The sequence below is a fragment of the Leptodactylus fuscus genome, chromosome 2 (genome assembly GCF_031893055.1).
Source record: "Leptodactylus fuscus isolate aLepFus1 chromosome 2, aLepFus1.hap2, whole genome shotgun sequence".
NCBI lineage: Eukaryota > Metazoa > Chordata > Amphibia > Anura > Leptodactylidae > Leptodactylus > Leptodactylus fuscus.
The window spans coordinates 1,822,868-1,967,046 of record NC_134266.1 but is presented as its reverse complement, the minus strand read 5'-3'; the positions used below and the strand labels follow the sequence as shown (position 1 = coordinate 1,967,046).

At 44.3% G+C, this 144,179-nt stretch overlaps 3 protein-coding genes across 5 annotated transcripts in view; 2 read left to right on the top strand and 1 right to left on the bottom strand.

Annotated features, from left to right (window-relative positions):
* Positions 1 to 30,183: 30,183 nt before the first annotated feature.
* On the bottom strand, positions 30,184 to 92,493 carry RCSD1 (RCSD domain containing 1). 2 transcript variants are annotated; one of them, XR_012715018.1, is made up of 8 exons: positions 92,291 to 92,493; positions 45,567 to 45,668; positions 43,088 to 43,171; positions 40,971 to 41,042; positions 39,533 to 39,736; positions 34,137 to 34,565; positions 33,041 to 33,726; positions 30,184 to 32,940 (listed from the first exon to the last, which is right to left on the bottom strand). XR_012715018.1 is itself a non-coding variant. In XM_075263285.1 (7 exons), the coding sequence occupies exons 1-7, from the start codon at positions 92,294 to 92,296 to the stop codon at positions 33,709 to 33,711; spliced, it is 915 nt and encodes a 304-aa protein (XP_075119386.1). In that variant the 5' UTR covers positions 92,297 to 92,493; the 3' UTR covers positions 30,184 to 33,708. The 2 variants fall into 2 exon arrangements, 1 of the variants encoding a protein (XP_075119386.1); XM_075263285.1 differs by having other exon boundaries at positions 30,184 to 33,726.
* Positions 92,494 to 118,006: 25,513 nt separating this feature from the next.
* Positions 118,007 to 125,268, top strand: CREG1 (cellular repressor of E1A stimulated genes 1). Of its 2 annotated transcripts, XM_075263282.1 has the most exons (4): positions 118,007 to 118,336; positions 121,642 to 121,761; positions 121,850 to 122,034; positions 122,744 to 125,268. In XM_075263282.1, coding segments are annotated over exons 1-4 (606 nt in total). In that variant the 5' UTR covers positions 118,007 to 118,036; the 3' UTR covers positions 122,745 to 125,268. The 2 variants fall into 2 exon arrangements, with proteins under 2 accessions (XP_075119383.1, XP_075119384.1); XM_075263283.1 differs by lacking the exon at positions 122,744 to 125,268 and having other exon boundaries at positions 121,850 to 122,035.
* Positions 125,269 to 137,727: 12,459 nt separating this feature from the next.
* CD247 (CD247 molecule) overlaps positions 137,728 to 144,179 on the top strand; it is a 101,813-nt gene continuing 95,361 nt past the window's right edge. The window contains exon 1 of the mRNA XM_075262509.1: positions 137,728 to 137,842. Within this exon, the coding sequence (XP_075118610.1) occupies positions 137,788 to 137,842 (55 nt within the window). The 5' untranslated portion in view covers positions 137,728 to 137,787. The remainder of the gene's footprint in view (positions 137,843 to 144,179) is intronic.

The following is a 144,179-nucleotide window of genomic DNA, read 5'->3' as shown; positions in this document are numbered from 1 at the left end:
ACCCCCTGTCATACTGCAGGTAGTCACAGACTATAAGCCCCGGGTCCCTGTCATACTGCAGGTAGTCACAGACTATAAGCCCCGGACCCCCTGTCATACTGCAGGTAGTCACAGACTATAAGCCCCGGGCCCTCTTTCATACTGCAGGTAGTCACAGACTGTAAGCCCCGGGCCCCCTGTCATACTGCAGGTAGTCACAGACTATAAGCCCTGGGCCCCCTGTCATACTGCAGGTAGTCACAGACTATAATCCCCGGGCCCCCTGTCATACTGCAGGTAGTCACAGACTATAAGCCCCGGGCCCCCTGTCATACTGCAGGTAGTCACAGACTATAAGCCCCGGGGCCCCTGTCATACTGCAGGTAGTCACAGACTATAAGCCCCGGGCCCCCTGTCATACTTCAGGTAGTCACAGACTATATGCCCCGGGCCCTCTGTCATACTGCAGGTAGTCACAGACTATAAGCCCCGGGCCCTGTCATACTGCAGGTAGTCACAGACTATAAGCCCCGGGCCCCCTGTCATACTGCAGGTAGTCACAGACTATAAGCCCCGGGGTCCCTGTCATACTGCAGGTAGTCACAGACTATAAGCCCCGGGGCCCCCTGTCATACTGCAGGTAGTCACAGATTATAAGCCCCGGCCCCCTGTCATACTGCAGGTAGTCACAGACTATAAGCCCCGGGCCCCCTGTCATACTGCAGGTAGTCACAGACTATAAGCCCCGGGCCCTCTGTCATACTGCAGGTAGTCACAGACTATAAGCCCCAGGCCCCCTGTCATACTGCAGGTAGTCACAGACTATAAGCCCCGGACCCCCTGTCATACTGCAGGTAGTCACAGACTATAAGCCACGGGCCCTCTGTCATACTGCAGGTAGTCACAGACTATAAGCCCCGGGCCCCCTGTCATACTGCAGGTAGTCACAGACTATAAGCCCCGGGGCCCCTGTCATACTGCAGGTAGTCACAGACTATAAGCCCCGGGCCCCCTGTCATACTGCAGGTAGTCACAGACTATAAGCCCGGGCCCTGTCATACTGCAGGTAGTCACAGACTATAAGCCCCTGTCATACTGCAGGTAGTCACAGACTTTAAGCCCCGGGCACCCTGCAGGTAGTCACAGAATATAAGCCCGGGCCCCCTGTCATACTGCAGGTAGTCACAGACTATAAGCCCCAGGCCCCTGTCATACTGCAGGTAGTCACAGACTATAAGCCCTGGGCCCCCTGTCATACTGCAGGTAGTCACAGACTATAAGCCCCGGGGCCCCTGTCATACTGCAGGTAGTCACAGACTATAAGCCCCGGGCCCCCTGTCATACTGCAGGTAGTCACAGACTATAAGCCCCGGGGCCCCTGTCATACTTCAGGTAGTCACAGACTATATGCCCGGGCCCTCTGTCATACTGCAGGTAGTCACAGACTATAAGCCCCGGGCCCTGTCATACTGCAGGTAGTCACAGACTATAAGCCCCGGGCCCTGTCATACTGCAGGTAGTCACAAGACTATAAGCCCCGGGGCCCTGCAGGTAGTCACAGGCCATAAGCCCGGGCCCCCTGTCATACTGCAGGTAGTCACAGACTATAAGCCCCGGGCCCCTGTCATACTGCAGGTAGTCACAGACTGTAAGCCCGGGGCCCCCTGTCATACTGCAGGTAGTCACAGACTATAAGCCCCGGGCGCCTGTCATACTGCAGGTAGTCACAGACCATAAGCCCCGGGCCCCTGTCATACTGCAGGTAGTCACAGACTATAAGCCCCGGGCCCTGTCATACTGCAGGTAGTCACAGACTATAAGCCCCGGGGCCCCTGTCATACTGCAGGTAGTCACAGACTATAAGCCCGGGCCCCCTGTCATACTACAGGTAGTCACAGACTATAAGCCCCAGGCCCCCTGTCATACTGCAGGTAGTCACAGACTATAAGCCCCGGGCCCCCTGTCATACTGCAGGTAGTCACAGACTATAAGCCCCGGGGCCCCTGCAGGTAGTCACAGACTATAAGCCCCGGGCCCCTGTCATACTGCAGGTAGTCACAGACTATAAGCCCCGGGGCCCCTGTCATACTGCAGGTAGTCACAGACTATAAGCCCGGGCCCCCTGTCACACTGCAGGTAGTCACAGACTATAAGCCCCAGGCCCCCTGTCATACTGCAGGTAGTCACAGACTATAAGCCCCGGGCCCCCTGTCATACTGCAGGTAGTCACAGACTGTAAGCCCCGGGGCCCCTGTCATACTGCAGGTAGTCACAGACTATAAGCCCGGGCCCCTGTCATACTGCAGGTAGTCACAGACCATAAGCCCCGGGCCCCTGTCATACTGCAGGTAGTCACAGACTATAAGCCCCAGGCCCCCTGTCATACTGCAGGTAGTCACAGACTATAAGCCCCAGGCCCCCTGTCATACTGCAGGTAGTCACAGACTATAAGCCCCAGGCCCCCTGTCATACTGCAGGTAGTCACAGACTATAAGCCCCGGGCCCCTGTCATACTGCAGGTAGTCAAAGACTATAAGCCCCAGGCCCCCTGTCATACTGCAGGTAGTCACAGACTATAAGCCCCAGGCCCCTGTCATACTGCAGGTAGTCACAGACTATAAGCCCCAGGCCCCCTGTCATACTGCAGGTAGTCACAGACTATAAGCCCCGGGCTTCGGGCACCATACAGGTAGTCACAGACTATAAGCCCGGGCCCCTGTCATACTGCAGGTAGTCACAGGACTATAAGCCCCGGCCCCCTGTCATACTGCAGGTAGTCACAGACTATAAGCCCCAGGCCCCCTGTCATACTGCAGGTAGTCACAGACTATAAGCCCCGGGCCCCTGTCATACTGGCAGGTAGTCACAGACTATAAGCCCGGGGCCCTGTCATACTGCAAGTAGTCACAGACTATACGCCCCGGGCCCCCTGCAGGGTAGTCACAGACTATAAACCCCGGGCCCCTTTCATACTGGCAGGTAGTCACAGACTATAAGCCCCGGACCCCCTGTCATACTGCAGGTAGTCACAGACTATAAGCCCCGGGGCCCTCTGTCATACTGCAGGTAGTCACAGACTATAAGCACGGGCCCTCTGTCATACTGCAGGTAGTCACAGACTATAAGCCCCAGGACCCCTGTCATACTGCAGGTAGTCACAGACTATAAGCCCCGGGCCCCCTGTCATACTGCAGGTAGTCACAGACTATAAGCCCCGGGCCCCTGTCATACTGCAGGTAGTCACAGACTATAAGCCCCGGGCCCCTGTCATACTGTAGGTAGTCACAGACTGTAAGCCCCGGGCCCCCTGTCATACTGCAGGTAGTCACAGACTATAAGCCCTGGGCCCCCTGTCATACTGCAGGTAGTCACAGACTATAAGCCCCGGGCCCCTGTCATACTGCAGGTAGTCACAGACTATAAGCCCCGGGCCCCTGTCATACTGCAGGTAGTCACACACTGTCAGCCCGGGCCCCCTGTCATACTGCAGGTAGTCACAGACTATAAGCCCCGGGGCCCCTGTCATACTGCAGGTAGTCACAGACTATAAGCCCCGGGCCCCCTGTCATACTGCAGGTAGTCACAGACTATAAAGCCCCAGGCCCCCTGTCATACTTCAGGTAGTCACAGACTATATGCCCCGGGCCCTCTGTCATACTGCAGGTAGTCACAGACTATAAGCCCCGGGCCCTGTCATACTGCAGGTAGTCACAGACTATAAGCCCGTGCCCCAGTCATACTGCAGGTAGTCACAGACTATAAGCCCCGGGCCCCCTGTCATACTGCAGGTAGTCACAGACTATAAGCCCCGGGCCTCTGTCATACTGCAGGTAGTCACAGACTATAAGCCCGGGCCCCCTGTCATACTGCAGGTAGTCACAGACTATAAGCCCAGGCCCCCTGTCAAACTGCAGGTAGTCACAGACTATAAGCCCCTGGGTCCCTGTCATACTGCAGGTAGTCACAGACTATAAGCCCCGGGCCCCTGTCATACTGCAGGTAGTCACAGACTATAAGCCCCGGGCCCCCTGTCATACTGCAGGTAGTCACAGGACTATAAGCCCCGGGGTCCCTGTCATACTGCAGGTAGTCACAGACTATAAGCCCGGGGCCCCTGTCATACTGCAGGTAGTCACAGACTATAAGCCCCGGGCCCCCTGTCATACTGCAGGTAGTCACAGACTATAAGCCCCGGGGCCCCTGTCATACTGCAGGTAGTCACAGACTATAAGCCCCGGGCCCCCTGTCATACTGCAGGTAGTCACAGACTATAAGCACCGGGCCCTGTCATACTGCAGGTAGTCACAGACTATAAGCCCCTGTCATACTGCAGGTAGTCACAGACTATAAGCCCGGGCCCCCTGTCATACTGCAGGTAGTCACAGACTATAAGCCCCGGGCCCCTGTCATACTGCAGGTAGTCACAGACTATAAGCCCCGGCCCCCTGTCATACTGCAGGGTAGTCACAGACTATAAGCCCCGGGGCCCCTGTCATACTGCAGGTAGTCACAGACTATAAGCCCCGGGCCCCTGTCATACTGCAGGTAGTCACAGACTATAAGCCCCGGGCCCCTGTCATACTGCAGGTAGTCACAGACTATAAGCCCCTGTCATACTGCAGGTAGTCACAGACTATAAGCCCGGGCCGCTGTCATACTGCAGGTAGTCACAGACTATAAGCCCCGGCCCCCTGTCATACTGCAGGTAGTCACAGACTATAAGCCCCGGGCCCCTGTCATACTGCAGGTAGTCACAGACTATAAGCCCCGGGCCCCTGCAGGTAGTCACAGACTATAAGCCCCGGCCCCTGTCATACTGCAGGTAGTCACAGACTATAAGCCCCGGGCCCCTGTCATACTGCAGGTAGTCACAGACTATAAGCCCCGGGCCCTGTCATACTGCAGGTAGTCACAGACTATAAGCCCCGGGCCCCTGTCATACTGCAGGTAGTCACAGACTATAAGCCCCAGGGCCCCTGTCATACTGCAGGTAGTCACAGACTATAAGCCCCGGGCCCCTGTCATACTGCAGGTAGTCACAGACTATAAGCCCCGGGCCCCCTGTCATACTGCAGGTAGTCACAGACTATAAGCCCCGGGCCCCCTGTCATACTGCAGGTAGTCACAGACTATAAGCCCCGGCCCCTGTCATACTGCAACGTAGTCACAGACTATAAGCCCCGGGCCCCTGTCATACTGCAGGTAGTCACAGACTATAAGCCCCTGTCATACTGCAGGTAGTCACAGACTATAAGCCCGGGCCCCCTGTCATACTGCAGGTAGTCACAGACTATAAGCCCCGGGCCCCTGTCATACTGCAGGTAGTCACAGACTATAAGCCCCGGCCCCCTGTCATACTGCAGGTAGTCACAGACTATAAGCCCCTGTCATACTGCAGGTAGTCAAAGACTATAAGCCCCGGGCCCCTGTCATACTGCAGGTAGTCACAGACTATAAGCCCCGGGCCCCTGCAGGTAGTCACAGACTATAAGCCCGGGCCCCCTGTCATACTGCAGGTAGTCACAGACTATAAAGCCCCGGGGCCCTGTCATACTGCAGGTAGTCACAGACTATAAGCCCTGGGCCCCTGCAGGTAGTCACAGACTATAAAGCCCCAGGCCCCTGTCATACTGCAGGTAGTCACAGACTATAAGCCCACGGGCCCTCTGTCATACTGCAGGTAGTCACAGACTATAAGCCCCGGGCCCCCTGTCATACTGCAGGTAGTCACAGACTATAAGCCCCGGGGCCCCTGTCATACTGCAGGTAGTCACAGACTATAAGCCCCGGGCCCCCTGTCATACTGCAGGTAGTCACAGACTATAAGCCCCGGGCCCTGTCATACTGCAGGTAGTCACAGACTATAAGCCCCTGTCATACTGCAAGGTAGTCACAGACTTTAAGCCCGGGCACCCTGCAGGTAGTCACAGAATATAAGCCCCGGGCCCCTGTCATACTGCAGGTAGTCACAGACTATAAGCCCAGGCCCCCTGTCATACTGCAGGTAGTCACAGACTATAAGCCCCGGGCCCCTGTCATACTGCAGGTAGTCACAGACTATAAGCCCCGGGGCCCCTGTCATACTGCAGGTAGTCACAGACTATAAGCCCCGGGCCCCCTGTCAGACTGCAGGTAGTCACAGACTATAAGCCCCGGGGCCCCTGTCATACTTCAGGTAGTCACAGACTATATGCCCCGGGCCCTCTGTCATACTGCAGGTAGTCACAGACTATAAGCCCCGGGCCCTGTCATACTGCAGGTAGTCACAGACTATAAGCCCCGGGCCCCTGTCATACTGCAGGTAGTCACAAGACTATAAGCCCCGGGGCCCCTGCAGGTAGTCACAGACTATAAGCCCCGGCCCCCTGTCATACTGCAGGTAGTCACAGACTATAAGCCCCGGGCCCCTGTCATACTGCAGGTAGTCACAGACTGTAAGCCCGGGGCCCCCTGTCATACTGCAGGTAGTCACAGACTATAAGCCCAGGGCGCCTGTCATACTGCAGGTAGTCACAGACCATAAGCCCCGGGCCCCTGTCATACTGCAGGTAGTCACAGACTATAAGCCCCGGGCCCCTGTCATACTGCAGGTAGTCACAGACTATAAGCCCCGGGGCCCCTGTCATACTGCAGGTAGTCACAGACTATAAGCCCGGGCCCCCTGTCATACTACAGGTAGTCACAGACTATAAGCCCCAGGGCCCCCTGTCATACTGCAGGTAGTCACAGACTATAAGCCCCGGGCCCCCTGTCATACTGCAGGTAGTCACAGACTATAAGCCCCGGGGCCCCTGCAGGTAGTCACAGACTATTAAGCCCCGGGCCCCTGTCATACTGCAGGTAGTCACAGACTATAAGCCCCGGGGCCCCTGTCATACTGCAGGTAGTCACAGACTATAAGCCCGGGCCCCCTGTCATACTGCAGGTAGTCACAGACTATAAGCCCAGGCCCCCTGTCATACTGCAGGTAGTCACAGACTATAAGCCCGGGCCCCCTGTCATACTGCAGGTAGTCACAGACTGTAAGCCCCGGGGCCCCTGTCATACTGCAGGTAGTCACAGACTATAAGCCCCGGGGCCCCTGTCATACTGCAGGTAGTCACAGACCATAAGCCCCGGGCCCCTGTCATACTGCAGGTAGTCACAGACTATAAGCCCCAGGCCCCTGTCATACTGCAGGTAGTCACAGACTATAAGCCCCGGGCCCCTGTCATACTGCAGGTAGTCACAGACTATAAGCCCCGGGCCCTCTGTCATACTGCAGGTAGTCACAGACTATAAGCCCCAGGGCCTCCTGTCATACTGCAGGTAGTCACAGACTATAAGCCCCAGGCCCCTGTCATACTGCAGGTAGTCACAGACTATAAGCCCCGGGCCCCTGTCAAGGTAGTCAAAGACTATAAGCCCCAGGCCCCCTGTCATACTGCAGGTAGTCACAGACTATAAGCCCCAGGCCCCTGTCATACTGCAGGTAGTCACAGACTATAAGCCCCAGGCCCCCTGTCATACTGCAGGTAGTCACAGACTATAAGCCCCGGGCTTCGGGCACCATACAGGTAGTCACAGACTATAAGCCCCGGGCCCCTGTCATACTGCAGGTAGTCACAGACTATAAGCCCCGGCCCCCTGTCATACTGCAGGTAGTCACAGACTATAAGCCCCAGGCCCCCTGTCATACTGCAGGTAGTCACAGACTATAAGCCCCGGGCCCCTGTCATACTGCAGGTAGTCACAGACTATAAGCCCCGGGCCCCCTGTCATACTGTAGGTAGTCACAGACTGTAAGCCCCGGGCCCCCTGTCATACTGCAGGTAGTCACAGACTATAAGCCCTGGGCCCCTTTCATACTGCAGGTAGTCACAGACTATAAACCCCGGGCCCCTTTCATACTGCAGGTAGTCACAGACTATAAGCCCCGGACCCCCTGTCATACTGCAGGTAGTCACAGACTATAAGCCCCGGGCCCTCTGTCATACTGCAGGTAGTCACAGACTATAAGCCACGGGCCCTCTGTCATACTGCAGGTAGTCACAGACTATAAGCCCCAGGCCCCCTGTCATACTGCAGGTAGTCACAGACTATAAGCCCCGGGCCCCCTGTCATACTGCAGGTAGTCACAGACTATAAGCCCCGGGCCCCTGTCATACTGCAGGTAGTCACAGACTATAAGCCCCGGGCCCCCTGTCATACTGCAGGTAGTCACAGACTATAAGCCCTGGGCCCCCTGTCATACTGCAGGTAGTCACAGACTATAAGCCCCGGGCCCCCTGTCATACTGCAGGTAGTCACACACTGTCAGCCCGGGCCCCCTGTCATACTGCAGGTAGTCACAGACTATAAGCCCCGGGGCCCCTGTCATACTGCAGGTAGTCACAGACTATAAGCCCCGGGCCCCCTGTCATACTGCAGGTAGTCACAGACTATAAGCCCCAGGCCCCCTGTCATACTTCAGGTAGTCACAGACTATAAGCCCCGGGCCCCCTGTCATACTGCAGGTAGTCACACACTGTCAGCCCAGGCCCCCTGTCATACTGCAGGTAGTCACAGACTATAAGCCCCGGGCCCTGTCATACTGCAGGTAGTCACAGACTATAAGCCCCGTGCCCCCAGTCATACTGCAGGTAGTCACAGACTATAAGCCCCGGGCCCCCTGTCATACTGCAGGTAGTCACAGACTATAAGCCCCGGGCCCTCTGTCATACTGCAGGTAGTCACAGACTATAAGCCCCGGGCCCCCTATCATACTGCAGGTAGTCACAGACTATAAGCCCCAGGCCCCCTGTCAAACTGCAGGTAGTCACAGACTATAAGCCCCTGGGTCCCTGTCATACTGCAGGTAGTCACAGACTATAAGCCCCGGGCCCCTGTCATACTGCAGGTAGTCACAGACTATAAGCCCCGGGCCCCCTGTCATACTGCAGGTAGTCACAGACTATAAGCCCCGGGGTCCCTGTCATACTGCAGGTAGTCACAGACTATAAGCCCCGGGGCCCCCTGTCATACTGCAGGTAGTCACAGACTATAACCCCCGGGCCCCCTGTCATACTGCAGGTAGTCACAGACTATAAGCCCCGGGGCCCCTGTCATACTGCAGGTAGTCACAGACTATAAGCCCCGGGCCCCCTGTCATACTGCAGGTAGTCACAGACTATAAGCCCCGGGCCCTGTCATACTGCAGGTAGTCACAGACTATAAGCCCCTGTCATACTGCAGGTAGTCACAGACTATAAGCCCGGGCCCCCTGTCATACTGCAGGTAGTCACAGACTATAAGCCCCGGGCCCCTGTCATACTGCAGGTAGTCACAGACTATAAGCCCCGGGCCCCCTGTCATACTGCAGGTAGTCACAGACTATAAGCCCCGGGGCCCCTGTCATACTGCAGGTAGTCACAGACTATAAGCCCCGGGCCCCTGTCATACTGCAGGTAGTCACAGACTATAAGCCCCGGGCCCCTGTCATACTGCAGGTAGTCACAGACTATAAGCCCCTGTCATACTGCAGGTAGTCACAGACTATAAGCCCCGGGCCGCTGTCATACTGCAGGTAGTCACAGACTATAAGCCCCGGCCCCCTGTCATACTGCAGGTAGTCACAGACTATAAGCCCCGGGCCCCTGTCATACTGCAGGTAGTCACAGACTATAAGCCCCGGGCCCCTGCAGGTAGTCACAGACTATAAGCCCCGGGCCCCTGTCATACTGCAGGTAGTCACAGACTATAAGCCCCGGGCCCCCTGTCATACTGCAGGTAGTCACAGACTATAAGCCCCGGGCCCTGTCATACTGCAGGTAGTCACAGACTATAAGCCCCGGGCCCCTGTCATACTGCAGGTAGTCACAGACTATAAGCCCCAGGCCCCTGTCATACTGCAGGTAGTCACAGACTATAAGCCCCGGGCCCCTGTCATACTGCAGGTAGTCACAGACTATAAGCCCCGGGCCCCCTGTCATACTGCAGGTAGTCACAGACTATAAGCCCCGGGCCCCCTGTCATACTGCAGGTAGTCACAGACTATAAGCCCCGGGCCCCTGTCATACTGCACGTAGTCACAGACTATAAGCCCCGGGCCCCTGTCATACTGCAGGTAGTCACAGACTATAAGCCCCGGGCCCCTGTCATACTGCAGGTAGTCACAGACTATAAGCCCCGGGCCCCTGTCATACTGCAGGTAGTCACAGACTATAAGCCCCTGTCATACTGCAGGTAGTCACAGACTATAAGCCCCGGGCCGCTGTCATACTGCAGGTAGTCACAGACTATAAGCCCCGGCCCCCTGTCATACTGCAGGTAGTCACAGACTATAAGCCCCGGGCCCCTGTCATACTGCAGGTAGTCACAGACTATAAGCCCCGGGCCCCTGCAGGTAGTCACAGACTATAAGCCCCGGGCCCCTGTCATACTGCAGGTAGTCACAGACTATAAGCCCCGGGCCCCCTGTCATACTGCAGGTAGTCACAGACTATAAGCCCCGGGCCCTGTCATACTGCAGGTAGTCACAGACTATAAGCCCCGGGCCCCTGTCATACTGCAGGTAGTCACAGACTATAAGCCCCAGGCCCCTGTCATACTGCAGGTAGTCACAGACTATAAGCCCCGGGCCCCTGTCATACTGCAGGTAGTCACAGACTATAAGCCCCGGGCCCCCTGTCATACTGCAGGTAGTCACAGACTATAAGCCCCGGGCCCCCTGTCATACTGCAGGTAGTCACAGACTATAAGCCCCGGGCCCCTGTCATACTGCACGTAGTCACAGACTATAAGCCCCGGGCCCCTGTCATACTGCAGGTAGTCACAGACTATAAGCCCCGGGCCCCCTGTCATACTGCAGGTAGTCACAGACTATAAGCCCCGGGGCCCCTGTCATACTGCAGGTAGTCACAGACTATAAGCCCCGGGCCCCTGTCATACTGCAGGTAGTCACAGACTATAAGCCCCGGGCCCCTGTCATACTGCAGGTAGTCACAGACTATAAGCCCCTGTCATACTGCAGGTAGTCACAGACTATAAGCCCCGGGCCGCTGTCATACTGCAGGTAGTCACAGACTATAAGCCCCGGCCCCCTGTCATACTGCAGGTAGTCACAGACTATAAGCCCCGGGCCCCTGCAGGTAGTCACAGACTATAAGCCCCGGGCCCCTGTCATACTGCAGGTAGTCACAGACTATAAGCCCCGGGCCCCCTGTCATACTGCAGGTAGTCACAGACTATAAGCCCCGGGCCCCTGTCATACTGCAGGTAGTCACAGACTATAAGCCCCAGGCCCCTGTCATACTGCAGGTAGTCACAGACTATAAGCCCCGGGCCCCTGTCATACTGCAGGTAGTCACAGACTATAAGCCCCGGGCCCCCTGTCATACTGCAGGTAGTCACAGACTATAAGCCCCGGGCCCCCTGTCATACTGCAGGTAGTCACAGACTATAAGCCCCGGGCCCCTGTCATACTGCACGTAGTCACAGACTATAAGCCCCGGGCCCCTGTCATACTGCAGGTAGTCACAGACTATAAGCCCCTGTCATACTGCAGGTAGTCACAGACTATAAGCCCGGGCCCCCTGTCATACTGCAGGTAGTCACAGACTATAAGCCCCGGGCCCCCTGTCATACTGCAGGTAGTCACAGACTATAAGCCCCTGTCATACTGCAGGTAGTCAAAGACTATAAGCCCCGGGCCCCTGTCATACTGCAGGTAGTCACAGACTATAAGCCCCGGGCCCCTTCAGGTAGTCACAGACTATAAGCCCGGGCCCCCTGTCATACTGCAGGTAGTCACAGACTATAAGCCCCGGGGCCCCTGTCATACTGCAGGTAGTCACAGACTATAAGCCCTGGGCCCCTGCAGGTAGTCACAGACTATAAGCCCCAGGCCCCTGTCATACTGCAGGTAGTCACAGACTATAAGCCCCGGGCCCCCTGTCATACTGCAGGTAGTCACAGACTATAAGCCCCGGGGCCCCTGCAGGTAGTCACAGGCTATAAGCCTCGGGCCCCCTGTCATACTGCAGGTAGTCACAGACTATAAGCCCCGGGCCCCTGTCATACTGCAGGTAGTCACAGACTATAAGCCCCGGGCCCCCTGTCATACTGCAGGTAGTGACAGACCATAAGCCCCGGGCCCCTGTCATACTGCAGGTAGTCACAGACTGTAAGCCCGGGGCCCCCTGTCATACTGCAGGTAGTCACAGACTATAAGCCCCGGGCCCCCTGTCATACTGCAGGTAGTCACAGACTATAAGCCCCGGGCCCCTGTCATACTGCAGGTAGTCACAGACCATAAGCCCCGGGCCCCTGTCATACTGCAGGTAGTCACAGACCATAAGCCCCGGGCCCCTGTCATACTGCAGCTAGTCACAGACTATAAGCCCCGGGCCCCTGTCATACTGCAGGTAGTCACAGACCATAAGCCCCGGGCCCCTGTCATACTGCAGGTAGTCACAGACTATAAGCCCCGGGCCCCTGTCATACTGCAGGTAGTCACAGACCATAAGCCCCGGGCCCCTGTCATACTGCAGCTAGTCACAGACTATAAGCCCCGGGCCCCTGTCATACTGCAGGTAGTCACAGACTATAAGCCCCGGGGCCCCTGTCATACTGCAGGTAGTCACAGACCATAAGCCCCGGGCCCCTGTCATACTGCAGGTAGTCACAGACTGTAAGCCCCGGGCCCCTGTCATACTGCAGGTAGTCACAGACCATAAGCCCCGGGCCCCTGTCATACTGCAGGTATTCACAGACTATAAGCCCTGGGCCCCTGTCATACTGCAGGTAGTCACAGACTATAAGCCCCGGGCCCCCTGTCATACTGCAGGTATTCACAGACTATAAGCCCTGGGCCCCTGTCATACTGCAGGTAGTCACAGACTATAAGCCCCAGGCCCCTGTCATACTGCAGATAGTCACAGACCATAAGCCCCGGGCCCCCTGTCATACTGCAGGTAGTCACAGACTATAAGCCCCGGGCCCCCTGTCATACTGCAGGTTGTCACAGACTGTAAGACGCGGGGCCCCTGTCATACTGCAGGTAGTCACAGACTGTAAGCCCCGGGCCCCTGTCATACTGCAGGTAGTCACAGACCATAAGCCCCGGGCCCCCTGTCATACTGCAGGTATTCACAGACTATAAGCCCCAGGCCCCTGTCATACTGCAGATAGTCACAGACCATAAGCCCCGGGCCCCCTGTCATACTGCAGGTAGTCACAGACTATAAGCCCCGGGCCCCCTGTCATACTGCAGGTAGTCACAGACTGTAAGACGCGGGGCCCCTGTCATACTGCAGGTAGTCACAGACTATAAGCCCCGGGCCCCTGTCATACTGCAGGTAGTCACAGACTATAAGCCCCGGGCCCCTGTCATACTGCAGGTAGTCACAGACTATAAGCCCCGGGCCCCTGTCATACTGCAGGTAGTCACAGACTATAAGCCCCGGGGCCCCTGTCATACTGCAGGTAGTCACAGACTATAAGCCCGGGCCCCCTGTCATACTGCAGGTAGTCACAGACTATAAGCCCCGGGCCCCCTGTCATACTGCTGGTAGTCACAGACTATAAGCCCCGGGCCCCTGTCATACTGCAGGTAGTCACAGACCATAAGCCCCGGGCCCCTGTCATACTGCAGGTAGTCACAGACTATAAGCCCCGGGCCCTGTCATACTGCAGGTACTCACAGACTATAAGCCCCGGGCCCCCTGTCATACTGCAGGTAGTCACAGACTATAAGCCCCAGGCCCCTGTCACACTGCAGGTAGTCACAGACTATAAGCCCCAGGCCCCCTGTCATACTGCAGGTAGTCACAGACTATAAGCCCCGGGCTTCGGGCACCCTGCAGGTAGTCACAGACTATAAGCCCCGGGCACCCTGCAGGTAGTCACAGACTATAAGCCCCGGGCCCCTGTCATACTGCAGGTAGTCACAGACTATAAGCCCCGGCCCCCTGTCATACTGCAGGTAGTCACAGACTATAAGCCCCGGGCCCCCTGTCATACTGCAGGTAGTCACAGACTATAAGCCCCGGGCCCCCTGTCATACTGCAGGTAGTCACACACTGTCAGCCCAGGCCCCCTGTCATACTGCAGGTAGTCACAGACTATAAGCCCCGGGCCCCTGTCATACTGCAAGTAGTCACAGACTATAAGCCCCGGGGCCCCTGTCATACTGCAAGTAGTCACAGACTATAAGCCCCGGGCCCCCTGCAGGTAGTCACAGACTATAAGCCCCGGGCCCCTGTCATACTGCAGGTAGTCACAGACTATAAGCCCCGGACCCCCTGTCATAATGCAGGTAGTCACAGACTATAAGCCCCGGGCCCTCTGTCATACTGCAGGTAGTCACAGACTATAAGCCCCGGGCCCCCTGTCATACTGCAGGTAGTCACAGACTATAAGCCACGGGCCCTCTGTCATACTGCAGGTAGTCACAGACTATAAGCCCCAGGCCCCCTGTCATACTGCAGGTAGTCACAGACTATAAGCCCCGGGCCCCCTGTCATACTGCAGGTAGTCACAGACTATAAGCCCCGGGCCCTCTGTCATACTGCAGGTAGTCACAGACTATAAGCCCCGGGGCCCCTGTCATACTGCAGGTAGTCACAGACTATAAGCCCCGGGCCCCTGTCATACTGCAGGTAGTCACAGACTATAAGCCCCGGGCCCCCTGTCATACTGCAGGTAGTCACAGACTATAAGCCCCGGGCCCCTGTCATACTGCAGGTAGTCACAGACTATAAGCCCCGGGGCCCCTGTCATACTGCAGGTAGTCACAGACTATAAGCCCCGGGCCCCTGTCATACTGCAGGTAGTCACAGACTATAAGCCCTGGGCCCCCTGTCATACTGCAGGTAGTCACAGACTATAAGCCCCGGGCCCCCTGTCATACTGCAGGTAGTCACAGACTATAAGCCCCGGGCCCCCTGTCATACTTCAGGTAGTCACAGACTATATGCCCCGGGCCCTCTGTCATACTGCAGGTAGTCACAGACTATAAGCCCCGGGCCCTGTCATACTGCAGGTAGTCACAGACTATAAGCCCCGGGCCCCCTGTCATACTGCAGGTAGTCACAGACTATAAGCCCCGGGCCCCCTGTCATACTGCAGGTAGTCACAGACTATAAGCCCCGGGCCCCCTGTCATACTGCAGGTAGTCACAGAACATAAGCCCCGGGCCCCCTGTCATACTGCAGGTAGTCACAGACTATAAGCCCCGGGGTCCCTGTCATACTGCAGGTAGTCACAGAACATAAGCCCAGGGCCCCCTGTCATACTGCAGGTAGTCACAGACTATAAGCCCCGGGGTCCCTGTCATACTGCAGGTAGTCACAGACCATAAGCCCCGGGCCCTCTGTCATACTGCAGGTAGTCACAGACTATAAGCCCCAGGCCCCCTGTCATACTGCAGGTAGTCACAGACTATAAGCCCCGGGGTCCCTGTCATACTGCAGGTAGTCACAGACTATAAGCCCCGGGCCCCTGTCATACTGCAGGTAGTCACAGACTATAAGCCCCGGGCCCCCTGTCATACTGCAGGTAGTCACAGACTATAAGCCCCGGGCCCCTGTCATACTGCAGGTAGTCACAGACTATAAGCCCCGGACCCCCTGTCATACTGCAGGTAGTCACAGACTATAAGCCCCGGGCCCCTGTCATACTGCAGGTAGTCACAGACTATAAGCCCCGGACCCCCTGTCATACTGCAGGTAGTCACAGACTATAAGCCCCGGGCCCTCTTTCATACTGCAGGTAGTCACAGACTGTAAGCCCCGGGCCCCCTGTCATACTGCAGGTAGTCACAGACTATAAGCCCTGGGCCCCCTGTCATACTGCAGGTAGTCACAGACTATAATCCCCGGGCCCCCTGTCATACTGCAGGTAGTCACAGACTATAAGCCCCGGGCCCCCTGTCATACTGCAGGTAGTCACAGACTATAAGCCCCGGGGCCCCTGTCATACTGCAGGTAGTCACAGACTATAAGCCCCGGGCCCCCTGTCATACTGCAGGTAGTCACAGACTATAAGCCCCGGGCCCCCTGTCATACTGCAGGTAGTCACAGACTATAAGCCCCGGGCCCCTGTCATACTGCAGGTAGTCACAGACTATAAGCCCCGGGGCCCCTGTCATACTGCAGGTAGTCACAGACTATAAGCCCCGGGCCCCTGTCATACTGCAGGTAGTCACAGACTATAAGCCCCGGGCCCCCTGTCATACTGCAGGTAGTCACAGACTATAAGCCCCGGGGTCCCTGTCATACTGCAGGTAGTCACAGACTATAAGCCCCGGGGCCCCCTGTCATACTGCAGGTAGTCACAGATTATAAGCCCCGGGCCCCCTGTCATACTGCAGGTAGTCACAGACTATAAGCCCCGGGCCCCCTGTCATACTGCAGGTAGTCACAGACTATAAGCCCCGGGCCCTCTGTCATACTGCAGGTAGTCACAGACTATAAGCCCCAGGCCCCCTGTCATACTGCAGGTAGTCACAGACTATAAGCCCCGGGGTCCCCTGTCATACTGCAGGTATTCACAGACTATAAGCCCCGGGGCCCCTGTCATACTGCAGGTAGTCACAGACTATAAGCCCCGGGCCCTCTGTCATATTGCAGGTAGTCACAGACTATAAGCCCCAGGCCCCCTGTCATACTGCAGGTAGTCACAGACTATAAGCCCCGGGCCCCTGTCATACTGCAGGTAGTCACAGACTATAAGCCCCGGACCCCCTGTCATACTGCAGGTAGTCACAGACTATAAGCCCCGGGCCCCTGTCATACTGCAGGTAGTCACAGACTATAAGCCCCGGACCCCCTGTCATACTGCAGGTAGTCACAGACTATAAGCCCCGGGCCCCCTGTCATACTGCAGGTAGTCACAGACTATAAGCCCCGGGCCCCCTGTCATACTGCAGGTAGTCACAGACTATAAGCCCCGGGCCCCCTGTCATACTGCAGGTAGTCACAGACTATAAGCCCCGGGCCCCCTGTCATACTGCAGGTAGTCACAGACTATAAGCCCCGGGGCCCCTGTCATACTGCAGGTAGTCACAGACTATAAGCCCCGGGCCCCCTGTCATACTGCAGGTAGTCACAGACTATAAGCCCCGGGCCCTGTCATACTGCAGGTAGTCACAGACTATAAGCCCCTGTCATACTGCAGGTAGTCACAGACTTTAAGCCCCGGGCACCCTGCAGGTAGTCACAGAATATAAGCCCCGGGCCCCCTGTCATACTGCAGGTAGTCACAGACTATAAGCCCCAGGCCCCCTGTCATACTGCAGGTAGTCACAGACTATAAGCCCCGGGGCCCCTGTCATACTGCAGGTAGTCACAGACTATAAGCCCCGGGCCCCCTGTCATACTGCAGGTAGTCACAGACTATAAGCCCCGGGGCCCCTGTCATACTTCAGGTAGTCACAGACTATATGCCCCGGGCCCTCTGTCATACTGCAGGTAGTCACAGACTATAAGCCCCGGGCCCTGTCATACTGCAGGTAGTCACAGACTATAAGCCCCGGGCCCCCTGTCATACTGCAGGTAGTCACAGACTATAAGCCCCGGGGTCCCTGTCATACTGCAGGTAGTCACAGACTATAAGCCCCGGGGCCCCCTGTCATACTGCAGGTAGTCACAGATTATAAGCCCCGGGCCCCCTGTCATACTGCAGGTAGTCACAGACTATAAGCCCCGGGCCCCCTGTCATACTGCAGGTAGTCACAGACTATAAGCCCCGGGCCCTGTCATACTGCAGGTAGTCACAGACTATAAGCCCCGGGCCCCTGTCATACTGCAGGTAGTCACAGACTATAAGCCCCAGGCCCCTGTCATACTGCAGGTAGTCACAGACTATAAGCCCCGGGCCCCCTGTCATACTGCAGGTAGTCACAGACTATAAGCCCCGGGCCCCTGTCATACTGCACGTAGTCACAGACTATAAGCCCCGGGCCCTTGTCATACTGCAGGTAGTCACAGACTATAAGCCCCGGGCCCCTGTCATACTGCAGGTAGTCACAGACTATAAGCCCCGGGCCCCTGCAGGTAGTCACAGACTATAAGCCCCGGGCCCTCTGTCATACTGCAGGTAGTCACAGACCATAAGCCCCGGGGCCCCCTGTCATACTGCAGGTAGTCACAGACTATAAGCCCCGGGCCCCTGCAGGTAGTCACAGACTATAAGCCCCGGGCCCCTGTCATACTGCAGGTAGTCACAGACTATAAGCCCCGGGCCCCCTGTCATACTGCAGGTAGTCACAGACTATAAGCCCCGGGCCCTGTCATACTGCAGGTAGTCACAGACTATATGCCCCGGGCCCCTGTCATACTGCAGGTAGTCACAGACTATAAGCCCCGGGCCCCTGTCATACTGCACGTAGTCACAGACTATAAGCCCCGGGCCCCTGTCATACTGCAGGTAGTCACAGACTATAAGCCCCTGTCATACTGCAGGTAGTCACAGACTATAAGCCCGGGCCCCCTGTCATACTGCAGGTAGTCACAGACTATAAGCCCCGGGCCCCTGTCATACTGCAGGTAGTCACAGACTATAAGCCCCGGGCCCCCTGTCATACTGCATTTAGTCACAGACTATAAGCCCCTGTCATACTGCAGGTAGTCAAAGACTATAAGCCCCGGGGCCCCTGTCATACTGCAGGTAGTCACAGACTATAAGCCCCGGGCCCCTGCAGGTAGTCACAGACTATAAGCCCCAGGCCCCTGTCATACTGCAGGTAGTCACAGACTATAAGCCCCGGGCCCCCTGTCATACTGCAGGTAGTCACAGACTATAAGCCCCGGGGCCCCTGCAGGTAGTCACAGGCTATAAGCCCCGGGGCCCCTGTCATACTGCAGGTAGTCACAAGACTATAAGCCCCGGGACCCCTGCAGGTAGTCACAGGCTATAAGCCCCGGGCCCCCTGTCATACTGCAGGTAGTCACAGACTATAAGCCCCGGGCCCCTGTCATACTGCAGGTAGTCACAGACTATAAGCCCCGGGCCCACTGTCATACTGCAGGTAGTCACAGACTATAAGCCCCGGGCCCCTGTCATACTGCAGGTAGTCACAGACCATAAGCCCCGGGCCCCTGTCATACTGCAGCTAGTCACAGACTATAAGCCCCGGGCCCCTGTCATACTGCAGGTAGTCACAGACCATAAGCCCTGGGCCCCTGTCATACTGCAGCTAGTCACAGACTATAAGCCCCGGGCCCCTGCAGGTAGTCACAGACTATAAGCCCCGGGCCCCTGTCATACTGCAGGTAGTCACAGACCATAAGCCCCGGGCCCCTGTCATACTGCAGCTAGTCACAGACTATAAGCCCCGGGCCCCTGTCATACTGCAGGTAGTCACAGACCATAAGCCCCGGGCCCCTGTCATACTGCAGGTAGTCACAGACTGTAAGCCCCGGGCCCCTGTCATACTGCAGGTAGTCACAGACCATAAGCCCCGGGCCCTCTGTCATACTGCAGGTATTCACAGACTATAAGCCCCAGGCCCCTGTCATACTGCAGATAGTCACAGACCATAAGCCCCGGGCCCCCTGTCATACTGCAGGTAGTCACAGACTGTAAGCCCCGGGGCCCCTGTCATACTGCAGGTAGTCACAGACTATAAGCCCCGGGCCCCTGTCATACTGCAGGTAGTCACAGACTATAAGCCCCGGGGCCCCCTGTCATACTGCAGGTAGTCACAGACTATAAGCCCCGGGCCCCTGTCATACTGCAGGTATTCACAGACTATAAGCCCGGGCCCCCTGTCATACTGCAGGTAGTCACAGACTATAAGCCCCGGGCCCCCTGTCATACTGCAGGTAGTCACAGACTATAAGCCCCGGGGCCCCCTGTCATACTGCAGGTAGTCACAGACTATAAGCCCCGGGCCCCCTGTCATACTGCAGGTAGTCACAGACTATAAGCCCCAGGCCCCCTGTCATACTGCAGGTAGTCACAGACTATAAGCCCCGGGCTTCGGACACCCTGCAGGTAGTCACAGACTATAAGCCCCGGGCACCCTGCAGGTAGTCACAGACTATAAGCCCCGGGCCCCTGTCATACTGCAGGTAGTCACAGACTATAAGCCCCGGCCCCCTGTCATACTGCAGGTAGTCACAGACTATAAGCCCCGGGCCCCCTGTCATACTGCAGGTAGTCACAGACTGTCAGCCCTGGAGCCCCCTGTCATACTGCAGGTAGTCACAGACTATAAGCCCCGGGCCCCCTGTCATACTGCAGGTAGTCACAGACTATAAGCCCCGGGCCCCTGTCATACTGCAGGTAGTCACAGACTATAAGCCCCGGGCCCCCTGCAGGTAGTCACAGACTATAAGCCCCGGGCCCCCTGTCATACTGCAGGTAGTCACAGACTATAAGCCCCGGGCCCCCTGTCATACTGCAGGTAGTCACAGACTATAAGCCCCGGGCCCTCTGTCATACTGCAGGTAGTCACAGACCATAAGCCCCGGGCCCCCTGTCATACTGCAGGTAGTCACAGACTATAAGCCCCGGGCCCCTGCAGGTAGTCACAGACTATAAGCCCCGGGCCCCTGTCATACTGCAGGTAGTCACAGACTATAAGCCCCGGGCCCCCTGTCATACTGCAGGTAGTCACAGACTATAAGCCCCGGGCCCTGTCATACTGCAGGTAGTCACAGACTATAAGCCCCGGGCCCCTGTCATACTGCAGGTAGTCACAGACTATAAGCCCCAGGCCCCTGTCATACTGCAGGTAGTCACAGACTATAAGCCCCGGGCCCCCTGTCATACTGCAGGTAGTCACAGACTATAAGCCCCGGGCCCCCTGTCATACTGCAGGTAGTCACAGACTATAAGCCCCGGGCCCCTGTCATACTGCACGTAGTCACAGACTATAAGCCCCGGGCCCCTGTCATACTGCAGGTAGTCACAGACTATAAGCCCCGGGCCCCTGTCATACTGCAGGTAGTCACAGACTATAAGCCCCGGGCTCCTGCAGGTAGTCACAGACTATAAGCCCCGGGCCCTCTGTCATACTGCAGGTAGTCACAGACCATAAGCCCCGGGCCCCCTGTCATACTGCAGGTAGTCACAGACTATAAGCCCCGGGCCCCTGCAGGTAGTCACAGACTATAAGCCCCGGGCCCCTGTCATACTGCAGGTAGTCACAGACTATAAGCCCCGGGCCCCCTTGTCATACTGCAGGTAGTCACAGACTATAAGCCCCAGGCCCTGTCATACTGCAGGTAGTCACAGACTATATGCCCCGGGCCCCTGTCATACTGCAGGTAGTCACAGACTATAAGCCCCTGTCATACTGCAGGTAGTCACAGACTATAAGCCCGGGCCCCCTGTCATACTGCAGGTAGTCACAGACTATAAGCCCCGGGCCCCTGCAGGTAGTCACAGACTATAAGCCCGGGCCCCCTGTCATACTGCAGGTAGTCACAGACTATAAGCCCCGGGGCCCCTGTCATACTGCAGGTAGTCACAGACTATAAGCCCCGGGCCCCTGCAGGTAGTCACAGACTATAAGCCCCAGGCCCCTGTCATACTGCAGGTAGTCACAGACTATAAGCCCCGGGCCCCCTGTCATACTGCAGGTAGTCACAGACTATAAGCCCCGGGGCCCCTGCAGGTAGTCACAGGCTATAAGCCCCGGGGCCCCTGTCATACTGCAGGTAGTCACAAGACTATAAGCCCCGGGACCCCTGCAGGTAGTCACAGGCTATAAGCCCCGGGCCCCCTGTCATACTGCAGGTAGTCACAGACTATAAGCCCCGGGCCCCTGTCATACTGCAGGTAGTCACAGAGTATAAGCCCCGGGCCCACTGTCATACTGCAGGTAGTCACAGACTATAAGCCCCGGGCCCCTGTCATACTGCAGGTAGTCACAGACCATAAGCCCCGGGCCCCTGTCATACTGCAGGTAGTCACAGACTATAAGCCCCGGGCCCCTGTCATACTGCAGGTAGTCACAGACCATAAGCCCCGGGCCCCTGTCATACTGCAGCTAGTCACAGACTATAAGCCCCGGGCCCCTGTCATACTGCAGGTAGTCACAGACCATAAGCCCTGGGCCCCTGTCATACTGCAGCTAGTCACAGACTATAAGCCCCGGGCCCCTGCAGGTAGTCACAGACTATAAGCCCCGGGCCCCTGTCATACTGCAGGTAGTCACAGACCATAAGCCCCGGGCCCCTGTCATACTGCAGCTAGTCACAGACTATAAGCCCCGGGCCCCTGTCATACTGCAGGTAGTCACAGACCATAAGCCCCGGGCCCCTGTCATACTGCAGGTAGTCACAGACTGTAAGCCCCGGGCCCCTGTCATACTGCAGGTAGTCACAGACCATAAGCCCCGGGCCCTCTGTCATACTGCAGGTATTCACAGACTATAAGCCCCAGGCCCCTGTCATACTGCAGATAGTCACAGACCATAAGCCCTGGGCCCCCTGTCATACTGCAGGTAGTCACAGACTGTAAGCCCCGGGGCCCCTGTCATACTGCAGGTAGTCACAGACTATAAGCCCCGGGCCCCCTGTCATACTGCAGGTATTCACAGACTATAAGCCCGGGCCCCCTGTCATACTGCAGGTAGTCACAGACTATAAGCCCCGGGCCCCCTGTCATACTGCAGGTAGTCACAGACTATAAGCCCCGGGGCCCCCTGTCATACTGCAGGTATTCACAGACTATAAGCCCGGGCCCCCTGTCATACTGCAGGTAGTCACAGACTATAAGCCCCGGGCCCCCTGTCATACTGCAGGTAGTCACAGACTATAAGCCCCGGGGCCCCCTGTCATACTGCAGGTAGTCACAGACTATAAGCCCCGGGCCCCCTGTCATACTGCAGGTAGTCACAGACTATAAGCCCCAGGCCCCCTGTCATACTGCAGGTAGTCACAGACTATAAGCCCCGGGCTTCGGGCACCCTGCAGGTAGTCACAGACTATAAGCCCCGGGCACCCTGCAGGTAGTCACAGACTATAAGCCCCGGGCCCCTGTCATACTGCAGGTAGTCACAGACTATAAGCCCCGGCCCCCTGTCATACTGCAGGTAGTCACAGACTATAAGCCCCGGGCCCCCTGTCATACTGCAGGTAGTCACAGACTGTAAGCCCCGGGCCCCCTGTCATACTGCAGGTAGTCACAGACTATAAGCCCCGGGCCCCTGTCATACTGCAGGTAGTCACAGACTGTAAGCCCTGGAGCCCCCTGTCATACTGCAGGTAGTCACAGACTATAAGCCCCGGGCCCCCTGTCATACTGCAGGTAGTCACAGACTATAAGCCCCGGGCCCCTGTCATACTGCAGGTAGTCACAGACTATAAGCCCCGGGCCCCCTGCAGGTAGTCACAGACTATAAGCCCCGGGCCCCCTGTCATACTGCAGGTAGTCACAGACTATAAGCCCCGGGCCCCCTGTCATACTGCAGGTAGTCACAGACTATAAGCCCCAGGCCCCCTGTCATACTGCAGGTAGTCACAGACTATAAGCCCCGGGCTTCGGGCACCCTGCAGGTAGTCACAGACTATAAGCCCCGGGCACCCTGCAGGTAGTCACAGACTATAAGCCCCGGGCCCCTGTCATACTGCAGGTAGTCACAGACTATAAGCCCCGGCCCCCTGTCATACTGCAGGTAGTCACAGACTATAAGCCCCGGGCCCCCTGTCATACTGCAGGTAGTCACAGACTGTAAGCCCCGGGCCCCCTGTCATACTGCAGGTAGTCACAGACTATAAGCCCCGGGCCCCTGTCATACTGCAGGTAGTCACAGACTGTAAGCCCTGGAGCCCCCTGTCATACTGCAGGTAGTCACAGACTATAAGCCCCGGGCCCCCTGTCATACTGCAGGTAGTCACAGACTATAAGCCCCGGGCCCCTGTCATACTGCAGGTAGTCACAGACTATAAGCCCCGGGCCCCCTGCAGGTAGTCACAGACTATAAGCCCCGGGCCCCCTGTCATACTGCAGGTAGTCACAGACTATAAGCCCCGGGCCCCTGTCATACTGCAGGTAGTCACAGACTATAAGCCCCGGGCCCCTGTCATACTGCAGGTAGTCACAGACTATAAGCCCCGGGCCCCCTGTCATACTGCAGGTAGTCACAGACTATAAGCCACGGGCCCTCTGTCATACTGCAGGTAGTCACAGACTATAAGCCCCGGGGCCCCTGTCATACTGCAGGTAGTCACAGACTGTAAGCCCCGGGCCCCCTGTCATACTGCAGGTAGTCACAGACTATAAGCCCCGGGCCCCTGTCATACTGCAGGTAGTCACAGACTATAAGCCCCGGCCCCCTGTCATACTGCAGGTAGTCACAGACTATAAGCCCCGGGCCCCTGTCATACTGCAGGTAGTCACAGACTATAAGCCCCGGCCCCCTGTCATACTGCAGGTAGTCACAGACTATAAGCCCCGGGGCCCCTGTCATACTGCAGGTAGTCACAGACTATAAGCCCCGGGGCCCCTGTCATACTGCAGGTAGTCACAGACTATAATCCCCGGGCCCCTGTCATACTGCAGGTAGTCACAGACTATAAGCCCTGGGCCCCTGTCATACTGCAGGTAGTCACAGACTATAAGCCCCGGGCCCCCTGTCAGACTGCAGGTAGTCACAGACTATAAGCCCCGGGCCCCCTGTCATACTGCAGGTAGTCACAGACTATAAGCCCCGGCCCCCTGTCATACTGCAGGTAGTCACAGACTATAAGCCCCGGGCCCCTGTCATACTGCAGGTAGTCACAGACTATAAGCCCCGGGCCCCCTGTCATACTGCAGGTAGTCACAGACTATAAGCCCCGGGGCCCCTGTCATACTGCAGGTAGTCACAGACTATAAGCCTCGGGGCCCCTGTCATACTGCAGGTAGTCACAGACTATAATCCCCGGGCCCCTGTCATACTGCAGGTAGTCACAGACTATAAGCCCTGGGCCCCTGTCATACTGCAGGTAGTCACAGACTATAAGCCCCGGGCCCCCTGTCATACTGCAGGTAGTCACAGACTATAAGCCCCGGGTCCCCTGTCATACTGCAGGTAGTCACAGACTATAAGCCCGGGCCGCCTGTCATACTGCAGGTAGTCACAGACTATAAGCCCCGGGCCCCCTGTCATACTGCAGGTAGTCACAGACTATAAGCCCCGGGCCCCTGTCATACTGCAGGTAGTCACAGACTATAAGCCCCGGGCCCCCTGTCATACTGCAGGTAGTCACAGACTATAAGCCCCGGGCCCCCTGTCATACTGCAGGTAGTCACAGACTATAAGCCACGGGCCCTCTGTCATACTGCAGGTAGTCACAGACTATAAGCCCCGGGGCCCCTGTCATACTGCAGGTAGTCACAGACTGTAAGCCCCGGGCCCCCTGTCATACTGCAGGTAGTCACAGACTATAAGCCCCGGGCCCCTGTCATACTGCAGGTAGTCACAGACTATAAGCCCCGGCCCCCTGTCATACTGCAGGTAGTCACAGACTATAAGCCCCGGGCCCCTGTCATACTGCAGGTAGTCACAGACTATAAGCCCCGGGCCCCCTGTCATACTGCAGATAGTCACAGACTATAAGCCCCAGGCCCCCTGTCATACTGCAGGTAGTCACAGACTATAAGCCCCGGGCCCATTGTCATACTGCAGGTAGTCACAGACTATAAGCCCCGGCCCCCTGTCATACTGCAGGTAGTCACAGACTATAAGCCCCGGGGCCCCTGTCATACTGCAGGTAGTCACAGACTATAAGCCCCGGGGCCCCTGTCATACTGCAGGTAGTCACAGACTATAATCCCCGGGCCCCTGTCATACTGCAGGTAGTCACAGACTATAAGCCCTGGGCCCCTGTCATACTGCAGGTAGTCACAGACTATAAGCCCCGGGCCCCCTGTCAGACTGCAGGTAGTCACAGACTATAAGCCCCGGCCCCCTGTCATACTGCAGGTAGTCACAGACTATAAGCCCCGGGCCCCTGTCATACTGCAGGTAGTCACAGACTATAAGCCCCGGGCCCCCTGTCATACTGCAGGTAGTCACAGACTATAAGCCCCGGGGCCCCTGTCATACTGCAGGTAGTCACAGACTATAAGCCTCGGGGCCCCTGTCATACTGCAGGTAGTCACAGACTATAATCCCCGGGCCCCTGTCATACTGCAGGTAGTCACAGACTATAAGCCCTGGGCCCCTGTCATACTGCAGGTAGTCACAGACTATAAGCCCCGGGCCCCCTGTCAGACTGCAGGTAGTCACAGACTATAAGCCCCGGGCCCCCTGTCATACTGCAGGTAGTCACAGACTATAAGCCCCGGGCCCCTGTCATACTGCAGGTAGTCACAGACTATAAGCCCCAGGCCCCCTGTCATACTGCAGGTAGTCACAGACTATAAGCCCCAGGCCCCCTGTCATACTGCAGGTAGTCACAGACTATAAGCCCCGGGCCCCTGTCATACTGCAGGTAGTCAAAGACTATAAGCCCCAGGCCCCCTGTCATACTGCAGGTAGTCACAGACTATAAGCCCCGGGCCCCTGTCATACTGCAGGTAGTCACAGACTATAAGCCCCGGGCCCCCTGTCATACTGCAGGTAGTCACAGACTATAAGCCCCGGGCCCCCTGTCATACTGCAGGTAGTCACAGACTATAAGCCCCGGGCCCCCTGATGCCTCTAATGTCAGTCATACATAATGATAGTGCCCAGTAATACTGCCCCAGCTATCCCCATTGCTTCTAGCCACAATGCCCCTCATGTCAGTCATGTTGCCCCCCAGTCAGCCACAATGCTCAGCCCAGAGCCATCCACAAAGCCCAAGCCACGATGTCCCAAGTGCCTGCCACAGATTCCTCAGTGCTCGCAGAGATATCCCAAAAAATATTCAGCCACAATGACCCCAATGGCAGCCATATTTACCCTAATAAGTGTCCCGAGTAACCCAACCAGGACACCCCGAGTCGGCCACATGGCCTCCTTGAACACTGGGGCTTGTTATGGGGTATCTGAGCCGGCCGGCCACATGAGCAGGACTAGGTCCAGTCTCCACCGCTCTCGTATCTAGGATGTATAATGCTCATTCACGCTGCTTATAGTGACATCATTAGTTTCTGGTATTGTGATGTCACTGGACACAACGTCACCACTTCCCTCAGTGATCTCCTGGATTCATTGTAACAAACCTCCAGCTGTGAGATGTATTAAGTCAGAAGCAGAAGGGGGGTGTTCTGTGCTGAAATCACGGGTCTGGGGTCTGTTTTTATTTGGGGGTCTGGGATCTGTATTGAGGGGGATTATATTTAAGCGTCGGGTGTGTCTAATAGGTGTCAGTACACACAGGGCAGTGCAGCTTCCTGTGTATGGGGCTGGTAGTCACTGACTAGTCAAAGGGCCCATGCTGCCCCCTATCTGCCTCCAAAAGCAATGGGCAATGGAAGACGGTGACCTGCTCTGATGTATCATGTGTTACACCATGTGGATGGGTGTGTGTGTGTCACTTACCTGTGGAAGAGATGGCACCGGGGGGCGCTATGGGAGGAAGGTTTCGGCAGAGTCAATGGGATGCCCTGGCAATGTTCTGCTGGAAACTGTGGGATGTTAGGGTACGTTCACACGGGGAGCGGAAGCACGGATTTTGGCACCGAGAGTGACGTGGGGAGCCGCGTCACTCTTGGGTCAAAACATGACTGTCGCGACTTCCCCGACTCCGGAGGTTGCTGCCGCCAGGTGGACGCCGCAGCTCGTTGAATCCGCCTGAAGAAAGGGCAGCTTGCTTCTTTTTCATGTTTTCGCTCACGGAAAAATGTATCCTGGCGGTCTCCATAGACCTCCATTGTGAGGGGGCGGATTAGGACGTGGATGACCCGCCATAATCTGCCCCCTCTACGCCCGTGTGACCAGGCCCTTACTGTGACTTGTACCACTTACCTAAAAATTGTACAAACCAAGTACTGACAGCAGTGCCCCCTAATGGTAGTGGCAGTGGAGGCTCACAAAAAAAAAGGGGGTGACTGCCTGGACCCCCAAACAACCATCCAGATCTTCTGGGCCACTTTATGTGCCTGCCCAGTACACCTAGTGGCCAAAGTGTGAGACGTAATATACAAAAGGGGTATCACAATGTCCCAAAAGGGGGTATGCCCATGCCCATAGGAGGAATGATGTTGTCCCCCAAATTTTTGTAGTGTGTTGCCCTTGCCATTTACTTGGCGAGTATAATGATCCTGTCACAAAAATGAACTCCAGATTCCTGGATCGTCTGTTGGTGCTGGAAACGCAAGTCCAAACCATGGAGGCCGCATGTCGCAACTCGTGAGGTCTTGCGCCAGATACCACAGGGCACCTTCTGAGGTCTTCTCGATGGGTCAGAGCTGTACTGGCGGCACAATATTAGGCAGATGGTTTCAATGTTATGGCTGATGTATGTTATAACCGTCCACTGAGGCCTAGTCTTCTCAGAAGCCTATTGGTAGTAACTAGAGATGAGCGAACACTAAAATGTTCGAGGTTCGAAATTCGATTCGAACAGCCGCTCACTGTTCGAGTGTTCGAATGGGTTTCGAACCCCATTATAGTCTATGGGGAACATAAACTCGTTAAGGGGGAAACCCAAATCCGTGTCTGGAGGGTCACCAAGTCCACTATGACACCCCAGGAAATGATACCAACACCCTGGAATGACACTGGGACAGCAGGGGAAGCATGTCTGGGGGCATAAAAGTCACTTTATTTCATGGAAATCCCTGTCAGTTTGCGATTTTCGCAAGCTAACTTTTCCCCATAGAAATGCATTGGCCAGTGCTGATTGGCCAGAGTACGGAACTCGACCAATCAGCGCTGGCTCTGCTGGAGGAGGCGGAGTCTAAGATCGCTCCACACCAGTCTCCATTCAGGTCCGACCTTAGACTCCGCCTCCTCCGGCAGAGCCAGCGCTGATTGGCCGAAGGCTGGCCAATGCATTCCTATGCGAATGCAGAGACTTAGCAGTGCTGAGTCAGTTTTGCTCAACTACACATCTGATGCACACTCGGCACTGCTACATCAGATGTAGCAATCTGATGTAGCAGAGCCGAGGGTGCACTAGAACCCCTGTGCAAACTCAGTTCACGCTAATAGAATGCATTGGCCAGCGCTGATTGGCCAATGCATTCTATTAGCCCGATGAAGTAGAGCTGAATGTGTGTGCTAAGCACACTCATTCAGCACTGCTTCATCACGCCAATACAATGCATTAGCCAGTGCTGATTGGCCAGAGTACGGAATTCGGCCAATCAGCGCTGGCTCTGCTGGAGGAGGCGGAGTCTAAGGTCGGACCTGAATGGAAACTGGTGTGGAGCGATCTTAGACTCCGCCTCCTCCAGCAGAGCCAGCGCTGATTGGCCGAATTCCGTACTCTGGCCAATCAGCGCTGGCCAATGCATTCTATTAGCTTGATGAAGCAGAGTGTGCACAAGGGTTCAAGCGCACCCTCGGCTCTGATGTAGCAGAGCCGAGGCTGCACAAGGGTTCAAGCGCACCCTCGGCTCTGATGTAGCAGAGCCGAGGGTGCACAAGGGTTCAAGCGCACCCTCGGCTCTGATGTAGCAGAGCCGAGGCTGCACAAGGGTTCAAGCGCACCCTCGGCTCTGATGTAGCAGAGCCGAGGGTGCACAAGGGTTCAAGTGCACCCTCGGCTCTCCTACATCAGAGCCGAGGGTGCGCTTGAACCCTTGTGCACACTCTGCTTCATCACGCTAATAGAATGCATTGGCCAGCGCTGATTGGCCAGAGTACGGAATTCGGCCAATCAGCGCTGGCCAATGCATCCCTATGGGAAAAAGTTTATCTCACAAAAATCACAATTACACACCCGATAGAGCCCCAAAAAGTTATTTTTAATAACATTCCCCCCTAAATAAAGGTTATCCCTAGCTATCCCTGCCTGTACAGCTATCCCTGTCTCATAGTCACAAAGTTCACATTCTCATATGACCCGGATTTGAAATCCACTATTCGTCTAAAATGGAGGTCACCTGATTTCGGCAGCCAATGACTTTTTCCAATTTTTTTCAATGCCCCCGGTGTCGTAGTTCCTGTCCCACCTCCCCTGCGCTGTTATTGGTGCAAAAAAGGCGCCAGGGAAGGTGGGAGGGGAATCGAATTTTGGCGCACTTTACCACGCGGTGTTCGATTTGATTCGAACATGGCGAACACCCTGATATCCGATCGAACATGTGTTCGATAGAACACTGTTCGCTCATCTCTAGTAGTAACCACTGACAGGAGGCCAGGTCTTATAAAGAATATGCATTTATTTATAATTTACAGTCGGGGACACGTTATACAGCACACATGATGGAAGTCGCTTCCCCGCACCTCGCGTTTCATTCCATCATATCAACAGCAAATATAGAAATCTAAGAGGCAACGACAGAGAAAATAAAACATAAAACAGGCAAAATAGAGCGTCTGCTACACGGGCGAGAGAAGAGGATCCTATGGCTTGTCTTAGGTCCAACTATGAGGTAATAAGATGGAGGAGAATCGGGTTGGACCTAAAGGAAGGGTTAATGAGCGTAAGAACCAGCTATGTGCAGAGATGGCGGCCATTTTGTGATGAAGGCCATTAGAAATCTGACTAAGAAGGCGTCACAAGGTGTCACAAAATGGCGGCCTTCTCTGTGAGAATTCTAGTCACCGACCACTATACTGTATACCGCGGTACCCACGTGGCATGGTGGCGTCGCGGTTTACCCCACATGCGTACTGCAGGTAATTTTGGCTTGTTGTGAGGGTGTAGCAATAATCCGAATATATTCATTCCAGCACCATGTGTACCTGCAGCGACATACAGAGGCCTTCCTCACGCCCCTAGTCACATGACTGGTGCCGCCATGTCCAGCTGGGTGGGTTATCTGGTCACATGACACAGCGGGAGGCGGCAATGGTGGTCATAAACGTCTACCACTGGTCAAAGGACAGGAATTGGGAGATCACCACCACCTACAGAACTATGGGGCCCCCCTTACACACGGGCCCCTCTAATAACACCATTATGTACAGTCACCCCAGCAATAGATTTACTTTATAAAATAAATGACGTTTATCGGTTTACCTGAGACGTAATTGAACAACACAGAGGAACGAGAACATGGCGGCCGCCCTCCAGACAGGTCATCACATAATACAGAGGTTACAGAGAGGCGCCATAGTCGGCAAATCGAAAACCGAACATCTCTATAAGATATCTTCATGAGCTTAAAACTATACATATATATTACTAACTGGAAACCATCAGCAAGAAGGAGGCTGCTACTGGAGAGCTGGATCCTCAAACTGAGCTCTGCCCTTAGAAAGATTTTTTGGTGATGGGTTATTCTTCTGCCCCGTGGCCAATGTGGACACCGACGTAGAGAGAATCCTATCCTAGGCCCCGTCACACGGCAGAATTTGGAGAAGGTTCTGGTCTTTTGCCTCAAAGTTAGAGCTGAGCGAACCGTTTAAGACTGACTGGGATTTGACTTGAATTTTACCAAAGTTTTGGGAAACTTTTGGGGGTTCGTCACTCATGAAACCGTTGTTATATATTCGGCGGACTCTTCAGAACCTGGAGTGTAATGGAGGAAACAGCATGGAGAGCTATACCCGCCTCCCGCCATCTCTCCTGGGAATCCTCACAGCGGGGTCCTGTTCTGGGTAACATCGTGTGCCCTCAGGGGACCAACGAGGGCTGTGATGGGGTGTCATGGCGGGCGTCAACATCATGGCGCTAAACTGAAGAGACCCCAGAGTATAATAGGAGCATTTTTGGTTTGTGACGAACAAGTTTGGCCTGTTAAGAATCCCCCAACCCAGAAAACAGTCCTTTGGGACCGAGCTTTGACTTTCCGCCATGAGTTTGCACACTCGTAGGCCTCAGTGGGACTGATCGTGTAGGAGACTCTGGTTCCACCATGGACGCTCATCTTACAGAAGGTTTATCCATCGCTGCCTCCTATGAAACTAATGGGACGTGAGATCTGGCTGGTTTTTGGAAAGGAACTTGAGGTGGAAGACTGTCTAACCTTCCACAGTGTCATCATACCCTTCCATAGACACAGCCTTGGTTAGGACGGAGGCGGCCCTGGGACTTAGGGGCTGTGGGCTGGAACTCCTTCACTTACAAAATGGAGTCGCATTGCGACCTTGAGGCTGCCGCAACTTCTAGGCCGCAGCCTTGTTTCTGGTTTGTGGAGCTACACGGGGGCATAAAACCACCATAAGGTCACAGATATATTATAGAGATGCCGGTTTATACTGGATTTGCTGACTATAGAGTTAAAGGTGGCGCGTCCCTTTAAGAACACAGACTTTTCTACAATATATTGATTGATACACAAATATATAATATATTGTAATAAGGTTTTATAGTCCGAATATAACAGCGCTGATGTCTGACCCTATATATATATATATATATATATATATATATCTCCTATACGTACGGGCTATTTATTACATGGCCCATAACAACCAATCAGAGAGCAGCTTTCATCCTCTATTGCAGTGTGTAGGAAATGAAAGCCGAGCTCTGATTGGTTGCTCTGCAGTCTTGATAGATGAGGCCGAGAGCTAAAGCCGAGTTCAGACATGGCAGATTGTGGCACTAGCGGAAATCTGAGGCAAAACATCGGCCATGTCTTAGAATATTTCTAGCTATAGTTGTAGAGGAATCCTCAGATGTCGGACACCTCTTATAGGAAGAAAAACACATTCGCAATTTCACATGAAAAACTGGTTTGTGGCCAGAGAGAGTTTCTAGATACTGTCACCCAGCTTTCCTAGGCTCCTGAATAGCTAGTAATCCAGTCAAACATCACATAAGATTCAGCTCAGAAGACGACTGGCTGACAACCACTCAGGTCTAATGGTAGTTATGTTGTCACCCAGCTTTCCCAGAGTCCTGAATGACATCCTATAAAAGAATCACATAGGAGCCAGGGAAAGCTGGGTGATATCTGGTGTTATAGAGGCCATGTTAGTTGTCACCCTGCTTTTCCAGACTCCTGAATGACATCTGCCTATCAAAAAAACCAAACATAACATTCAGGGGTCAGGGAAAGCTGAGTGACACCTGCAGAGGCTTGACCCAGCTTTTCCAGACTCCTAAATGACAACCACTTAGCTATCAAAGAATCATATAAGATTCAGGAGTCAGAGAAAGCTGAGTGACCTGCTGCAGAGCTGTGACGGAGGCCATGTTAGATTTCACCCAGCTTTCCCTGAGTCCAGAGCAGCACATTAGTCAAGCTATAGGAGGATACACATGATCTATAGGATCAATAGGCATAAGAGTCTAGGAAAGCTGGGTAACAAGTCCTTGTGGGATTAGAGGTGGTAGCCATACTGGTGGTCACCCAGCTTTCCCAGACACCGAATGACTCGAGGGCTTTATGACCAGGAAGTTCTGCCAGTCCAATGAGGCACATGATATCATTTATACGTAAAATATCTCTAAACATGAAAGACGCCAGAACTATATATGACTGCGTAGAAGAGAAGACTACAACCCCCAGCCGGGCGCTGTCAGGGCATGCTGGGACTAGTAGTTCCACAGCAGCCCCTGCACCTATACAATAATGTCACCTATATACATAGCGTGTTCTCTATTACCCTGCACACTGACAAGATTGTGACGCTTCTTATAGATCTGTAGGAATTCTGCAGGTCGCGCTGCTGCCAGGAGGGGGCGCCATTCATGGTCAGATCTCTGGATCTCCTACGAGCAAACATGGCCGCCGTCCCAGTCCGCCGGTCAAGGCCTGTCATTTTCCAGCGGTCGTTTTCCTTCACTTCTCAGGTTTATCCTACAAGATGGAAAATGTGAAGCGTTACATGGAGCTCATGGGCATATCATATTCTGCAATATCTACTCTGGCCACTATGCCGAAATATTGACTGACAGTTGTCAAATCTGTAAGGATTTTCTTTGCAGCAGTCGCCTCATTTACATCACAGACAGGATTATAACAGAAGATAACACGTCTATAGAGAACACCACTGAGCCCTCATTACATCACTACTGACAATAGATGATGTCACAGATTATCTCCTCCCCCTCCCTGCTCAGAACATGTCTATAAATCTCTCCATAGACTTCAATGAGTCGGCTCCAGTCTATTACTACCTATGGCCATGACTGTGCTGTAAAGCAGATCACTAACTGCTGTTTATCTCCAGCAGGGGGCGGAGCACACAGCATCGGATATCCACTCACATCCCCATCGGACTTGTTCTGCTCATTGGCGTCCTCCTTGTCTTGGCCGTCTCCTGGGTCCTCGCTCTTCTCCTCCATGTTTGTCGCCTCCTCTCCTGTCTCCGGCGTCTCTGTCTCGCTTGGGCCCGGTTTTCCGCCTTCTTTATCGGATTTCTCCCCCTGCTCGCACGCTGTCTGCTCAGCACCGGCCTCTTCCTCCTTGGCAGGGTCTTCTTGGTTACTTTGATGGTTCTCAGATGGTGAAGTCTCCTCCACTGGTGACGATTGTCCATCTTCTTTGCCCCTCAGAGCGGCGTCGCTCTCGTCTGATTTGTCGCCATTCTCTTTCGCGGCTGTGTTGCTCGCTTCAAATTCAAAGTCCATATCGGTCTGGGATTTTCTAAACCTCCGGCTGGGAGGTCTCCGCTTTATAGACCCTCGTGTGCGCACCTGGAGAGAAGAGAAGGGGATGACAGAATTACTATTGCAGGGCTTGTGCGTAGACACAGCAGCCAGTCACAATAAGCAGAGCTGAGGTCAATCGTAGGGAAGTGACACAGCAGGAACATTCAGATTTATTCCGAGATCACAAGGTGTAGCGAGTCCGAGACCAGGGCTCAGAAAACCTTCTTAAGGCCAAGGCCCTACGTTGCAGATCGCAGCACGTCTACTTCACCTGTGGTAATGCCGACCATTTCCCTAGAGGTATAAATGAAGCAGAAAGTCTGCCGAGGTAAAACCATCCGGCGTTTCGGCCACTGTTTGGCTGCGTCTCGCTACGTGGGGCCTTAGCCTAAGGGACGGTATCAGTTTGGGCGGCTCCTCCTGGCTGCAGGATATCAGCCACAGCTCACCATATGACTAGCTACACCAAGCAATGGCTGCAACACATGACAAAACCTGATGGAAATTTCTATCTATCTATTATATCTGCAATGAAGTGTTAGCCCCTTTAGGTCAGACATTTCTCGGAGTCTCTCCCATAGTAAATGGAGACGTCATACAACAGCCCGGAGGTCTAATGTGCTAAACATGGCTAATAACTATATTCCTAGTAGTCCGGTGTTGTAAAGGGGTGAATAGATATCTCCCTGGTGGTCTAGGGTGCTAAAGTTGATAATAGTTACTTCCTGCTCATTTAGATTGGTTAAGTGGTTAATACACACAATCCTGGTGGACTCGGTTAATAAAGTGGTTAATAGATAAAGCCCTGGTGGTCTAGAATGGTACAGTGGTTCATAGATACATCCCTGGTGGTCTAAGGTAGTACAGTGATTAATAGATGCATCCCTGGTGGTCTAAGATAGTACAGTGGTTCATAGATACATCCCTGGTGGTCTAAGGTAGTACAGTGGTTCATAGATACATCCCTGGTGGTCTATGGTGGTACAGTGGTTCATAGATACATCCCTGGTGGTCTATGGTGGTACAGTAGTTCATAGATACATCCCTGGTGGTCTAAGGTAGTACAGTGATTCATAGATACATCCCTGGTGGTCTAAGGTAGTACAGTGATTCATAGATACATCCCTGGTGGTCTAAGGCAGTACAGTGGTTCATAGATACATCCCTGGTGGTCTACGGTGATATAGTGGTTCATAGATACATCCCTGGTGGTCTAAGGTAGTACAGTGGTTCATAGATACATCCCTGGTGGTCTATGGTGGTACAGTGGTTCATAGATACATCCCTGGTGGTCTATGGTGGTACAGTAGTTCATAGATACATCCCTGGTGGTCTAAGATAGTACAGTGGTTCATAGATACATCCCTGGTGGTCTAAGGTAGTACAGTGGTTCATAGATACATCCCTGGTGGTCTATGGTGGTACAGTGGTTCATAGATACATCCCTGGTGGTCTATGGTGGTACAGTAGTTCATAGATACATCCCTGGTGGTCTAAGGTAGTACAGTGATTCATAGATACATCCCTGGTGGTCTAAGGTAGTACAGTGATTCATAGATACATCCCTGGTGGTCTAAGGCAGTACAGTGGTTCATAGATACATCCCTGGTGGTCTACGGTGATATAGTGGTTCATAGATACATCCCTGGTGGTCTAAGGTAGTACAGTGGTTCATAGATACATCCCTGGTGGTCTATGGTGGTACAGTGGTTCATAGATACATCCCTGGTGGTCTATGGTGGTACAGTAGTTCATAGATACATCCCTGGTGGTCTAAGGTAGTACAGTGATTCATAGATACATCCCTGGTGGTCTAAGGTAGTACAGTGATTCATAGATACATCCCTGGTGGTCTAAGGCAGTACAGTGGTTCATAGATACATCCCTGGTGGTCTACGGTGATATAGTGGTTCATACATACATCCCTGGTGGTCTAAGGTAGTACAGTGGTTCATAGATACATCCCTGGTGGTCTAAGGCAGTACAGTGGTTCATAGATACATCCCTGGTGGTCTACGGTGATATAGTGGTTCATAGATACATCCCTGGTGGTCTAAGGTAGTACAGTGGTTCATAGATACATCCCTGGTGGTCTAAGGTAGTACAGTGGTTCATAGATACATCCCTGGTGGTCTATGGTGGTACAGTGGTTCATAGATACATCCCTGGTGGTCTATGGTGGTACAGTAGTTCATAGATACATCCCTGGTGGTCTAAGGTAGTACAGCGGTTCATAGATACATCCCTGGTGGTCTATGGTGGTACAGTGGTTCATAGATACATCCCTGGTGGTCTATGGTGGTACAGTGGTTCATAGATACATCCCTGGTGGTCTATGGTGGTACAGTGGTTCATAGATACATCCCTGGTGGTCTATGGTAGTACAGTGGTTCATAGATACATCCCTGGTGGTCTATGGTAGTACAGTGGTTCATAGATACATCCCTGGTGGTCTAAGGTAGTACACTGGTTTATAGATACATCCCTGGTGGTCTATGGTAGTACAGTGATTCATAGATACATCCCTGGTGGTCTATGGTGGTACAGTGGTTCATAGATACATCCCTGGTGGTCTATGGTGGTACAGTGGTTCATAGATACATCCCTGGTGGTCTATGGTAGTACAGCGGTTCATAGATACATCCCTGGTGGTCTATGGTAGTACAGCGGTTCATAGATACATCCCTGGTGGTCTATGGCGGTACAGCGGTTCATAGATACATCCCTGGTGGTCTAGAATGGTACAGCGGTTCATAGATACATCCCTGGTGGTGTAGAATGGTACAGCGGTTCATTGATACATCCCTGGTGGTCTAGAATGGTACAGCGGTTCATAGATACATCCCTGGTGGTCTAGAATGGTACAGCGGTTCATAGATACATCCCTGGTGGTCTAGAATGGTACAGCGGTTCATAGATACATCCCTGGTGGTCTAGAATAGTACAGTGATTCATAGATACAGTACATCCCTGGTGGTCTAAGGTAGTACAGTGGTTCATAGAAACATCCCTGGTGGTCTATGGTGATATAGTGGTTCATAGATATATCCTTGGTGGTCTAAGGTAGTACAGTGGTTCATAGATACATCCCTGGTGGTCTAAGGTAGTACAGTGGTTCATAGATACATCCCTAGTGGTCTAAGGTAGTACAGTGGTTCATAGATACATCCCTGGTGGTCTATGGTGGTACAGTAGTTCATAGATACATCCCTGGTGGTCTAAGGTAGTACAGTGGTTCATAGATACAATCCTGGTGAACTGAGGTGATAACGTAGTTAATAGATACAGCCCTGGTGGTCAAGAATGGTACAGTGGTTCATAAATACATCCCTAGTGGTCTAAGGTAGTACATTGCTTTATAAATAAATCCCTGGTGGTCTAGGTCAGTACACTGGATTATAGATACATCCCTGGTGGTCTAGGGCAGTACACTGGTTTATAGATACATCCCTAGTGGTCTAGGGCAGTACACTGGATTATAGATACATCCCTGGTGGTCTAGGGCAGTACACTGGTTTATAGATACATCCCTGGTGGTCTAGGGCAGTACACTGGTTTATAGATACATCCCTAGTGGTCTAGGGCAGTACACTGGATTATAGATACATCCCTAGTGGTCTAGGGCAGTACACTGGATTATAGATACATCCCTGGTGGTCTAGGGCAGTACACTGGATTATAGATACATCCCTGGTGGTCTAGGGCAGTACACTGGATTACAGATACATCCCTGGTGGTCTAGGGCAGTACACTGGATTACAGATACATCCCTGGTGGTCTAGGGCAGTACACTGGATTATAGCTACATCCCTGGTGGTCTAGGGCAGTACACTGGATTATAGATACATCCCTGGTGGTCTAGGGCAGTACACTGGTTTATAGATACATCCCTGGTGGTCTAGGGCAGTACACTGGATTATAGATACATCCCTGGTGGTCTAGGGCAGTACACTGGATTATAGATACATCCCTGGTGGTCTAGGGCAGTACACTGGTTTATAGATACATCCCTGGTGGTCTAGGGCAGTACACTGGTTTATAGATACATCCCTGGTGGTCTAGGGCAGTGCACTGGTTTATAGATACATCCCTGGTGGTCTAGGGCAGTGCACTGGTTTATAGATACATCCCTGGTGGTCTAGGGCAGTACACTGGTTTATAAATACATCCCTGGTGGTCTAGGGCAGTACACTGGATTATAGATACATCCCTGGTGGTCTAGGGCAGTACACTGGTTTATAGATACATCCCTGGTGGTCTAGGGCAGTACACTGGTTTATAAATACATCCCTGGTGGTCTAGGGCAGTACACTGGATTATAGATACATCCCTGGTGGTCTAGGGCAGTACACTGGATTATAGATACATCCCTGGTGGTCTAGGGCAGTACACTGGTTTATAAATACATCCCTGGTGGTCTAGGGGGTAAAGTAGTTGTTAATGTAATAAAATGTATTTATTTAAACAAGTCCAAATTTGTGTAGACCGACCACTAGGGGGCGCTCACTGCACACGGATTGTAAAACTTCCATTAGATACAGTGACATTGATTTCAGCATAGACTGAGAAGTGAAGATGATGAGGATATAAATCCCTGTCACATTCCTGCCCCCCCTCCCCGTATACACCTCTGCCATAACCTGAGGAAAGTAATGGACAAGCAATTAAGGGGATCCCGGCCCTCGGACCACCGTCCATCAGATATTTATGGCATCTCCTATCAATATATCTGGTGGGAGACCCATTACCATAAAGGTTCACAGCTTGGTCTCGTTACAGTGTATCAGATCAGGACACAGGTTAGTATAAAGCCCAAACACTTAAACCCCATGACCGTGAGCGAGGGTGTGTAAATATTACCGCCATCACGTTCCAAGATACATACTCAACATTGTGCAAAACCAACACCTGCATTGCTTAAATACTTAGTCACATTCCATGGGGAGTCCATCACAATGAGACCAAGGACAACATAGTAACAAGAGCTCCACCAATATGGCCGCCATATATACCTTAGTGTAGCTTTGGAGATGAGCGCCCTCTGGGGGTTGTTCAAAACTCACTGGAGATTCCTCTGTGTTGCTGGAATGTTGCTGGACACCGGGGCTGCTGGGTGTCGATGGAGGCGTACCCCAGGGGGAGGCCATGGTTTTTATTCCAGGGCTCTTAGGAGATGGTCCAGGGAGAAGTGAGGCAGGAGCGAAGGCCAAGTTAGCCTGGAAAGAGAACCAGAGAGAGATTACAGGGACATCATATACTAGTGAGGCCTATATAGCACTATATACAAGAAGATGTATAACTATAACATATATACAGGAGATACCCAGGTTATACCGGCTGTACATATAGAATTAGATACAGTATATACCCAGGTTATACCGGCTGTACATATAGAATTATATACAGTATATACCCTGGTTATACTGGCTGTACATATAGAATTATATACAGTATATACCCAGGTTATACCGGCTGTACATATATAATTATATACCTAGGTTATACCAGCTGTACATATATAACTATATATAGTATATACCCAGGTTATACCGGCTGTACATATATTATTATATACAGGAGATACCCAGGTTATACCGGCTGTACATATATAATTATATACAGTATATACCCAGGTTATACCGACTGTACATATATAATTATATACAGTATATACCCAGGTTATACCGGCTGTACATATATAATTATATACAGTATATACCCAGGTTATACCGGCTGTACATATATAATTATATACAGTATATACCCAGGTTATACCGGCTGTACATGTATAATTATATACAGTATATACCCAGGTTAGACCGGCTGTACATATATAATTATATACAGTATATACCCAGGTTATACCAGATGTACATATATAATTATATACAGTATATACCCAGGTTATACCAGATGTACATATATATTTATATACAGTATATACCCAGGTTAGACCGGCTGTACATATATAATTATATACAGTATATACCCAGGTTATACCAGATGTACATATATAATTATATACAGTATATACCCAGGTTATACCGGCTGTACATATATAATTATATACAGTGTATACCCAGGTTATACCAGCTGTACACATATAATTATATACAGTATATACCCAGGTTATACCGGCTGTACATATATAATTATATACAGTATATACCCAGGTTATACCGGCTGTACATATATAATTATATACAGTATATACCCAGGTTATACCGGCTGTACATATATAATTATATACAGTATATACCCAGGTTATACCTGCTGTACATATATAATTATATACAGTATATACCCAGGTTATACCAGCTGTACACATATAATTATATACAGTATATACCCAGGTTATACCGGCTGTACATATATAATTATATACAGTATATACCCAGGTTATAGCAGCAGGGTCTAGTATATAGAATATTCCTGCTCTCTGTCAGTCACCTGCAGTTTCTCTATTAGAGGGGAGCTCTTCACCTTGATCTTCGGTAGCTGTGACTGTGGGGGTGACAATTTCTGCAAAAACCAGGAGCAGAGAGAAGTGTAAAGAGAAATAAATACTCTGAGCAAGAAGATAAAAGTGATAGTTAGATATTTTACAAGACTTCATGGGTTCTGTCAGGTGCATAAACCAGAACAAGTGTGAACAGAGTCAACGGCACGTGGGGTACAGCACAGTGATACATGGGGTACAGTATACTGACACTTGGTTGTGCAGACACTATGCTCTCAGTTGCACCACACCTCACCTTCCTTCCTAAGCACTTGCATGCTGCACAGTCCACTCTCCTCTTTTCTACTAGTTTCTATTTGCAGAGCGCCCAATGTTTTATTTACCCTAAATCACCTTCCCCTATAGAGCAGTATATAGAGCAGTATACAGAGCAGTATATAGAGCAGTATACAGAGCAGTATATAGCGCAGTATACAGAGCAGTATACAGAGCAGTATACAGAGCAGTATATAGAGCAGTATACAGAGCAGTATATAGAGCAGTATACAGAGCAGTATATAGAGCAGTATACAGAGCAGTATATAGAGCAGTATACAGAGCAGTATATAGAGCAGTATATAGAGCAGTATACAGAGCAGTATACAGAGCAGTATACAGAGCAGTATATAGAGCAGTATACAGAGCAGTATATAGAGCAGTATACAGAGCAGTATATAGAGCAGTATACAGAGCAGTATATAGAGCAGTATACAGAGCAGTATATAGAGCAGTATATAGAGCAGTATACAGAGCAGTATACAGAGCAGTATACAGAGCAGTATATAGAGCAGTATACAGAGCAGTATATAGAGCAGTATACAGAGCAGTATATAGAGCAGTATACAGAGCAGTATATAGAGCAGTATACAGAGCAGTATATAGAGCAGTATAGTGCTGAGCCTGCAGTCTGTGTCTGGAGGAGTGAGGTGTGATGTGACAATTATAGGGGCACTCCGAGTTGGCTACAAATCAGTCCTGGTGATGTGATGGACACACTGGTGTAGTGACAGTGCAGGTATCAGAGCGGTGTGACCAGCCGTATACCTGTGTGTCCATCTCATGACCAGGACTGGTTTATATTCTCATATGGAGTGACAAGGTCTGGCCCATATAAAGTGCAATATATAATAGAGACATTCACTAACACATGGATAAAGGCGGAACATTCTATAGGGGAGTCCTGTACGTGTAAGTATTCTATTATGGCGGGAAATACGGAACAAATGATTATTTATATATGTACAACTAGAAGTATCTAATATGTACTGAGAAGGTCCTGACACCTCGTTGTGACATGAAATAATTTTTGCACCTTGACATTCCAGACTAATATCTATCTATCTATCTATCTATCTATCTATCTATCTATCTATCTATCTATCCATCTATCTATCCATCTATCTCCTATCTATCCATCTATCTCCTATCTATCTATCTATCTATCTATCTATCTATCTATCTATCTATCTATCTCCTATCTATCTATCTATCTATCTATCTCCTATCTACCTCCTATCTATCTATCTATCTATCTATCTATCTATCTATCTATCTATCCATCTATCCATCTATCCATCTATCTCCTATCTATCTATCTATCTATCTCCTATCTATCTATCTATCTCCTATCTATCTATCTCCTATCTATCTATCTATCTATCTATCTATCTATCTATCTATCTATCTATCTATCTCCTAATCTATCTCTCGATCTATCTCCTATCTATCTATCTATCTATCTATCTATCTATCTATCTATCTCCTATCTATCTATCTATCTATCTATCTATCTATCTATCTCCTAATCTATCTCTCGATCTATCTCCTATCTATCTATCTATCTATCTATCTATCTATCTATCTATCTATCTCCTATCTATCTATCTATCTATCTATCTATCTCCTATCTATCTCCTATCTATCTATCTATCTATCTATCTATCTATCTATCTCCTATCTATCTCCTATCTATCTATCTATCTATCTATCTATCTATCTATCTATCTATCTATCTTGTGTTTCCCCTCCTTCCCGGCTGAAGATATGACGGCTACCAGACCAGACTCACCTCTTCCCCATTATTAGTAAGCTCAGGTTTCGGCAGTGGTAGAGAACATGGCGGTTTCCTTCTCGTTGGCTTATGTGGTGGAACCTTAGATAGAACAGACACAGCATTAACTACTAATTTCCAACATACTAGATATATTAGACACGTGACACTCGGGTCTGATCGGTGTCGGTCCAGTTCTGGGACCCCCAACAATCCCAGGAGCAACTAATGTTGGGGCCAAACCTTATGGTAGTGGGAAGTTACTGGGGTACTTACGGTAATTATATACAGTATATACCCAGGTTATACCGGCTGTACATATAGAATTATATACAGTATATACCCAGGTTATACCGGCTGTACATATATAATTATATACAGTATATACCCAGGTAATAGCAGCTGTACATATATATTTATATACAGTATATACCCAGGTTATACCGGCTGTGTATATATAATTATATACCATATATACCCAGGTTATACCGGCTGTACATATATAATTATATACAGTATATACCCAGGTTATACCAGCTGTACATATATAATTATATGCAGTATATACCCAGGTTATACCAGCTGTACATATATAATTATATACAGTATATACCCAGGTTATACCGGCTGTACATATATAATTATATGCAGTATATACCCAGGTTATACCAGCTGTACATATATAATTATATACAGTATATACCCAAGTTATACCGGCTGTACATATATAATTATATACAGTATATACCCAGGTTATACCGGCTGTGTATATATAATTATATACAGTATATACCCAGGTTATACCAGCTGTACATATATAATTATATACAGTATATACCCAGGTTATACCGGCTGTACATATATAATTATATACAGTATATACCCAGTTTATACCGGCTGTACATATATAATTATATACAGTATATACCCAGGTTATACCGGCAGTACATATATAATTATATACAGTATATACCCAGGTTATACCGGCTGTACATATATAATTATATACAGTATATACCCAGGTTATACCAGCTGTACATATATAATTATATAAAGTATATACCCAGGTTATACCGGCTGTACATATATAATTATATACAGTATATACCCAGGTTATACCAGCTGTACATATATAATTATATACAGTATATACCCAGGTTATACCGGCTGTACATATATAATTATATACAGTATATACCCAGGTTATACCAGTTGTACATATATAATTATATACAGTATATACCCAGGTTATAGCGGCTGTACATATATAATTATATACAGTATATACCCAGGTTATACCGGCTGTACATATATAATTATATACAGTATATACCCAGGTTATACCGGCTGTACATATATAATTATATACAGTATATACCCAGGTTATAGCGGCTGTACATATATAATTATATACAGTATATAACCAGGTTATACCGGCTGTACATATATAATTATATACAGTATATACCCAGGTTATACCGGCTGTACATATATAATTATATACAGTATATACCCAGGTTATACCAGCTGTACATATATAATTATATACAGTATATACCCAGGTTATACCAGCTGTACATATATAATTATATACAGTATATACCCAGGTTATACCGGCTGTACATATATAATTATATACAGTATATACCCAGGTTATACCAGCTGTACATATATAATTATATACAGTATATACCCAGGTTATACCAGCTGTACATATATAATTATATACAGTATATACCCAGGTTATACCAGTTGTACATATATAATTATATACAGTATATACCCAGGTTATAGCGGCTGTACATATATAATTATATACAGTATATACCCAGGTTATAGCGGCTGTACATATATAATTATATACAGTATATACCCAGGTTATACCAGCTGTACATATATAATTATATACAGTATATACCCAGGTTATACTGGCTGTACATATATAATTATATACAGTATATACCCAGGTTATACCGGCTGTACATATATAATTATATACAGTATATACCCAGGTTATACCGGCTGTACATATATAATTATATACAGTATATACCCAGGTTATACCAGCTGTACATATATAATTATATACAGTATATACCCAGGTTATACCAGTTGTACATATATAATTATATACAGTATATACCCAGGTTATAGTGGCTGTACATATATAATTATATACAGTATATACCCAGGTTATAGCGGCTGTACATATATAATTATATACAGTATATACCCAGGTTATACTGGCTGTACATATATACTGGGGTACTTCACCAAAATACATTTGGTAGCAACACAAGTCCAGGAACATCAAACTTACTGACCAAGACGTAGCACCTACATGGTCAACACGGACATTGCACCCATGTGTCACATGACCTAGAAACATGGCGGTCTATCTGCCAGTAGAAGACATGTTAGACTCTTACTGGGACCAGTCTACAGAACGGTATCTATGGCCGTCTTTACATCACAGGCAGCCCAGCCCATGAATCACCTCTTTCCTCGGACTGTTCAAGGTGTCCCCAAATAATCCGGCGAGTTTGGCGACAGAGGGCGGCGCTGACTCCTCCCCGCTGCCGCTTTCTACTGATTTCCCCTGAAACAAAGAGAAGAAAACCAAAGTTAATTTTCTAATAAACTTTTTTGACTCAATTTCCTATAGCTAACTAGATCTCTGCTTGCTGTCAGTGAATAGGAATATTAACATTTACATCTAGGGGCCGAAACCCTGTCCTAGCACATGACTTCTCACAGCTCAGGGTTCGGTACAGTTGTATCCAGCCTAGATAATTCTATCAGTGGATACATTATTATATATGCCATACCTTGTAATACTGTATATAACTTTCCTCTAATATTGTTTTTTTTTTTTTTTTTTTTGATGAAACAGCGCCACTCCTGTCCATGGCTATGTCTGGTATTGCAGCTTAGTCCTACTCATTTGAAAATGGAAGAGCTGCCATATTAGACACAGACATGTGACAGGAGTGGCGCTATTTCTTGAAAAAAACACATCCTCTATTCTAATGGCAGACCTTGTATATCATGTTTACCAGTTAGTCTATATGTGATAAGTCTTAACCCTTCACTGTCCTTATCAGCCCCCGATATCCAGAAGGAGTGGTAACAGGCGTTAAAGGGTCTGTTATTTCCGCCTACAGGAGATTCCGTTTAGACTTTATCCCAAGAAGGAAACAGACGCTGTGAAACTTATCTCCTACTTCTTATTTAATGGGAGTAAGAATAACTTCTCGTGGGAAAATCTCCAAGTGGTTGTTATTTGTGACAATGAAGACTTATAGTCTAGTATAGTGAGTCCTACAAGATAAGAATATGGCAGACATAAAAGAGTCTCCAGAACAAACACAAATCTGATCTATAAAGAGCAACGAGAGGATAAAACAAACACTCAAGGTATAGTAAAGTAATATAGAAAAGAATATTAACAGAATAGACTGCAGGGGTATGTGTATAATGCCAAAGGTACCAGAGAAAGAGAGATCAATGTATAGATACTATAATAATACTGCCCCCTATGTACAAGAATATAACTACTATAATACTGCCCCTATGTACAAGAATATAACTACTATAATACTACTCCTATGTACAAGAATATAACTACTATAATACTACTCCTATGTACAAGAATATAACTACTATAATACTACTCCTATGTGCAAGAATATAACTACTATAATACTACTCCTATGTACAAGAATATAACTACTATAATACTACCTCCTATGTACAAGAATATAACTACTATAATACTGCTCCTATGTACAAGAATATAACTACTATAATACTATTCCTATGTACAAGAATATAACTACTATAATACTGCTCCTATGTACAAGAATATAACTACTATAATACTACTCCTATGTACAAGAATATAACTACTATAATACTACTCCTATGTGCAAGAATATAACTACTATAATACTACTCCTATGTACAAGAATATAACTACTATAATACTACTCCTATGTACAAGAATATAACTACTATAATACTACTCCTATGTGCAAGAATATAACTACTATAATACTACTCCTATGTACAAGAATATAACTACTATAATACTACCTCCTATGTACAAGAATATAACTACTATAATACTGCTCCTATGTACAAGAATATAACTACTATAATACTATTCCTATGTACAAGAATATAACTACTATAATACTGCTCCTATGTACAAGAATATAACTACTATAATACTGCTCCTATGTACAAGAATATAACTACTATAATACTACCTCCTATGTACAAAAATATAACTACTATAATACTACTCCTATGTACAAGAATATAACTACTATAATACTACCTCCTATGTACAAGAATATAACTACTATAATACTACTCCTATGTACAAGAATATAACTACTATAATACTGCTCCTATGTACAAGAATATAACTACTATAATACTACCTCCTATGTACAAGAATATAACTACTATAATACTACTCCTATGTACAAGAATATAACTACTATAATACTGCTCCTATGTACAAGAATATAACTACTATAATACTGCTCCTATGTACAAGAATATAACTACTATAATACTACTCCCTATGTACAAGAATATAACTACTATAATACTACCTCCTATATACAAGAATATAACTACTATAATACTACTCCTATGTACAAGAATATAACTACTATAATACTACCTCCTATGTACAAGAATATAACTACTATAATACTACTCCTATGTACAAGAATATAACTACTATAATACTGCTCCTATGTACAAGAATATAACTACTATAATACTATTCCTATGTACAAGAATATAACTACTATAATACTACCTCCTATATACAAGAATATAACTACTATAATACTACTCCTATGTACAAGAATATAACTACTATAATACTACCTCCTATATACAAGAATATAACTACTATAATACTGCTCCTATGTACAAGAATATAACTACTATAATACTATTCCTATGTACAAGAATATAACTACTATAATACTACCTCCTATATACAAGAATATAACTACTATAATACTGCTCCTATGTACAAGAATATAACTACTATAATACTACCTCCTATGTACAAGAATATAACTACTATAATACTACTCCTATGTACAAGAATATAACTACTATAATACTATTCCTATGTACAAGAATATAACTACTATAATACTACCTCCTATATACAAGAATATAACTACTATAATACTACTCCTATGTACAAGAATATAACTACTATAATACTGCTCCTATGTACAAGAATATAACTACTATAATACTACTCCCTATGTACAAGAATATAACTACTATAATACTACCTCCTATGTACAAGAATATAACTACTATAATACTACTCCTATGTACAAGAATATAACTACTATAATACTACTCCTATGTACAAGAATATAACTACTATAATACTACTCCTATGTACAAGAATATAACTACTATAATACTACTCCTATGTACAAGAATATAACTACTATAATACTGCTCCTATGTACAAGAATATAACTACTATAATACTGCTCCTATGTACAAGAATATAACTACTATAATACTATTCCTATGTACAAGAATATAACTACTATAATACTATCTCCTATATACAAGAATATAACTACTATAATACTGCTCCTATGTACAAGAATATAACTACTATAATACTACCTCCTATGTACAAGAATATAACTACTATAATACTACTCCTATGTACAAGAATATAACTACTATAATACTATTCCTATGTACAAGAATATAACTACATTAATACTACCTGCTATGTACAAGAATATAACTACTATAATACTGCTCCTATGTACAAGAATATAACTACTATAATACTACTCCTATGTACAAGAATATAACTACTATAATACTACCTCCTATGTACAAGAATATAACTACTATAATACTACTCCTATGTACAAGAATATAACTACTATAATACTACTCCTATGTACAAGAATATAACTACTATAATACTACTCCTATGTACAAGAATATAACTACTATAATACTGCTCCTATGTACAAGAATATAACTACTATAATACTGCTCCTATGTACAAGAATATAACTACTATAATACTACCTCCTATGTACAAGAATATAAGTACTATAATACTGCTCCTATGTACAAGAATATAAGTACTATAATACTACTCCTATGTACAAGAATATAAATACTATAATACTGCTCCTATGTACAAGAATATAACTACTATAATACTACCTCCTATGTACAAGAATATAAGTACTATAATACTACTCCTATGTACAAGAATATAAATACTATAATACTGCTCCTATGTACAAGAATATAACTACTATAATACTACCTCCTATGTACAAGAATATAACTACTATAATACTGCTCCTATGTACAAGAATATAACTACTATAATACTGCTCCTATGTACAAGAATATAACTACTATAATACTACTCCTATGTACAAGAATACAACTACTATAATACTACCTCCTATGTACAAGAATATAACTACTATAATACTACTCCTATGTACAAGAATGTAAATACTATAATACTGCTCCTATGTACAAGAATATAACTACTATAATACTGCTCCTATGTACAAGAATATAACTACTATAATACTACTCCTATGTACAAGAATATAACTACTATAATACTGCTCCTATGTACAAGAATATAACTACTATAATACTGCTCCTATGTACAAGAATATAACTACTATAATACTACTCCTATGTACAAGAATATAACTACTATAATACTACTCCTATGTACAAGAATATAACTACTATAATACTACCTCCTATGTACAAGAATATAACTACTATAATACTGCTCCTATGTACAAGAATATAACTACTATAATACTACTCCTATGTACAAGAATATAACTACTATTATACTACTCCTATATACAAGAATATAACTACTATAATACTACTCCTATGTACAAGAATATAACTACTATAATACTGCTCCTATGTACAAGAATATAACTACTATAATACTGCTCCTATGTACAAGAATATAACTACTATAATACTGCTCCTATGTACAAGAATATAACTACTATAATACTGCTCCTATGTACAAGAATATAACTACTATAATACTACCTCCTATGTACAAGAATATAACTACTATAATACTACTCCTATATACAAGAATATAACTACTATAATACTACTCCTATATACAAGAATATAACTACTATAATACTACTCCTATGTACAAGAATATAACTACTATAATACTGCTCCTATGTACAAGAATATAACTACTATAATACTACTCCTATGTACAAGAATATAACTACTATAATACTACCTCCTATGTACAAGAATATAACTACTATAATACTACTCCTATGTACAAGAATATAACTACTATAATACTGCTCCTATGTACAAGAATATAACTACTATAATACTACTCCTATATACAAGAATATAACTACTATAATACTACTCCTATGTACAAGAATATAACTACTATAATACTACTCCTATATACAAGAATATAACTACTATAATACTACTCCTATGTACAAGAATATAACTACTATAATACTACTCCTATGTACAAGAATATAACTACTATAATACTACCTCCTATGTACAAGAATATAACTACTATAATACTACTCCTATGTACAAGAATATAACTACTATAATACTACCTCCTATATACAAGAATATAACTACTATAATACTGCTCCTATGTACAAGAATATAACTACTATAATACTACCTCCTATGTACAAGAATATATCTACTATAATACTAGTCCTATGTACAAGAATATAACTACTATAATACTACTCCTATATACAAGAATATAACTACTATAATACTACTCCTATGTACAAGAATATAAATACTATAATACTGCTCCTATGTACAAGAATATAACTACTATAATACTACTCCTATGTACAAGAATATAACTACTATAATACTGCTCCTATGTACAAGAATATAACTACTATAATACTGCTCCTATGTACAAGAATATAACTACTATAATACTACTCCTATGTACAAGAATATAACTACTATTATACTACTCCTATATACAAGAATATAACTACTATAATACTACTCCTATGTACAAGAATATAACTACTATAATACTGCTCCTATGTACAAGAATATAACTACTATAATACTGCTCCTATGTACAAGAATATAACTACTATAATACTGCTCCTATGTACAAGAATATAACTACTATAATACTACTCCTATGTACAAGAATATAACTACTATAATACTACCTCCTATGTACAAGAATATAACTACTATAATACTACTCCTATATACAAGAATATAACTACTATAATACTACTCCTATGTACAAGAATATAACTACTATAATACTACTCCTATGTACAAGAATATAACTACTATAATACTACTCCTATGTACAAGAATATAACTACTATAATACTACTCCTATGTACAAGAATACAAGGCTAGTTTCACTATGAATAAGGAACGCTTTGGACGTTCCGAAACGCGTCAGTTTCATAGTGATTTTTAAACTCACAATGTCCAGTGTCTATTTTGTCTTCACTATGTGTTGTCTATGAATGTGTGCCTCAGCCTAAGGTGGCGAACTGATTTTTTAAGAAGATGAAATAAAGAAGTTGTTTAAAAAAAAAGTTCTGAGTTGCGGACCCTTACATCAAAGCTGCGGTTTTGAAGAAACTATTTTGTACAAATCCACTCCAGTGAGTCAAGGAGAATAGGGTCGTGCACCAATCTTGATACCATAAAGGACGACAAGGGTGAGCTACTTTATATCTTTTTCTTTGTATTAAGAATATAACTACTATAATACTGCTCCTATGTACAAGAATATAACTACTATAATACTGCTCCTATGTACAAGAATATAACTACTATAATACTACTCCTATGTACAAGAATATAACTACTATAATACTGCTCCTATGTACAAGAATATAACTACTATAATACTACCTCCTATGTACAAGAATATAACTATTATAATACTGCTCCTATGTACAAGAATATAACTACTATAATACTGCTCCTATGTACAAGAATATAACTACTATAATACTGCCCCCTATGTACAAGAATATGACTACTATAATACTACCTCCTATGTACAAGAATATAACTACTATAATACTGCTCCTATGTACAAGAATATAACTACTATAATACTACCTCCTATGTACAAGAATATAACTACTATAATACTACTCCTATGTACAAGAATATAACTACTATAATACTACTCCTATGTACAAGAATATAACTACTATAATACTACTCCTATGTACAAGAATATAACTACTATAATACTACCTCCTATGTACAAGAATATAACTACTATAATACTGCTCCTATGTACAAGAATATAACTACTATAATACTGCTCCTATGTACAAGAATATAACTACTATAATACTACTCCTATGTACAAGAATATAACTACTATAATACTACCTCCTATGTACAAGAATATAACTACTATAATACTGCTCCTATGTACAAGAATATAACTACTATAATACTACTCCTATGTACAAGAATATAACTACTATAATACTACTCCTATATACAAGAATATAACTACTATAATACTACTCCTATGTACAAGAATATAACTACTATAATACTGCTCCTATGTACAAGAATATAACTACTATAATACTGCTCCTATGTACAAGAATATAACTACTATAATACTGCTCCTATGTACAAGAATATAACTACTATAATACTACTCCTATGTACAAGAATATAACTACTATAATACTGCTCCTATGTACAAGAATATAACTACTATAATACTACTCCTATGTACAATAATATAACTACTATAATACTACTCCTATGTACAAGAATATAACTACTATAATACTGCTCCTATGTACAAGAATATAACTAATATAATACTACTCCTATGTACAAGAATATAACTACTATAATACTACCTCCTATGTACAAGAATATAACTACTATAATACTACTCCTATGTACAAGAATATAACTAATATAATACTACTCCTATGTACAAGAATACAAGGCTAGTTTCACTATGAATAAGGAACGCTTTGGACGTTCCGAAACGCGTCAGTTTCATAGCGATTTTTAAACTCACAATGTCCAGTGTCTATTTTGTCTTCACTATGTGTTGTCTTTGAATGTGTGCCTTAGCCTAAGGTGGCGAACTGATTTTTTAAGAAGATGAAATAAAGAAGTTGTTTAAAAAAAAAGTTCTGAGTTGCGGACCCTTACATCAAAGCTGCGGTTTTGAAGAAACTATTTTGTACAAATCCACTCCAGTGAGTCAAGGAGAATAGGGTCGTGCACCAATCTTGATACCATAAAGGACGACAAGGGTGAGCTACTTTATATCTTTTTCTTTGTATTAAGAATATAACTACTATAATACTGCTCCTATGTACAAGAATATAACTACTATAATACTGCTCCTATGTACAAGAATATAACTACTATAATACTACTCCTATGTACAAGAATATAACTACTATAATACTACCTCCTATGTACAAGAATATAACTATTATAATACTGCTCCTATGTACAAGAATATAACTACTATAATACTGCTCCTATGTACAAGAATATAACTACTATAATACTGCCCCCTATGTACAAGAATATGACTACTATAATACTACCTCCTATGTACAAGAATATAACTACTATAATACTACTCCTATGTACAAGAATATAACTACTATAATACTACTCCTATGTACAATAATATAACTACTATAATACTACTCCTATGTACAAGAATATAACTACTATAATACTACCTCCTATGTACAAGAATATAACTATTATAATACTGCTCCTATGTACAAGAATATAACTACTATAATACTGCTCCTATGTACAAGAATATAACTACTATAATACTGCCCCCTATGTACAAGAATATGACTACTATAATACTACCTCCTATGTACAAGAATATAACTACTATAATACTACTCCTATGTACAAGAATATAACTACTATAATACTACTCCTATGTACAAGAATATAACTACTATAATACTACTCCTATGTACAAGAATATAACTACTATAATACTACTCCTATGTACAAGAATATAACTACTATAATACTGCTCCTATGTACAAGAATATAACTACTATAATACTGCTCCTATGTACAAGAATATAACTACTATAATACTACTCCTATGTACAAGAATATATCTACTATAATACTACCTCCTATGTACAAGAATATAACTACTATAATACTACTCCTATGTACAAGAATATAACTACTATAATACTACTCCTATGTACAAGAATATAACTACTATAATACTGCCCCCTATGTACAAAAATATAACTACTATAATACTACTCCTATGTACAAGAATATAACTACTATAATACTACCCCTATGTACAAGAATATAACTACTATAATACTACCTCCTATGTACAAGAATATAACTACTATAATACTGCCCCCTATGTACAAGAATATAACTACTATAATACTACTCCTATGTATGAGTATATAACTACTATAATACTGCCCCCTATGTATGAGTATATATCTACTGTGTACTATGTATTATGTCTGGTATAACACTTCTTGTTCGGTGCAGTATTAGGACACTGTTTGGTTTGGGCAGTATTGACAAGGCCTCATCTTTCCTCCCATCTCTCCCCGGGGCCGCGCTGGTGCCAGACTCTCTTTCCTCCCTGTGCCGCTTATCTCTTTGGGTCAGATACGGGATTATTTTCTGGGTTCTGGATTTCTCGGCCGTTTCATGATTATTACGTAAGGTACATTACACAATCCTGCTCCCTGTACACACTGTGCTCAGCGCTCGCAGCCTCTGTCTCTGGGCAGATATTATAATCTTGGAGCTTCTGTGAAATGTCCTAAGTAACATTTGGGACCCGTCTGCACCCGCTCGTCTGCTCTCAGGCCTCAGCCTTTCACCCCATGACATGTTTGTTACTGTTCGTACAGGGATATGATGGATCTCAAAGATGGAACCTGATTCTAAAAATTAACAGAACAATTAAAGTTGATTAGTTTACGGTTTATGGTTGGAGTTCCCCTATAAAGGGCTTGTACTATTATATATATTTTTTTTTTTATTAGGTCAGCCACCCTGATATTGTGATTACATTGGGTCTGACCTCTGAACCCTCCACCTGACATCGCCCGGGGAAAGCACTGTATTAAACGGAATGTGTCACTAGAAAATATCCTGTCTCAAAACCAAGTTTTTATATTAAACATATTTTTCAAGATTTTTTGATATTTTTTTTATATAATTTCCATGTTCAAAAAAAAGTATTAAATCTTGCAGTTTTCACTCTACCACTAAGCCTAATAATAGGCTAACACCTACCAATTCTGTAGGGGTTTTCTTTTCAGCAGTCACATCAATGACATGACAGACCGGATTTGAATAGACGCTAACACTTCTATAAATATCATCACAGACCCATCATTACATCACTAATAATAATCGATGATGTCACAGCTTATCTCCTCCCCCTCCCTACACTGAGCATGTGTAGAAAACCTTCCCGTAGACCTCAAGGGGTCGGCTCCAGACTATTGCTGTCTATAGCCATGACTGGTTTTGGTGAGACATTCCCTTTAAGACTCTCTGTCTGTCCGTGTGCTATCATGTATAAGTCTATAATGCCAGTGAGCGGAGATTGAAGGGTTTACCCTCTAAGCCCTCCAGGGGCCGATCACTCGCTAATCGTCTGAGGCTGTGCCAGGGCCTGAAGACAGCAGTGTGTGAATAAGCTGGTTAGGACCCGACTCCATTACATGGCCCCGTTTCTTCCTGATAAAACCAGGCTGATACCTCAAGGAGGGAGAGCGGCCTATTAAAGGGACAGTACACCTAGCAGGGATGATAAAGGAGACGGAAGAGTCGCCAACAGTCCCGGGTACGCTGCCGGATTTTCTATAGGTTTGCAGAGAAAATGGGTGTATATTGTCTACAGTACATCCCGTTCATTTGCTGCTGGTTCAGGGGGCGTGGCCTGCAGGGCTGTGTAGTCAGAGTCGTGGAGTTGGAATAAAGTTACCGATTAATAATTTCTAATGATATTATATCGTTACTAATCCTATCCAACTAATATTATAAATGTGACAGTATATATATATATCCTACTAATATTATACATGTGACAGTTTGCATGTTTGTTCCTCAATCACGCAAAAACTACAGAACAGATTTGGATGAGATTTGCCCCATAGATACTCTGTAAACTAGAGTAACACATCAGCTACTTTGTATCCCAGTACATGACATGGCTTCACTACTGTTATAAATTCATAGTCACATACTATATTACACTGCTCCTGCAGCAGCTTATCTTGGGTTCTGATAACGCCAGGTCTGTTATCTCTCTATGTAAACACACAGATAACAGGAGACTCTGCATAAGAAAGTCTTCTGTGTCCTGTTGAGCCAGAGGGAGGAGGGGAGACACAAAAACAGAAAGTCAGAAGCAGACTCTGGAGGCAGCGTGTTCAGACACTGATTTGAGAAAACACCTTGGTAGTTTCCCAATTTTAAACATGCCGAGGAAATGAAAATCAAATTTGTCCAAATTTCCAAAAAAAAGCAGAGCTATGAAGGAGCCAGAAGTCAACAGACTTCTACTCAAGCGGAGCTGAGAAGGATTCAGCAAATTAGGTATCAAGTGACTTTTAGGGGGCATTCACACGGAGTAACGCTGGGCGTGTATTACAGCCGTACACACCGGCGTTACGGCAGACTGCCGAACACTTCCCATTCACTTCAATGACAGTGACGTTTACGAGCGCTCCCATTGAAGTGAATGGGAAGTGTTCGGCAGTCTGCCGTAATGCCAGTGTGTACGGCTGTGATACACGCCCGGCGTTACTCAGTGTGAATGCCCCCTTAGGGTGAGTTCACATGGAGTAAAGTGCCGCGTGATGTGGCACGTAGATGCCGCGTGAGCTTTTGCGGGCCGTATACGCTCCCATTGATTTCAATGGGAGCCGGGATCGTATACGCGGCGCTATTTTGCGGCCGTGACATTGACATTGCATCCAATCACATGGCCTAATCACAGCTCAGTCTCATTCCAGTGAATTGGGCTGAGCTGTAGTACCGCGTAGTACTGTGCAGCGCTGTGCTTGGTTTTCTGTGAACAGGCCGCAGTGCACACCCGAATACTATGCTCCCTTCAAATAGCTGCTTGACAGGGGGTCCAGATGTCTGATCCCTGCCAAACTGACATCCGAAGGATAAGTCCACCAATTGATACGCCGGGAAAATCCCTTTAACAAGCCAGGACATTATAGCAGCCGGCTGTGTAACTTGTTGTGACCACATCTGTTTATACAGCGACATGTATTCAATGGTAGTCACCCAAACAGGAAGCCAAGTGAGATTAAAGGGATCCTGTCATACAACCCTTTTTTTTTATGAGCAACACGTCGGAATAGCCTTAAGAAAGGCTACTCTTTCCCCACCTTTATTTGTCTCTGCGCCGCCGTTCCGCAAGAATCCCGATTCTTCTCGGTATGCAAATGAGTAGAGATGAGCGAGTACTATTCAAAACGGCAGTTTCGAATAGCACGCACCCATAGGAATGAATGGGAGCGGCCGGCTGCGTCCATTCATTTCTATGGGTGTGTGCTTTTCGCAACTGCCGTTTCGAATAGTACTTGCTCATCTTTACAAATGAGTTCTCTCGCAGCACTGGGGGCGTCCTAATGCTGCGAGAGAACGCTCTCCAACGCCGCCTCCATCTTCGTCAACAGCGTCCTCTTCATCCTCTTCTTCCAGCGGTGGCTTGCAATACTGTGTAAGCGGCCATTTTCTCGTGGCCTGTGGGCATGCGCAGTCTGCTCTGCCTAAGACCCGAGGCCTAGAAGTTACAAGCCACCGCCGGAACAAGAGGACGCTGCTGACGAAGATGGAGGCGGCGCTGGAGAGAGTTCTCTCGCAGCATTGGGGAAGACCCCAGTGCTGTTTGAGCGCTGAGGCCCGACCCCAGTGCTGCGAGAGAACTCATTTGCATACCGACAAATACCGGGATTCCTACGGAATGGCGGCATGGAGAAGACAACGAAAGGTAGTAGGGTTTGTATGATAGGATCCCTTTAAATGTGTAGACCAAGATTTGAAGTAAAGATGGCGCCTTCATCGGGATGTGATACTAAGTCCAATCTGTGCACGCAGATCCCATCATGGGGGGACTTTAAAGGGGCTCTATCACAGGATTTTCGCTATTTTAGATAATCATTTGTCTGAATAGCCTTTAAAAAGGCCAAGTCCTGCTAATCGGTAGTTAAAAGCCCCCCCCCCATCCGTTTTAATGAATTACCCTTTAAATGTATATGTAAATGCACTGTGGGCGTTCCAGTGCACCCCTCTGTTCACTCCCTCCTCTGTGGCTCTTCTATGTAAGTCCCGCCTCCTGCTTTTGATTTGCTGCCCCTAACTGTCTCCTCCCTGCTAGTGGCACAGGGCCTGTGATGATGTCACTACTGCTCTGTGATTGGCTTGTCCCTGTGATGACGTCACTACAAGGTCTTTCTAAGTAGTGATTATGCAGAGCAGGGGTTGCAGCTCGCTGTGTCTATCATTGATCTCCATGTGCACAGTAGATCTATAATATGAGAGACACAGGGAGATGCAGCCCCTGCTCTGTGTAGACCACTACTTAGAAGATGACGAAGGACCTTGTAGTGACGTCATCACAGGTCCTGTGCCACTAGCAGGGAAGAGACAGAGGCAGTGAATCGAAAGCAGGAGGATGGACTTACATAGAAGAACCACAAAGGAGGGTGTGAACAGAGTATGACGTGAGGGGTGCACGGGAATGCCGACGGTGCACGGAGGGCTCATTTACATATACGTTTAAAAGGTAATTCATTAAAAAGGAGGGGGGTCTTTTAACAAACGATTAGCAGGACTTGAATAGCCTATTTAAAGGTTATTCAGCCATATGTGTATCTAAAATAGCGAAAATCCAGTGATAGAGCCCCTTTAATATGGAAACCTCAAATTCACTTGTCAGTTCCTCTTTATACTTCGTAGTTAAAGAATCTTCTGACTGTCCTCAAGTGATCCGGAGGGCAAGATTCAATCCTAAAGGGTAAAACCAACTAAAAGAGGACCGTCCAGCACCTCCACCAATGCTTGGCATCCTCCCATAGGCCCTGGTCCACCGATTCTGGCAAACGTGGAATTTTTTCTCTAGCCCCCCCGCCCTTCCCAAGTAATCATTGCTGTTAGTTTCAGCACAATTATACCCACTACTGTTAAGTGGGCGGATCTCAGACTATCTGCTCCCACCTAGGACCGCCCACCTGACAGCAGGGAGAGTAATTGTACTGAAACTAACAAAGGATTGCTCAGGAATGGTGGGGGCTAGAGAAAAAAAATTACCAACTGCACCACAATCAGTGAATCGGCGACTATTGAAGGATCTAATAGGATGGTTTGGCTATAAAATGGTTAATTTCCTCACATGAAGTAATTTAAAAAAAGACTGGTTACAGAGATGGGTGCCGGGTCTTGTGGTTTAGGGTGTTACACAATGCATGGTCATTGCTTCAGATGAGAACATCGCGCAGGCTGCCAAATGTTTCCTGCAAGGCTTGTAATACAAAATAATCAGGAAGTTGTAAGGATCAGACGTCTATGTGCCAGAGGTCTCCGCAACGCCAGAACCGTCCCACAATGCAGCAGAGATACAGATCTGTCAGGGAGCGGAGGCGAGAAGGTGCACGTGTAATACCAAGTCATTCGGGAGGAAATGCACAAACTTCCGCTAGTTCTGCTGAAACTCAGATTTTGTCTTTTAATCTAACAATAAACAAAACATTAAAAAAATTTTTTAAAAAATTCTAATTTAAGAAACTTCATGTCCCGTCTGAGAAGGAAAAAACAATGCAAAGGGGTTTCAGTGCAAACCCCCGGATTCTGTGCATGCCTAGAATGGGCCATTCTAGTGGATGCCTAGAGCTGCAATATAATGGCCGCCCCGGACCCCATCAGTGTCTTCAGTGGTTTTGTCCCCTTCAGGTCTCCTATTATCCACCAGAAGTTAGTATTTTTTGTACATTTATTTTAAGTAATAAAGACTCTCCAAAAATCTTCTATATATGTTGCTCATGGGCGGTGCCAGAGATTGGACCACCCATGAGTTACTTTAATCTTTACATAAAAGGGTTTCCTTAAGAAAAAGCCTCCTATCAATACAGAGATCTCCTATCCTGGTGTCAGTAAACAACTAGATGCCTACCAGTGACTTATCCCAACAGGGGAACTTTAAGCACAGGCCCTATATATATATATATATATATATATATATATATATATATATATATATATATATATATATATACACATATACACAACACTGTACAAAAGTTTTAGGCGGGTGTGGAAAAAAATGCCACACAGTAAGAATGCTTTCAGAAATAGAAGGGTTAATGGTTTATTTTTATCAATTACCAAATTGTAGTGAATGATAAAAGAGAAATGTAAATCCCATCAATATTTGGTGTGACCTTTGCCCTTTGTGGGCAGAGTCCTGGAAGTGATGATCCGGCCCCCGCAGATAAAGCCCTGATCTCATCATCGTCCAGTCTGTCTCTTCATGTCATCCCAGACAGACTTGGGTGATGATGAGATCAGGGCTTTATCTGCGGGGACCGGATTGGACATGTAACATCCACAGAAGATCTGGGCTTGGTTCTCCAAGATGGCAGCGGGAACAACCTCCCTGCCAAAAACTATTTGAAAGTTCACCGAGAAGGAAGGCAAAGGGCACAGGTCACGCCAATCGATTGATATTGATGATTTCTCCTCATTTACAGCATTTTGCTTCACTGACAAAAATAAACTATTAACCCTTCTATTTCTGGAAGGATTTTTAATGTGCAGTATTTTTCCCACACCTGCCTAAGACTTTTGAACAGTACTGTATACGCCAATCTTTCCTCCTGAACAAGACGCAGAGAAGGATTGATGAACAGCACTGACAGTTACATTGTTATGAAATATTCTGAAGTGTCGGTGTTGCAACGCACCCTGGGAAGTTGCAAAACAACAGAAAATTGACTCAATTCCTTGGGCTATAAAAGTTTATATTACACTAGAACGGAGAGACCGCGCCCCCGCCCACCCCCACCCGACACCTGCCAAACATGGGAGTTTAGGGCATCTGTATGATCTTATACTGGAAACTGTATCTACTATATGACCCAGGAAGAAATCAGTCCCTGGCCCTTTAACAGGTCACTACTATTAAAGGGGATGTCCCGCAATCACAACCTAAAAGGATAGGTGTTAAGTAGGGGGCAGTCTGTATAGTTGGGTACCCCGCTCCACTATCTGAGCCCCATATGTGATCATAGCAGATCATAGCATAAACGGGTGCTTAAAGGGACTTATTAAAGGCAATATCCAGGAAATAATAAAGCATGCCAATATATTCCCAGCACTGGTTAAGCTTTATTGCTAATTCATAAGCAGGTCCCCCGGAGCCCTGAATATTACATTTGCAGAGTGCAGCGGGTCCCGGCATTGTGTGAGTGTGGCCTCTTCTGCAGCCACCGACAATGACTCTGCTTTACTCCGACCGCAGCTCCATAGAGTGCAGTGCAGTTGGTCATGTCAGCGGGGGAGGCAGAGGAATGAGAGTTTTGTCCTCCCCGTCTGCCACACACCTCAGTCCCATTCAAGTGATTGGGGCTGAACTGCAATACCAAACACACCCACTATACAATATAGAGCGCTGTGCTCGATTTTGTGTTGAGAGACTCCAGGGCTCAGCTAAAGGCTGTAGTCCCTTCAAACAGCTGATCATCAGGGGGGCTGGGGATCTTCGATTGATAACCTATCCTAAGAATAGGTCATCAATTAATAAGCCTGGTAATTAGCTTTTAACCTTTCAGGTATTGGGTTATGATCAGGGTTATATTGTTATGGTCGGAGAAGGAATATTGCAAAAACGGCTCCTGCGGACACACCCTAAGGGGAGCGGGAGATGAAGGGTCGCATGGTTAATGGCAGATTTATATTGTATATAAGTAAATACACTATATATATACTGGTGTATACACGTATAATAATACATATGCAATATAGAAATACATAAATATAGAATGAAAACATAATAATAATATTCTTTGACGTTATAATTTGCAATAAATCGTTATCATTATAAGAAAAAATCCCGCTATTGTTTTTCATAGGCAACTATAAAAGCACAAACACTCTGATGTCAGACGTAGCAGAGCTGAGTAAGTTACCGCTACATCTCATATTAGGTTATTCCGATACACGGATAATGAATCAGTTCAATCACACATTCAGCTCTGCTACATCAGTGACAAGCCAAATAACAGCCATCCTGCTGGGCTCTGCCTGCGTTCCGGCCTGGGGCTCATCCTCTACACATCCCATCACTGATCCCGCATACCCCAAGTGGCAGCAACTCACAGAATAGTCAGGATTCCCCGCTAGTCCGAGGCGGTGTGAGGCGAGGGACAAATGTCTGCAGGTTCCCTGAAGATTACTGGGAGGAACGTCATGTGATGAACAGCTGGTCAATACAGGTCATCTGTCAGAATGGCTACAACCAAGGAGGGGGATCCCGGCGAGCTGGCACAATGGCAGGCAGCGTGGCACAGCGCCCTGGGCTCCTGCAGCCGGGGACATAGAGCCTGGCTAGTCATGGTCACAGGCCGGCCCATGCCAGACATTGACCCCTGCACGCGGAGCCCCTTATTATAGGAATGAATGAGCCCCTGGTAACCGCTGAGTGGTATCAGCACAGAGGATCTGTCTAATAAGATGTCACATGGTGTCTTATAGGGAATGACATTCCCAGAGTGCTTCACTGAATCCCCCCCCCTGCTGCTTGCAATGCCTGACGTTCTTAAAGAGACAGTCACTGCATTCAGGTTGGGGAGGGGGACATGCAAGAAAGGGCATGTGGGTGGGAGACCCCTGTAATATGTGACCCTGCGGATTATTAGAATTCCTGTGGTGTGACCAAGTGCCTAATATGTAAGGGGTGCAGAGACACGGTCACACCCAGGACCTGATCTGGAAGTGCAAACCCTCGATGTCTTTGTCATAGTCCCGGAGTCAGGACCAGGAGGCTTTACAGCTCAGAACCAGATTTACAGGTTTCCAAAAATAAGAAATTTAGAAAAACGAGCGGACAGTACCAGCGGTTATATGTGGACTACTTGGAAATAAGGACGTCTGTTTGCAGATAAGATGAGCCCAATAACCCAATAACCCATGGGACATAAATGTTTGACCCACCACTATGACCCCTCACCCTGCCCGTACCCCGCCCGGCACTGATGAGGACACAGCTGCATCTCTTCCTTTTCCTGTTCTGACTTTATTCCCAGGTCCATGTCACTAGGTTTCTAGAACACCAGGCATTGACCTGTAGGGAATCTCCTTCCAAAAGGTGGCGCTAGAGCAAGTTTACTTATCTGCATATAATAATACATTTTATTTCTATAGCACCAACATATTCCGCAGCGCTGTACAATGTATAGGGCTCAAGTACAGACAGAAAGAGACGTTATAAAGAAATAGTCACTTCACAGAATGGGACTGAGGGCCCTGCTCACAAGAGCTTACAATCTATGAGGCAGAGAGGGTGACACAGGAGGTATCAGGGGCGGCATCGGAGGTAGCAGGGGCGGCATTGCTTATACAGGAGTCAGGCAATTTTGTAATAGAGGCGACTGTCATTACACAAACAAAACTATATGAGCCGTCACCAGTAGTCCGGAGGCCTCGCTGTAGTGACCGGCACAGACCGGAGGCCTCGCTGTAGTGACCGGCACAGACCGGAGGCCTCGCTGTAGTGACCGGCACAGACCGGAGGCCTCGCTGTAGTGACCGGCACAGACCGGAGGCCTCCCTGTAGTGACCGGCACAGACCGGAGGCCTCGCTGTAGTGACCGGCACAGACCGGAGGCCTCGCTGTAGTGACCGGCACAGACCGGAGACCTCGCTGTAGTGACCGGCACAGACCGGAGGCCTCGCTGTAGTGACCGGCACAGACCGGAGGCCTCGCTGTAGTGACTGGCACAGGCCGGAGGCCTCGCTGTAGTGACCGGCACAGACCGGAGGCCTCGCTGTAGTGACTGGCACAGACCGGAGGCCTCGCTGTAGTGACCGGCACAGACCGGAGGCCTCAATGTAGTGACCGGCACAGACCGGAGGCCTCGCTGTAGTGACCGGCACAGACCGGAGACCTCGCTGTAGTGACCGGCACAGACCGGAGGCCTCGCTGTAGTGACCGGCACAGACCGGAGGCCTCGCTGTAGTGACCGGCACAGACCGGAGGCCTCGCTGTAGTGACCGGCACAGACCGGAGGCCTCGCTGTAGTGACCTGCACAGACCGGAGGCCTCGCTGTAGTGACCGGCACAGACCGGAGGCCTCGCTGTAGCGTCTCGCCTGATAGATGAGCCTGGCCGCTGCATTCAGAATAGATTGTAGAGGGGAGAGTTTAGTGAGGGGAAGACCGATTAGTAAGGAGTTACAGTAGTCAAGGCGAGAATGAATCAGAGAGACAATAAGTGTCTTTAGTGTATCTCTGGTAAGGAAAGGGCGTATTCTGGAGATGTTTTTGAGGTGGAGGTGACATGAACGTGCGAGTGATTCAATATGAGGGGTGAAGGAAAGGTCTGCGTCACACATGACCCCGAGGCAGCGGGCCTACTGCCTAGGAGTTATAGTAAGGCCTGAGACTGCAATGGATATATTAGGGACAGATCTATTAGATGGTGGAAACAGTAGTAGTTCAGTCTTAGGGTGCATGCACACTGCGTAACGCCGGGCGTGTATGAGAGCCGTACACGCCGGCATTACAGCAGACTGCCGAACACTTCCCATTCACTTCAATGGGAGCGCTCGTAAACGCAGCTGTTACGAGCGCTCCCATTGAAGTGAATGGGAAGTGTTCGGCAGTCTGCCGTAATGCCGGCGTGTACGGCTCTCATACACGCCCGGCGTTACGTAGTCTGAATGCACCCTTAGAGAGATTTTCTTTCCCATGTAGCAGCCAGTCTGGAGCAATGAATTGTGGCCTGTGGCTGGGGGAGTTTTGTTCACACCTGACACCTTGTACATGGCGTCTTAGTGCCCCTCTCTAGGCCCAGCCTCAGCCATCTTGTACCCTCATCTGGGTTACTAGTGCCATCACCCCTGACCCAAACAGGAAACATCTGGAGCAGAAGCGGGAAGTGAGCCCATTATCAAACCCCAGACATGGCTGCAGCGGCTGAGGCCTCGCCGCCCGGGGATGAGTTTATGGGTTACTTTTGTGATCTTAAAATAGCAGGAGGCTCAGATCTTCCGCATTGTGCACAGAGTGTACTGAGCAGGTGCAGCAGCGGGGGCGGAAAAAACTACGAAAAGGTCACAATCAGTCACTTTTTGTAAATAAGGAAAATTGTTCGCAGGCCGGAGATGAGGAATGGAAAATAGCAGAGGGTGTTTGTCACTGAGTAAGTGGCCGGGCACCACACGGCTGCTAAGGCTGCGTTCACACAGGGTAGTTTTGTTGCAATTTTTTTTTGCAGCTTTTGATTTTACAGGTGAAATTTGAAATTAAAAATAAAAAAAATATGTGAATGCAGAGATTCGGATCCCTATGCTTACTTGTGATGGCGCCCCCTACAGATAGACAGTAGCTTTTGGTGGAGATTGACCCTATAATATTGGATATGTAGATGATTATTGAGGCCTGGCAGGGGTTAATCATAGGGATTGGATTCATTCTAGATGGTTGTGTCAGAATTGCTGGTGAATATTTACAACTGCGCTCACTATAGTAATTGTGATCACAGTGACATCACACACCAGACTCCTGACGTCCTATTACATCACTGCGGATCACGAGGGGTTATTGTGATTTCCCGAATCCGTGGAGAGTCTGAGGTGAAAGCAGAGAATAATAACAATCTGAACGAGAGCGTCCTATATATCCCAACGGGGGGGAAACAAAGCGCCATCTGTACAATGTCTGCAGCTGGAAGACGTCATAGGATAGACAGGAGCGGGGACTGACTCCAAGTATACTGCCTCATAATACAGAGTATATACCGATATCATACACTACAGTATGTATCTCACACACCCCGACTTATCAGAGACTTACTACATAGGAGCAGTATTATAGTAGTTATATACTTGTATATAGGAGGTAGTATAATAGTAGTTATATTCTTGTACATAGGAGCAGTATTATAGTAGTTATATTCTTGTACATAGGAGTAGTATTATAGTAGTTATATTCTTGTACATAGGGGTAGTATTACAGTAGTTATATTCTTGTACATAGGAGGTAGTATTATAGTAGTTATATTCTTGTACATAGGAGCAGTATTATAGTAGTTATATTCTTGTACATAGGAGTAGTATTATAGTAGTTATATTCTTGTACATAGGAGTAGTATTATAGTAGTTATATTCTTGTACATAGGAGCAGTATTATAGTAGTTATATTCTTGTACATAGGAGCAGTATTATAGTAGTTATATTCTTGTACATAGGAGTAGTATTATAGTAGTTATATTCTTGTACATAGGAGCAGTATTATAGTAGTTATATTCTTGTACATAGGAGTAGTATTATAGTAGTTATATTCTTGTACATAGGAGCAGTATTATAGTAGTTATATTCTTGTACATAGGAGCAGTATTATAGTAGTTATATTCTTGTACATAGGAGTAGTATTATAGTAGTTATATTCTTGTACATAGGAGTAGTATTATAGTAGTTATATTCTTGTACATAGGAGTAGTATTATAGTAGTTATATTCTTGTACATAGGAGCAGTATTATAGTAGTTATATTCTTGTACATAGGAGTAGTATTATAGTAGTTATATTCTTGTACATAGGGGTAGTATTACAGTAGTTATATTCTTGTACATAGGAGGTAGTATTATAGTAGTTATATTCTTGTACATAGGAGCAGTATTATAGTAGTTATATTCTTGTACATAGGAGTAGTATTATAGTAGTTATATTCTTGTACATAGGAGTAGTATTATAGTAGTTATATTCTTGTACATAGGAGCAGTATTATAGTAGTTATATTCTTGTACATAGGAGCAGTATTATAGTAGTTATATTCTTGTACATAGGAGCAGTATTATAGTAGTTATATTCTTGTACATAGGAGCAGTATTATAGTAGTTATATTCTTGTACATAGGAGTAGTATTATAGTAGTTATATTCTTGTACATAGGAGTAGTATTATAGTAGTTATATTCTTGTACATAGGAGCAGTATTATAGTAGTTATATTCTTGTACATAGGAGCAGTATTATAGTAGTTATATTCTTGTACATAGGAGCAGTATTATAGTAGTTATATTCTTGTGTATAGGAGGTAGTATTATAGTAGTTATATTCTTGTACATAGGAGCAGTATTATAGTAGTTATATACTTGTATACAGGAGGTAGTATTATAGTAGTTATATTCTTGTACATAGGAGCAGTATTATAGTAGTTATATTCTTGTACATAGGAGTAGTATTATAGTAGTTATATTCTTGTACATAGGAGCAGTATTATAGTAGTTATATTCTTGTACATAGGAGCAGTATTATAGTAGTTATATTCTTGTGTATAGGAGGTAGTATTATAGTAGTTATATTCTTGTACATAGGAGCAGTATTATAGTAGTTATATTCTTGTACATAGGAGTAGTATTATAGTAGTTATATTCTTGTACATAGGAGCAGTATTATAGTAGTTATATTCTTGTACATAGGAGGTAGTATTATAGTAGTTATATTCTTGTACATAGGAGTAGTATTATAGTAGTTATATTCTTGTACATAGGAGCAGTATTATAGTAGTTATATTCTTGTACATAGGAGGTAGTATTATAGTAGTTATATTCTTGTACATAGGAGCAGTATTATAGTAGTTATATTCTTGTACATAGGAGGTAGTATTATAGTAGTTATATTCTTGTGTATAGGAGGTAGTATTATAGTAGTTATATTCTTGTACATAGGAGCAGTATTATAGTAGTTATATACTTGTATACAGGAGGTAGTATTATAGTAGTTATATTCTTGTACATAGGAGCAGTATTATAGTAGTTATATTCTTGTACATAGGAGTAGTATTATAGTAGTTATATTCTTGTACATAGGAGCAGTATTATAGTAGTTATATTCTTGTACATAGGAGCAGTATTATAGTAGTTATATTCTTGTGTATAGGAGGTAGTATTATAGTAGTTATATTCTTGTACATAGGAGCAGTATTATAGTAGTTATATACTTGTATACAGGAGGTAGTATTATAGTAGTTATATTCTTGTACATAGGAGCAGTATTATAGTAGTTATATTCTTGTACATAGGAGGTAGTATTATAGTAGTTATATTCTTGTACATAGGAGTAGTATTATAGTAGTTATATTCTTGTACATAGGAGTAGTATTATAGTAGTTATATTCTTGTACATAGGAGCAGTATTATAGTAGTTATATTCTTGTACATAGGAGCAGTATTATAGTAGTTATATTCTTGTACATAGGAGCAGTATTATAGTAGTTATATTCTTGTACATAGGAGCAGTATTATAGTAGTTATATTCTTGTACATAGGAGGTAGTATTATAGTAGTTATATTCTTGTACATAGGAGCAGTATTACAGTAGTTATATTCTTGTACATAGGAGCAGTATTATAGTAGTTATATTCTTGTACGTAGGAGTAGTATTATAGTAGTTATATTCTTGTATATAGGAGGTAGTATTATAGTAGTTATATTCTTGTACATAGGAGCAGTATTATAGTAGTTATATTCTTGTATATAGGAGGTAGTATTATAGTAGTTATATTCTTGTACATAGGAGTAGTATTATAGTAGTTATATTCCTGTACATAGGAGGTAGTATTATAGTAGTTATATTCTTGTACATAGGAGTAGTATTATAGTAGTTATATTCTTGTACATAGGAGTAGTATTATAGTAGTTATATTCTTGTACATAGGAGTAGTATTATAGTAGTTATATTCTTGTACATAGGAGGTAGTATTATAGTAGTTATATTCTTGTACATAGGAGTAGTATTATAGTAGTTATATTCTTGTACATAGGAGTAGTATTATAGTAGTTATATTCTTGTACATAGGAGTAGTATTATAGTAGTTATATTCTTATACATAGGAGTAGTATTATAGTAGTTATATTCTTGTATATAGGAGCAGTTTTATAGTAGGTATATTCTTGTCTGATGGTCCCATACGCCACACTGCTATAGAAAAGACAACCTGTGCTATTGGACTGCAATGATTTTGAAGGAACTAAGCTGGCAGTATGACACCACACGTTGTAACCTATAGGGTTCCTGTAAAAGTGATTTAGTGCAGTAGTATGGGAATGATATATGGTGGTCTCTTCTCTGGAGTCACCACATTGCACTGCCATGACTGCACACAAGCACTGGTTATAGATGACTACAATGCTGTGGGGTTACCCAGTAATGCAGGAAGTGAAGACGACACTGACAAATGACCCCGCTACACTGCATGGTTCGCCATATACGGTCATACTCACTATGACCCCACTATCTGTTTCTCATTTTCCCACAGCCCACCCTCCATTGATGCTTGTAGGGTATAACCTCATATTCTTCCCATAAACACCTCTTGGGGATTATCCGGGATCTGTTCCTAATACTTAGAAAGTACATTGGTATGAGCTGCAGTACAAGGTCTGGTTTTATGAAGATGTTATAAAAAGCACCGCAGATATCACCGCAGATAAGGGGATCACATCTCCCGGTTTATTAATAGCTTGAGGTTGGCTGTTATATCGCCATATGGTGCCAAGTCATGGAGTTGTCTTTGTGTCGTGGTGGAATGTAGCTAAGCGGCAGAGTCACATCTGATGCACATCATGCCAATGGGCTGGATGAGTGGCTGCACTATATATAAACATACTCTGACCCTGTGGGGGCACTGCGGGGGGGGGGAGGGGGGGTGTGTAAGTGTCCGCGAGGTCAGGTCATGGCACGACGTCAAACATCACCGAGACTGCCCCTGCACTTCTGTGACTATTATTAGATGCTTTCTACAGGTAGTATGTGAGTATTATATGGCATTGTTATTTCAGCACTATTTAGTCCTATTCCGTGCTCACTCTATGACACTATTATATAGGCACTATTTGGCAGTGTTATTTGGATAGCCTATAGTACAGTAGCCTACCGCTCAATTTTGTAGCCACTGGGTGATAGCCTTATATAAGTTCTGTATGGCTTTGGCCTTGAGCCCTGTATAGAACTGTTACGTGTTCAATGTATAGCATTATTATGTAGGTACGATCTGGCACCATTATTTAGGTTAAATATAACTCAGTTTTTTGGCACTCCATTGTGCTGTTTTGTGTTTAATGTGAAATTATTATGTAGGCAGCATATAGGGGTGTGTATACTGTTCACTATATGGCACTATTATGTACACATTATATAGCAGTATTATTTAGTTTCTTTACGGCATTGTGTAATACTTTACTATTTTGTACTCATTGTATAACAGTATTATTTAACTTCTGTATAGCTGTTACTTGCTCCCTGTATAGAACTGTTCACAACATGGCACTATTATGTAGGTCCTGAAGGGTGGCAACACCTGGGTACTGTATGGCACAGTTATTCTGGTACGCATAGTACTCTTACGCTTTCACTGTAGGGGCGATATGGTGGTATATTTTGGGTATTATATGACACATTTATTGAAGAACTGCAAAATACTACTGTGCGACCCAAACAGTGTAGTATTATTTATAGTATAGTATTATTATTATTTCGGTATAATATGACAGTTTTGGGCACTCTATAATACTGTTATTGTAAAATCATTATGTAGGCACCATATGGTGGTATACTTTATGTCCTATGTGGTATTTTTAGTTGGTACTATAAAGTACTATTAGGCTAAGTCCCCACAGGCCGTAATCGCAGCACTAGAGTGCTGTGGAAAGAACCGCGGCGATCTTTTCCACAAAGTGGGGATGGGATTCGCATGAATCCCATCCACTTTGCCTGCTCTGTACAACTCCGCAATTTTTCCCGCAGAGTCTCCGCTGCAGGCAAATCGCAGCGTTTACGTCCCGTGGGGCCCCAGCCTTATGCATTCACCATATGACACTGTTATGTAGACAGTATACAGCAGCATTATTTAGGTTCTTTATGGCATTGTTGATATTATTTAACTATGGTTTAGCTGTGTTACATGTGCGCAGGATATAAGTGTGGAGTGTTCACTGCATGGCACTATTTAGTAGATACTGTTTGGTGGTAATATCCAGGTCCTGTATGGTGGTATTATCTAGGTACTGTATGGTGGTATTATCCAGGTACTGTATGGTGGTAATATCCAGGTACTGTATGGTGGTAATATCTAGGTACTGTATGGTGGTAATATCTAGGTACTGTATGGTGGTAATATCTAGGTCCTGTATGGTGGTATTATCTAGGTACTGTATGGTGGTATTATCCAGGTACTGTATGGTGGTAATATCCAGGTACTGTATGGTGGTAATATCTAGGTACTGTATGGTGGTAATATCTAGGTACTGTATGGTGGTAATATCTAGGTCCTGTATGGTGGTATTATCTAGGTACTGTATGGTGGTAATATCTAGGTCCTGTATGGTGGTATTATCTAGGTACTGTATGGTGGTAATATCTAGGTACTGTATGGTGGTATTATCCAGGTACTGTATGGTGGTATTATCTAGGTACTGTATGGTGGTAATATCTAGGTACTGTATGGTGGTAATATCTAGGTACTGTATGGTGGTAATATCTAGGTACTGTATGGTGGTATTATCTAGGTACTGTATGGTGGTAATATCTAGGTCCTGTATGGTGGTATTATCTAGGTACTGTATGGTGGTATTATCTAGGTACTGTATGGTGGTATTATCTAGGTCCTGTATGGTGGTAATATCCAGGTCCTGTATGGTGGTATTATCTAGGTACTGTATGGTGGTATTATCTAGGTACTGTATGGTGGTAATATCTAGGTCCTGTATGGTGGTATTATCTAGGTACTGTATGGTGGTATTATCCAAGTACTGTATGGTGGTATTATCCAGGTACGGTACTGTATGGTGGTATTATCTAGGTACTGTATGGTGGTAATATCTAGGTACTGTATGGTGGTAATATCTAGGTCCTGTATGGTGGTAATATCTAGGTACTGTATGGTGGTATTATCCAGGTCCTGTATGGTGGTATTATCCAGGTCCTTTATGGTGGTATTATCCAGGTCCTGTATGGTGGTATTATCCAGGTCCTTTATGGTGGTATTATCTAGGTACTGTATGGTGGTATTATCCAAGTACTGTATGGTGGTATTATCCAGGTACGGTACTGTATGGTGGTATTATCTAGGTACTGTATGGTGGTAATATCTAGGTACTGTATGGTGGTAATATCTAGGTCCTGTATGGTGGTAATATCTAGGTACTGTATGGTGGTAATATCCAGGTCCTGTATGGTGGTATTATCTAGGTACTGTATGGTGGTAATATCTAGGTACTGTATGGTGGTAATATCTAGGTACTGTATGGTGGTATTATCCAGGTCCTGTATGGTGGTATTATCTAGGTACTGTATGGTGGTAATATCCAGGTCCTGTATAGTGGTAATATCTAGGTACTGTATGGTGGTATTATCTAGGTACTGTATGGTGGTAATATCCAGGTACTGTATGGTGGTAATATCTAGGTACTGTATGGTGGTAATATCTAGGTACTGTATGGTGGTAATATCCAGGTACTGTATGGTGGTAATATCTAGGTACTGTATGGTGGTAATATCTAGGTACTGTATGGTGGTAATATCTAGGTACTGTATGGTGGTAATATCTAGGTCCTGTATGGTGGTATTATCTAGGTACTGTATGGTGGTAATATCTAGGTACTGTATGGTGGTATTATCTAGGTACTGTATGGTGGTAATATCTAGGTACTGTATGGAGGTAATATCTAGGTACTGTATGGTGGTATTATCTAGGTACTGTATGGTGGTAATATCCAGGTACTGTATGGTGGTAATATCTAGGTACTGTATGGTGGTAATATCTAGGTACTGTATGGTGGTAATATCTAGGTCCTGTATGGTGGTATTATCTAGGTACTGTATGGTGGTAATATCTAGGTACTGTATGGTGGTATTATCTAGGTACTGTATGATGGTATTATCTAGGTACTGTATGGTGGTAATATCTAGGTACTGTATGATGGTATTATCTAGGTACTGTATGGTGGTAATATCTAGGTACTGTATGGTGGTATTATCCAGGTACTGTATGGTGGTAATATCTACGTACTGTATGGAGGTATTATCTAGGTACTGTATGGTGGTAATATCTAGGTACTGTATGGTGGTATTATCCAGGTACTGTATGGTGGTAATATCTAGGTACTGTATGGTGGTAATATCTAGGTACTGTATGGTGGTAATATCTAGGTCCTGTATGGTGGTAATATCTAGGTACTGTATGGTGGTAATATCTAGGTACTGTATGGTTGTAATATCTAGGTACTGTATGGTGGTATTATCCAGGTACTGTATGGTGGTAATATCTAGGTACTGTATGGTGGTAATATCTAGGTACTGTATGGTGGTAATATCTAGGTACTGTATGGTGGTAATATCTAGGTACTGTATGGTGGTAATATCCAGGTCCTCTATGGTGGTAATATCCAGGTCCTGTATGGTGGTAATATCTAGGTACTGTATGGTGGTATTATCTAGGTACTGTATGGTGGTAATATCTAGGTACTGTATGGAGGTAATATCTAGGTACTGTATGGTGGTAATATCTAGGTACTGTATGGTGGTAATATCTAGGTACTGTATGGTGGTAATATCTAGGTACTGTATGGTGGTAATATCCAGGTCCTGTATGGTGGTAATATCCAGGTCCTCTATGGTGGTAATATCCAGGTCCTGTATGGTGGTAATATCTAGGTACTGTATGGTGGTATTATCTAGGTACTGTATGGTGGTAATATCTAGGTCCTGTATGGAGGTAATATCTAGGTACTGTATGGTGGTAATATCTAGGTACTGTATGGTGGTAATATCCAGGTACTGTATGATGGTATTATCTAGGTACTGTATGGTGGTAATATCTAGGTACTGTATGGTGGTATTATCTAGGTACTGTATGGTGGTAATATCTAGGTCCTGTATGGTGGTATTATCCAGGTCCTGTATGGTGGTAATATCTAGGTACTGTATGGTGGTAATATCTAGGTACTGTATGGTGGTAATATCTAGGTACTGTATGGTGGTATTATCTAGGTACTGTATGGTGGTAATATCTAGGTCCTGTATGGTGGTATTATCTAGGTACTGTATGGTGGTATTATCTAGGTACTGTATGGTGGTATTATCTAGGTCCTGTATGGTGGTAATATCCAGGTCCTGTATGGTGGTATTATCTAGGTACTGTATGGTGGTATTATCTAGGTACTGTATGGTGGTAATATCTAGGTCCTGTATGGTGGTATTATCTAGGTACTGTATGGTGGTATTATCCAAGTACTGTATGGTGGTATTATCCAGGTACTGTATGGTGGTATTATCCAGGTACTGTATGGTGGTATTATCTAGGTACTGTATGGTGGTAATATCTAGGTACTGTATGGTGGTAATATCTAGGTCCTGTATGGTGGTATTATCTAGGTACTGTATGGTGGTAATATCCAGGTCCTGTATGGTGGTAATATCTAGGTACTGTATGGTGGTAATATCTAGGTACTGTATGGTGGTAATATCTAGGTACTGTATGGAGGTAATATCTAGGTCCTGTATAGTGGTAATATCTAGGTACTGTATGGTGGTAATATCTAGGTACTGTATGGTGGTAATATCTAGGTCCTGTATGGTGGTATTATCCAGGTCCTGTATGGTGGTATTATCTAGGTACTGTATGGTGGTAATATCTAGGTACTGTATGATGGTATTATCTAGGTACTGTATGGTGGTAATATCTAGGTACTGTATGGTGGTATTATCTAGGTACTGTATGGTGGTAATATCTAGGTCCTTTATGGTGGTAATATCTAGGTCCTGTATGGTGGTAATATCTAGGTACTGTATGGTGGTAATATCTAGGTACTGTATGGTGGTAATATCTAGGTACTGTATGGTGGTATTATCCAGGTACTGTATGGTGGTAATATCTAGGTACTGTATGGTGGTATTATCCAGGTACTGTATGGTGGTAATATCTAGGTACTGTATGGTGGTAATATCTAGGTACTGTATGGTGGTAATATCTAGGTACTGTATGGTGGTAATATCCAGGTACTGTATGGTGGTAATATCTAGGTACTGTATGGTGGTAATATCTAGGTACTGTATGGTGGTAATATCTAGGTCCTGTATGGTGGTAATATCTAGGTACTGTATGTTGGTATTATCTAGGTACTGTATGGTGGTAATATCTAGGTACTGTATGGTGGTAATATCTAGGTACTGTATGGTGGTATTATCTAGGTACTGTATGGTGGTAATATCTAGGTCCTGTATGGAGGTAATATCTAGGTACTGTATGATGGTAATATCTAGGTCCTGTATGGTGGTATTATCTAGGTACTGTATGGTGGTAATATCTAGGTACTGTATGGTGGTAATATCCAGGTCCTGTAGGGTGGTATTATCTAGGTACTGTATGGTGGTATTATCCAAGTACTGTATGGTGGTATTATCCAGGTACTGTATGGTGGTATTATCTAGGTACTGTATGGTGGTAATATCTAGGTCCTGTATGGTGGTAATATCCAGGTCCTGTATGGTGGTAATATCCAGGTCCTGTATGGTGGTAATATCTAGGTCCTGTATGGTGGTATTATCTAGGTACTGTATGGTGGTATTATCCAAGTACTGTATGGTGGTATTATCCAGGTACGGTACTGTATGGTGGTATTATCTAGGTACTGTATGGTGGTAATATCTAGGTACTGTATGGTGGTAATATCTAGGTCCTGTATGGTGGTAATATCTAGGTACTGTATGGTGGTATTATCCAGGTCCTGTATGGTGGTATTATCCAGGTCCTTTATGGTGGTATTATCCAGGTCCTGTATGGTGGTATTATCCAGGTCCTTTATGGTGGTATTATCTAGGTACTGTATGGTGGTATTATCCAAGTACTGTATGGTGGTATTATCCAGGTACGGTACTGTATGGTGGTATTATCTAGGTACTGTATGGTGGTAATATCTAGGTACTGTATGGTGGTAATATCTAGGTCCTGTATGGTGGTAATATCTAGGTACTGTATGGTGGTAATATCCAGGTCCTGTATGGTGGTATTATCTAGGTACTGTATGGTGGTAATATCTAGGTACTGTATGGTGGTAATATCTAGGTACTGTATGGTGGTATTATCCAGGTCCTGTATGGTGGTATTATCTAGGTACTGTATGGTGGTAATATCCAGGTCCTGTATAGTGGTAATATCTAGGTACTGTATGGTGGTATTATCTAGGTACTGTATGGTGGTAATATCCAGGTACTGTATGGTGGTAATATCTAGGTACTGTATGGTGGTAATATCTAGGTACTGTATGGTGGTAATATCTAGGTCCTGTATGGTGGTATTATCTAGGTACTGTATGGAGGTAATATCTAGGTACTGTATGGTGGTATTATCTAGGTACTGTATGGTGGTAATATCCAGGTACTGTATGGTGGTAATATCTAGGTACTGTATGGTGGTAATATCTAGGTACTGTATGGTGGTAATATCTAGGTCCTGTATGGTGGTATTATCTAGGTACTGTATGGTGGTAATATCTAGGTACTGTATGGTGGTATTATCTAGGTACTGTATGATGGTATTATCTAGGTACTGTATGGTGGTAATATCTAGGTACTGTATGATGGTATTATCTAGGTACTGTATGGTGGTAATATCTAGGTACTGTATGGTGGTATTATCCAGGTACTGTATGGTGGTAATATCTACGTACTGTATGGAGGTATTATCTAGGTACTGTATGGTGGTAATATCTAGGTACTGTATGGTGGTATTATCCAGGTACTGTATGGTGGTAATATCCAGGTCCTGTATAGTGGTAATATCTAGGTACTGTATGGTGGTATTATCTAGGTACTGTATGGTGGTAATATCCAGGTACTGTATGGTGGTAATATCTAGGTACTGTATGGTGGTAATATCTAGGTACTGTATGGTGGTAATATCTAGGTCCTGTATGGTGGTATTATCTAGGTACTGTATGGAGGTAATATCTAGGTACTGTATGGTGGTATTATCTAGGTACTGTATGGTGGTAATATCCAGGTACTGTATGGTGGTAATATCTAGGTACTGTATGGTGGTAATATCTAGGTACTGTATGGTGGTAATATCTAGGTCCTGTATGGTGGTATTATCTAGGTACTGTATGGTGGTAATATCTAGGTACTGTATGGTGGTATTATCTAGGTACTGTATGATGGTATTATCTAGGTACTGTATGGTGGTAATATCTAGGTACTGTATGATGGTATTATCTAGGTACTGTATGGTGGTAATATCTAGGTACTGTATGGTGGTATTATCCAGGTACTGTATGGTGGTAATATCTACGTACTGTATGGAGGTATTATCTAGGTACTGTATGGTGGTAATATCTAGGTACTGTATGGTGGTATTATCCAGGTACTGTATGGTGGTAATATCTAGGTACTGTATGGTGGTAATATCTAGGTACTGTATGGTGGTAATATCTAGGTCCTGTATGGTGGTAATATCTAGGTACTGTATGGTGGTAATATCTAGGTACTGTATGGTTGTAATATCTAGGTACTGTATGGTGGTATTATCCAGGTACTGTATGGTGGTAATATCTAGGTACTGTATGGTGGTAATATCTAGGTACTGTATGGTGGTAATATCTAGGTACTGTATGGTGGTAATATCTAGGTACTGTATGGTGGTAATATCCAGGTCCTCTATGGTGGTAATATCCAGGTCCTGTATGGTGGTAATATCTAGGTACTGTATGGTGGTATTATCTAGGTACTGTATGGTGGTAATATCTAGGTACTGTATGGAGGTAATATCTAGGTACTGTATGGTGGTAATATCTAGGTACTGTATGGTGGTAATATCTAGGTACTGTATGGTGGTAATATCTAGGTACTGTATGGTGGTAATATCCAGGTCCTGTATGGTGGTAATATCCAGGTCCTCTATGGTGGTAATATCCAGGTCCTGTATGGTGGTAATATCTAGGTACTGTATGGTGGTATTATCTAGGTACTGTATGGTGGTAATATCTAGGTCCTGTATGGAGGTAATATCTAGGTACTGTATGGTGGTAATATCTAGGTACTGTATGGTGGTAATATCCAGGTACTGTATGATGGTATTATCTAGGTACTGTATGGTGGTAATATCTAGGTACTGTATGGTGGTATTATCTAGGTACTGTATGGTGGTAATATCTAGGTCCTGTATGGTGGTATTATCCAGGTCCTGTATGGTGGTAATATCTAGGTACTGTATGGTGGTAATATCTAGGTACTGTATGGTGGTAATATCTAGGTACTGTATGGTGGTATTATCTAGGTACTGTATGGTGGTAATATCTAGGTCCTGTATGGTGGTATTATCTAGGTACTGTATGGTGGTATTATCTAGGTACTGTATGGTGGTATTATCTAGGTCCTGTATGGTGGTAATATCCAGGTCCTGTATGGTGGTATTATCTAGGTACTGTATGGTGGTATTATCTAGGTACTGTATGGTGGTAATATCTAGGTCCTGTATGGTGGTATTATCTAGGTACTGTATGGTGGTATTATCCAAGTACTGTATGGTGGTATTATCCAGGTACTGTATGGTGGTATTATCCAGGTACTGTATGGTGGTATTATCTAGGTACTGTATGGTGGTAATATCTAGGTACTGTATGGTGGTAATATCTAGGTCCTGTATGGTGGTATTATCTAGGTACTGTATGGTGGTAATATCCAGGTCCTGTATGGTGGTAATATCTAGGTACTGTATGGTGGTAATATCTAGGTACTGTATGGTGGTAATATCTAGGTACTGTATGGAGGTAATATCTAGGTCCTGTATAGTGGTAATATCTAGGTACTGTATGGTGGTAATATCTAGGTACTGTATGGTGGTAATATCTAGGTCCTGTATGGTGGTATTATCCAGGTCCTGTATGGTGGTATTATCTAGGTACTGTATGGTGGTAATATCTAGGTACTGTATGATGGTATTATCTAGGTACTGTATGGTGGTAATATCTAGGTACTGTATGGTGGTATTATCTAGGTACTGTATGGTGGTAATATCTAGGTACTGTATGGTGGTAATATCTAGGTACTGTATGGTGGTATTATCTAGGTCCTGTATGGTGGTATTATCCAGGTCCTGTATGGTGGTATTATCTAGGTACTGTATGGTGGTAATATCTAGGTACTGTATGGTGGTAATATCTAGGTACTGTATGGTGGTATTATCTAGGTACTGTATGGTGGTAATATCTAGGTCCTTTATGGTGGTAATATCTAGGTCCTGTATGGTGGTAATATCTAGGTACTGTATGGTGGTAATATCTAGGTACTGTATGGTGGTAATATCCAGGTCCTGTATGGTGGTAATATCTAGGTACTGTATGGTGGTATTATCCAGGTACTGTATGGTGGTAATATCTAGGTACTGTATGGTGGTATTATCCAGGTACTGTATGGTGGTAATATCTAGGTACTGTATGGTGGTAATATCTAGGTACTGTATGGTGGTAATATCTAGGTACTGTATGGTGGTAATATCCAGGTACTGTATGGTGGTAATATCTAGGTACTGTATGGTGGTAATATCTAGGTACTGTATGGTGGTAATATCTAGGTCCTGTATGGTGGTAATATCTAGGTACTGTATGATGGTAATATCTAGGTCCTGTATGGTGGTAATATCTAGGTACTGTATGGTGGTAATATCTAGGTACTGTATGGTGGTAATATCTAGGTACTGTATGGTGGTAATATCCAGGTACTGTATGGTGGTAATATCTAGGTACTGTATGGTGGTAATATCTAGGTACTGTATGGTGGTAATATCTAGGTCCTGTATGGAGGTAATATCTAGGTACTGTATGATGGTAATATCTAGGTCCTGTATGGTGGTATTATCTAGGTACTGTATGGTGGTAATATCTAGGTACTGTATGGTGGTAATATCCAGGTCCTGTAGGGTGGTATTATCTAGGTACTGTATGGTGGTATTATCCAAGTACTGTATGGTGGTATTATCCAGGTACTGTATGGTGGTATTATCTAGGTACTGTATGGTGGTAATATCTAGGTCCTGTATGGTGGTAATATCCAGGTCCTGTATGGTGGTAATATCCAGGTCCTGTATGGTGGTAATATCTAGGTCCTGTATGGTGGTAATATCTAGGTACTGTATGGTGGTATTATCCAAGTACTGTATGGTGGTATTATCTAGGTCCTGTATGGTGGTAATATCTAGGTACTGTATGGTGGTATTATCCAAGTACTGTATGGTGGTAATATCTAGGTACTGTATGGTGGTATTATCCAAGTACTGTATGGTGGTAATATCTAGGTCCTGTATGGTGGTAATATCTAGGTCCTGTATGGAGGTAATATCTAGGTACTGTATGGTGGTAATATCTAGGTACTGTATGGTGGTAATATCCAGGTCCTGTATGGTGGTAATATCCAGGTCCTGTATGGTGGTAATATCTAGGTACTGTATGGTGGTAATATCTAGGTACTGTATGGTGGTAATATCTAGGTACTGTATGGTGGTATTATCTAGGTACTGTATGGTGGTAATATCTAGGTACTGTATGGTGGTAATATCTAGGTACTGTATGGTGGTAATATCTAGGTACTGTATGGTGGTAATATCCAGGTACTGTATGATGGTATTATCTAGGTACTGTATGGTGGTAATATCTAGGTACTGTATGGTGGTATTATCTAGGTACTGTATGGTGGTATTATCTAGGTACTGTATGGTGGTAATATCTAGGTACTGTATGGTGGTAATATCCAGGTCCTGTATGGTGGTAATATCTAGGTACTGTATGGTGGTATTATCTAGGTACTGTATGGTGGTAATATCTAGGTACTGTATGGTGGTATTATCTAGGTACTGTATGGTGGTATTATCTAGGTACTGTATGGTGGTAATATCTAGGTACTGTATGGTGGTAATATCCAGGTCCTGTATGGTGGTATTATCTAGGTACTGTATGGTGGTATTATCCAAGTACTGTATGGTGGTATTATCCAGGTACTGTATGGTGGTAATATCTAGGTACTGTATGGTGGTATTATCTAGGTACTGTATGGTGGTAATATCTAGGTACTGTATGGTGGTAATATCTAGGTACTGTATGATGGTATTATCTAGGTACTGTATGGTGGTAATATCTAGGTACTGTATGGTGGTATTATCTAGGTACTGTATGGTGGTATTATCTAGGTACTGTATGGTGGTAATATCTAGGTACTGTATGGTGGTATTATCTAGGTACTGTATGGTGGTAATATCTAGGTACTGTATGGTGGTATTATCTAGGTACTGTATGGTGGTAATATCTAGGTACTGTATGGTGGTAATATCTAGGTACTGTATGATGGTATTATCTAGGTACTGTATGGTGGTAATATCTAGGTACTGTATGGTGGTATTATCTAGGTACTGTATGGTGGTATTATCTAGGTACTGTATGGTGGTAATATCTAGGTACTGTATGGTGGTATTATCTAGGTACTGTATGGTGGTATTATCTAGGTACTGTATGGTGGTAATATCTAGGTACTGTATGGTGGTAATATCTAGGTACTGTATGGTGGTAATATCTAGGTACTGTATGGTGGTATTATCTAGGTACTGTATGGTGGTATTATCTAGGTACTGTATGGTGGTATTATCTAGGTACTGTATGGTGGTAATATCTAGGTACTGTATGGTGGTATTATCTAGGTACTGTATGGTGGCATTATCCAGGTACTGTATGGTGGTAATATCCAGGTACTGTATGATGGTATTATCTAGGTACTGTATGGTGGTAATATCTAGGTACTGTATGGTGGTAATATCTAGGTACTGTATGGTGGTATTATCTAGGTACTGTATGGTGGTAATATCTAGGTACTGTATGTTGGTGTTATCTAGGTACTGTATGGTGGTATTATCTAGGTCCTGTATGGTATTATCTAGGTACTGTATGGTGGTATTATCTAGGTCCTGTATGGTATTATCTAGGTACTGTATGGTGGTATTATCTAGGTACTGTATGGTATTATCTAGGTACTGTATGGTGGTATTATCTAGGTCCTGTATGGTATTATCTAGGTACTGTATGGTGGTATTATCTGAGTACTGTATGGTGGTATTATCTAGGTACTGTATGGCACAGTTATTAAGGCACTGTATAGTGATATTATGGTTATATACTTTAATAATTAAAGCAATGTATAGCACTATTATGCACTTTATGGCGGTATTATTTATTCTACACTCACTGGCCACTTTATTAGGTACACCTGTCCAACTGCTCGTTAACACTTAATTTCTAATCAGCCAATCACATGGCGGCAACTCAGTGCATTTAGGCATGTAGACATGGTCAAGACAATCTCCTGCAGTTCAAACCGAGCATCAGTATGGGGGGGAAGAAAGGTGATTTGAGTGCCTTTGAACGTGGCATGGTTGTTGGTGCCAGAAGGGCTGGTCTGAGTATTTCAGAAACTGCTGATCTACTGGGATTTTCACGCACAACCATCTCTAGGGTTTACAGAGAATGGTCCGAAAAAGAAAAAACATCCAGTGAGCGGCAGTTCTGTGGGGGGCGGAAATGCGTTGTTGATGCCAGAGGTCAGAGGAGAATGGCCAGACTGGTTCGAGCTGATAGAAAGGCAACAGTGACTCAAATAGCCACCCGTTACACCCAAGGTAGCCAGAAGAGCATCTCTGAACGCCGCACAGTACGTCCAACTTTGAGGCTACAGATGGGCTACAGCAGCAGAAGACCACACCGGGTGCCACTCCTTTCAGCTAAGAACAGGAAACTGAGGCTACAATTTGCACAAGCTCATCGAAATTGGACAATTGAAGATTGGAAAAACGTTGCCTGGTCTGATGAGTCTCGATTTCTGCTGCGACATTCGGATGGTAGGGTCAGAATTTGGCGTCAACAACATGAAAGCATGGATCCATCCTGCCTTGTATCGGTAACGGTTCAGGCTGGTGGTGGTGGTGTCATGGTGTGGGGAATATTTTCTTGGCACTCTTTGGGCCCCTTGGTACCAATTGAGCATGGTTGCAACACCAAAGCCTACCTGAGTATTGTTGCTGACCATGTCCATCCCTTTATGACCACAATGTACCCAACATCTGATGGCTACTTTCAGCAGGATAATGCAATGCCATGTCATAAAGCTGGAATCATCTCAGACTGGTTTCTTGAACATGACAATGAGTTCACTGTACTCCAATGGCCTCCACAGTCACCAGATCTCAATCCAATAGAGGAGCATCTTTGGGATGTGGTGGAACGGGAGATTGGCATCATGGATGTGCAGCCGACAAATCTGCGACTGCAACTGTGTGATGCCATCATGTCACTATGGACCAAAATCTCTGAGGAATGCTTCCAGCACCTTGTTGTATCTATGCCACGAAGAATTGAGGCAGTTCTGAAGGCAAAAGGGGGTCCAACCCGTTACTAGCATGGTGGACCTAATAAAGTGGCCGGTGAGTGTATGTATAACACTATTATTTGGTTGTTCTTACTCTAAATTTTCTTCCTTCCAAAAATGTCTCAAAATGTTTCACCCAAAGGCCTTAAAATACCTTTAAAGCCTCCAGTTCACGTGGGGTCGGACCTTGGCTGAGATGTCCCGCAATGCTCGGTAAGAAAATGCATCTCCAGCATTTATAACTCCAGAGCTGTCAGTGCGCTTTCACAGCACAGGAACACGGCGGTGCAGATTTTTGTGACTACTGAAGGATGGGGCGGAGGCGCGTCCACCTAGATACGGGCGGCTGCAACAGACACTGACTTTGAGTGCCGGCTGTGCAATGGCGCAGGCAACCTATTAGAGATTTCTATGCCTCGGAAAGCTGAGTGGCAAGAAATATGACCAGGGCTGTATCTATAGGTGTACATAAGTAGCAGTCATGCCTGGGCCTGAGGGGGGTCTGCCCCATATCAAGTGCCCAGTATAATATTTAGCATTGGTGTTGCCCAAGTACTTCCAGTTACCCACCAGTATAGATCATACAGAGGTCGTCACCCAGCTTGGCAAGAATCCTGAACGGCCGATTTACAGCAACATGTGAGCAGAGGATGCAGAAACAGGTAGACTTGTCATTCGGGGACCTGTTTCGGCAGCCATATTGGTTGTCACCCAACTCTCCCACAACCAGAAATACAGTCCTATGAAAAAGTTTGGGCACCCCTATTAATCTTAATCATTTTTTGTTCTAAATATTTTGGTGTTTATAACAGCCATTTCAGTTTGATATATCTAATAACTGATGGACACAGTAATATTTCAGGATTGAAATGAGGTTTATTGTACTAACAGAAAATGTGCAATATGCATTAAACCAAAATTTGACTGGTGCAAAAGTATGGGCACCTCAACAGAAAAGTGACATTAATATTTAGTAGATCCTCCTTTTGCAAAGATAACAGCCTCTAGTTGCTTCATGTAGCTTTTAATCAGTTCCTGGATCCTGGATGAAGGGATTTTGGACCAGTCCTCTTTACAAAACAATTCAAGTTCAGTTAAGTTTGATGGTCGCCGAACATGGACAGCCCGCTTCAGATCCCAGAACAGATTCCAGAACATTGTAATTGTTCCTCTGCATGAATGCCTGAGGATTTGGAGCGGTGTTTTGGATCATTGTCTTGCTGAAATATCCATCCCCGGCGTAACTTCAACTTCGTCACTGATTCTTGTACATTATTCTCAAGAATCTGCTGATACTGAGTGGAATCCATGCGACCCTCAACTTTAACAAGATTCCCGGTGCCGGCATTGGCCACACAGCCCCAAAGCATGATGGAACCTCCACCAAATTTTACAGTGGGTAGCAAGTGTTTTTCTTGTAATGCTGTTTTTTTTGGACGCCATGCATAACGCCTTTTTGTATGACCAAACAACTCAATCTTTGTTTCATCAGTCCACAGGAACTTCTTCCAAAATGAAGCTGCCTTGTCCAAATGTGCTTTTTCATACCTCAGGCAACTCTATTTGTGGCGTACGTGCAGAAACGGCTTCTTTCTCATCACTCTCCCATACAGCTTCTATTTGTGCAAAGTGCGCTGTATAGTTGACCGATGCACAGTGACACCATCTGCAGCAAGATGATGCTGCAGCTCTTTGGAGGTGTCTGTGGATTGTCCTTGACTGTTCTCACCATTCTTCTTCTCTGCCTTTCTGATATTTTTCTTGGCCTGCCACTTCTGGGCTTAACAAGAACTGTCCCTGTGGTCTTCCATTTCCTTACTATGTTCCTCACAGTGCAAACTGACAAGTTAAATCTCTGAGACAACTTTTTGTATCCTTCCCCTGAACAACTATGTTGGACAATCTTTGTTTTCAGATCATTTGAGAGTTGTTTTGAGTAGCCCATGATGCCACTCTTCAGAGGAGATTCAAATAGGAGATCAACTTGCCATTGGCCACCTTAAATACCTTTTCTCATGATTGGATACACCTGGCTATGAAATTCAAAGCTCAGTGAGGTTACAAAACCAATTTTGTGCTTCAGTAAGTCAGTAAAAAGTAGTTAGGAGTATTCAAATCAATAAAATGATAAGGGTGCCCATACTTTTGCACCAGTCAAATTTTGGTTTAATGCATATTGCACATTTTCTGTTAGTACAATAAACCTCATTTCAATCCTGAAATATTACTGTGTCCATCAGTTATTAGATATATCAAACTGAAATGGCTGTTGCAAACACCAAAATATTTAGAACTAAAAATGATTAAGATTAATAGGGGTGCCCAAACTTTTTCATAGGACTGTAACTAAATAAAAGCTGAATAGAAGTTTTAACAACAAGCCAGAAATGGACGATCCCGGAGCTGAAGACGTCAGACGCTCCATGGAAAAAAGCTGTGTGTTTTTGTAAGTGACTCCTGTTCCTGGCCAGTGTCGTGTATTGGGGAGTCCTCGCCGTCCCCTCCCAGGTGATTACATAACAGGGCCGGAGGATGAGCTCACAACTACACTGGAGCCATTCTCTACGGCTGGCCGGCCCGTGATGAGGAAGGAAGACATGATGTCAGGGTGTGCAATCACATGCAGCAATAAAACCCGCTGTGAATTCAGGGCAACACCTCATATACTGTCATGTATGGGGCACAGAGGTCCCCCCATAACACCAGTCCGGGACGGTGACCCATACTTACCAGCTCGGAGAAGGGGCATCAGGTAGATCCCACTGGGAGGACAGAAAGCAACGTGTACAGCAACATGGCCTGATGTCCCATATTTATAGGACAGACCCATAGCCTGACACCCTTCAGGACACCCCAAAATGAATACAGATCAAACACCAGACCCTAAAATACATATAGGACCCTGAGAAAATGCAGACCCATAAAAAACTACAAATTCCCCAACACCCCCTAAGCTAACACACAACCCAGACAAGACTCCCTAAATAAATGCTGACCCCGGGCCCCTAAAAATACAGACATAGAAACTTACAAAAACAAATCCAGACCTCTGCCCAGACACCCTAGCAATACACAGACCAGAATGGTGGCTCAAAAATACCAAACCCCCTAAAAAGTTCAGACCCCACATTTTTAAATTGATTTAAAGGGACAGTGACCCTAAAGTCTGTCTTCTGTTCATTTGCTGGACATAGGAGTTCAGTCTGTTGTTCGTTGTTATCAGCCAAACTAAATTTGTCACCTCCTACCCCCTATAGCGACATCCAGCATGGCTTGAAGTGATGGTCACAGAGTTCCTCTCTACAACATCCACAGTGCCCCAAAACCACAGACACAGTCAGTCCTCCAGAACAACCTCCAAGGGGCCCCATAAGGACAGAGTACTCAAAATGATGGTTATTAGCCCCCATAATAGCAACATTGTGCCCCAAAACAAGATACACAGAGCCCCACAGTGACAGTGCCCCATAATAACTGCACTAACAGTGCCCATAACTACAGCCCCATAACAACATCCACAGTGCCCATAACTACAACCGCAATGCCCCATAATAATAACAGTAACTGTGCCCATAACTACAGCCACAATGCCCCATAATAAGAACATGCACAGTGCCCATAACTACAGCCACAGTGCCCCATAATAACAATATCCACAATGCCCATAACTACAGCCACAATGCCCCATAATAACAGCACTAACAGTGCCCATAACTACAACTGCAATGCCCCATAATAACATGCACAGTGCCCATAACTACAACTGCAATGCCCCATAATAACATGCACAGTGCCCATAACTACAGCCACAATTCCCCATAATAATAACAGTAACAGTGCCCATAACTACAGCCAGTGCCCCATAATAACAGAACTAACAGTGCCCATAACTACAGCCACAATGCCCCATAATAATAACAGTAACAATGCCCATAACTACAGGCACAATGCCCCATAACAATATCCACAGTGCCCATAACTACAGCCACAATGCCCCATAATAAGAACATGCACAGTGCCCATAACTACAGCCACAATGCCCCATAATAAGAACATGCACAGTGCCCATAACTACAGCCACAATGCCCCATAATAATAACAGTAACAATGCCCATAACTACAACTGCAATGCCCCATAATAACATGCACAGTGCCCATAACTACAGCCACAATTCCCCATAATAATAACAGTAACAGTGCCCATAACTACAGCCAGTGCCCCATAATAACAGCACTAACAGGGCCCATAACTACAACCACAATTCCCATAACAATATCCACAGTGCCCATAACTACAACCACAATGCCCCATAATAACATGCACAGTGCCCATAACTACAGCCACAATGCCCCATAATAAGAACATGCACAGTGCCCATAACTACAGCCACAATGCCCCATAATAATAACAGTAACAATGCCCATAACTACAACCACAATGCCCCATAACAATATCCACAGTGCCCATAACTACAACCACAATGCCCCATAATAACATGCACAGTGCCCATAACTACAGCCACAATTCCCCATAATAATAACAGTAACAGTGCCCATAACTACAGCCACAGTGCCCCATAATAACAACATGCACAGTGCCCATAACTACAGGCACAATGCCCCATAATAATAACATGCACAGTGCCCATAACTACAGCCAGTGCCCCATAATAACAGCACTAACAGTGCCCATAACTACAGCCACAGTGCCCCATAATAATAACACTAACAGTGCCCATAACTACAACCGCAATGCCCCATAACAATATCCACAATGCCCCATAACTACAACCACAATGCCCCATAATAATAACAGTAACAGTGCCCATAACTACAGCCAGTGCCCCATAATAACAGCACTAACAGTGCCCATAACTACAGCCACAGTGCCCCATAATAATAACACTAACAGTGCCCATAACTACAACCGCAATGCCCCATAACAATATCCACAATGCCCCATAACTACAGCCACAATGCCCCATAATAATAACACTAACAGTGCCCATAACTACAACCGCAATGCCCCATAACAATATCCACAATGCCCCATAACTACAGCCACAATGCCCCATAATAACAGCACTAACAGTGCCCATAACTACAACCGCAATGCCCCATAACAATATCCACAATGCCCCATAACTACAGCCGCAATGCCCCATAATAATAACACTAACAGTGCCCATAACAAGATCCACAGTGCCCATAACTACAGCCACAGTGCCCCATAACAACATCCACAATGCCCATAACTACAGCCAGTGCCCCAAAATAACAATATCCATTGAGCATTATCTACATCGTCACCACCACTATAAAAACAACATTCTTGGGATGTAAACACTGGAGGCCGCAGGTAGCCGACATGTACAGACAGGTACAGACACACATGGCTGACGCAGCCGCTCCTGTCCGGGGCCATTTATCCCGGTCTGGACTTATCACTGACATTCTAGAAATGGTTCAGTCTGAAGCTGACGCGTCCTGCTCTCCTCCTATTATAGGTGAAGTGTTAGGATCGGAGACCCTATAGAATGACGGCTATAGGGACACAAAGTATCCCCTTACACTGTACTTACCAACTGTCCCAAATTTGCCAGACCTTTCTCATATTTTTGGTAACAATTCGGGTTGAGCGGATCTGGAGATTTCAGGATCGTTTTTACAATCTGATTTTGCGATCAGTTTCCAGCCGATCCCGATCATGAAATCTGCTCGATCGCCGATCGGGATCCGATCTTTCCCAATCCCAATTGCTCAACCCTAGTTTGGATCACGTCCTGTACTGAAAACGGCAGCGTTTCCAAAACCCTGCCCTAAAAGGGTAAGGGCTTATCCAAACTCTGCCCCAAACTGGTATCGGAGTCCTATTTGAGGGAAGACTGGGGCTGGACCTAAACATCCCTAATTCCCCGACTACCAAGTTTGATCATCTGATTGAGCCAACAGCTATAGGTCACACCTGGCAAGTGTTCGATTTCCCTACAGTGCCACCGCAGGCGAAACGAAGCATTACACAATGTCCAGTCAAATGGATGAGATGTCTGTTTCATACAGGACAGGTCCTGGAGAGCGAGAGATGATGTCTGTAACACATGGGACACCCCTTATTAACTCAGAACTCCCTATTAGGGTTCATCAGAATGGGTTTTAGGGGGACGGTGCAACCCCCAGAGGAAATGAATAGACAAGTTGTGTTCATTGCCCATCGTGTGTCCTTCTATGACGCTTTCCCTTCTCTCCGCTCATCTCTTATTGTTTCTCTGTAGCTTTCTGGCCAAAATTGCAGAAGAAAAGAAAAATTCCAGTGAATTGATTTTGCAATTTTGCTTGAAATGACCGAACTTTCACATTCAGATGTTTCATGATGCCGCGTTTCATCATGAGATGTCAAGATCTGTCACATGCATTTCCCGACGCTAAAGAAATGGGTCAGGTGGCGATCACATGTTTGGGATTTACCTGTCTGCTGCTACAAATAGAGTCATGTGACCCTCCTGTCAGGGCACATAGCGCTGCAGAGAAACGCGTGGGGATCTGTATGATGCAAAGGAAATTTGTATCCAACTGTACGCAAGGCCGGAGAACAAGATCAGCAAAAATACAATAAAAATATTGAGATGGAAATGAGAAAAAAAAATTAGCAAGTCCCAGAACAGTCCAGTCAGTCCCGGGGGCCGTGGTATAATGTCCTGCAGATGGCAGGGAGCGATCACCGTAACCGCACCATACACTGCGTGCTGCCTGATACAGGGCAACGAGCCCAATGACTGAGAGGCCACAGGAGCTGCCACTGACAGCTGAGATGTGACTGTAAGAGGTGATGGCACGTTACATGGAGGAGAACCACAAGTCACAGCAGGACAGGTAACAGAATGTGTGGGTATAGACTGTATGTGATAGCTCTGTACCCCAAGTGATAGCACATCATTACCCTGTACCCCAAGTATCATTATCCTGTACCCCAAGTGATAGCACATCATTATCCTGTACCCCAAGTATCAGCCTGTCATTATCCCGTACCCCGAGTATCAGCCTGTCATTATCCTGTACCCCAAGTATCAGCCTGTCATTATCCTGTACCCCAAGTATCAGCCTGTCATTATCCTGTACCCCAAGTACCAGCCTGTCATTATCCTGTACCCCAAGTATCAGCCTGTCATTATCCTGTACCCCGAGTATCAGCCTGTCATTATCCTGTACCCCAAGTATCAGCCTGTCATTATCCTGTACCCCAAGTATCAGCCTGTCATTATCCTGTACCCCAAGTATCAGCCTGTCATTATCCTGTACCCCAAGTATCAGCCTGTCATTATCCTGTACCCCGAGTATCAGCCTGTCATTATCCTGTACCCCAAGTATCAGCCTGTCATTATCCTGTACCCCGAGTATCAGCCTGTCATTACCCTGTACCCCAAGTATCAGCCTGTCATTATCCTGTACCCCAAGTATCAGCCTGTCATTATCCTGTACCCCAAGTATCAGCCTGTCATTATCCTGTACCCCAAGTATCAGCCTGTCATTATCCTGTACCCCGAGTATCAGCCTGTCATTATCCTGTACCCCGAGTATCAGCCTGTCATTACCCTGTACCCCAAGTATCAGCCTGTCCTTATCCTGTACCCCGAGTATCAGCCTGTCATTATCCTGTACCCCAAGTATCAGCCTGTCATTATCCTGTACCCCAAGTGTCAGCCTGTCATTATCCTGTACCCCAAGTATCAGCCTGTCATTATCCTGTACCCCGAGTATCAGCCTGTCATTATCCTGTACCCCGAGTATCAGCCTGTCATTATCCTGTACCCCAAGTATCAGCCTGTCATTATCCTGTACCCCAAGTGTCAGCCTGTCATTATCCTGTACCCCAAGTATCCGCCTGTCCTTATCCTGTACCCCAAGTATCAGCCTGTCATTATCCTGTACCCCAAGTATCAGCCTGTCATTATCCTGTACCCCAAGTATCAGCCTGTCATTATCCTGTACCCCAAGTATCAGCCTGTCATTACCCTGTACCCCGAGTATCAGCCTGTCATTATCCTGTACCCCCAGTAGACCGCTCCCGCACTCTACAGACTGTTGGATTGGTCTACATGATTATTGCACGCTGATACATCACACACGAGTAGCAGAGCTGAGTTTGTTAGGTGCAGCACTGCAGAGTTTTTACAATGTGTTACCTGTGATTTTTTTTTTTACAGCCCTGCAGGTGAACCTACAAGTAACACGGCCACGGAGACCGATGTAGTAAAATGTGGACTTTTTAACCCTATCATCACCCTTCCTGCCCTCAACCACCATTATAACCCCGATACACGCGCTGCGTGGTGATAGATGCCAGATCCCACGCGTTCTGCCAAAGCCAGTGACAGCGAGAACCAGGGTGCAAACTACCTAAACATGCGAGAATTTACCTCCATTTCCTCTATCACAGGAGGGGACCGGACTCTGCTGCGCCGAGAAACTTCCAAGACCCTTCTGCGCTGTCACAAAGTGGCTGAGTCTTGAAGTTGAGTTCTTGCAATTTCCGTTCTCGCCTCCTGTCACTTCGCTGCTATGTCCCAAGGCTGCGAGATACCAGAGTGGGGACCCTGCCCTGAGACGAGTCCTGCAAAACTGGAGAGAGAGGAGGAAGGAGGGGAGGGGAGGCGATCGCTGGTTAAATTTAGACACAAATCTAAACAGATACTGAGTGCAAAGCGGAGCAGAGAGGGGCGAGAGCAAAGCTGACCTGCCCATACATGGGGACACCATGGGGGCTCTACAGAGGGGGGGCGACATCTCCTATAGCAACCGCCGCTACCATCTGCACCACTAGAATCATATAGGTTGTTACCAGCAACACTGCAGGTTGTATTTGCACCATGTTTTACTCCCCCCTCCCCCTACACTTACACAGGATGCAAGAAAAGTAGTGAAGTCGTAAATCATAGATAATTGTAGGTGAGGGTGAGAAGTCACAGAGCTCAGGACAGGAGGGCGACGTCACTACACGCACCAGCCTGACATAGTATACACGCCGCGCTGTTATATACTGCTGTCTCGTGAACATGGCAGCACGTCGAGAGTTTAGGGAATTCAACGTGGGATGATAATCGGTGCAAGACGCACGGGGCTTAGCATTTTGGAGATTACCCGGGAATTTGGGTTTCCGAGGTCAACAGAGTCTCGGGTGGACCTGCAATATCGCAGAGACGTTGGCAGCCGCGTAAACCGGCGCGCTGGTCGATCACAAATGTTCGATGAACAGACATTGCGTCACCTTCGCAAAGTCGTACGGGGCCCTTGACGGTCTACTGTGGGTTAAATCACCTCTGATTTGAATGTGGGGTCCCAGGACCCCATTTCCACCAGGACTGTACGCCGAAAACTGCACCGCATAGACTTCAACAGTCAACGCCCGACCCGTGTCCCTTTGCTGACGTCACAACACAGAACTCAAAGAATGGCATGGGCCCGTGACCATCGCTATTGGACCATGGACCAGTGATGCCATGTGACATCTGATGAATCACGGTTCCAGTTGTACAGAGCCGATGGGCGTATGAGAGTGTGGCGTATGCCCCATGAAGCCATGGATCCTGCATGCCAACAGGGACGTGTCCAGGCGGGAGGTGGCTCCATCATGTTCTGGGTGTGTTCACATGGTTGCAATTGGGCCCTATTGTCCGGGTGCAGAGATCAATGACCGGTGCTTGATATGTGCAACTTATGGGAGACCATCTGCACCCCTTTCTGGTGTTGGAGTTCCCTGATGGGGATGCTGTGTACCAACAAGACAATGCAACATGTCATCGCTCGTTGGTGGTACGGGACTGGCTTAACGACCCTTGATTGGCCTGCCCGTTCGCCCGACCTCAACCCCATAGAGCATTTATGGGATGCTGTGGATACCAGTGTCCGCTCCATGGACCCAGCGCCATCTACTCAGGACCAATGTGGGCTGCAGTGCAGACTGTGCGGATCAATATCCTTCCAGAACTCTTCCATCACCTCGTGGAGTCCAGGCCTCGTTGTCTCACTGCAGTTATCAGGGCTCGCGGAGGGGCGACCTGCTATTAACAACGCATGCGGTGCCTTCCCATGACTCTTGGCCACTCTGTGTACATATATTACCTTACTATATACCTGCATCAGGCGACTGCACCGTACTCACATCAACAAGGTGCCTAAAAAAAATGTTAAAAAAATATATGGCAATTTAGTAAAATATTGCAAGTAAATTGATAAAATGTTGCAAAATCTGGTGAAAAATTTCTATCAGATTTTATAAATAATTTGAAAATAAATATCTTTATTTAATCCTGGACATTATTTTTTTTAAAAAAAACACCTTCCCCTGATGTTAACCCCTTAAGGACAAGAATGTTTTTATTTGTTGGGTTCTGAAACTGTTCCGATGCCTATTTTGCAATTTTTCAGAAAAAAAAATCTTGAGTTGAGCAAATGTTTAAAGGGATACAGTCATCAGTGTGGGATGGGCGGGGGTCTGACAATATGACAACCGATCCCTGCACTGATCAGCTGATCCAGCCATGTCCTGGAGTGTGAAGCTGCTTTGCAGGATGGGGTAGGATATAACTCTGCCCCTACTACTTGAATGCAGCCGTATCAGCTGATCATTGCAGGTTTGAGTCTTTCCACCGCCCTCTTCCCCCCAGGCAGATGCTTCACATGGGCCCCACTGTCACATCTGCCTGCCAGGAAGTGTTAATGTAGTACCAACCTCCTAAAATGCTGGAACCTATAGGGCAGTATACATGTTACATTCCCTATTATTGTTACGACTCGACCCTGGCATAAAATGTCACCAAAATGTCAGAATTTGAGAGTTAAATTTGCAACAAATTGTTTCAAAATTTTGGAATAAAATTCTGGCTCAAAGTAAACCAATAAGTGGAATAAACGTAGACCGGACGATGTAAAGCTCAATGTATGGGAGGCTCCTGGAAAAAGGTGAACTCCGGGGTAACTCGGAAAATCTCCTGAACAAGGCGCACGACTGCCATGAGACTGCGCCATGTAATACAGTCCCAACGCCAAAACTCCCATTTGGGGCAGCGGGAGGTAAAGTGGGCGGGGCTTCTTTAGGGTCAGCACCCCTGTCCTCCATTATGTCATGCAGCAACCAGGTTAATTAATGCCCTTGAAAGAGTTAATTGTGGGGTCGGTATCTCGGGCTATATATTATATACACTAGGTTATTATGTAACAGTATGGCAGGGGGCATGAACTTCATCAAGCTGTACATCTATGGTAGGGGGCCATGCAACAGCCAGACCCTTGGGGTCCTCCCGAGTGAGAACCGCTCTGTGACCCAGCCGCAGGACCCCTCCCCTACATTAACCCCTAAGGTGTGAGTCTAGCAAGGTCTTATGGGTGTAATGTGGCCCTCATGTAGACCTTCCTGGTTTTGCAGATTATTACGGTATACATTGTAGTCACTCAGGGCAGCACAGAGAGGCCAAGACCGTCAGACTGACACCTGGAGGGCCGCGGACTCAGTCTTAGGAAGTGACTTCACTGGAAGTAACTGGTAAGACGTCTTCAGTGGTCTCCTATGGGTGGGGCAGCCGTGACTTCAACTGTACAAGCAGAACAATATGAGGAGTAGAGAACGGCAAAAGATGTCACCGACTCCTGAAAACTAATACAAATATAAATAAGAATAAAGGGATAAAAGAATTACTAGTGCTATAGGGGGAGTAATATTATATATGTACAGGAGATAGCGCCACATATAGTGCTATAGGGGGAGTAATATTATATATGTACAGGAGATAGCGCCACATATAGTGCTATAGGGGGAGTAATATTATATATGTACAGGAGATAGCACCACATATAGTGCCGTAAGGGTGTAATATTATATATGTACAGGAGATAGCGCCACATATAGTGCTATAGGGGAGTAATATTATATATGTACAGGAGATAGCACCACATATAGTGCCGTAAGGGTGTAATATTATATATGTACAGGAGATAGCGCCACATATAGTGCTATAGGGGAGTAATATTATATATGTACAGGAGATAGCGCCACATATAGTGCTATAGGGGGAGTAATATTATATATGTACAGGAGATAGCGCCACATATAGTGCCGTAAGGGTGTAATATTATATATGTACAGGAGATAGCACCACATATAGTGCTATAGGGGAGTAATATTATATATGTACAGGAGATAGCGCCACATATAGTGCTATAGGGGGAGTAATATTATATATGTACAGGAGATAGCGCCACATATAGTGCTATAGGGGGAGTAATATTATATATGTACAGGAGATAGCGCCACATATAGTGCCGTAAGGGTGTAATATTATATATGTACAGGAGATAGCGCCACATATAGTGCTATAGGGGAGTAATATTATATATGTACAGGAGATAGCGCCACATATAGTGCTATAGGGGAGTAATATTATATATGTACAGGAGATAGCGCCACATATAGTGCTATAGGGGAGTAATATTATATATGTACAGGAGATAGCGCCACATATAGTGCCGTAAGGGTGTAATATTATATATGTACAGGAGATAGCGCCACATATAGTGCTATAGGGGTGTAATATTATATATGTACAGGAGATAGCACCACATATAGTGCCGTAAGGGTGTAATATTATATATGTACAGGAGATAGCGCCACATATAGTGCCGTAAGGGTGTAATATTATATATGTACAGGAGATAGCGCCACATATAGTGCTATAGGGGGAGTAATATTATATATGTACAGGAGATAGCGCCACATATAGTGCCGTAAGGGTGTAATATTATATATGTACAGGAGATAGCGCCACATATAGTGCTATAGGGGGAGTAATATTATATATGTACAGGAGATAGCGCCACATATAGTGCCGTAAGGGTGTAATATTATATATGTACAGGAGATAGCGCCACATATAGTGCTATAGGGGGAGTAATATTATATATGTACAGGAGATAGCGCCACATATAGTGCTATAGGGGAGTAATATTATATATGTACAGGAGATAGCGCCACATATAGTGCCGTAAGGGTGTAATATTATATATGTACAGGAGATAGCGCCACATATAGTGCTATAGGGGGAGTAATATTATATATGTACAGGAGATAGCGCCACATATAGTGCTATAGGGGAGTAATATTATATATGTACAGGAGATAGCGCCACATATAGTGCTATAGGGGAGTAATATTATATATGTACAGGAGATAGCGCCACATATAGTGCTATAGGGGAGTAATATTATATATGTACAGGAGATAGCGCCACATATAGTGCTATAGGGGAGTAATATTATATATGTACAGGAGATAGCGCCACATATAGTGCTATAGGGGGAGTAATATTATATATGTACAGGAGATAGCGCCACATATAGTGCTATAGGGGAGTAATATTATATATGTACAGGAGATAGCGCCACATATAGTGCTATAGGGGGAGTAATATTATATATGTACAGGAGATAGCACCACATATAGTGCTATAGGGGGAGTAATATTATATATGTACAGGAGATAACGCCACATATAGTGCTATAGGGGGAGTAATATTATATATGTACAGGAGATAGCGCCACATATAGTGCCGTAAGGGTGTAATATTATATATGTACAGGAGATAGCGCCACATATAGTGCTATAGGGGAGTAATATTATATATGTACAGGAGATAGCGCCACATATAGTGCCGTAAGGGTGTAATATTATATATGTACAGGAGATAGCGCCACATATAGTGCTATAGGGGAGTAATATTATATATGTACAGGAGATAGCGCCACATATAGTGCTATAGGGGAGTAATATTATATATGTACAGGAGATAGCGCCACATATAGTGCCGTAAGGGTGTAATATTATATATGTACAGGAGATAGCGCCACATATAGTGCTATAGGGGAGTAATATTATATATGTACAGGAGATAGCGCCACATATAGTGCTATAGGGGAGTAATATTATATATGTACAGGAGATAGCGCCACATATAGTGCTATAGGGGAGTAATATTATATATGTACAGGAGATAGCGCCACATATAGTGCCGTAAGGGTGTAATATTATATATGTACAGGAGATAGCGCCACATATAGTGCTATAGGGGGAGTAATATTATATATGTACAGGAGATAGCGCCACATATAGTGCTGTAGGGGTGTAATATTATATATGTACAGGAGATAGCGCCACATATAGTGCTATAGGGGAGTAATATTATATATGTACAGGAGATAGCGCCACATATAGTGCCGTAAGGGTGTAATATTATATATGTACAGGAGATAGCGCCACATATAGTGCTATAGGGGAGTAATATTATATATGTACAGGAGATAGCGCCACATATAGTGCTGTAGGGGTGTAATATTATATATGTACAGGAGATAGCGCCACATATAGTGCTATAGGGGAGTAATATTATATATGTACAGGAGATAGCGCCACATATAGTGCTGTAGGGGTGTAATATTATATATGTACAGGAGATAGCGCCACATATAGTGCTATAGGGGAGTAATATTATATATGTACAGGAGATAGCGCCACATATAGTGCTATAGGGGAGTAATATTATATATGTACAGGAGATAGCGCCACATATAGTGCTATAGGGGAGTAATATTATATATGTACAGGAGATAGCGCCACATATAGTGCTATAGGGGAGTAATATTATATATGTACAGGAGATAGCGCCACATATAGTGCTATAGGGGAGTAATATTATATATGTACAGGAGATAGTGCCACATATAGTGCTATAGGGGAGTAATATTATATATGTACAGGAGATAGCGCCACATATAGTGCTATAGGGGAGTAATATTATATATGTACAGGAGATAGCGCCACATATAGTGCTATAGGGGAGTAATATTATATATGTACAGGAGATAGCGCCACATATAGTGCCGTAAGGGTGTAATATTATATATGTACAGGAGATAGCGCCACATATAGTGCTATAGGGGAGTAATATTATATATGTACAGGAGATAGCGCCACATATAGTGCTATAGGGGAGTAATATTATATATGTACAGGAGATAGCGCCACATATAGTGCTATAGGGGAGTAATATTATATATGTACAGGAGATAGCGCCACATATAGTGCTATAGGGGAGTAATATTATATATGTACAGGAGATAGCGCCACATATAGTGCTATAGGGGAGTAATATTATATATGTACAGGAGATAGCGCCACATATAGTGCTATAGGGGGAGTAATATTATATATGTACAGGAGATAGCGCCACATATAGTGCTATAGGGGAGTAATATTATATATGTACAGGAGATAGCGCCACATATAGTGCCGTAAGGGTGTAATATTTGTAATCCTATCCTATCCTACTAATATTATACATGTGACAGTTTGGATGTTTGTTCCTCAATCACATAAACCACTGAGCGGATTTGGATGAGATTTGCCCCATAGATACTCTGTAACCTGGAGTAACACATCGGCTACTTTGTATCCCAGTAAATGACATGGCTTCACTACTGTTCTGGACTTATGGTCACATACTATATTACATGTCCCATAGATACTCTGTAACCTGGAGTAACACATCGGCTACTTTGTATCCGGGTACATGACATGGCTTCACTACTGTTCTGGATTTATGGTCACATACTATATTACACTGCTCCTGCAGCCGCTTATCTCAGGTCCCAGGTCTGTTATCTCTCTATGTAACACTCAGCTAACCCTCAGTCCATTGTGTACAAGCATCTGCATATTATCTGATCTGCTCCAGGCAGTGCTGACACACTGGATGGGAAAACACCTTTACTCCACATTGGTAGTTTGCTGATATTAAACATGATGGGAAAAAGAAAATCTAATTTGTTGCAAAATTCTAAAACAAGGAGATCTATGAAGGAGCCAGAAGTCACAGAGTTCTCCTCAAGAGGAACAGACGGTGATCATCGACGCCAACAACACGCTCATTATTTGGTGTCCCAGCGAGCTGCTGAGATGCCGGAACAATCACAGGCACAATGCAAGGAACACGTTCAGCAGTAGACCAGTTTAAGAGCTGCCGAAACGCCGGACCAGGTAAACCATTTGCTGAATATAGGCGGATCATCGATGCCAACAACACTAGTATTATATATTTACAGAAGATATCACCACATATAGTGCTATAGGGGTGTAATACTACAGATTTACAGAAGATAGGGCCATATACAGTGCTATAGGGGTGTAATATTATATATGTACAGGAGATATCACCACATATAGTGCTATAGGGGTGTAATACTACAGATTTACAGAAGATAGGGCCATATACAGTGCTATAGGGGTGTAATATTATATATGTACAGGAGATATCACCACATATAGTGCTATAGGGGGTGTAATATTATAGATTTACAGAAGATAGGGCCATATGCAGTGCTGTAGGGGTGTAATATTATATATGTACAGCAGAAAATGGCGCCTCACATAGGACAGGACACACTGATACTATTCATTACATTCTTGTCATAGATGAAGGGAGACATTTATGCAGATTGTTGTCACTAATGTCAGACCTCGCAGCTCCAGAGGAGGTTACGTCTTATGTATGACAGCGCACACGTCTCCTCATATGTGCCGCACCTTCCACCAAGCTATGCGCCCTTGGGGAGATACTACGAGCTGACGTACATTGCCTCCATTATTTAGGTCAGATTTTTGACATATATGATGGGGCCGATGACCTGACCCCCTGCCCAGCATAGCGGAGACTTTTCATGCCTTGTGTGCCAGAAAACTGATGTATAAGGCGAAATAAATCTACCGCATTATGTGTGATAGTGAGATAATAGGATGTGCGGTGACAGAGGATACGTGTACAGATATGGAAGATACTTGTGATGAGCTGTATAATATATGTAAATATGAAAAGATACATGTATGTAGAATAATAAGTAAGATACATGAGATAGATTGTGATGATTAGATGAGATCTGCAATAATCTGTAACCTGTAGAAGACTGACAATCCACTGGACTAGCTGCATAAAATAAAACTGCACAGTCCCAGGGGTGATGTTATCAGTGAAGGTTTCAGTAATATCACAATCTGTGTACCCAGGAAGTGAAACCAAATTGGCTGCAGATGGCGGTATACAAGATCGTGTGACAGGAGAGACACCTGATATAATAAGTATAGTGAGCGCTACATCAGCCTGATCCTACACGGTGCAGAGATCAATACCAAAGACTGTACTGCACCATAGGAAAAGACACAAAGGGCAGTATTAGGGTGCATTCACATGGAGTAACGTGCCGAGTGATGTGGCACGTATACGGCGTGTGAGACTTTGAGCGCCGTATACGCTCCCATTGATTTCAATGAGAGCCTGGATCGTATACGCAGCGTTATTTTACGGCCGTGATTTTATGACCGCAAAATAACGCAGCGTATTCTAGTATTATAGTAGTTATATTCTTGTACATAGGAGTAGTATTATAGTAGTTATATTCTTGTACATAGGAGTAGTATTATAGTAGTTATATTCTTGTACATAGGAGTAGTATTATAGTAGTTATATTCTTGTACATAGGAGGTAGTATTATAGTAGTTATATTCTTGTACATAGGAGCAGTATTATAGTAGTTATATTCTTGTACATAGGAGTAGTATTATAGTAGTTATATTCTTGTACATAGGAGTAGTATTATAGTAGTTATATTCTTGTACATAGGAGTAGTATTATAGTAGTTATATTCTTGTACATAGGAGCAGTATTATAGTAGTTATATTCTTGTACATAGGAGGTAGTATTATAGTAGTTATATTCTTGTATATAGGAGCAGTATTATAGTAGTTATATTCTTGTACATAGAAGCAGTATTATAGTAGTTATATTCTTGTACATAGGAGTAGTATTATAGTAGTTATATTCTTGTACATAGGAGGTAGTATTATAGTAGTTATATTCTTGTACATAGGAGGTAGTATTATAGTAGTTATATTCTTGTATATAGGAGCAGTATTATAGTAGTTATATTCTTGTACATAGGAGGTAGTATTATAGTAGTTATATTCTTGTACATAGGAGCAGTATTATAGTAGTTATATTCTTGTACATAGGAGGTAGTATTATAGTAGTTATATTCTTGTACATAGGAGTAGTATTGTAGTAGTTATATTCTTGTACATAGGAGTAGTATTATAGTAGTTATATTCTTGTACATAGGAGTAGTATTATAGTAGTTATATTCTTGTACATAGGAGTAGTATTATAGTAGTTATATTCTTCTACATAGGAGTAGTATTATAGTAGTTATATTCTTGTATATAGGAGCAGTATTATAGTAGTTATATTCTTGTACATAGGAGCAGTATTATAGTAGTTACATTCTTGTACATAGGAGCAGTATTATAGTAGTTATATTCTTGTACATAGGAGGTGGTATTATATTAGTTATATTCTTGTACATAGGAGTAGTATTATAGTAGTTATATTCTTGTACATAGGAGTAGTATTATAGTAGTTATATTCTTGTACATAGGAGTAGTATTATAGTAGTTATATTCTTCTACATAGGAGTAGTATTATAGTAGTTATATTCTTGTATATAGGAGCAGTATTATAGTAGTTATATTCTTGTACATAGGAGCAGTATTATAGTAGTTATATTCTTGTACATAGGAGCAGTATTATAGTAGTTATATTCTTGTACATAGGAGGTGGTATTATATTAGTTATATTCTTGTACATAGGAGTAGTATTATAGTAGTTATATTCTTGTACATAGGAGCAGTATTATAGTAGTTATATTCTTGTACATAGGAGTAGTATTATAGTAGTTATATTCTTGTACATAGGAGCAGTATTATAGTAGTTATATTCTTGTACATAGGAGCAGTATTATAGTAGTTATATTCTTGTACATAGGAGTAGTATTATAGTAGTTATATTCTTGTACATAGGAGGTAGTATTATAGTAGTTATATTTTTGTACATAGGAGCAGTATTATAGTAGTTATATTCTTGTACATAGGAGCAGTATTATATTAGTTATATTCTTGTAGATACAGTAGGAGCAGTATTATAGTAGTCATATTATTGTACATAGGAGGTAGTATTATAGTAGTTATATTCTTGTACATAGGAGCAGTATTATAGTAGTTATATTCTTGTACATAGGAGCAGTATTATAGTAGTTATATTCTTGTATATAGGAGTAGTATTATAGTAGTTATATTCTTGTACATAGGAGTAGTATTATAGTAGTTATATTCTTGTACATAGGAGTAATATTATAGTAGTTATATTCTTGTACATAGGAGTAGTATTATAGTAGTTATATTCTTGTACATAGGAGGTAGTATTATAGTAGTTATATTCTTGTACATAGGAGGTAGTATTATAGTAGTTATATTCTTGTACATAGGAGGTAGTATTATAGTAGTTATATTCTTGTACATAGGAGTAGTATTATAGTAGTTATATTCTTGTACATAGGAGGTAGTATTATAGTAGTTATATTCTTGTACATAGGAGCAGTATTATAGTAGTTATATTCTTGTACATAGGAGTAGTATTATAGTAGTTATATTCTTGTACATAGGAGCAGTATTATAGTAGTTATATTCTTGTATATAGGAGGTAGTATTATAGTAGTTATATTCTTGTACATAGGAGGTAGTATTATAGTAGTTATATTCTTGTACATAGGAGGTAGTATTATAGTAGTTATATTCTTGTACATAGGAGTAGTATTATAGTAGTTATATTCTTGTACATAGGAGTAGTATTATAGTAGATTCCTCTGAGTTTCCTCATGATTCCTTGTCTCCCCCGTATACTCCACCAGTGCTGTTCCCTCTCCCAGTATATATTCTGTCAGGGTCGGTACATTATACATCTGCTGGGTGTGCCTGTAAGTAACAGATGTATAATGAGACTTCTCTCTTGGGCTCGGACTTGCTATGACATCATCAGTATTATTAAACACTTGGCATTTTCTATTTTCTTGCTCTTCTATGTTATGATCTCGATTTTCCACATATTTTACATTTTCCCCATTTCTGAATGATCTTGTTCTTTTTTAAGGGGAGCCTCTAGGTGACAACCACTCCAGCAGCCCTTACAGTGCTCTTGTCACCTGGTTTCTAGTCCATAGTTTTATTCCCATTTCTTCTCTCCATTTGTTCTTCCTGTGTGTCAGTCTTTACTGTAGTTTTTGCCTTTTATTGCCTTTATGAACAGGGCTATAGATCTCGTTTTGGCTGCACGGCCGGAGTGTTATATACAAGAGAAGTCACTGCTATGGGGATCTTGGTGATAGGGGGGCCCGGCTTCTGTTCACACTATACATGTTTACCAGTAACTGTCACTAGGGGGCGCTCACTGCTTACAGATTTATGCCACTCACAATGAGTTTAGTACTGCTATACGAATACATGTGTAGCCGGCGCCAGCTGGAGGTGACTACAGGCAGACAGAAGTTTATTATTTAAAGGGGACCTTTCACAACTTTGATCAAGTCGACCTCTTTTCATCTCTTGACAGCCGCCCCTCCACTGCTTCTTGTACAGATGGAATTATTTCTCTAGCCCCCACCATTCCTGAGCTATCAGTGCAGTTAGTTTCGGTGACTGACAAACTAACTAGACTCTCTAATGTTGAATGGGCGATTCTGAGCTCTGACACCACCCACTTGATATTAGGGATTCTAGTTAGCTTATCAGGCACCAAAACTAACTGCACTGATAGCTCAGGAATGGTGGGGGCTAGAGAAATATTCCCAACTGTCCAAGAATCAGTAGAGGAGCAACTATTAAAGGATGCAAAGGACTGGAGTTGGTTGAGGTGGTGAAAGGTTCTCTTGAAGGGAGACGTAATTTTTATATATTGTCTACAGGTCTAATATATAGATATTCATGTCATGTATGCAAGTATATAGATAATAATATAGGAGTTCATTAGAAAGCTAAAGAACTACATCTCCAGCAATGCCATACAGCAGAGTGTGATACAAGGTAGGATACCCTGAGCCAGCAGGGGGCAGCAGTGAGATGGAAGGATTTGCTAATGGAAGTTGGAATGCAGCTCTGTCCTATACATATATACTATACATATATCAGGGGCCCGGTGACGTCGGGGCCACATCTTACCCTCCCTGTGTTAACATCTCAGGACAACTCTTCTTCCTGTTTGTGCCCCCTCCCCAATATGTCTGGACATGATGGGCGGTATCACACCATCAGCGTGCTCTGGTTCTGCGGATTACTAACATCCTGTTTTTGTGTAATTGTGATCAACGTTCTGTTAACCTCACCCAAAAATGAGCAGATGTGAGGAAGTCACTGGAGCAGCCAACACAGGGGGGCGCTGCAACATACCAGCAGGGAAAGGATCCCGGTATCACACGTGGATGGATGAGATACACTGAACAGTATCATACACGGTACTAAGATCAGGCTTACATATAGCAGACAGTATCACACATGGGAGGCTTGGATACATCAGACAGTATCACACATGACAAGCTGAGATACACCAGACAGTATTGTACATTTTAGGTTTAGATACAGCAGGCAGTATCACACAGGATAGGCTTACATACACTAGACAGTATTACATAGTATATACTTACAGTGTTGGCCAAAGTATCGGCCCCCTGCAGTCCTGTCAGATAATCCTCGCTGTCCCCCAGATAATGATTACACAGCACAGACTCTTATATAGTATATAAGTGACACAGGGTATATACAGTATAAGTATCGCCCCCTGCAGTCCTGTCAGATAATCCTCGCTGTCCCCCAGATAATGATTACACAGCACAGACTCTTATATAGTATATAATTGACACAGGGTATATACAATATAAGTATCGCCCCCTGCAGTCCTGTCAGATAATCCTCGGTGTCCCCAGATAATGATTACACAGCACAGACTCTTATATAGTATATGAGTGACACAGGGTATATACAGTATAAGTATCGCCCCCTGCAGTCCTGTCAGATAATCCTCGCTGTCCCCCAGATAATGATTACAAGCACAGACTCTTATATAGTATATAAGTGACACAGGGTATATACAGTATAAGTATCGTCCCCTGCAGTCCTGTCAGATAATCCTCGCTGTCCCCCAGATAATGATTACACAGCACAGACTCTTATATAGTATATAAGTGACACAGGGTATATACAGTATAAGTATCGCCCCCTGCAGTCCTGTCAGATAATCCTCACTGTCCCCCAGATAATGATTACACAGCACAGACTGATATATAGTATATAAGTGACACAGGGTATATACAGTATAAGTATCGCCCCCTGCAGTCCTGTCAGATAATCCTCGCTGTCCCCCAGATAATGATTACACAGCACAAACTCTTTGGTAATATCTTCAGTTATTTTGTTTGCAATGAAAAAACACAAAAGAGAATGAAAAAAAAGTCACATCATTGATCATTTTACACAAAACTCCAGAACTGGTGCGGACAGAAGTATTGGCGCCCTCAGCCTAATACTTGGTAGCACAACCTTTAGACACAATAACAGCGCACAACCGCTTCCGCTAACCAGCAATGAGTTTCTTACAAGGCTCTGCTGGAATCTTAGACCCTTCTTCTTTGGCAAACTGCTCGCGGTCCCCCCTGAGATGTGAAGGGGCCTTCTCCAAACTGCCACCAAGAGATCTCTCCCCCTCCCCCACAGGTGTTCTATGGGATTCAGGGCTGGACTCATTGCTGCCACTTTACAAGTCTCCAGGACTTTCTCTCACCACCATTTTCTAGTGCTGACCTGAAGTGTGTTTTGGGTCCTTGTCCTGCTGGAAGAGCCCTGACCTCTGAGGGAGACCCCGCTTTCTCACACTGGGCCCTACATGATGCTGCACAATGTGTTGGTCGTCTTCAGACTTCATAATGCCATGCACACGGTCAAGCAGTCCAGTGCCAGAGGCAGCAAAGCAACCCCAAACCATCAGGGACCTCCGCCATGTCTGACTGTAGGGGGCGTCTTCTTCTCTTTTTCTCCTGTAATCTCTATGTTGAGGCCTTCTCCTACTTTTGTCTCCTCTGACCAGAGAACATTCTTCCAGAACGGTTTTGGCTTTCTCAGGTAAGTTTTGGCAAACTCCAGCCTGGCTTCTGTCTGTGGGTAAGAAGTGGGGTCTTCCTGGGTCTCCTACCATACAGTCCCTTCTCATTCAGACGCTGACGCTGGATAGTACGGGGTGACACTGTTGTCCCCTCGGACTGCAGGGCAGCTTGGACTTGTTTGGATGTTAGTCGAGGTTCTTTATCCGCCATCCGCACAATCTTGCGGTGAAATCTCTGGTCAATGTTTCTTTTGCGTCCACATCCAATTTGGCTTTTTGACAATTCTTTTTGTGGTTTTGCATTGAAGACAAATTAAATGAAAAAAATACCAAAGAATTTGTGATTGCAATCATTATCTGGAAGAACACGAGGATTATCTGACAGAACTGCAGGGGGGCCAATACTTTTGGCCAACACTGTACATACAGTATATCTGACAGTAAGAAACATCATTGACTTAGATATATCAGTGTCACATGTGATAAGCTTAGATAGACTGAACAATTTCACAAACTGAGATTAGATACACAGCTCAGTATACAGTATCACACAGAATAGGATTAGATACACAGCTCAGTATACAGTGTCACACAGGATAGGATTAGATACACAGCTCAGTATACAGTATCACACGGGATAGGATTAGATACACAGCTCAGTATACAGTATCACACAGGATAGGATTAGATACACAGCTCAGTATACAGTATCACACAGGATAGGATTAGATACACAGCTCAGTATACAGTATCACACGGGATAGGATTAGATACACAGCTCAGTATACAGTATCACACGGGATAGGATTAGATACACAGCTCAGTATACAGTATCACACAGGATAGGATTAGATACACAGCTCAGTATACAGTATCACACAGGATAGGATTAGATACACAGCTCAGTATACAGTATCACACAGGATAGGATTAGATACACAGCTCAGTATACAGTGTCACACAGGATAGGATTAGATACACAGCTCAGTATACAGTATCACACAGGATAGGATTAGATACACAGCTCAGTATACAGTATCACACAGGATAGTATTAGATACACAGCTCAGTATACAGTATCACACAGGATAGGATTAGATACACAGCTCAGTATACTGTATCACACAGGATAGGATTAGATACACAGCTCAGTATACAGTATCACACAGGATAGGATTAGATACACGGCTCAGTATACAGTATCACACAGGATAGGATTAGATACAGCTCAGTATACAGTATCACACAGGATAGGATTAGATACACAGCTCAGTATACAGTATCACACAGGATAGGATTAGATACACAGCTCAGTATACAGTATCACACAGGATAGGATTAGATACACAGCTCAGTATACAGTATCACACATCAGAGGATTAGATACACAGCTCAGTATACAGTATCACACAGGATAGGATTAGATACAGCACAGTATACAGTATCACACAGGATAGGATTAGATACACAGCTCAGTATACAGTATCACACAGGATAGGATTAGATACACAGCTCAGTATACAGGATAGGATTAGATACACAGCTCAGTATACAGTATCACACAGGATAGGATTAGATACACAGCTCAGTATACAGTATCACACAGGATAGGATTAGATACACAGCTCAGTATACAGTATCACACATCAGAGGATTAGATACACAGCTCAGTATACAGTATCACACAGGATAGGATTAGATACACAGCTCAGTATACAGTATCACACAGGATAGGATTAGATACACAGCTCAGTATACAGTATCACACAGGAGAGGATTAGATACACAGCTCAGTATAAAGTATCACACAGGATAGGATTAGATACACAGCTCAGTATACAGTATCACACGGGATAGGATTAGATACACAGCTCAGTATACAGTATCACACAGGATAGGATTAGATACACAGCTCAGTATACAGTATCACACAGGATAGAATTAGATACACAGCTCAGTATACAGTATCACACAGGATAGGATTAGATACACAGCTCAGTATACAGTATCACACAGGATAGGATTAGATACACAGCTCAGTATACAGTATCACACAGGATAGGATTAGATACACAGCTCAGTATACAGTATCACACAGGATATGATTAGATACACAGCTCAGTATACAGTATCACACAGGATAGGATTAGATACACAGCTCAGTATACAGTATCACACAGGATAGGATTAGATACACAGCTCAGTATACAGTATCACACAGGATAGGATTAGATACACAGCTCAGTATACAGTATCACACAGGATAGGATTAGATACACCGCTCAGTATACAGTATCACACAGGATAGGATTAGATACACGGCTCAGTATACAGTATCACACAGGATAGGATTAGATACACAGCTCAGTATACAGTATCACACATCAGAGGATTAGATACACAGCTCAGTATACAGTATCACACAGGATAGGATTAGATACAGCACAGTATACAGTATCACACAGGATAGGATTAGATACAGCACAGTATACAGTATCACACAGGATAGGATTAGATACACAGCTCAGTATACAGTATCACACATCAGAGGATTAGATACACAGCTCAGTATACAGTATCACACAGGATAGGATTAGATACACAGCTCAGTATACAGTATCACACAGGAGAGGATTAGATACACAGCTCAGTATACAGTATCACATATAACAGGATTAGATACACAGCTCAGTATACAGTATCACACAGGATAGGATTAGATACACAGCTCAGTATACAGTATCACACGGGATAGGATTAGATACACAGCTCAGTATACAGTATCACACAGGATAGGATTAGATACACAGCTCAGTATATAGTATCACACAGGATAGGATTAGATACACAGCTCAGTATACAGTATCACACAGGATAGGATTAGATACACGGCTCAGTATACAGTATCAAACAGGATAGGATTAGATACGCAGCTCAGCATACAGTATCACACATCAGAGGATTAGATACACAGCTCAGTATACTGTATCACACAGGATAGGATTAGATACACAGCTCAGTATACTGTATCACACAGGATAGGATTAGATACACAGCTCAGTATACAGTATCAAACAGGATAGGATTAGATACACAGCTCAGTATACAGTATCACACATCAGAGGATTAGATACACAGCTCAGTATACTGTATCACACAGGATAGGATTAGATACACAGCTCAGTATACAGTATCACACAGGATAGGATTAGATACACAGCTCAGTATACAATATCACACATCAGAGGATTAGATACACAGCTCAGTATACTGTATCACACAGGATAGGATTAGATACACAGCTCAGTATACAGTATCACACATCAGAGGATTAGATACACAGCTCAGTATACAGTATCACACAGGATAGGATTAGATACACAGCTCAGTATACAGTATCACACAGGATAGGATTAGATACACAGCTCAGTATACAGTATCACACAGGAGAGGATTAGATACACAGCTCAGTATAAAGTATCACACAGGATAGGATTAGATACACAGCTCAGTATACAGTATCACACGGGATAGGATTAGATACACAGCTCAGTATACAGTATCACACAGGATAGGATTAGATACACAGCTCAGTATACAGTATCACACAGGATAGGATTAGATACACAGCTCAGTATACAGTATCACACAGGATAGGATTAGATACACAGCTCAGTATACAGTATCACACAGGATAGGATTAGATACACAGCTCAGTATACAGTATCACACAGGATAGGATTAGATACACAGCTCAGTATACAGTATCACACAGGATATGATTAGATACACAGCTCAGTATACAGTATCACACAGGATAGGATTAGATACACAGCTCAGTATACAGTATCACACAGGATAGGATTAGATACACAGCTCAGTATACAGTATCACACAGGATAGGATTAGATACACAGCTCAGTATACAGTATCACACAGGATAGGATTAGATACACCGCTCAGTATACAGTATCACACAGGATAGGATTAGATACACGGCTCAGTATACAGTATCACACAGGATAGGATTAGATACACAGCTCAGTATACAGTATCACACATCAGAGGATTAGATACACAGCTCAGTATACAGTATCACACAGGATAGGATTAGATACAGCACAGTATACAGTATCACACAGGATAGGATTAGATACAGCACAGTATACAGTATCACACAGGATAGGATTAGATACACAGCTCAGTATACAGTATCACACATCAGAGGATTAGATACACAGCTCAGTATACAGTATCACACAGGATAGGATTAGATACACAGCTCAGTATACAGTATCACACAGGAGAGGATTAGATACACAGCTCAGTATACAGTATCACATATAACAGGATTAGATACACAGCTCAGTATACAGTATCACACAGGATAGGATTAGATACACAGCTCAGTATACAGTATCACACGGGATAGGATTAGATACACAGCTCAGTATACAGTATCACACAGGATAGGATTAGATACACAGCTCAGTATATAGTATCACACAGGATAGGATTAGATACACAGCTCAGTATACAGTATCACACAGGATAGGATTAGATACACGGCTCAGTATACAGTATCAAACAGGATAGGATTAGATACGCAGCTCAGCATACAGTATCACACATCAGAGGATTAGATACACAGCTCAGTATACTGTATCACACAGGATAGGATTAGATACACAGCTCAGTATACTGTATCACACAGGATAGGATTAGATACACAGCTCAGTATACAGTATCAAACAGGATAGGATTAGATACACAGCTCAGTATACAGTATCACACATCAGAGGATTAGATACACAGCTCAGTATACTGTATCACACAGGATAGGATTAGATACACAGCTCAGTATACAGTATCACACAGGATAGGATTAGATACACAGCTCAGTATACAATATCACACATCAGAGGATTAGATACACAGCTCAGTATACTGTATCACACAGGATAGGATTAGATACACAGCTCAGTATACAGTATCACACAGGATAGGATTAGATACACAGCTCAGTATACAGTATCACACAGGATAGTATTAGATACACAGCTCAGTATACAGTATCACACAGGATAGGATTAGATACACAGCTCAGTATACAGTATCACACAGGATAGGATTAGATACACAGCTCAGTATACAGTATCACACAGGATAGGATTAGATACACAGCTCAGTATACTGTATCACACAGGATAGGATTAGATACACAGCTCAGTATACTGTATCACACAGGATAGGATTAGATACACAGCTCAGTATACAGTATCACACAGGATAGGATTAGATACACAGCTCAGTATACAGTATCACACAGGATAGGATTAGATACACAGCTCAGTATACAGCATCACACAGGATAGGATTAGATACACAGCTCAGTATACAGTATCACACATCAGAGGATTAGATACACAGCTCAGTATACAGTATCACACAGGATAGGATTAGATACAGCACAGTATACAGTATCACACAGGATAGGATTAGATACACAGCTCAGTATACAGTATCACACAGGATAGGATTAGATACACAGCTCAGTATACAGTATCACACATCAGAGGATTAGATACACAGCTCAGTATACAGTATCACACAGGATAGGATTAGATACAGCACAGTATACAGTATCACACAGGATAGGATTAGAGACACAGCTCAGTATACAGTATCACACATCAGAGGATTAGATACACAGCTCAGTATACAGTATCACACAGGATAGGATTAGATACAGCACAGTATACAGTATCACACAGGATAGGATTAGATACACAGCTCAGTATACAGTATCACACAGGATAGGATTAGATACACAGCTCAGTATACAGTATCACACAGGATAGGATTAGATACACAGCTCAGTATACAGTATCACACAGGATAGGATTAGATACACAGCTCAGTATACAGTATCACACAGGATAGGATTAGATACACAGCTCAGTATACAGTATCACACATCAGAGGATTAGATACACAGCTCAGTATATAGTATCACACATCAGAGGATTAGATACACAGCTCAGTATACTGTATCACACAGGATAGGATTAGATACACAGCTCAGTATACAGTATCACACAGGATAGGATTAGATACACAGCTCAGTATACTGTATCACACAGGATAGGATTAGATACACAGCTCAGTATACAGTATCACACAGGATAGGATTAGATACACGGCTCAGTATACAGTATCACACAGGATAGGATTAGATACACAGCTCAGTATACAGTATCACACAGGATAGGATTAGATACACAGCTCAGTATACAGTATCACACAGGATAGGATTAGATACACAGCTCAGTATACAGTATCACACATCAGAGGATTAGATACACAGCTCAGTATACAGTATCACACAGGATAGGATTAGATACAGCACAGTATACAGTATCACACAGGATAGGATTAGATACACAGCTCAGTATACAGTATCACACAGGATAGGATTAGATACACAGCTCAGTATACAGTATCACACAGGATAGGATTAGATACAGCTCAGTATACAGTATCACACAGGATAGGATTAGATACACAGCTCAGTATACAGTATCACACAGGATAGGATTAGATACAGCTCAGTATACAGTATCACACAGGATAGGATTAGATACACAGCTCAGTATACTGTATCACACAGGATAGGATTAGATACACAGCTCAGTATACAGTATCACACAGGATAGGATTAGATACACAGCTCAGTATACAGTATCACACATCAGAGGATTAGATACACAGCTCAGTATATAGTATCACACATCAGAGGATTAGATACACAGCTCAGTATACTGTATCACACAGGATAGGATTAGATACACAGCTCAGTATACAGTATCACACAGGATAGGATTAGATACACAGCTCAGTATACAGCATCACACAGGATAGGATTAGATACACAGCTCAGTATACAGTATCACACATCAGAGGATTAGATACACAGCTCAGTATACAGTATCACACAGGATAGGATTAGATACAGCACAGTATACAGTATCACACAGGATAGGATTAGATACACAGCTCAGTATACAGTATCACACAGGATAGGATTAGATACACAGCTCAGTATACAGTATCACACAGGATAGGATTAGATACACAGCTCAGTATACAGTATCACACAGGATAGGATTAGATACACAGCTCAGTATACAGTATCACACAGGATAGGATTAGATACACAGCTCAGTATACAGTATCACACAGGATAGGATTAGATACACAGCTCAGTATACAGTATCACACATCAGAGGATTAGATACACAGCTCAGTATACAGTATCACACAGGATAGGATTAGATACAGCACAGTATACAGTATCACACAGGATAGGATTAGATACACAGCTCAGTATACAGTATCACACAGGATAGGATTAGATACACAGCTCAGTATACAGTATCACACAGGATAGGATTAGATACACAGCTCAGTATACAGTATCACACAGGATAGGATTAGATACACAGCTCAGTATACAGTATCACACAGGATAGGATTAGATACACAGCTCAGTATACAGTATCACACATCAGAGGATTAGATACACAGCTCAGTATATAGTATCACACATCAGAGGATTAGATACACAGCTCAGTATACTGTATCACACAGGATAGGATTAGATACACAGCTCAGTATACTGTATCACACAGGATAGGATTAGATACACAGCTCAGTATACAGTATCACACAGGATAGGATTAGATACACAGCTCAGTATACTGTATCACACAGGATAGGATTAGATACACCGCTCAGTATACAGTATCACACAGGATAGGATTAGATACACGGCTCAGTATACAGTATCACACAGGATAAGATTAGATACACGGCTCAGTATACAGTATCACACAGGATAGGATTAGATACACAGCTCAGTATACAGTATCACACAGGATAGGATTAGATACACGGCTCAGTATACAGTATCACACAGGATAATATTAGATACACAGCTCAGTATACAGTATCACACAGGATAGGATTAGATACAGCTCAGTATACAGTATCACACAGGATAGGATTAGATACACAGCTCAGTATACAGTATCACACAGGATAGGATTAGATACACGGCTCAGTATACAGTATCACACAGGATAATATTAGATACACAGCTCAGTATACAGTATCACACAGGATAGGATTAGATACAGCTCAGTATACAGTATCACACAGGATAGGATTAGATACACAGCTCAGTATACAGTATCACACAGGATAGGATTAGATACACGGCTCAGTATACAGTATCACACAGGATAAGATTAGATACACGGCTCAGTATACAGTATCACACAGGATAGGATTAGATACACAGCTCAGTATACAGTATCACACAGGATAGGATTAGATACACGGCTCAGTATACAGTATCACACAGGATAGGATTAGATACACAGCTCAGTATACAGTATCACACAGGATAGGATTAGATACAGCTCAGTATACAGTATCACACAGGATAGGATTAGATACACAGCTCAGTATACTGTATCACACAGGATAGGATTAGATACACAGCTCAGTATACTGTATCACACAGGATAGGATTAGATACACAGCTCAGTATACTGTATCACACAGGATAGGATTAGATACACAGCTCAGCAGGTAGATGTACTGTGCCAGGGAGCTGAAACAATGTCGGTCTGTAACAGCCCATAACTCAGCGCTCCTGCATTTATCCAGTTGTCAGGGAAGTCTCTGATGTCACAGGGTTCCCCTGCCTCAGAAGTGTCTAGATGATATGTAGAGATCATGTGACCTGGGTTTTCTTTGCATGTGCCTGTATACAGATTACTAATATATATCTAGCATTACATATATGGACACTCACCTTAAAACTTACCCACCAATAGTCCTGAGGTCATGTGACATCAATGCTGCGGTCAGTCATCGGCTGTAGTGGTCATGTGACATCAATGCTGCGGTCAGTCATCGGCTGTAGTGGTCATGTGACATCAATGCTGCGGTCAGTCATCGGCTGTAGTGGTCATGTGTCCATATGTTGTATCGTCGCTGCAGTGGACCATGGGCAGGTTGGATGGATATATTGTGGATTCCAGGCCTAAAACAACCCCAGGCATGACAGGGTTAATGTACCAGCTATACATTGTCTGATATCCAGGTTACTAGTTAGACCCTGGATAGAAAATGCTGCCCCTATGTGACCATTCCAGGTACTGCAGATGTAGAATATACATTATAATATATTCACCATGAAATATTCTAGTATATTTCCAACCCCTCGTCCTTTCCCTAGTGTCTGCATGCTGTCAGTGAACGAGACCTCACCTAAACTAAAACTTCTCACCGCTGTGGTGTTGTTACAATTGTATCCGACCTTTTATCCCATCCTATGAAATGAACATCCTGATAGATTCAACCTGCACTGATACATTGTAACAAACTATTAGATTGTAAGCTCTTTTGAGCAGGGCCCTCAGTCCCATTGTGTGAAATGATGTTCTTTGTTATGTATGTCTGTCTGTATCTGAACCCTATAAATTGTACAGTGCTGCGGAATATGTTGGCGCTATATAAATAAAATGTATTATTATTATTATTGGACAGCACAGAGATCTCACAGAAGGTTCTATACATTACATACAATTGTAAAAAACCTTCAGCTGTGAGAAGTATTAGGTGTGTATAGGAAACTGTGGAGCACAATCTCATTCACTGACAGGAAGCAGAGATCTTCCAGATACATTACATTCACAGCGACGGAAAACCCACACCAATACATGCCAGGACATGTGGATGGAGGGAGATACAATATACACCCGCAGCTAGCCCAGGACTAGGATGTGCTAGCCAACAAGTCAGAAATCCTTACTCAGAGCTCTGCTGCCACCTCATGGCCACTTCTTAGAATGCACATTACGTTTTTTCTTAGGCAGGGTTCACACTACTGTTGGATTCCGTTATGAAGGTGTCTGTTAAAAAAAAAAAAAACAAAAAAAACCCCAGACCCCTATGATAACGGACACAAACACACAATAACTAACGGCTCTCAGTTACTGTCTGTTATAAGTCCGTTGCCCATAGTCTTCAATGTAGGATCGTTTCGTCTGCTGGAAAAAAAATGGAGTTGGGTGTAAACGGACACCAGACAAAACCCCATTGAAATGAAGGGAAATTTTATCGGATTTGTGACGGTTCAGCGGTGTCTGGTGATAAAATCTTGTATCGGACAATAGCTCCAGACACTGCAGAGCGGACACCACTGGTAGTGTGAGCGCCCCCTTAGCCTGTGGCAGTCCAGTCATGGCGTTGCAGTGGGGTCACTGTTTCTGTGGCCCATACTGTGTTTCCCCGAAAAGAAGACATCCCCCGAAAGTAAGGCATGGGGGGGAGGTTTTGTTAAATTACTTAATATAAGGCACCCCCCCGAAAATAAGACAGGTCATATATTTAGGACAGGAATTTAATACAAGACACTTTCTTATTTTGGGGAAAACACGGTAGTGACCAGCGCTCAGCTGTCCAGTCATGGCTCTGTAGTGGGGTCACTATTCCCGTTATCCATAGTAAACAATCAGATTCCACCTTTCATTTCTTAACCTGCGCTGAGAAAATGTAAGCTACGCTATGATTGGCTCCCACAGACAGGCCTATATTTGTAAGGCGATGTCTTTTATAAATAAAGATTATTGTTGTTTTGGTTTTTTGTCATCCCCAGCTGTAAGCTGATTGGACGCTGTCACACCTGGTCCTAATTATAAACCAATAGAAAAACGTTACACTCCAAGGTCCCGCCCACCACACCTTACCTTGGCCCTGTGTCACGCCCTCTTTAACTTCTTCAATTGGCAGCTCTGTAATATACTTCTATTTCATTGGTTGTACAATAATAAACTCCTCCCACAGGGCGGTACCTTCTTTCTTGTTTACGTCCTTATTATCACCGCGCCTATTGCTTTGCGTGTTTTGATTGGCTGTGCTGCACTGTTCTTCCCTCCTATTGGTCGGCTGGTCTCCAGGCTCCTCCCCGCGGGCGGTATTGGCGCTCCTGCTGTCTGCTCCGGCCCGCAGTCTGTGAGGATGAGCCGGCTTGGTATGTTCCTGAGCTGGGGGGTGTCCGTGCTGTGCCTTCTGCTCCTGTCCTGGGAGGTCAGACCGTCCGCGGCTCACATCCCCCCTCATAATGAGACGGCCCGGGTCGCCCGCTATGTGGCCCATAAGTGTGACTGGGGCGCCCTGGCCACGATCTCCAGCCATGAGCCGGTCAGAGGGCAGCCCTTCGCCAATGTCTTCTCGGTCAGTGACGGGCCCCGGGGCCAGAGCAGTGGCGTCCTCTACTTCTACCTGACCACCATGGAGATCTCCGTGCAGGACCTGCAGGTGAGGGGACGGTGGGAGACTCCAGAACAAGTCCTGATCTAGAACCCTTTATACTGTGGGATCTAGAACCTCAGACAGTCTGGAAGGGGCAGCACAAGCTACACTGACTCTTATATAAGAGAGAATTCACTAGATGATGGCCTTGTAATCTACCCTGTTTCCCCGAAAATAAGACGGTGTCTTATATTAATTTTTGCTCCCAAAGATGCGCCATGTCTTATTTTCAGGGGGTGTCTTATATAAAAATTAACATTTATTAAATACTGTACAGTATAAAAATATTTGTATAGATTTGTAGAGCAGGTGATTTTGGACACAGGGAGACCTGACATGTACGGTATGTGTTTCACAGGATTTACAGACTTTTATATGTGTTCTAGGGAAATGGGTTGATTTGAATTTTTAATACTTTTATTTTTATATATATATTTTTCTTTTTTTGCATTTATTAACCCCCTGTAAGACATTACAGACAAGCAACCTGCCTTCAAAAGAAATGACGATTTTTTGCAATGCAATTGCAAGGGTCTGATCACTAATGCAATGCATTAGTGATCAGACCTTTGCAATTGCATTGCATTGCAAAAAAATCGGCATTTCTTTTGCAGGCTGCATAGAGCAGCCTGCAAAAGAAAAGCACTGCAGACAGGCCGGGGAGCCTTTACAAGGCTCCCGGCTGTCATGCCAACGTGATGTCGGCCCTGGAGCGTGCTCCAGGTGCCGGCGATCACTGGCGCCAGAAGGGTTAATGCCCACGGTCGGTGTGGGCACCAACCAGAGGCATTAGCGCTGGATGTCTGCTGACACCAGGTGGCTATGGCGCCGCCCGACTCCCGGGTGGCCGGCATAGTTAAACACCCGGCAGGATGACAGGTGTTTAACTATGGCGGCCACCCGGGAGTCGGGCGGCGCCATAGCCACCTGGTGTCTGCTGGTGTCAGCAGACATCCAGCGCTAATGCCTCCGGTCGGTGCCCACACACGCTCCCATAGAAATGAATGGAAGCGCCCGGCACGCCGATTAACCCCCCGCTTGCTGGCTACTTCCATTCATTTCTATTCACTACGTCTTATTTTCGGGGGAGCGTCTTATATTAGGCAAGGCAGCGCAATGTCTGCCATGCCTTACTTTCGGGGTACGTCCTATTTTCGGGGAAACACGGTAGTCCTGTAATAGTGGGCCGTCTCCCCTCCCCCAGTGGGGCCGAGCCCTGGACTTCTCTCCCCTGTGCAGGCGCCTGAGGTGTCCGGGACTGATAAGTGTATAAGAATATTTACATATTACATAACTGCATATATAGTAGTGCTATATATACTGCACAGTGCATGGCGGCCATAGTCACCGTATACAGATACAGCAGGACATGGCGGTATATACAGGCTGTGTATGTTACCCGGAGACAGACCTCTAGTATACAACCTCCTTTCTGGATGTTATGGGTGACCCTGGAGTGCAGCCCCTTTTCTTTTTGGCTATTGGCCCTGGATCCTTGTGCGGTTCACACCCTGGTTATTCCTCACTATGGGGCAGAGGACTTGTCCCGTCAGAGCGTTGCGGTATACCAGTGGCGGAGGATTATTACTACCGCGCACTCTTTGGTTTGCCGCCTCTCTTACACCGATGTCGCTGAGCTGACTGATCTTCTGCGGAGGCTGAACTGGGAAAAATGTTTGTTTTATTTTCTTTGCATATTTTTTTTGTTTTCCCATGAGATCGTCTCCACGATGTGACTGCTGACCCCCTTCTCGCTTCCCTATTTCCATTCAGCTAATTCCGCTCTCGCCGTTTTCTGTCGCTTTTGTGTTTGCTGACTCAGCAGATGACTCGGCAGATCGCGGCTACTTGTGCAATCTATTGGCTCCTGGCCTGGAGACGGCTGCAGCTTCTGTGTATGGCTTGTTAAGATCCCTAATATAAATCCTCTAGACTGTGCCACAGTTACTGACAGAGGGGTGTCTGGGAGACCGCACAGTGCCAGGAGGAGCGCTCTTAGGGTTTCATACTGACGTCCTGATTGTATTACACCGCTGATGGTGACAGGTTCCCATTAAATCCCCTCTATGTACCCCCTGCTTTCCCTGGGGGTCGGATCACGGCGGGGGGGAGGGGGGGGGGGAGGTTCGGCCTCTGGAATTTCCTGCACTCAGAGCAGAAACCTGAAGGCTCTCCTGAATGCCCCATGTGAACAGAGCTGTAGTGCTCAGCCCCTGCTCCAGTCACTTCTATGGGGTTTCTGGAGAGGTCTCTGCAGCCCATATATGTGACTATAGCGATGGCTAGCACCTCATTCACATGGAGCAGTCACAAGCAGATGTCTTTACATACACGGGTAAAACAAAACGTAACACGAGTGCAGACTAAGGGGAAGAAAGTGACGAGGAATTGTGCACGTCCATCATCTGATTCCACTTTCCAGCCCTTCCTCCCCAAGGCAGAGCTTTGATTTTTGGCCGTGGGTTCACCTGCTGAATATCCCCAGAGGTGCTGGTCGGCGGCAGTCTCGTGCTGCAGGTTCTGTGACCGAATCCTTCTCATAGTAAAGGTCCTTAGTACCTGATCTGTGGGGGTGCGACAATCAGACCCTGCACAGATCAGCTCTTCTGGTAACCTCTGGGCACCGAAAACTGCTAAAGTGAATGAGGAGTGGATGCAGGCTAGTCAGTCTAGTATTGGATGCAGTACCTAGCCCCACCATTATACAGTGGAGGGCGCTGCAGCTCTGCCTCTATTACTTGAATAGGAACAGCCTGCACACGCTCACTGCCCAGACTGCCGAAACAGTGACACGTGTGGGGTCCGGCTGTCGCTCCCCTACAGATCTGATACTGATGACGTCTCCATTTGGACATGGCTGAGTCTGATCATCTGCCTTGTGTCATAGGCTGCTGCTCACATCCACCCTCATGCTTTACACTGCAGCTCTGCCTCCTCTCATTGACAAGGTCAGCACAATGAGACGAAATATCTCTGCAAGGAGCGAGTTATTATGAGATGTATAAAGTGTATCTGTAGCTCTGTATGACCAGACACAACGATGGAGCTATAGGGGGGGGGGGGGGGGATGTCTGGGGGGACCCCCAAATGTAGAGGGAGATGGTCAGGTGAAATAGGAGTGACTGTCAGATCTCATTGATTGCTATACGATATATATACAGTACATGAGCAGTATATAGCGAGGAGTTCGCAGCGTCTTCTCTATATACACCTTATATTTGGATTATGTCGTTCCGGTTTCGTTTCTATAGTTACAGATTCCAATTATTTAATCACAATTTTAATTTTTTTTATATTTTCTTTTATTTCAGCTGAATGCGAACGCCTCCCTGACCATGTCCCTGGCGCAGACTCCATATTGCAGACATGAGCACTACGACCCCCAGAGTCCGCTCTGCGCTCACATTATACTCTCTGGCAGCGTTGTGAAGGTGAGGACCCCTCCCCCCCCCCCCCCATGTATATAGGACATACTGTACATACTGTAATCTATATACATAACGCAATCTTTCCAACAAGGTGGCCGATACCGAGACGGACACAGCGAAGCTGGCGTTGTTCACCCGACACCCGGAGATGTCCAGCTGGCCTCGGGACCACAACTGGTTCTTCGCCAAGTTCAACATTACAAATATCTGGGTGTTGGATTACTTTGGTGGGATTAAAGCTGTGACGCCCGAGGAATATTACCAGGCCAAACCTTAGTGAGTACAATGTATAGGACCTCAGTGTGTGTGTGTGTGTGTGTGTGTGTGTGTGTGTGTGTATATGTATATATATAGATACAGTACCTAGATCTCCCAGCATGCTCCATTTACTTCTGTGGGAGTTGCCTGTGCATGCTGGGAGTTGTGGTTTCACAACAGCTGAAGTGCTGAAGGTCACTGATGTTTGTCCGAGGGGATCAGCGCTGACCTGTACTAATGTCATATATTTAAAGGGGACCTGTCATTAGGTAAAATCCCTTGAAAGAAGGATGTCTGGGCTAGGCATGGTGAAAGGGTGACAATGTGCAGGGGTCCTACATCCAAGACCCCAACAGATCTCTGGTACCAAGGCGTTGTACTTCATACAATAGACTTCAATGGTCAGAGAACCACTGGGGTCCCAGGTGTCAGACCCCGCAGATCTAATATTCATGGCCATAGCCTATCAGCTGTAGAAAGTGGACAATCCCTTTAATCCTGGAAAACCTATAAAATGTCATAGCCCTCAAAACACATTGTCTGTCTGTCTGTGTGTCTGTCTGTCTCTGTCTTGTCCTCTGTTCCATGTACTGAAGCCACACGTGTGCTGTTGTGTGTTTATTTTTTTTTCTACACCCCATTGAAATCAATGAATACATATTTTAGGGCTATAAGGGAACCTCCTATATGACGGACATGTTCATCTCTTGTATTTTCTTCCTTCCAGGTCTGTTGCAGCGTCGCCCTGGATCGTCTCTCCTGGTCCCAGGGACTTCTAGTCGTATTGCCGATTGTGCCTCTTCTCTAATCTCCCTGCTATACATCAGTGAGATCTACAAGCTCTTGTCATAAAGGGGTTTCCAGGCTAAAAATATTGACGACCTGTCCTGGATGGGTCATCAATATCCAATGAGTGAAGGGGGGCCCAACACCCGATACTGCCATTGATCAGCTGGTACAGGGTGTAGACAGCGCCGTTCTCTCTGTATTGGCCAGACTAGGTACTGCACATTTGCTCCCTATTCACTTGAATGGCACCTAAGCTGCAGTAACTCGCTTCAGCCAGTACACAGAGAACGGCGCTGTCTGCTTCCTGCTCTGTTCTCTGTATCAGATGGTGACATGTTCTCTTCAATGGGGATGTTTGCCTCTCACCCATCTGATATTGGATAGTCTAAGTATTTTTAGCCTAGAAAACCCCTGGATTTTGGTAAATAAGCCATAATTCATATATGGTGAGAAGTTCTAGAACTTTCTAATTGACTTAATTTTTCTATCCTTCCACGTTTTCAAGATCTTTGTTGTCAGTGAATGAGAAGACTTGTTACATTCAGGGGTTAATATCTTGTCCGCCATGTTCCCATCCACTGACTGGAGGCAGAAAGGTCAGGAAGTGAAATAGAAAGTCTATTAGAAAGTTCTAGAATTTTTCTGGTTAAACTTTATGTAAAACCGAGGCATTGCACCTTTAATTGAGTTGGAACGCTTACAAGATGGCCGCTCAGGACCTCCCCTCCTATTATAGCATTTATTCAGTGTCTTTGTCAGCTTTACCTTTCCCAGAAAGTCAGGTGGTGACCTTTCCTAGAAGACTGAGCAAATGTCTTAGGCATGCCAGAATCTTCCTGCATTACCCGGGCTCTCATTTACTATGTTATGTGCCGATGACATCACAATGAAGGGGCATGAGCAGCACATTGAGGGGGTCCTCCGGCCAGGGCTCACACACTTACCTCCTCCTTGGTTCTACTTTATTCCAAGCTGATGTTTCCTGGCTGATCACGGGATCAGAATCGGCCCCGGCTGCTCTGCCTCATCCCAGCACCCATACTACAGGTAACTATCAGTGACTACTGGGAGGAGGCGGAGTGACTCGGGGTTCCAGTGTTGTTACCCAGGATCGGAACCAGCCTGGAACTTGCTGTAATCCCAAATAGAACCACAGAGGAACTGTTTACACATCACTATCCCCCTATGACACGCCTAGGGCACACAAGAGGCGTGACTTGTTTAAAAAGGGGCATGTAACAACCACAAAGGGGCAGTGCCCATATCATCAGGGGCATGGCCTTGACCACACACCATTCTCGAGACCTCCACTCTGAAATGTCAGCAAGTGTCTCTGTCTTGCTTTTGGAGATGGAAGGTTGACTATGGGGATGCAAAAATCTCTATTTCTTAAGCCTAAACAAACAAACAAAAAACCTCAATATCCTACAAAGGGCGCCTCTCGCTCTGGAGGACCCAGCATGTACCGTATTACACAGACAGCCCATTGATTGCAATGTGAAGCTTGTAATACTTCGCTTCTCCTGTGGGGGTGCTGCAGGGACATTAATACCACCTTGTCCATAGATTAGATCTGATCGCTTTGTCTCGGCACTACAGGCCACACAGGTATCAAATTATTATGGGGACCCTTTTACCAAAATGTGCAATGTGGAGAACCCTTCTTAATGGCATGTTTGTTTTTGGATTATTTCATTGGGAGGGATTATAATTATGGATAATGATTGGGGGGGAAGAGTATAACGTGACCTATTCCAAATGTTCAGAGGTCACTGCTTGGCCTTGCTTTGACTTTTAGTGCGACATTTGGGGATCTCCCATTGTTAGGGGGTCTCCTCTATTATTCCGCAGTCATTCATATCCCACTAATAGACAAGTATGTGATTGATATTGTCAAGCTGAATCAGGATTACGCTTACTAAGAGCCAGGATTGCTACGGGTGTGTTTGATCTTGAATGTAATGATTTCTACTATTATAAATAAAGTTTTATATTTTTAAATAATGAAAGTATGAATTTAACATCCTGAAATCCTCTGTGCTGCTGGGGACCTGCAGTCCTATTCAAAGACTAGGTGCAGAGGTGCAAAGTTGTGTGTTATTTTTGGACTATTGGTAAGGAGTCTTGTAGATACAATGTCACTACGGGCCTTGCACTGCTATCCTGAATAGGACTTGTGTATAATTAAAGGGAGACTCCAGCTGTCACCTATTGCATGTCGCTGTAGGAGACTTGTAAGTTATGTCCCATCATTAACCATTGCTGGGTGGAGATAGCGTGTCACATGACTGTCGCCTTTTGGCAGCCTTTTACACATCTACATTTAAGGGCCCGTTCACACGGGCACAGAGGGGGCGGATTATGGCGCGTAATCCGCCCCCTCACAGTCGTTGCAGGTGGGTTTTGACCTGAGAGTGACCAGGCTCCCCACATCACACTCTCTGTGCTAAAATCCGCTCCACTGCCCCCGTGTGAACTAGCCCTTAGGCTATTGCTATAATAAAATGGTTAAAATGTGGTTCTCTGTGGTGTGTTGTGTATCCAGTAGGTGGCGCTGCAGGTGCCTGTGTTGGTTGTGCAGTCTGGGCCCATCATATCTCACACGCCCTCCAGTTGTTGCAGCCTGGTTCACGTCACAAGGACTAGCTATGTCTCTCCTTAATGCAACCCAAACCTGCCTGATAGGATGTGGACACAGAGGGAGGGGCCTAATACTAAGTCACAGGAAGTCACATGGAGATGGGGTGGGGCCTAATACAGTCACAGGAAGTCATGTGAACTCAGGGTGGTGCTTAATAACAACGGTCACGGGGAAGTTGTAGACACGGTGATGCCTAATACAGTCACAGGAAGTCACATGGACACAGGGGTGGGGCCTAAAACAGTCAGTGTCACATGGGGAGGTGGGGCCTAATAAATAACAGTCACATGTAGCCAAGTTGTGTGAAGGCAGCGCACGGGTGCAGGGTCTGTGAGGGTCTGACCATCTCCCCACTAAGACGTTAGTCACAAATACGGAGATATAGAACCGCACTCCAAACGCAGTTCTGCTTCAGATACCCTTTCTTTATTAATGCAACGTTTCGGGTAAAAAAAAAAAAAAAAACCTTCACTGGGCGACTAGAAAATAAGAAACATGAGTGAGCTGCGATTAGGCCCCAAAACACATGGCAGGAGATCCTTCCTGACCCTGCGGCTCACCTGCCCTGCCGTGTGTTTTTGGACCTAATCGCAGCTCATTGATTCCTTTTTCTTCTACTCCTACATCCTACCCGATGAAGGTTTTTTGTTTTTTTTTAACCCGAAATGTTGCATTAATAAAATATTTGAAGCAGAACTGCGTTTGGAGTGCGGTTCTATATCTCCGTGTTTGTGAATAACAGTCACCTGGACATGGGTGGTGCTTAATAGTCACAGGAGGGGGTGTGGACACAGGATGGAGCCTAATAGTCACCTGGGGTGGAGCCTAATACAGGCACAGGAGGGGGCGTGGGTACAGGGTGGAGCCTAATAGTAACAGTCACATGGGGTGGGGCCTAATACAGTCACAGGAGGGGGCGTGGGTACAGGGTGGAGCCTAATAGTAACAGTCACATGGGGTGGAGCCTAATACTGTCACAGGAGGGGGGGAGGTGTACAAAGTGGAGCCTAATAGTAACAGTCACATGGAGTGGTGCTTAATAGTCACAAGAGGGGGTGTGGACACAGGATGGAGCCTAATAGTCACATGGGGTGGAGCCTAATACAGTCACAGGAGGGAGCGTGGATACAGGGTGGTGCTTAATAGTAACAGTCACATTGGGTGGAGCCTAATACAGTCACAGGAGGGGGTGTGGACACAGGGTGGAGCCTAATAGTAACAGTCACATGGGGTGGAGCCTAATACAGTCACAGGAGGGAGCGTGGATACAGGGTGGAGCCTAATAGTAACAGTCACATGGGGTGGGGCCTAATACAGTCAAAGGAGGGGGCAAGGGTACAGGGTGGAGCCAAATAGTAACAATCACATGGGGTGGAGCCTAATACAGTCACAGGAGGGGCGTGGGTACAGGGTGGAGCCTAATAGTCACATGGGGTGGAGCCTAATACAGTCACAGGAGGGAGCGTGGATACAGGGTGGAGCCTAATAGTAACAGTCACATGGGGTGGGGCCTAATACAGTCAAAGGAGGGGGCAAGGGTACAGGGTGGAGCCAAATAGTAACAATCACATGGGGTGGAGCCTAATACAGTTACAGGAGGGAGCGTGGATATAGGGTGGTGCCTAATAGTAACAGTCACATGGGGTGGAGCCTAATACAGTCACAGGAGGGGCGTGGGTACAGGGTGGAGCCTAATAGTAACAGTCACATGGGGTGGAGCCTAATACAGTTACAGGAGGGAGCGTGGATATAGGGTGGTGCCTAATAGTAACAGTAACATGGGGTGGAGCCTAATACAGTCACAGGAGGGGGTGTGGACACAGGGTGGAGCCTAATAGTAACAGTCACATGGGGTGGGGCCTAATACAGTCACAGGAGGGGCGTGGGTACAGGGTGGAGTCTAATAGTAACCGTAACATGGGGTGGAGCCTAATACAGTCACAGGAGGGGGTGTGGACACAGGGTGGAGCCTAATAGTCACATGGGGTGGAGCCTAATACAGTCACAGGAGGGGGTGTGGACACAGGGTGGAGCCTAATAGTCACATGGGGTGGAGCCTAATACAGTCACAGGAGCTCACATAGACAAGGGGTGGTACTAACAGTCATGTGGACACGAGAGCTACTTTAACCCCTCCAGTCTTGCACTTGTCCTACTTTTTGGAGCAGGTCCCTGCTTCATGTGATAATTGCACATAGATAAGGCGTCACTCATGTAGAGCACCACACGGGATAGCGGGCTACTCATCATGGTCGGGATCAGACAGCTGCCCACCCTGAAGTCCTGCCCCCCCTTGCACATATCCCATATCTTACAACATTGCAAACCGTTATCTTAACCTGGTGCTATAAGACAAGTGGGAGGAGTCTGACCCGTGTGCTGGTGCCGGAACATATTGGTCCTGGCAGACCTTCCATCTGCTAGCCTAGGTGGTCAGAGCCTGGTCCATGTGAGACTTTGTCGGTCTCTGTGCCCGTACCTGGCGCTGGCTGCCCATGTGACGCCAGAGATGAGGGGCCCGGGGGGGTGATAATGAAATAAGCGGGGACACGGGGCCGTCTTGTTACCTCTGATATTTCTTTTTGTTAGCCCGATGAACCCAGGACAAGATAATAATTCTATTCCCCCAGAAAGTCAATGGCGGGCGGGCGGCGCGGGCGACTCCTTGTCAGGGTATTATTTCCTGCGAGGAGGAATGTATCCGTTATGTAATTAGAAAACTTAATTTCTCTGGGCACGAAGCGGCGTTGCGAGGAATTGTCAATAGCGGCTGTAATCTCTGTGGCATTGCAGCTATTGATTTAGAATCCTCCCGTGGCCTGCGGTGACTGGATATCGATCCCTCCGCGCTGTAAAGTATTTATTTTCTTTGTACACATGTTTCCAATCTCTGGAAAAAAGGACTCGACGGAATCAGAGCGTTAAAAAAAATGTTATTTCACACCGCCTGGATCCCGGCGCACTGACTGATTCCTTCCGACGTCTCCTTGTTTGTTTGCCAGGTATTGTACACCAGTCACAACCAAAGCTGCGGTCAGAATTTTGATGGTCTCCAGTTAGAGCTCAATCTGTAACTCCGCACGTGCTGCTTTCTCCTGTCGGTTCATTGTCTATAGAGACTGCACCTGCTGTATCGCATTGTGGGAGAAGTAGTATGGAAAAGAAACAGACAACGTGGGCTCTAAACTCAGCCCGGGGGGGGGTCCTGTGTGTAAATGCAGCTCTGGATGTGAGTAGAGAGGAAGCAAGCAAAGTTTTTACCCAACATGATGGAATTTTTCTAAGGACTCTTCCACCCAAATCTCTGCAGCATCCTTACCACCACTAGGGGGGGGGGGCTCCACTGACTTTACTGTCATATTTGATATTTAGTGAGCTTACAAATACACAGGACACAAAAAGTACCACCATAGCATTGCCATATAATACTACCATACAGTGCACACACGATTCCATTACATTCTACTATAATACATCCATACAGTGCAGGAATAATAAAGCCAATACTGTATCATAAAGCAATAGAGGTTATAACAAATCCAGATTGCAGTCTATGTAGAATACTGCTGTATAATCCATAAATAATACTACTATACATATCCATAACATAGTGCCTATATAATATGGTGCTTACATAATGCTGCCATCAGGAATACCACAATAGAACACCCAAACAATACTGCTGTACATTCCCAAATAATACAACCTGCATTTTCCTATAATACTGCCATATAGTGCTGAAATAATTCAACCATACTGTGCTTACATCAGATCGCTATATAATGTTTAAATAATACCAGTATATGTGGCTTAGATAATACTGCCATGTAGTGCTCAAATAATTCTGCCATTAAAGAGGACCGTTCATGGATTTGGGCACAGGCGGTTCTATATACCGCTGAATTCAGCACACTGCTGGCTTTCCAGTGGTATATAAAACCGCCTGTGCCCCAAACAATGAAAGGTTCTCTTTAAGTACTTGAATAATATCACAATTGAATACCCACACAATACTGTTTTACATTTTGCAAATACAGCCCACATTTCTGCATAATACTGCTATATAGAGCTCACATAAGTCAACCATACTGTGCTCAAATTAAACTACCAAGTAGAGCTGAAATGACACCATATAGAGTTCAAATATCACGGCCATGATATAATGCTGAAATACTGCCACCATATATTGCTTACATGATACTGCCATGTAGTGCCCCAATAATAACAACATATAGTGCACTCATACCACTGCCAAGTACTTAAATAATGCTGCTATAGAGGACTTACACAACACCAGTGTACAATTCACAAGTAATACAAGCTACACTTACCCATAATACACCATGTGTTAATCAAGTAATGGCACCCTATTGTGTTCACATAATACTTCCATGTAATGTTCAAATATTGCCACCATATATTGCAAATGTCATACTGCTATAAAATGCTCAAATATTACCACCATCGATTGCTTACATAATATTCCATATAGTGCTCAAATAATGCCTTCATATTGTGCTCGCATAAAACTATGACATTATGCTAACATAATACCACCATACTCACATAATACGGCCATAAAATTATCAAAAAATTACCTCTACACAATGCCATATCGTGCTAAAATAATACCACCATAGGGTGCTCACATGATACTGCCCTAAAAGGCTCAAATTATATTACCATACAGTGCCTACACATACTACTACTATATGGTGCTTAAAAAAATACCACCATACCATCAAAGTATAATACTGTAATATGGTACTCAAATAATACCACCATACCATCAAAGTATAATACTGTAATATAGTGCTCAAATAATACCACCGTACCATCAAAGTATAATACTGTAATATGGTGCTCAAATAATACCACCGTACCATCAAAGTATAATACTGTAATATGGTGCTCAAATAATACCACCGTACCATCAAAGTATAATACTGTAATATGGTGCTCAAATAATACCACTGTACCATCAAAGTATAATACTGTAATATGGTGCTCAAATAATACCACCGTACCATCAAAGTATAATACTGTAATATGGTGCTCAAATAATACCACCGTATCATCAAAGTATAATACTGTAATATGGTGCTCAAATAATACCACCGTACCATCAAAGTATAATACTGTAATATAGTGCTCAAATAATACCACCGTACCATCAAAGTATAATACTGTAATATGGTGCTCAAATAATACCACCGTACCATCAAAGTATAATACTGTAATATGGTGCTCAAATAATACCACCGTACCATCAAAGTATAATACTGTAATATGGTGCTCAAATAATACCACCGTACCATCAAAGTATAATACTGTAATATGGTGCTCAAATAATACCACCGTACCATCAAAGTATAATACTGTAATATGGTGCTCAAATAATACCACCGTACCATCAAAGTATAATACTGTAATATGGTGCTCAAATAATACCACCGTACCATCATAGTATAATACTGTAATATGGTGCTCAAATAATACCACCGTACCATCAAAGTATAATACTGTAATATGGTGCTCAAATAATACCACCATACCATCAAAGTATAATACTGTAATATGGTGTTCAAATAATACCACCATACATTGTTTACATAATACTGTTGTCAAGTAATTAAAAAAATACCAGTTGATGGTGCTTACATAATACTGCCATAGAGTGCACACCTAATGCTTCCTATCTCATTTCAGATGATATAAGGCGGTATAGAGGTGGAGTCGTCTTTGTCAAGGCTTGATCTATGCTTTGGGTACAGTTTGCGGTTATCTCCTGCAGTCACTGGGGTCTTTACAGCAGAAAGTGAAGGGTTAATGAAGTTGTACGACCGCCATCTCTCTAACATTCATCCTGCTCACCGTACTGCACATGGGTTCTGTTCCTGATAGATAGGACCTGCAGGTATCAGACAGATACGACATATCCTGCGGGTACGCCAGAGACGTGTAAGAATACGGGGATACCCATTTAAGACCGGGGCCCCACGTTGCGAAAACGCAGCATTTTACATTATCTGCAAAGTGAATGCGATTCCGGCTGATCCCATCCACACGTGGCAGGAAAAAAATCTGCGGCAGAAAGTTGTCATTAAAAAACACGCACCGTTTTGGCTTCGCTACGTAGAACCTTTGTGTTAAGATGCATTACATGAAGGTATAAGGGTCTCGCATTCTGCTGTGTATACACTAGATGGCGCTACAGCATGAGGTTTGTGTGGACAAGTCTAAGCATAAAAAGCTCCACTGTACAGGATAAGGCCGGGGTCGTGTCATCAAATATGAGAGAGAGGAATATGGAAGAAACAGATCGAAGGTCCTGCCGCACCATTTCCATTGGGTTGGGGACTGGACCGATTCTTGTCTTTTTCGGCCATTTTGTTGTAGATTTGCCGCTGTGCTCGGGATCCTTGTCCTGTCACATGACCCAGTTTTGTATAGACGGCCTCACATCGGACTCCAGGATACTTTGCTGTACAGAGGGGAATCATGGTCAGCTCAACCACTATAAGGTGTCCAGGTACGGTGGGAGCAGAACAAGCCCAAATCACTCACCAGGCTGGTCAGGCGGTGTGAGAAGTTTGTGCTGACGTGTTGTTTTGAGACTTTCTCCTTTCGCCATACTTGTCTTGTCTTTTTATAATTGTACAGTCATGAATATTTTCCCCTTGTGAATTATAGATGTGACGGACTAAAAATTGTTTAGAAATGGCCTTGTTATCCTTCCCAGATAAGCAACAATTGCTTCTCTAAGATCATTGCTGATGTCTTTCCTCCTTGGCATTGTGTTAAAACACACCTGAATGCTCCAGACCAGCAAACTGCTAAAACTTCTGCTTCTATAGATCTGATCTGCTCTTTACCATATAGTGCTCAAATAATTCTGCTATACAGTGTGCAAAGACTACTACCATACTGTTCCCATATACTACTGTACAGCGCCTAAATTATGTTACCATATAAATAAAACTGCCATTCAGTGCTCAAGTAATACTGTGCGCTGTAATACTAGTATTCTGTGTCCTCATAACAATAAATACTACTATTCAGTCTGCATATCCGTATTTTTCGGACTATAAGACGCACTTTTTTTCCCCCAAATTTGGGGGGAAAAGAAGGGTGCGTCTTATAGTCCGAATGTGGCGCCTGGCATCCGCTGTAATAGAGAGGCGGAAGCCAGCAAGTGACAGACGCCATTACAGGTGTCGGGGCCTGCGATATCGCTGCGCTCCTCTGCCCTGCATGAAGCCAGCAGCGGGAGGAGTGATGCTATTCTGCTCCTCCATCCCCCCGCCGCTGGCTTCATACAGGGCAGGGCAGCGATGTCTCAGGCCCCGGCGTCTATCCCTCCCCGGCATCCGCCTCTCTAGTACAGCGGATGCCGGGTCAGTATCAGCGGCCCCTTCTCCCCCGGAGCCGGTCCCCACCGGCCCCGTACCTGTGAAGTTGCAGGCCGGCTCCTGCGCGGCGATATCGAACAGGTGACAGCCAGGAGCCTAATGAGGCTCCCCGGCCTGTCACTGCTATATATTAGTATTGCGGCTGGTCTCTATGACCAGCCGTAATACTAATAGACAGAATGTCCCATAGACGGCAATACAGTTGTATTGCCGTCTATGGGACTTGCAATCAAGTGACTGCAGGTTCAAGCCCCGGGGGGGGGAATAAAATAGTTTAAAAAAAAAAAAAAAAGCTTTAAAAATATATAATAAAAATATGAAATAAATAAAAGTTCTAAATCACCTCCTGTCCCTAGAATATATATATAAAAGTAGAAAATCATATATCATAAACCACCGTTTTTTTTTTCAATACAAGGTGATCTAAGCAATAGATATTCCCCAAAATGGTATAACTAAAAAGTACTTCTGGCCCCGCAAAAAAACCCACTCTATGCATCCCCGTACAGCTGCAGGGTCACCTGTCAATGTGGCCTTGCAGCTGTTGCAAAACTACAACTCCCATATATTAAATATTTTACCAGTTTTTGCTTCAAAATTTTTTTTCCCTATTTTCCTCCTCTAAAACCTAGGTGCGTCTTATAGTCCGAAAAATACGGTAATACTAAAAGTATGGGCACCTCAACAGAAAAGTGACATTAGTATAGATCCTCCTTTTGCAAAGATAACAGCCTCTAGTCGCTTCCTGTAGCTTTTAATCAGTTCCTGGATCCTGGATAAAGGTATTTTGGACAAACAATTCAAGTTCAGTTAAGTTAGATGGTGGCCGAGCATGGACAGCCCGCTTCAAATCATCCCACAGATGTTCAATGATATTCAGGTCTGGGGACTGGGATGGCCATTCCAGAACATTGTAATTGTTCCTCTGCATGAATGCCTGAGGATTTGGAGCGGTGTTTTGGATCATTGTCTTGCTGAAATATCCATCCCCGGCGTAACTTCAACTTCGTCACTGATTCTTGAACATTATTCTCAAGAATCTGCTGATACTGAGTGGAATCCATGCGACTCTCAACTTTACCAAGATTCCCGATGCCGGCATTGGCCACACAGCCCCAAAGCATGATGGAACCTCCACCAAATATTACAGTGGGTAGCATGTGTTTTTCTTGGAATGCTGTTTCTTTTTGGACGCCATGCATAACGCCTTTTTTTATAACCAAACAACTCAATTTTTGTTTCCAAAATGAAGCTGCCTTGTCCAAATGTGCTTTTTCATACCTCAGGCAACTCTATTTGTGGCGTACGTGCAGAAACGGCTTCTTTCTCATCACTCTCCCATACAGCTTCTATTTGTGCAAAGTGCGCTGTATAGTTGACCGATGCACAGTGACACCATCTGCAGCAAGATGATGCTGCAGCTCTTTGGAGGAGTCTGTGGATTGTCCTTGACTGTTCTCACCATTCTTCTTCTCTGCCTTTCTGATATTTTTCTTGGCCTGCCACTTCTGGGCTTAACAAGAACTGTCCCTGTGGTCTTCCATTTCCTTACTATGTTCCTCACAGTGGAAACTGACAGCTTAAATCTCTGAGACAACTTTTTGTATCCTTCCCCTGAACAACTATGTTGAACAATCTTTGTTTTCAGATCATTTGAGAGCGGGCTGTCCATGCTCGGCCACCATCAAACTTAACTGAACTTGAATTGTTTTGTAGAAAGAAATGGTCCAAAATACCTTTATCCAGGATCCAGGAACTGATTAAAAGCTACAGGAAGCGACTAGAGGCTGTTATCTTTGCAAAAGGAGGATCTACTAAATATTAATGTCACTTTTCTGTTGAGGTGCCCATACTTTTGCACCGGTCAAATTTTGGTTTAATGCATATTGCGCATTTTCTGTTAGTACAATAAACCTGATTTCAATCCAGAAATATTACTGTGTCCATCAGTTATTAGATATATCAAACTGAAATGGCTGTTGCAAACACCAAAATATTTAGAACTAAAAATGATTAAGATTAATAGGGGTGCCCAAACTTTTTCATAGGACTGTAAATAATACCACCATGTAGTAACCACATAATAATGTTGTCTAGTATATAAATAATACCACCATGTCGTAACCACATAATAATTTTGTCTAGTATATAAATAATACCGTCATGTGGTAACCACATAATAATGTTGTCTAGTATAGAAATAATACCATCATGTAGTAACCACATAATAATGTTGTATAGTATATAAATAATACCACCATGTAGTAACCACATAATAATATTGTAGATTATATAAATAATACCACCATGTAGTAACCACATAATAATGTTGTAGATTATATAAATAATACCACCATGTAGTAACCACATAATAATGTTGTCTAGTATAGAAATAATACCATCATGTAGCAACCACATAATAATGTTGTATAGTATATAAATAATACCACCATGTAGTAACCACATAATAATGTTGTAGATTATATAAATAATACCACCATGTAGTAACCACATAATAATATTGTAGATTATATAAATAATGCCATCATGTAGTAACCACATAATAATGCTGTCTAGTATATAAATAATACCACCATGTAGTAACCACATAATAATGTCTAGTATATAAATAATACCATCATGTAGTAACCACATAATAATGTTGTCTAGTATATAAATAATACCACCATGTAGTAACCACATAATAATGTTGTCTAGTATATAAATAATACCACCATGTAGTAACCACATAATAATGTTGTCTAGTATATAAATAATACCACCATGTCGTAACCACATAATAATTTTGTCTAGTATATAAATAATACCACCATGTAGTAACCACATAATAATTTTGTCTAGTATATAAATAATACCACCATGTAGTAACCACATAATAATGTTGTCTAGTATAGAAATAATACCACCATGTAGTAACCACATAATAATGTTGTAGATTATATAAATAATACCACCATGTAGTAACCACATAATAATATTGTAGATTATATAAATACCACCATGTAGTAACCACATAATAATGTTGTAGATTATATAAATACCACCATGTAGTAACCACATAATAATGTTGTAGATTATATAAATACCACCATGTAGTAACCACATAATAATGTTGTAGATTATATAAATAATACCACCATGTAGTAACCACATAATAATGTTGTAGATTATATAAATACCACCATGTAGTAACCACATAATAATGTTGTAGATTATATAAATACCACCATGTAGTAACCACATAATAATGTTGTAGATTATATAAATAATACCACCATGTAGTAACAAAATAATAATGTTGTATAGTATATATAAATGTGTGATAGTTTGGATGTTTGTTCCTCAATCACGCAAAAACAGCTGAATGGATTTGAATGATATTCGGCACATAGATAGATTGTAACCTCGATTAACACATCGGCTATTCTGTATCCCAGTAAATGACATGGCTTCACCACTGTTATGAATTTATGTTCATATACTATATTATACTGCTCTTATCTCAGGTTCTAAGAAAGCCAGGGCTGTTATCTCTCTGTGTAAACACACACTAACCCTCAGTGTTCATGCATTTGCATATTATCTGATCTGCTCCAGGCAGTGCTGACACACTGACATGGGCAAACACCTTTAATCCAAATTGGAAGTTTCTTAATTTTAAACATGTCGGGAAAAAGAAAATCTAATTTGTCGCAAACAACGAGATCTATGAAGGAGCCAGAAGTCACAGAGCTCTCCTCAAGCACAGCTGAGGGGGATCATCGACGCCAACAACACACTCATTATATGGCGTTGCAGCGAGCTGCTGAGATGCCAGAACAATTACAGGCACGGTGCGAGGAACAAGTTCAGTGCCAGGGCAACTTGAGAGCTGCTGAAACGCTGGAGCAGGCCGATCATCAACGTCCACAACATGCTGATTATATGGCATCCCAGTGAGTTGCTCAGATGCCGAAATAATCACGGGCACAGCGCGAGGAACAAGTTCAGCGGCAGGCCAGCTTGACAGCTATCGAAACGCTGGAGCTGGTGGATCATCAACACCAACAACATGCTCATTATATGGCGTCCCAGTGAGCTACTGAGATGCCGGAACAATCACGGGCATGGTGCGAGGAACAACTTCAGTGCCAGCCCAACTTGAGAGCTGCCGAAACGCTAGAGCAGGGGGATCATCAACGCCAACAACACGCTCATTATATGGAGTCTCAGTGAGCTGCTGAGATGTCGGAACAATCACAGGCACAATCACAACAAGTTCAGCAGCAGGACAGCTTGAGAGCTTCCGAAACGCAGGGGCAGGCAAACCATCGACTGCAGCAATTGGCTCAATTTAGGCGGATCATCCACTCCAACAGACAAAGTCGTGGGCAGAAGCTAGTAGTATATAAATAATACCACCATGTAGTAACCACATAATAATGTTGTATACATCGTCTTTAATGGCATCCATTACAGAATGTGGAGATATCTGACACGAGGTCACCAGTTTTCTACAGGCTCCAAATTAACAAGTAAACTTTCTCCAGTTTTATACTGCCGCAGTGTCAGTCTACACTGTAGGGCTCGCATTCTCTTTGTGAACCTAGAAGCTCAATATGAACACCAAGAAATGTTGAAATCTAATTGTAAGACTAATTTACTAGTCCATAATAAAGACATTACAGATATTAAAAAACCCGAAAACCTTCCTGGAGTCAGGGCCGATGAGAACCGGCGGAGTGCGGTCTATGGCTTGTGTGTAGAGTAGACGAGCTGCAGGTTGTATATACCGTGTCTTAGATCTTCCACTTCCTGTGCAGCTCAGACACAGAGTCGTGTGGGTTGAAGAGCCTAAAGCTGCGCTCAGAGCAGGTGACAACGACTGGTACAACAAAGAGCGGCCCGCTCCCCTCCTGACTAGCCACCATGGCCAAGTGGATCGCCCTCTCCGCCTTCCTCCACACTCGCCTCTCCATAGCAGGTATCGTCCAAAGCCTAAACCACCAAGGTTCTACTTCACTTCTTACAAAAACCTTCTTAAAACTTTTTGCAAAATTTGTGCAATTTTTTTTTAACTACAGTTTATTATTTTATTTTATATCTGTTTTATTATGTAAATGTCATGTTTTTCATGTTTTTTATGTTTTTACGCTTGTGGACTAAGTGTCGGACTGTGTTCCGGTGTGAGCTGGCACGCCTTGCCTGAGGATGCACAAGATATTGTATCTGACGGAATAAACAAAAATATTCTAAATCATTTGCCGTCAGACCCTGGGGACCAGAATTTCTGATATTTTTGAAAATTTCCCAATACATTTTTATTTATTTATTTATTTATTTTTTTATCTAAGTGATTGTCAGTGCGGTGAGCGCGAGATGGCGAGTACATAACACTTCCTATTAGTTGGTTTCCTTATCACTTAAAATCACAAATTCAATTACTTGGTTTTATTTGATACAATTATGAAATAGTTTTTGATATTATGAAGTTTTTTAGGTTTCATCAGTTTTGTCATGTTCTCTTCCTGTGCTGTGTAAGGGTAACATGGCCTCCGGCCTTCTTTCATGACAAAGAACGCTCTTAGGTACGGGTGCTGTAGGTTCTTATAGATGATGTAGTTTAATTTTAGGTATTTTAGTTCACTTATAGATACTTGTGTTTACTTCTAGATTCTCTGATTTACTTATCAGTACTGTAGTTTACTTGTAGATATTCTAGTTTACTTGTAGATACTTAGTTTACTTATAGGTACTGTAGTTGACATAGAGTTACTGTAGTTTACTTATAGGTACTATAGTTTACTTATAGGTACTGTAGTTTGCTTGTAGATATTCTAGTTTACCTTTAGATACTTAGTTTACTTATAGGTACTGTAGTTTACTTATAGGTACTGTAGTTTACTTGTAGATACTTTGGTTTACTTATAGGTACTGTAGTTTACTTGTAGATACTTTGGTTTACTTGTAGATACTTAGTTTACTTATAGGTACTGTAGTTGACATAGAGTTACTGTAGTTTACTTATAGGTACTATAGTTTACTTATAGGTACTGTAGTTTACTTGTAGATACTTTGGTTTACTTATAGGTACTGTAGTTTACTTATAGGTACTGTAGTTTACTTGTAGATACTTTGGTTTACTTATAGGTACTGTAGTTTACTTTAGTTTACTTGTAGATATTCTAGTTTACTTGTAGACACTTAGTTTACTTATAGGTACTGTAGTTTGCTTGTAGATATTCTAGTTTACCTTTAGATACTTAGTTTACTTATAGGTACTGTAGTTTACTTATAGGTACTGTAGTTTACTTTAGTTTACTTGTAAATATTCTAGTTTACTTGTAGATACTTAGTTTACATATAGATACTGTAGTTTATAGGTATTGTAGTTTACTTTAGTTTACTTGTAGATATTCTAGTTTACCTTTAGATACTTAGTTTACATATAGGTACTCTAAGGGCCCCTTCACACGGAGTATATGCTGGCTGATTCGGAACATGTAAACGTTCCGAATCAGCGGCATTTAAAACAGATCCCATTGCTTTCTATAGGAGCCGGCATACATGTGCTCCCCATAGAAATGATGGGCTGATTTTTTCCATTCATTTCTATGGGGAGTGCACTTATGCCGGCTCTCATAGAAAGCAATGGGATCTGTTTTAAATGCCGCTGATTCGGAACGTTTACATGTTCCGAATCAGCCAGCATATACTCCGTGTGAAGGGGCCCTAACTTCTAGATACTCTTGTTTGCTTCTAGATACTCTAGTTATAGTTACTGTAGTTAACTTGTACATACTGTAGTTTACATATAGGTACTCTAGTTTACTAAAAGGTTCTGTATATTACCGTTTACTTATAGGTAATTTGGTTTACTTATTGGCACTGTAGATTATTTATAGGTACTGCTGTTTACTAATATAGGCACTCTAGTTTATATACTGGTACTGTAGTATATGACTAGTTTTGTTATTGGTACAGAAGTGTACATATAGATATTGTAGTTTACTTCTAGGTATTGTAGTTTACATACAGGGGCTGTAGTTTACGTATAAATAATGTAGTTACTTGTCTATACTCTGGGTTATGTATAGCTACTTTACTTGTAGGTATTGTAGTTTACATACAGGGGCTGTAGTTCAGTTATTGGTACGATAGTTTCCTTATAGTTACTCTAGTTTTCTTATTGATACAGAAAGTTAAACAATAAGCTCACCAAATTCTGCTATATAGTGGGGGGGCTCAGTGGTTAGCACTGTAACCTTGCAGCGCTGGAGTCCTGAGCCCGAATCCCGCCAGGAACAACCTCTGCAAGGAGTCTGTATGTTCTCCCCGTGTTTGTGTGGATTTCCTCCCATTCTAAAAAGACAGACTGATAGGGGGAAAAAATGTACATTGTGATCTATATATATATATATATATATATATATATATATATATATATATATATATATCTATATGGGGCTCATAATCTACATAAAAATTAAAATAAAATTCTGCCATACAGTGTGCAAAGACTCTAACCGTACAGCTCTTACAGTTCCCCTATACCATATAAATACAGCTGCCATTCAGTGCACAATAACACCAGGTTACTGTATTCCTCCTGGGTCTTCTATATAAAAACCTAGAATTCTTTCGGTCCTATAGATTACTTATAGATCACCTATGGACACTGTTTCCGTGGTTGCTGTAGGTAACTTAGTTTCATCTCTGTTCACATTTCCAGCAACAATTCAGTTTTTTCTGTTCCATCAGAGTAGCAAAAACTTAAAAAAAAATAAAAAATTGTAAAACCCGTCATCTGCTGGAGCCGGTGACTTATAGTGGGGCCGTTGGACTTTCAGTGCGGTGTCCGTCATTTCCATGTGAATAGTTCTGTATTTTCTGTGTTTTGCTATTTTTTCTAATTAAATCGAATATTTTTGACATTCTCCGATATGGAAATGTGACCAAAGACTGAACCGGCGGTCGTGCAGGGTATGAGGCGAGCTGGGATCCCATAAGTGTGTCCTCGGGTTACAATATTTCTATCCCTAAACCAATCCTACTATCCTGCAGTATCCATATGGGGTATTAGACTGTATGGGGCAGGAGACCTGGGGGGAGGGGAGGGGGGTAATAAATTCTCTCATGTCGGCCAGGCCAGAGACTCCCCCTAATATATCAGAGACCCCTCTGCAGACGGCGGCTTCGGAGTTTGGAGCGTCCATCAATATTGTCATCCTGAGGTGCCGAGTTCAGTAATTTGGTAATGGGGTTCTGTAGCTTCCCTGTGTCATTGGGGGTGGGGCTGTTTCCCCTATAAGCGCTGCCATTTCTATAGGGGTATTTGGGGTATCTTATCATCGCTTTGGGACCCTGAAATGTTGTGCTGAGCGTTGTAATTGACGTACAAGTTACTATAGCTTACCGATGAGTCTTGTTTGTCTGAGGGTCATTGTGGCTCCCCCTATAGGTGCCGGAGTTTATCTGCAGCCTATAATAACTCACCTATGGGGCATTTATTGGTAAAATAGTGACCATGGGCTCAGTGGGTCGCCTTTAAGATCTTTAATTGACCTATAAGTATGGCCGTACGCATTAGACGGGGATTCTATATCAGTATTGCAGTTTCATTGGGTTACCTTTGGCTTCCTCATGCGGTTCGAGACATTTCGGCAGGGCCAGGAATTCCCAATGTATTTCAAGTTACCCATCACAAATCTGTGTCCTGATAATCCTACCAATAGAAATCCACTACTAACAAGATCTCCATATAAAAAAAATCCCATAAAACTTAGCTATAGCGAAGGTGGCCATTTATGTTCACAAGGAGGAATTTGGCGCTGAATGTCAGGCGGATTTTGCCTTAAAATCAGCTTCAGATACTGCCTGTACCCAGTCTCCAATCACGGGGAGTCAAATCTTCAGCTGGATTTCATTGAAGTGAATGCGAAGCCGAAAATACCGCCTGGCAGGGGCCAAATTTGACACAGAATTTGGACAAGCAGAAAATTCAGCTTCAAAATCATGAAGCTGAATGTTTGAGCTAGAAAAAGGTCCTGTGATATTGTATAGCGGTATTATGTAGCCCGGATATCAGATGACTATGTGTTACTAGTTGTATGGTCACTGTAAGTTCCTGTGATATTGTATAGCGGTGTTATATAGCCCTGATATTAGATGACTATGTGTTACTAGTTGTATGGTCACTGTAAGTTCCTGTGATATTGTATAGCGGTATTATGTAGCCCTGATATTAGATGGCTATGTGTTACTATTTGTATGGTCACTGTATGTTGCTATAAGTTCCTGTGATATTATATAGCAGTATTATGTAGCCCTGATATTAGATGGCTATGTGTTACTATTTGTATGGTCACTGTATGTTGCTATAAGTTCCTGTGATATTGTATAGCGGTATTATGTAGCCCTGATATTAGATGATTATGTGTTACTAGTTGTATGGTCACTGTAAGTTCCTGTGATATTGTATAGCGGTATTATGTAGCCCTGATATTAGATGGCTATGTGTTACTATTTGTATGGTCACTGTATGTTGCTATAAGTTCCTGTGATATTATATAGCGGTATTATGTAGCCCTGATATTAGATGGCTATGTGTTACTATTTGTATGGTCACTGTATGTTGCTATAAGTTCCTGTGATATTGTATAGCGGTATTATGTAGCCCTGATATTAGATGGCTATGTGTTACTATTTGTATGGTCACTGTATGTTGCTATAAGTTCCTGTGATATTATATAGCGGTATTATGTAGCCCTGATATTAGATGGCTATGTGTTACTATTTGTATGGTCACTGTATGTTGCTATAAGTTCCTGTGATATTATATAGCGGTATTATGTAGCCCTGATATTAGATGGCTATGTGTTACTATTTGTATGGTCACTGTATGTTGCTATAAGTTCCTGTGATATTGTATAGCGGTATTATGTAGCCCTGATATTAGATGGCTATGTGTTACTATTTGTATGGTCACTGTATGTTGCTATAAGTTCACTACTATATAGCGGTATGTACTTTGCCATCTTGTGCCTCTGTTCTATAGTCACTGTGGAGTAAATTAGTTTTGGACATTGGTTGTAGTGGCCGTAACATATAGCAGTGGTATTTAGGAACTGTATGGTGATGTTATATGGTTAACATATTGCAGTTTTATCTAGTTATCATACTATAACACTGATATTAGATGCTATATGGTGCGGGTCTTGGTACCAGTATACACCAGGAGTAATGCCGCCAGAGGGTACCACACAGGGCTCCAACCAACATGATGACAGGGGACTCTTAAAGTTTATAAGTCAGCCGTTGCATTTTAAGGCGGTGTTATCAGTCACAAATATGGCGGTATTTAGATGCTCGGCATCGCCCTCGAAGACAGAAAAGCCGTCTGGTAAGGCCAAAGATAGCAAACAACAAGAAAGCGCAGGAAGTGGGGCTTGTTATATAGAGACAGACTGATATACAAGGAGTGCTGTAGTATACGGTATCATAGACAGGGCTAACCCTACACCCGCCTCCAGTCATTACATTGGGAATTCCTGGCCCTGCCGAAACGTCTGGAACCGCATGAGGAAGCCAAAGGTAACCCAATAAAACTGCAATACTGATATAGAATCCCCGTCTAATGCGTACGGCCATACTTATAGGTCAATTAAAGATCTTATAAGGCAACCCACTGAGCCCATGGTCACTATTATATCAATAAATGCCCCATAGGTGAGTTATTATAGGCTGCAGATAAACTCCGGCACCTATAGGGGGAGCCACAATGACCCTGAGAGAAGCAACAAGACTCATCGGTAAACTGCAATACCTTGTATGTCCACCAACCATGACACTCATAGAGAGCCCCCCCCCCTTCAAGCAGTGGTGACCATGTACTATATTGTATGGTTATTTGTATACTGTATTATTGTATCATTTATAGACTATATGGCGGTGGTAGTCATGCACTGTATGGTTATTTGTATACTGTATTATTGTATTATTTATAGACTATATGGCGGTGGTAGTCATGCACTGTATGGTTATTTGTATACTGTATTATTGTATTATTTATAGACTATATGCCGGTGGTAATCATGTACAGTATGGTATGGTTATTCGTATACTGTATTATTGTACTATTTATAGACTACTAGCTGGTACCCGCGACTTGGTCTGCGGTGATTGTAGCAGTGGGTATATACAGGCGCGGGTAAGGTTTTCGTACTGTGTATAAGGTATGGGATATGAAATGTAACTGTGTATCTTGTTGTTGCTGTAATTCTGAGAATACGTGAGACTTTTGTGTTGAATGTAATTTGTAT

Bases quoted from the DNA above. Each gene is read 5' to 3' on its own strand.
- RCSD1 (XM_075263285.1), bottom strand. The intron at 39,737-40,970 runs GTGACTGACAGA...TTCTCTTTCCAG, and splicing joins CTCTAATAGAGAAACTGCAG to GCTAACTTGGCCTTCGCTCC. The intron at 34,566-39,532 runs GTATATATGGCG...TCTTCTCTCCAG, and splicing joins ATCTCCAAAGCTACACTAAG to GTGCGCACACGAGGGTCTAT.
- CREG1 (XM_075263282.1), top strand. From the start codon at position 118,037: ATGAGCCGGCTTGGTATGTTCCTGAGCTGGGGGGTGTCCGTGCTGTGC. The intron at 118,337-121,641 runs GTGAGGGGACGG...CTTTTATTTCAG, and splicing joins TCTCCGTGCAGGACCTGCAG to CTGAATGCGAACGCCTCCCT. The intron at 121,762-121,849 runs GTGAGGACCCCT...CTTTCCAACAAG, and splicing joins TCTCTGGCAGCGTTGTGAAG to GTGGCCGATACCGAGACGGA.